This window comes from Martes martes, assembly GCF_963455335.1.
Source record: "Martes martes genome assembly, chromosome: 12".
Taxonomy (NCBI): Eukaryota; Metazoa; Chordata; class Mammalia; order Carnivora; family Mustelidae; genus Martes; species Martes martes.
In genome coordinates this window covers 42,161,013-42,305,191 of record NC_137900.1, presented here as the reverse complement: position 1 = coordinate 42,305,191, position 144,179 = coordinate 42,161,013, and the positions used below count along the sequence as shown (strand labels likewise).

The 144,179-nt window shown below is 37.7% G+C and overlaps 2 long non-coding RNA genes across 4 annotated transcripts; one reads left to right on the top strand and one right to left on the bottom strand.

Annotated features, from left to right (window-relative positions):
- Positions 1-25,566: 25,566 nt before the first annotated feature.
- Positions 25,567-100,416, top strand: LOC308352983. Its single transcript, XR_013967718.1, has 3 exons — positions 25,567-25,676; positions 96,833-96,892; positions 100,134-100,416. It is a non-coding gene; the product is annotated as an uncharacterized lncRNA (long non-coding RNA).
- On the bottom strand, positions 37,389-129,221 carry LOC308352982. 3 transcript variants are annotated; one of them, XR_013967716.1, is made up of 3 exons: positions 129,047-129,210; positions 119,708-119,800; positions 37,389-38,129 (listed from the first exon to the last, which is right to left on the bottom strand). It is a non-coding gene; the product is annotated as an uncharacterized lncRNA (long non-coding RNA). The 3 variants fall into 3 exon arrangements; XR_013967715.1 differs by lacking the exon at positions 37,389-38,129 and adding an exon at positions 70,837-71,988 and having other exon boundaries at positions 129,047-129,221; XR_013967717.1 differs by lacking the exon at positions 37,389-38,129 and adding an exon at positions 113,248-114,250.
- Positions 129,222-144,179: the final 14,958 nt, after the last annotated feature.

The following is a 144,179-nucleotide window of genomic DNA, read 5'->3' as shown; positions in this document are numbered from 1 at the left end:
AAAGTTTGCCAACCCCTGTCCTGTAACATTAACAATAGAGCATGACTATGACGCCATTAACATTTTTTCCGGTTGCCAAAGTAAAACAGAGTCAAAATTGGTCATGTTTTCTATAGGGGAATGTGATAATACGTATCAAATAACATAAAGCATGCTTGCCTTGTGACTCATAAAGTCCTCTTCTAAGGGATTTATCCAACAGTGGAGAGCGGGAAACAAACATGGATAATAGTGGGAGATAACATAGCTTTAATGGCAAAAAATGATGAAATGAATTATGGTTTAATTATGCAGTTAAACCCCCATAGGTATTAAAAAGATGACTAGATGTATTGGGAGGACACAAATAAATCGATGGACATGTTTTCAGCCTGCCTGTATGATCGCCCCCTTCTTAGGAAGAAGGATCCTTCGTGGGGGGGCGGAAATTACCAGGCTTGGCCTTTCATTGTATTTCTGGGAAAACCTACAGAAGTAGTGGAAGGCAAGAAAAGGCTAAACTAATATACATTTCATGGATACAGAACTACTGCTCTAGGAAGAAGGAGGTGGGAAGGGAATGGAACTGTGAAGTTGGGGAGAGGCAGACCTTGTGCCAGTTTCCTAGGGTTTCTGCACCAACGCACACAGGGTGGTTTGGAGCAAAAATATTTCGTGTTGTCACAGTCTGAAGACCGGAAGTCCAAAAGTCAAGGTGTTCACAAGGCTATGCTCCCTCTAAAGGTAAAAAGGAAGGAATAGTTCCAGGTCTCTTCTCTTGGTTTGTGGATGTCTGTCTCCATAAATATCACGAATGTGTTCATCAAGTTTGCACCATGTTGCATTGCAATGTATCATGGTGCCTGATTCCTCACCCCTCCTTCAGCACAGTATGTTATGAAACATATTAATTTTCACCAGTCAGAAAGACGAAAATTATTTTATTATAGCTTTAACTTGCATTTAAAATATGAATAGGCTTGTGTATTTCTCCTTAGAACTATTTGTATATTCTTTTCTATGTCTGTGTCCTTTGTTTTTCTATTGGATTGTTAGTCTTTTTCTTATTTATTTGCAGTAGTTTTTATATTTTAAGAAAATGAACTCTTTACTCTCAAAAGATTTGAAAATATTTCTCCCTGATTGTCATTTGATTTTTGTCTCTTTTTTTATGGTGTAGTTTTTCCACAGAGAAATGTTTTAATTCCATATAGTCAGGTATCATTCTTTCATGACTTATAGAATGTGTATTTATAAAGAACTTCCCTACTCTGAAATTTACAGTTATATATATTTTTAACATTTCTTCAGGTACTTTGTGTTTTATTGATTACAGATATTTTATAATAGGCACAGATATTTTAGGTGTAAAGTTTAATTGCTCGTTAATGCTTTAAAAACATATTGGGCTGGGCATACTCCCACAGTAAGACCAGCTGAGGCCATCTTGCTTACATGTGTATTTTTCCACATGCAAATATGCTCATAATGAGATGTGTGGTAGATATGAATATGTCAATCTGTGTATTGAGGCATGCAACATATATAATTTATTTTTTTTTCATAAACTCATTCCCATTGTAAGCCTGATGCCACAGTCCAGCTTGGGTAAAGTTAGTCATCTGGGGTAAATACAGTCAATTCAGAGCCTTCTTTTCCTGCTTCTTTCCTTCTATTCAGTCTAGGCTGCTCAGATTCCATGTGGCTTCATGACACGTTTTGGTAACCATAGGGTGAGGTTAGGCTTGCTCCCAATCCATGGTCCTTTTCATTCCATGAGGTGGGACACAATTCTAGATGGTCCTGGAGCATGGTGATGCCAATGGGATGGCATCTTCTAGGACTACTCTTCCCCTCTGGTCATAGGACTGCAAGAATCAAACAACTCTCTACCATGATGTCTCCTCATTACAACCATAATTCCCTTTCATGTCCATGGCTCCTGGTGTCACACCCACCCAATACCAGACACCTGCAAAAACACTCGTCTCTTTCCTATTCGATGGCAGAACGCCCACACACACTATGACAGCTTTAGACCTAGGCACACCTTTCAGTCATTTCAACATGACTCTTGTCCCACAGTGGCTTGGGGACCTAGCTTTACTGCTTATCATCTTCTAGAGCAGTAGTAAGGACTCTATCCTCAGATCAACCAACTATTTGAGGTTTGCGTCACTCTTCCCTTGGAAATAATTCTGTGAGTGATGAGGAGGAGTTGGGCTTTTCTTTTCATTTCTCCCCTTTGTAACACATCTTGGTTTGCTACCTCATTAATATTTTATCTACAAGGGTAGGTGGGGTGAAACATAAGGACAGCTAGCTTAGCAAGCATTTTCCTGAAATTTTCAGTGTTAAACCTAGAGGATACTTTTGAGACTTAAAAGTCAAAAATTTGATGTCTCTTTTCGAGAGTCTCATTGTTATAAATTACTTTTGAAGCTATAGGGACCATGCGTTTATCTGTCTAGGTTTAGGGGAATGATCACTGGTTATCTAGAGAAATTCAGTGAAGCCTGGATGGCAAAAAAGAATTTCATTAACAGCTCCTAGTTATAAATATAGAAAGTTGAGGAACAAGCCACTTTATATGCTACATCATTTTTATAAAAAAATGGATAATCCAAAATATAAAACAACAAAATTTTACAAATAGTATGATTATTCAGGGTGAAAAGCTTATTGATGAATTTGATTTACTTAATTTAGGTATTTTATTAAGTACTACATTTTTATGCATTTTATAAAATGAAAAAGTAATATATCAATATATAATCATGTTTAATTTTTTTGAAAATACACAATAGCACAACACAGTAAATGAGATTATGCAAAACTCCAGACATGTCCAGAGGTATCATCTCTGTCAGTGTTTTGGTGTAATTTTTAATTTTATATAGATCAACATATGTTTTGGGGTGCCTGGTTAAGTTGTCTGCCCTCAGCTCAGGTCATGATCCCAGAGTCCTGGGATTGAGCCCTCCGTTGGGCTCCCTGATCAGCCAGGAGCCTGCTTCTCCCTCTCCCTCTGCCACTCCCCCTGCTTGTGCTCTCTATCTTTCTGTCAAGTAAATAAGTAAAGTCTTAAAAAAAAAAACCACAAAAAGCAAAAAAAAAATGTTTTATACAATTGAGATTATTTTGTATCCCATCCTTTTATAATCTTTTCAGCACTAACAAACATATTACGAAAAATTTTTCATGTCATTAAATATTCTTTAAAACATGAGTTTTTGCAGTATTCTATGATATAGATACACTGTAAAAATTTAAAACAGTGTTTTGTGGTACATTTATATCTTTTCTAATTTATCAATATTATACAAATAATTCTATAATGAAAATATTTATAGCTAAACTTTCATGTTCTTGATCTCCCTGTTTTTTTCCTTAGAAGTGAAGCTGATGTGTTTCAGTGTAAATATATACTAATCTGGAAAACATCTAATTGGTTAAAATTAAATGTCCACCTTGGCTATTAAAAAAAGTCCCAGTAAGCCATCTAAAGAATGTCTAGTTTTAAACCACGTGATTTTAAACCACGTGATTAAACCACGTGTCCCACCTTGAGAACCTAATTTAAAATTACTCCTATACATCTGAACATGGTGAAATGCTGCGTAAGAATTTTAGCTATAGTATAGTTAAATGTAAGAATTTCTACTAAAATGCTTGTTGTATTTTAGAAAATTTGATATGGAATTTTCTTTCTCATAGTAGCCTAGTTCATAAAAATAAAAAGTTAAAAAAAACCCACCACAGTATACATGAATGTGGTGGTTTTAAAACATGGCTGCCAACTCTTCAACTCTCCTTCTATTGACAAGCGCGGTCTACTTTTCTACCCTTCTTCCTGGTAGACATGTGACTGTTTTCACCAATAGAAGGTGGCCAAAGGGACACTAGACCACCTCTGAAGGAAACCCAAACAAACACCACTGAGTTTGCAGCTTCTAACTTCTTTTCTGGGACACTGGGATGCCATGCAGAAAGTGTTCCCTGAGCCACTGAGCTGGAGAATGTGCTGGTAGGCCCTGGAAACTACAGTCCTGGCCGAGCTCGGCAATGCAGCCACACTCACCAACGTACCGGACAGGAGGGTAAAGGGACCATCTCAGAAGTGAGTCATCCAGCCCCAGCTGTAACAGTCCCTAGGTGTTTAGATGGCCTTCAGTTGAGGCCTGCGATGTGGATAAGAGACAAACCATCCCTGCAGTGTCCTGCATTACTATACGCAGAAGTGATCACTGAAATGACTGGTTTTTATGCCACTAAGATTTGGAAGAGATTTTTTTTTATGCAGGCTTAGATGATAGCAACAGTGAAGATTTTTTTTTTTTTGCATTCTTTATGTGGATTACGCATTCAACTCGTTCAAAATGACTTCTAATAGTTTAAGTACAACTTGAAAAGATATGAAGGCAGAGTCTACCCATGTTTATCCCAGCAGAAATAATCTGATCCAGTGAGAAACATTTAGCATGAAGTCATGTTTTCATGCCAGTGTTATAATACAGGTGCCGTGCAAAGGAATACATTGTCAAGAATGTAATCCACATCTCTGCAATCTAGTTCAAATTGATTCCTGTTTGTGGATTCACAGGGCAGGAAAAGGTCAATAATACCTGCAAAGAATCTTCATTATTGCTAATAAGTGAACCAGAAGAACACAAAAACACCACGGTCATTAAGAGTAAAACCGTTTCCAGGTTATATGGTCCTTGTGTAGGCTAACACCTTGCAACTATAATACAGGAAAGAACCATAATATTTTAGATCTAATTCATCTATGATTTGGGCAAATGAAATATTGCTCTGAACTAGCTAAGGCCAGCGCCCGAGTTCAGCAAAGACAGTGAAATGATCACCCTGTACCTGGTTCAAATTATCCAGTTCAAAGATGGTAATGCAAGGGGGATTGAGAGCAGGTGGATACCCAGATACCCAGACAGAATTCTGTTGCATGCCCTATGGGTCAATTTTTTCCTGGACTTACACACACTATTTTCTGCATCAGCAGATTCTATTTATATATAAAATCATTGAGACAGTTTTTGTTTTTGTTTTTGTTACTACAGGAGGTGCAAATAACAACCTGCAAGGAAACAGCTGGCCCACCGTTCAGGGGTCTAAGTGCTGCCCCACCCATCAGATTGGTCTCCTCCAGTCCTCTTACTGAGATCCCTGCAGACTTCAAACGGAAGGAAGCAAAATAACAGCAACATCAGGAGAAGAAATGAAAACCAGGACTTCTGTAGACAAACCAGGACGCTCCCTTTCCAGAATGACTGATTTCAGTGAGGTACATTTAAAAACAACAAAAATGAAGTTTGAAAGCTAAGACGTAACTTAAAACCTTTGTGTTAAGACATAATTATGTTCACCTTGTCAAAGAACCAATTAGGACTAGAAGAAAAGGGCTTGTCCTATTAGTTGGGAATAGCCACTGACAGCTCTATAGTAGGAGGGAAGTTCCATGGGAGAGGAAAAGTACCCATGACCTTCCTTTGCCTTCAGTACCAGAAGAACATATTGATGCACGTTTGTCCTTTTTTTTTTTTTTAATTTTATTCATTTATTTGACAGAGAGAGATCACAAGTAGGCAGAGAGGCAGGCGGGGGGAAGGGGGGAGACGCCCCACTGAGCAGAGAGCCCGATGCGGGGCTTGATCCCAGAACCCTGAGACCATGACCTGAACCGAAGGCAGAGGCTTAACACGCTGAGCCACCCAGGCGCCCCTGTCCTTTTTTATTAGATACAAGAATAGGCATGGGTGATGGAGTGGAGAGAGCAAAGACTTTGGGGTCAAATGGCAATGATGATAATGATGATGACGATGGTGATGATGGTGATGATATCAACTTCACAGGGGCTTTCGGAAAATAAAAGAGGTCAATGGACAGCAAGAGACTGCCACACTTGCATACAGAATGTTGTTACTCCCTCCCAAGTGCTTAATATTCCGGTACATCCCAGACATATTCATATGTTTATTCAATAAATATTTATTGAATAGCTCTAATGTGCCAGTCTTTGGTCCAAGGATTGATATGCATTAATAAGCAAATGAAGTAAGTAGCCTTGCCCTCAGGGAGCTTTCAATTCAGATTTTGATGAAAATCTAAAATCAGAAAATAATTTGGGACTAAATTATGTACGAATCCCAAAAGAAAGAGAGTATGTCATGTTTCCCTTTAACTGTCCAGATCAGCTTCTTTGAGGAGACTGGAAGTTAAACAAACCCATGGCCTTTGTTCCTGGGATGGTTTTTCTATCTTAATAAAACTTCTTTGGTAGAAAATTCCTTCTATATCAGCTCATTTTGGGTATTTTTAATAGATAGCTTGGAAAAGTACAATTATGAATGTCTCTGATCAAGGTAGCTGAGCTAATAAAATTTATTATTACCGTCGAGTGTGAACCAAATAGTAAGAAAAAAATAAAGACAGTTTTATTATGCGTTTATCGTTTAATGCCGGGCCACTGTTATCTAAACACATATAGAATGGGCACTGTACAAAGAATGCTTCCTGTTTGGTGGAAAAGGCTGATGAACAAAAAATACATACACTGCAACATGTTGTTACAGAGGGAAATGCAGGAACCCAGAAGCACGAGTGTTCCTTTTTCCCCAGGACAGTGCAGCGGAGGACTTGAGGGCAGTGCGGGTTGGAAAACTTTGGAGAATAAACGGTGTCTTTCTCTGGGTCTTGATCCCTAAGAGAAGTTTGTCAGCTTGACAAAGGGTGGACTGTTGAGAAATTTCCAGGCCAAAGCAGCCGTAGAAGCAAAGCACAAAAATATTAATTTAAACCTCGCAACGTCCCTTTGAGGCCAATTTGATGATCTCCATTGTCTAAAAGAGAAAACAGAGACTCAGAGATGAGCTCTCAAGTTAGACTGCTAGGAGAGGGAGTGCCAGCATTTTAATCCACTTTGGCTGACCCCAAAGCACATTCTTTCTCCACTATATTAATCTGTGTCCCCGTTCATGGAATGAGGACAAAGGTAAATGCATATATATGTTATAGGTGTATAAAACTACAATTTTGCTGTTCAAAAGCTGAACTCTTTTTTTAGGTACTGATTCATCACGTAGTTTGACGTGATAATAAAGTCCGTCCTTAAAGCTTCGGATACAAATTGAGGCTGCAATCGTAAATGCCTGTAGACTACAAGATGAGGTAGGGTGGGCCCCAGAGCAAACTTGCTCATTAAAGTACCTTGTGAAGGAGCAGCTGCCACCTAACAGATGACAATTTGTTGTCATGAAGAATGGTAGGCCCAGGGTCATCAGATTCCCGGATTTTTAAAGAAAAACCAGAAATATATAAGTTTTATTTGACATCTCCCCCTTTTAAAATCAATTATTTTTTTTATTTTTTGATTTCAATTTGACATCTCCCCCTTTGGAAATCAATTTTTTTTAAAGAAACTCTCTAGACACCAAACCAAATATTTCTGGGAGATGTGACCATGGGCCACCTGTTGAAAATATCCAACTATTTAAATTATGTTAGCAGGTAGTGGAGTGTAGGATAAAGATGCAGGCTTGGAGTGAGCTTGGGATCCAGTGTAGGTGTTCAATAAATATTTGTTGACTAGCATTTTATGGACTATCTGAGATGTCTGGGAACTTTCTGTTCTTGTTTTATGTTGAATTAAGTCTCTATCTTTGCACTTAAAAGAGGGTCGGTCCTATGCTTCCTGACTATCTCTTGGGCCCCTTTGGTCTCCCAGTCTTTGTGCTGGATGCTCAGTCCTGCACTTATGATGTGAACTCAGGTGACAAATCAGAGTTTTCTGGAAAAGTTCTGCTGTGATCCTTGCCAAGTGTCAGAAGCATGGGAGCCACTCTGGAGTGGGTATGGCAGCAATTGGCCTGTCTCCTGGAGAGGATTTTGTTGCAACTGCCCTTTTGATAGGGTCTATCTCCTGCTGGCTCCAACGCTAACTTCAAAAGAACTATAAATTATGGGAATTATATAAACATGCCATAAATCTTAAGTTTGTGACCTATAACCACAGAGTTGACTCCCAGGAGACAGACCAGCATGTTACATTGTCTGTGCTGTGAATTTTCAATTAAACAAAAGAAAATGGCCAAGAATTGTCAGAAATTATAGAATACATGTAATGTGTTGCTCATGCAAGTTTTATAACCTAAAGACTTTGAGAGGGTTAAGTTTCCAAGGCATCTCTCCGAATGATCTGGGCTTTCCTTGTTGTGGCTGAAACCAGCTACGATTAGATTTGGTTACATAAAGTACATAAACACACAGCTATTACGCAGGGCTCTCAGCACTTTCAACACAGATTCTGCTTTACATATTTAATCTCTACAGTAATGAAGTAGTGTCAAGGTCCCTTTAGGTTGCCAATAACAAAATACCACAGACCGAGTAGCATGTAGACAATAAAAATTTATTTCTCACCATTGTGGAGGCTGGGAAGTTCAAGATCAAAGTGCCAACATGGTCAGGGGAAGGCCCTCTTCCTGGTTCATAGTCAGCCCCTTCTTTCTCTGTCTTCAGTGCAAGGGGCTAGGGAGCTCTGTGGGATCTCCTGTATGAGAACATGGATCTGGTATATGAGGGCTCCACACTCATGACTGAATCACTCCCCCAAGGCTCTTCCTCCAATACCATCATATTGGGCCTTAGGGTTCCAATACATGAATGGAGGGAAGGCAGACATTCATATGATGACAGGTAGATACTGTTAATGTCCTTGCTTTAAAGAGAAGAACTGAAACAAAGAGCAGTTAAATGACTTGCTCAGGGTTGCAGAGTTAGTAAATTGTAGAACCAGGACGGAGCATAAGTCATCTGGTTTCCACAGCCATTCCCACTTATGGGTGAATTTTAGCATGTTATTTATTACATTCCTTGACAAAACCAACCTCTCAGCCACTCATACAAACATAACAGTGGGTGACAGTTTTGAATCCTACAAGTTTAAAATAGAAAAAGTACTTAGTGAATAAAGGCATCCTCACACCAGAGAGTCTGAAGCAATGGCATTCCTTTATTATAATGGGAAGCCACAAAAAATAGTGGTTGCTGGGACCAGGACTGCCCTGGTTCGAAACCATCTGTGTGGCACACAAGTTACTTAACTCTTGTGCAAAATGACAAATAAAAGTGCCTATTTCAACTTGTACATGTCAACCTAGGGAATATCTTGAGAGCTTTTGAAACAGGGTCAGCACATAGTAAATGCTCAATAAATATTAGCTATAAGCCTTCAACTGTTTGTTTATTCATAAAATAAATCATGTCTACTCCTCTATTGAACATTGCAAGGTCCACAATGTGTCTGGTATTTACCTTGCCCAGTGGAGGATGCAAATATGTGGAAAGCACAGTGTATATATTCTAGAGAAGAAACAGATGCATGGGGAAAAGCTCTTTTACTCTGTGATAAATACCGTTGCAGAGGTATACCCAAAGAAATATGGGACCAGTGTGGAAAAAATGATTTGTTCCATCTGAAAAGTTGGGGAGAGTTTCACAGTGGAGTGACGTATGAACTAGACCTTGAGGTCTGAATAATGGCTCCCCAGAAATACCAGTCCAGAAATAACAATGTGGAAACTGTGTTGCAGAGGGAATGGTGAGTGGTCAGCATGGACCAAACGGTGGTCTTGCCACTGAATGTGCAACAGATTTATCAGCCTTCCCACCCCAAATATCCATGGTGGCACCTGGATACATTTAATACACTTAATTTTTCTGAGAAGTTTTAGGTTTACAGTAAAATTGAGAGATATAGAGAGTTTCCATACACTCTCTCTCCTCTGGACATTATACATTTTTAAAACACTCCACAGGTGGTTTTGATACACAGTGTGGATTCAACATTCTTGGCTAAAATCTAGAATGAGGGAGCTGTAGGTTTGGGGGGTGCAGAGAATGGAAGAAAGGGGAGGACCCAGATGAGTGAGGAGACAGGTGAGGTCAAGGTCAAATAGCAACATGCCCCGTTAGATCCTGTCAAGGAGATTGGACTTAACCCTGAAGATCATAGTCAGCCATGGAAAGATAGGCAGGAAAGGAAGATATTCTGATTCATGTTTTAGAAAAACAGGCTGGTGGAAGTGACTATAAATTGGAAGAAGGCAAGACTGTAAAAATGAGATGGGAGACTGTTAAAAAAGCCCAGGCAAGAGATGATTAAGGTAAAAAGCTGGAGCTGGAGGGACCATGTTTGGCCCATATGAGAGACTGGCAATCTCTCTGGCAAGAGAGAACCATGGGGTGAGTGCTATTTGACATGCCTATTGGCATGAAGAGAGGAGAGAGAGAGGAAGAGAAGAGAGAAAATACTTTATTCCTCACAAAACTGGAGAACTGAGAACTCCCTTGTTCTTTGCACACCCCCCACTCCTTCCCTTTTTCCCTTCATCTCATGGGGTTCTTACCTCCCCTCATTTCTACCTCAGTCTCCTCTCCTATCTGGCAGCTTCCCTCATTAGACAGAACGGCTATCTCAACCCGAATTCTCTAAGACCAGATGAGCTTCTCCAATAGATACGGACCATCATATTGCCCAAGGAGAGCTGACTGATGAGTTCTCTTCATGCTTTTCACACTAGGCCAGCCCCGGCCAGCCTCTGGTTTGGCTCTCCCTATGAGATGTCACCTCTGGCTGATTGGGGGGAGGGAGGTAGTCAGATGGTGCAGAGCATGGGTACTATGACAGAAGGACTATAGCAGGGCAGGTACCATAAATATGTCTAGTAAAAATGGACACTATAAAGTGATTGATTAAATGGGAGGGGAAAGGACTGCAGAGCAAAATACGTTATGTGCCATAAGAGAGAGATAAATAATCACCATGGCGGTTCAGAGAACAGAGAGGTCAAATCTGGTTGGATTGACCTTCCTTAAAAGTGTTTCAATGAGCAGCAACGTATAAGGAGGGCTGCATTAGTGTTCTGTTGCTGCTGTAATGAATTACCACAAACTCTGTAGCTTAAAATAACAGAAATATATTTTCCAGCATTTCTGAGTGTCAGAAGTCCCTTGAGAGTCTCACAGGCTACAGTCAAGGTGTGAGCAGGACAGCAGTTCCTTTCTAGGGTCTCTAAGAGAACATGGGTTTCCTTGTGCTCTCCAGGTTCTACAGACTGCCCACTTTCTTGATCTGTTGACCTCTTCTTCCATCTTCAAAGCAGCAGTAGTGGATGGAGTTCCTATCGCATCACTCTGACTTCTCTTCTGGTGCTCTCTTCCACATTTAAAGGCCCCTCTGGATAAGCTGGCATAATCTGTCTATTTCAAGGTCCCCCTTCATTTCCCTTTTTCATATAATGTAACACACAGGTTCAGAGGGTTATGTACGGAGAACATGAGGAGACAGGCAGACTGGTCTGCCTACCACTAAGGCATTTCAGGAGGACACGGGCAACGCAGAGAAGCAGGATGGTGAGGGCTCCTCAGAGAAGTGTGGGTGGTCCAGTTTGGAGCTGAGAATTTATGAAGGGAATTAGTAGGTGACAGAGAAAGGAAGCCTGCGGTCACATTGCTTTCGGCCCTTTTCATTTTAGCCATTCCAATTGTTATATAGTTGTATCTCACCATGGTTTTCATTTGCATATCCTGATGGCTAAAGATGCTGAACAACTTTTCACATGCTTACTAGCTGGTTGTAAATTTTTGGGGCGTGAGTGTTGGGTTCAGATTTGGGGGGCTGTACGTGTTGGGGGTATTGCATATTATGCCTCGGGGATGGTATTTTCTTTGTAACTGTAAGTGATGGGGAACTGCTGAGGGTTCGTCAGAAAGGGAATGAGATCATAGTACATGCTGTAGAAAGACAAATTTGATATATCACATGTATAAAGATATAAATGTGTATACATGTAGATAGAGATATGATTGGGACATGGTGAAGTTGGATGAAATCACTTCAGGTAAGAGGTTATTGAAATTGTTCATGCCTATGGTCTTCCAGAATTAGGGTTAGGACAGAGCAAGGCTGTGAACTAGAGATGTGGCTCTGAAGACTCCCCAGGGAACTAGAGAATAACTACAGGTGGCTATAGATTAGTGGTTAAGCTACCGTGCGGTCAGCCTGCCTGGGTTTATGCCAAACATTATAGAAATTTCCTTTAAGAAAAGCTTTTAAAGGGGATAGTCCTGAGCTGTGGTGTCAACTTTGGAGGTAGTTGTCTGATGATGCACATGGCCAGGGATGGCATCTCAGTGGGGGAGGTGGGGTGAGGGAGAAGACCTCACCCCAGTGCCCTTGGGAGGTTACAGTGGTGGGACCTAATGAGACTATCAAAATTAGGAAAGGGGAGTCAACCCATTAAGCTGTATTGAAATATTAGAACAAGAGGAGTCAGAGGGGCCCTTGAGAAGCTGGGCAAGGAGCCAAGTGGTTATCAGAGAGCAAAGGAAGGGCAAGAAGCAGCAAGCAAAATGAAGGGAGATGGTTTGATAATTCTAGGGACAGGGCATCAATGCCTGTGGCAGCTCTTTTATGTGCTCCCAGGGCATGATTTCCTGGGGCCTTAAAGGGGAAAGAAAGATGGGACCATGATAGCGATTGGTTGGCAAGATATGAGAAGGTTTGCTTAGTTCATGGCCAGACTGAGCAGCTCTGTTGACTCTGGCATCTTCTAGATTCCATTATATTAATTCTTTCAAATAAATAGGTAGCCAGTGATCTCTAAAGGAAGGGTTGGCGCCCACCTTTCCCTGCCATCGGGTCAAAACACTCTGTTTGCTAACACTGGATATTTGTAGAGAGAGTGTAGTCATTTAGTGTAGGCTTCCTTCCTGGAGGGCATTGCCACGTTGTTCTGCAGAGAAGCTATCACACAGCTGCTGGGGGTGGCGGGGGTCACGCTGTACAACGAGAGTAGAGTAGCATTGACTGTGTGTGCCCACTCTCATTTTGGTGCACTCGTTCACTCTCCTTGTCATGATGGTGGCCCATGGAAACAAAATCCAGAAAATACGATACCAGACAGTAGCCAGAGAATTCATTAATAATCCCTTCTCGGTGTATGTCTTAGAAGTAGCATCATGTTTTAAAAAAACAACCATAAAGATGCTTGAGTGATTCAATTGGTTAAGTGTCTGCCTTCAGCTCAGGTCATGATACTAGAGTCCTGGGATCGAGCCCCATTTCAGGCTCCCTGCTCAGTGGGGGGTCTGTTTCTCCCTCTCCCACTTCCTCTGCTCATGTACTTCCTCTCTCTTACTTTCTCGCTTTCTCTCAAATAAATAAAATCTTTAAAAAAAACACACATACACACACAAAAAAGGAATAACATCGTGTAATTGAGAGAAGGGGGCCTTGCTACCTTTGGAACAAAAGGCAGCAACTCATAAAGACTTCAAGTGTGTAATCTCTCCCCCTTTGATTTTCTTATTCTTAAGTTTGTGGGGTATATACACAAAGGGGTCCACATTTGCCGTCTCTGTTGTAGGGAAATGGGCATGCTCATGCCCACTGGTAAGTGTGGAAACTGGTAGCAGTTTTCTTGAGGTGAATTTGGCAGCATTATTCCAAAGCCTTTCACATGAAATCTGACCCCAAAATTGTACTTTAGGAGCAGACCATATAAGTAATTAAGATGGGCATAAAGTTGTATGTACAAAGATGTGCATCCAAGCATCATGTTTAATAGCAGGACTGAGAAACAACCTAAATGTCCAACAACAGTTGAACGCTTAAACAAGATTTGGTTAGAACAGCAGAATGGAACTCTATGCAGCCATTAAAAATGATGATGCAGAACAAGTGTTGGCAAACTATAGTCTATGGACCAAATTAACCTACTGCCTATATTTGTAAATACAGCTTGGCGGGAACACAGCCAGGCCTGTTTGTTAATGTTTCATCATTGGTTGCTTGTTAAGCTACAGCAGTAGAGTTCAGTAGTGGTGACAAAGATATTATGACTGTTTTTTATGTCTCTTATGGTACTTTCAATATTTATTCAAGTGCTTTCCTTGCCCATGGAGGGTCAGAATATGGTGACTTTAGATTGTAAGACGGTATTTAGTCAAAAGCCATGATCCCATGGCGTACATTAAGTCTTGAGTCTTACACTTAAGACTTCTCTCTCCTCACTCTGCTAGGACCCACTGTAGTCAGGCTGCCGCCAACCACCACGGGCAGGTGTAGCCTTTCTGTCTTCTTTCCTCACTTTTGACTTCCACCCTTTCTTCCTTATCTCGTTCACGCTGAGGAAGTTTGCAAAAGGGTACAGAGCTCAGGGAGGGTGGAAGGGAAGCACAGAAACATTCTTCTTTGACTGTTGCTTTTAATAAATGGCCTCACCATCTCTGGGAGGGGCAGACTCACTGACCGCCGGGCACTCATGTGTCTTGTTTCCTTCCAGAGCCCAGGTGGGACTGTACATCCACGATACAGCCAGCCTCCTTTCCTCTGGCTTCCATACACCAGGCTATGCCCACGGTCCTCCACATACATGATCTGTGTCAGGGTGCCATGCCGTTTCTAGGTTGTCCTCTTGGGCAGGATTTAAAATGTTTCCAGTACGTTTCAGTGTGACACACTCTGGGTGTGCAGCTGACCCCAATGTGGCAACAATTCTTTTTGCTTCCCTGGCTGAACAGCTGGACGGCTCATCTCTGCCTTTTAGATTTTCCAGGTGGGCGTCAGACTTTGCTACACTTCACTCACAAAACTCCTGCATAAACACAGCAAGGCCTGACGTTTCCTTGAAAAACCTTCCTCGCTGACAAATGTGAGAGGCTCTCCACCTCCCTTTGTGAAAAACAGGGAGATGGTGAGAACAGCCACGTAGCCCGCTGCAAATGAGTCCTCCTCCAGAATCTCCAACTGCCTGTTCTTTGTGGTAAGTCACATAAACAGGTTTCCTTCTTTGTGGTTCTCCCTGGTGGATGGTCTAATGATGGGTGTTGCCTCTTATCTGTTTTTTCATAACAGACACACACTGCACAAATGGGAGGAAAACATACTTAAAAGATTCTGTTTCAGTTCTAAAATGTCCTATTCTTTGAGTCTTTGACTGTATATTTTCCCCCTGTGTTCACACCTAGAAATGGGCTAGAAAATACCGCATAGTGTATAATCGCTATTAGCTTATTTAGCTTGAAAGTTTTGCAAGGCCTCCTGAACAGAGAAAGTTGCATTCAGAAACACAGGGCTTGTTATTTTCTTTCTTTCTTACAGCCCAGGATTGTTCCCTCTGACACTCCCTCCCCCCACGCTGGCAAACAGAAAGATCAGCGTGGACTGAGGAAACCCCATATCCCTCTACTTCTTGCTTGCTTCAAACTCCAGCTAATTACTCGAACAGCACCTTTCACGAAGAAAAGCTGACACAGAAACTGGACAGAGTCTGTGTCTCGAGTGCTCTGAGGAGAGAGCAGTAAGTAAGGTGCTCTGCACAGCTCAATAATTTGCACCGCAGGAAAGCCATACTTCCAAGGGCAGGCAATATGTCTGCAGTATCCTCCTGGCGGAAGGAGGGCCAGGAGCTCATCTTTATGGCTTGAGGCTTGAAAGCTGCTTAACTGGGCGGAACGCCACCTCCTTGCCATCAAAGCTGTCCACCTGGCAGTGAATCTCAATGAGACAGCTGACTGGCTCAGTAGACAAGTTGCCTTGCCAAGGGGATGAGAACTCAACCAGAAGGTCTTTCAGGAAATCTGTTTAGGATGTGGGGGATAAAGAGGAAGAGAAGGAGCAATTCCTCCCCTGAATGAGGCAAACGCAGAGGAATAGCTGTTCCTCCGTTCCATGAACCACATTTGAGCTTTTCTGGGCCCTTATCTCATGGCGTTTTAAATTCTCGGAGCGCGAGTCTAGATTCTGAAAGTAACATCGCACATGGATCGAGAGCCTTTTGTGAACAGCGCACGGAAGGATAAAGCGAAGAGAAGGCCTTCACAATTTTTCACTGGAAAAGAGTACAAACAGCAATATTACAGAGAGGACACGAAGCGATTAGTTTTCGAAATGGATAGCTGCAGAGTGTCTTGATTGTGACTTTTCACCAAAGGTTAGAACTGTAAATTTAAAAATTGTAACAACTCTTATCTTACCCAGTCCTCGCCAAGGGCCGTACTCGGCACATCCCACGAATGTTCCTCCCAATGTGCTTCGGAACCTGTGGGTGAGGCTTTTCAGCTTCCCTCCGCAGGCAAGAGACACAAGACACAGAGAGGGTTTGTAAATTACCATGGCCAGAAAGTGAGTAGGGACAGGACAAAGATTTAATCCCCTGTTTCTCCCACTCCAAAGCTCAGAATCTTGTCTATCAGGCTGATTATACCGGATTTGCTATAAAAGATAGTGCTTTGTATCACGTAATGAACAACCAAGGCTGCAGAGAGAGGCTTGTGTGAACACGTGTGTGGGATATGGGATCTTCCATCCTCTCCCCTCTCCTGAGGTGACGTGCGGGGAGGAGTCGCGAGTGAACGAAACCTGAACACTGTCCTCAGAAAGCCTGATTTTCTACCTCTGCCTTTGGGTTGTGACAAGATGGCTATTCCTCTGGTTTTGGTAACTTTAAAAAATTATTCATTTTGCATGTGTGTGTGTGTATATATATATATATATATATATATATACACATATCATATATATATATATATATCTTGCCTTTTAATACGATGCCTCTCATTCTTTTAAAATTGGGTCAAATTTTTAAAAAAAATAATAAAGTAAGGTGGAATAGTGTGAAAGCTTCAGAGAGAGTGTCTATAAACAAAGCCTACCCAGGCTAAATGCATATTTGGAAGCAGTATTTGGAAACAGCTTAATGGAGCAGAGTGCAGGCTGGGTTGGACTTCCAGCCTCACTATTTCTGGCTGCGTGTTGGTTGGGCAAGTTATCACACCTAAGCCTCAGTTTTCTCACGTATAAATAAAGGCAATAGAACCTACCTCTTAGGGTTCTGTGAAAAATGCATATACGGTGCTAACCATAATACCTTGCCCATGGTGAATACTCAAAAACTCACCAGCCATTAACTGGTTTTATAGATCTGGTGTGCTGTTCTGTTCTTGAAAGTGGAAAACTTTTTTTTTTTTTGCCTTCTATTCTGTGTAGAATGCTTAGAATTTCTTCTCATTTACCTCTGTAGTTTCCACTTAGAAGCTGTCTTCAAGAAAGAATTTGTTCCACTCACTTCATCTTTAAGAAGTAAATAGGAAAGAATTGGCCCCTTTCCCTCCCAAGACTGGGTTAAGTGTCCATTCTGGGTGTCTCCACAGCACCTTGTTCCGACTGACATTACTGTTATTTGCTTGAAAACAGGGGCTCTGTTTTCTCTCTTTATCCCCAGCACCTACCACAGTGTTTGAAACACAGGATCTCTACAGCAAATATCTACTGGGAGAATAAATTCAAATGATGAAGTGATATATATAAAATTGTCATATTTTAAAATTAGGAAGGTCATTATATTTCTTGGGTATTGTAAAATGCAGTAATGATTGTGACATACACCTTCCCGCTAATTCTTTCTTTTCCGATGCTACTAGCAAAGGAGAAGCTATTTAACCCTTTGCTAAATAAAATGCTGCATGATGTCATCTCATACCAGGGCTTTACTTAATAGACTTTCATCTGAAAAGCATCTTTGTCTACTGAACAAAGTAGAAGCTGGTTTTAAAAGAGAAAACTAGGTGTGTAGTCACCATTAATACCACATATAGGAGTCATCTCTGCAGACGTCCAGGAGGGTCTCCAGAATTTCTACACTGATTTCATCTGGAAAAAGCTGCAATAATGGAAGTGGTGAATACTTTCATTGGACATTCTTTAATTTTCAAATTAATTCTCAAACTCTCAAGCAGAGGACCACTTAACAGCGGATTCTTGTGCAGTATGCAGCCCAGATCTCTGGGCCTCGGTGAGCCTTACGAAGCCTGCCCTAGGCTGCAGATGGGTGAGAGAAACAGTCCTGCTCTGAAGTGAGGGGAGGGCAGCAAAATGAGCCAAGGCTTTGTGTCTGCTCATGACAGGCGCAACAGTTATGCAAACTAAGAACCCAACATTTTACTAAACTGATGCCAAAAATCTTGTCCCACACCAAAACAAATGTTTGAATCTGCAGAGAGCCTATGCAGAATAAAATCAATATGCTATTGTTGGAATTCAAGTCTTTTGATGAAATTGGTGCTTTAAAAATGCCTTGGACGTTTATTTTGAATGAGCCTTATCTAATAGCAAATTGGATATGCATTTTCTCTCTATTAGAGATAGAATTCTTGAAAATGTCCCCTCCCCCTTCCAAAATTCTGTTGGGAAGAAACAGGGAGGGAGCAGGAATAAGCAGTTTTGTCCTGAGCCCTTCCCTAGCAAGTGAGATGGTTCTTTCATATACCTATTTGAAAGATAAAACAAAACAAAACAAAACAAAAGAGTACAGCTCTGAACAATTAATGAATTTCTGCAAAAGGTGAAACACATGTTTGGACTCAGGACCGAATGGCATCCAAGTCCACGCTCCATCTATTATATTACGTTACCTCTCAGGAAAGGTGAATGTAGCCTGGGATCTGATGAAGTCACTCAGATATCTGATTTCCTCATTCTGTTTACATGAGGTTCTTAACATATAAGCCATTTCATTGTGGGAAGAGGAAGTGGAGGTGGTCAAACATTCACTCAGTCTTCTGGTTGAGATTTTTCTCACACTTTTGTGAGTCCTTTTGTTCTAGGGCGCAATAAAGGAACAAAAAAGCAGTCTTCCAGACTCTAGGTTAGTTTCACACACCTTAACCGTAGAGAAGGAAAAGGAGGGGATATTTCTCAGTTGTGTCTAAAATCACCAGAATATTGCTGTAAGGCCATGGGGCCTTTCAACATTGATCTTTGACATTGATCTTCTTGAATTTTGTTTTTAGAATTGGGTGACAAATCCATTTATCTTATTTTTTGTTTCTTCTTCGTGATTAATCAACTTATTCCCTGGTCTCTCTAAGCTTACCTTAGTGCACTGTTTGCAATATCTTGTAAATGGAGATTTTGTGCTTTTTTGCCTCCTCTAATAATCATTTGCTTGGCACAGATGATTTCAGAACAGTTATACAGTGGAAGCTTAAAGTTACAATCCCACTAATTCATTTGCATTTTTTATTCTGTCAAATTTCACTTACCAAATCAACACAAAAATAATACAGCCGTGAAGACACATCTGGAAAGCAAATTCCTTCTAAGAACATTTCATCCCATTGGAGTGAGGATCTGGAGAATAGTCACATCCACCAGAAAGAAAGAGCAGGTGTTGGGTGGTGAAGAGAGGGTGAAGCGAGCCAAGTTTAAATTGGACGAGGAAGCCCCACCAGGCCCAGGGGAGCTGGGACTGAGAGGTCCAGGCAGGTGATGGTCAGAGATGTCTAATGTAAGTAAAGTTGTAGACAAAGCATGCCTAATAAATTTACATTATGTTTCAAATGATTTATTTATTTAATTAATTTATTTTTTAAATTTTGGGGTGATGTAGGGATCTAACTTTATTTTCTTCCAGAAGGAGAGTCAATATTCTTAAAGCCATTGAGGATATATTGAGTCTTTCCCCCACAGATTGAAAAACCACTTTATCATGTAATGAAGTATACTTTAATTAGCTTTTGACTCTCTTCCCTCTCCTTGATTTACCTGCCTGTTCCTGGGTCAGAATCTCATTTTCTGATCACATTAGCTTACTTCATTTATATATATATATATATATTTGTGTGTGTGTGTGTGTGTGTGTGTGTGTATATATATATATATACACACACACACACACACACATATATATATATATATATATATATATATCAATTGATACTTATGGAGTGTCTGCAGTGCTCCTGGCATTGTGTGGGTCCTGGGGGGGAAAACACAGACATAAACCCTTCCCTCTGGAATCTTACATTCTAAAAGTTATACAGTTCCATATAGAAAGCGTCCCTTCTCTCAATATTGTTATTTTTCATACATTTACTTTACCAACAAACCTCTAAAGCACTTTGTCTAGTTCTTAGAAAAATAACCTAATGAGCTTTTGATTGGAATTCATTAAATTTCTACATTGGTATGAAAGAAATAGGTTTATTATAAAGTGTTTTGGGGATATTGAGGCACAACATGCCCTTCAACTTATTCATTTTGTATCCAATCACATTATTAGTTTTTCTTGGGCTTTTGAGTTACCAGGAATGCAATTGTAACATATGTATATAATACTCTTGTCTCTTTCTTTCTACTATTCATATCACTTATTTTATTATTTTATTATCTTAGAATCCCTCAAACAACATTATTTCAATTATCATCACTGGTTTCCTTTTTAATATGATGTTTGCTACGGTGTTGAATGAGCAGTCTTTATAGGTCTTTGTTTTTAAGCTGGAATTTCTATTTCTAAATTTAAAATGATGGCTATTTTGAGAGTGGTTTGTTTCTTAGCATTAATTAATGTATTTATGCTTTTAATCTATCTGGTACCTTAGGTCCGTTATGTTGCTGTATTTTTAAGTGTTGAACTATCCCTGCATTCCTGCAATGCTGTCCACTTGGTCATGGGATGCTATTTTTTAATATGCACCTAGATTTCCTTCAATAATCTATACGTACAATTTAGTTATTGCATGGCATCCATGTTTATGAGTGAAAGCTTTTATAGTTTTCTTTTCATTCTCTCTTCATCAGGACAGAGAAGTAAGGTTATGCTTGCTTTGTAAATTGAATTGGGAAGCTTTCCATCTTTTGCTATGGTCAGAAATTTTTTGAATAGCATAAGGATTATCTGTTCACTGAAAGTTAGATGGAATTCAGCTGGAAAGCCATCTGGGCCTGGCACATATTTTAGTGAAGAGATAATTTTTGAAAAAGGGTTTGTGGTACAGTGGGAAGAGGATTGTCTTTGTAATCAGAGACTTATATTTGAATCTCTGCCCAACCTACTGCTGACTGTGTGAGTTGGATGACAGACTTTTCTTTTCTGTGAAATGGTGATCTATCTCTCTGATTGATCTATCTATCAAAATATCTATCCTGGAGGGAAGACTATTTCCTAGGGACATTTATTAGCGGAGAAAGTTTAAGAAACTGTAGTATCTGATGAGTAGGTGCTCAATAAATAGTTCCTTCTTATTAAGTCATTCTCATTGTAATCATTCCTATTTGGCTGTATGCATTCTTATCATCTGCTTTGGCACTAAATACATTTATCTGTAAAGAGCTGAGTACTAAGCTCTTGGCAGCATCTCTACGTACTTAGATCGACCCAATAGGTGTTATGCCAAGACTGTCTGGTCTGCTGGAAGGACCTCTGTGAGGGGGCTCTTCCTTTCTCTTTCTGATTGTGACCAAAGTTCAGAACAATCTGATGAGGAGGCATCTTCCCATTTCCAAGCTTTCAATTCACTTTCCCTCCCAAGTATCCAAGGAAATTTTGAATAGCAGAAACCTGCTCTGGGATTTCTGTTCTGTTAAGAGTGGGTCATCTGACAGATAGCTCTTTGGACCAGTCACAAAGCCAAGTTTATTGTTCAAAAGCACTTACTTGGTACATCAGTGACTTATTTCAGGAGCAGATAATAGCCCCATTCATTCATAGCTAATATTTCATCCTGAAATATTTCAAAGCAGAGTGTTTTTTTGGGGGGGGGGTGTTTGTTTTCTAGTGCAAAGTACTATACAAAATGTTTGGATGTCTAAATGAGCACTTTCTCAATGAATTCAAAGGGAAAGGCAATTGATATTTTTGAAGTTCCAACAGGGAAGATAAGACTACTAAAGCTGTGTCCATATGATGCTAACTGCCCGAACAATTGAAATGAAAAGGACTATATGTAGTAGATCTCATTTGGAGAGATGGAAAATATATATAAGCATACACACTAATAGAAGCATTGCAGTTTTTCTGAGAAACACATTAGAGACCATTTGCTTTACATTTAGAAAGAAGACCTTGGGATTTGTGGGGTTAAGTAAGGAAAGAGAGAGATTTGCATTTCGTTTTATATCATTTTGACAGAATTTTTATCATGAATTTAAAAAAAAATTGATTTCTCTTACTCAATGTATGTTTTATTAAATGGCAGAACTAACCTTCCCCTACCAGCTAAATTGACTATTATTTATTGGCATTATAGAATTAAAGGCTTAAATCTAGTTGCAGTCCATATTTGTTTGAATTCCCTTGTTCCCTCATTTGAGTACCAAGTCTATCTGAGTTCCATTTGTCCTTCATACAGCATTAGGGCCTCCAAGGAAAATTTACTACAAGTCTGGCCCAGAAAACATTTCTGGAACTTAAGCTTTGTTTGAGGGTGTTTTTGAAAAGGAAATTTGCCATCATCAAATACAGTTTCTTGAGCCCACACAGAGTGTGTGGCATGGGTCCAATCGTTCCTTTCTGGTTCCTTTGAGATTTGTTTATTACTTTGAAAATCAGAATTTCCATAAAACAGCATCAGACTGCCCTGCCTCATAGCTCAATAGAATGGCTGAGCAAAGAGATTTAACTTCGTTCTGAGGGTTGGTTTTGCCACATGTATTAACAACGATAAAAGAACAAACCAGAGCAAAACAACTGTGACCGAACCAGCACATGGCACAGGAAACGAAGCTTCATTTTATTTCTTATGCAACCTTTAGGGTCAACATGATGTTGTTGGGTTTTGCTGGGCTGACTCAGGCCTGCTCAGATGTTTGGGTGCAGAGTTAACATTGAAATAATCATCCTTGAGGGGGTGGATTAAGAGTGAGTTATAAACCATGACGTTGTTGACAGCTAAAGCAAATTGTCTTTCAGTTCAAGAACAAAAGCCTTTGCTACTGGGACAGGCTTTGAGTTTCAGGGCTCTTCCTGCACGCTGTTGCTCCTGGCATCCGGGTTCTCTGGGTTGTTCACCTTTGGCCACAGGAGCCACACTCACTAGCTACCCCTTTATTGTTGGGAATCTAGTAATAATTTGCACGTACCACCAAGAAATGGCTAACTTGCCCAGATAATTTTGTTTGGCCTGTAAATTCTTATCTTTCTTTCCTTGCCCTCTCCTCCTCTGCCCTCATTTCCCCTCCCCAACCTCTTCTCTTGTCCCTCCCCTCACCCCCCATCTGCTGTTCTGAAATGCAAACTTTGAAGATCTGGGTAGGAATGTCACCAAGTTTTCACTCGCTGAATAGACTAATAAACTAATAAACTAATAAATGAAATGAGAAAATAAGATCAATGTTCTATAAAGCCGTTCTAAAAGCTGTTCATCAGTGTTGCCTCTCAACTATCTGCTGCTTATTAAACAATGCCAGCTCACCTGGCACGTGGCACGTCACACTTCTTGACCTTCCTGTGGTAGTCTGGGGTCATGTGACTAGTTCTGGCCAGTGAATTGTAAGAGAAGTGTTATATGTTATTTCTGGAGCATTAGTTGCCCACGTAAGAGTGCTTAGAGCTCTCTTTTCTTTCTGGCACTGTAGTTGGCCACATTGGAGATGGCTGCTTTCTCAGGCTTTTTTTTTTCTTTAATATTTTATTTATTTACAGGAGAGACAGCACATAAGCAGGAGGGGCAGAGCAAGGGGGAGAAGCAGGCTCTCTGTCGAGCAGGGAGCCTGACCCGGGACTGGATCCTAGGACTCTGGGATCATGACCTGAATCCAAGGCAGACGCTTATCTGACGGAGCCACCCAGAACCCACACTTTGTCGGTCTTAATCTCTAAGTGATGACCACTCCTGCCACCCCATGAAAAATATGTAACATGTTTTTTCCAGCCACTGGAATTAGCGGGGTGGGGTCCTATTTCTTACTAGCGCCTATGTGTTACAGCACAGTTTAGCCTACCTATCCCTATACAACGGCTAATGGGTGTTGCTATAAACGTCAGCTGTAGTTCCTTAGAAATGACTAATTTATTTTGGTATTTTTTCCTACTCGTAAAAATATTTAAATGTCTTTTAATGTCCTTGTTTGAAATGAAAAGTTGGCACTTCTATGGCATTTCCCTTTCTTTGTTGTTGTCATCACTGTATTTTAATTTTACCAATATATGAAATCCAAAAGTCTGGGAACCACGGCTTTAAGCCATCTTCCATGGCCCAGTAAAAGAGTACAAAGACATTCCAAAACTTTCTAAGGTGGTCCATTAGATTCAAATTCTTCTATAATACATGTAATTAGGACATACGCATACCTAGGCTTATCCCACTGTCTATGATTATACAAAGGCTCAGATTTATTATTTTTTTTAAAGATTTTATTTATTTATTTGACAGAGATCACAAGTAGGCAGAGAGACAGGCAGAGAGAGAGGGGGAAGCAGGTTCCCTGCTGAGCAGAGAGCCCAACGTGGGGCTCGATCCCAGGACCCTGAGATCATGACCTGAGCCGAAGACAGAGGCTTTAACCCTCTGAGCCACCCAGGTGTCCCAACAAAGGCTCAGATTTTTATGTCTATTACTTTTGAGGCTTCCTGCATTTCAATTCTTATCACCTGCAGCAGTTCATTCAATGGTTTTTCCAATCATGCTAAACCAGGTGGCAGCTTAATGCATCTTCCCAGGGACAGCATGATTTTCAAATGATGGGAGCCATATTGGAGATCAAACAAAAACAAAAACAAAACAAAAAAACCCACAAAACTTGTTTAGCAATGCAAGATATAGGGGGTAACTGCCTGTGTGTTTACTCACAGGGACTTCAGTTTGAGGAAGGCAGAGACAATTTTCTCTCCATTGTTTACTGGTAACTTCAGGGCTTCGAGGAGTATCTGGCACATAAGAGGAGCTCAGTAAATATTTGCTGAATAAACTAATAAAATCTATATAATTCATGCGTGAATGATTCACTCAGTTTTGAAAGTGAAAATTCCCCTTACTGCTTTTGCAGTTGTTGAGTCATGTGGGAGGTTTGGGCTCTCGAGGCCTTCGATCCTATGACCAATTGTACAATTATGACAACGCTACAGGAACAGGTTAATTTCCTACTTTCAGGATGGGTTTTCCTTTTATCTCATTCACCCAGTCAGACAGGATCATCCCCTCTGCTGTCTTACGGATATTTCAAAACCGCAGGTATGTGTGTGGTTTTTAAAGCCTGAAAGCACAAAGCCACGTATACTTTTAAAAAATATTATTGTTTTCCTTTCCATTGTTAAAAGTTGGAACTATTCATGTATTTACCCTAGGGACGGTCGTGCATGACGGAGGTATGTGCGGGGAAATTCTTTCCTCGTCCCTGATGCTGTCACCCACCCTGTTTGGGCCCAAGTACAGTTCTTTGTTCACACAGCGAAGGAGGGCTCACCCTGTCTGAAGACACAAAGGGTTCGAATTTGCCAGGGTTGATAGTTTACAGGTACACACACCTTAGCTCGGCTTGTCTGAAAGTCATAGGTCTTGCCCGGTCTGTGTGTCCACGACTTGGATGTAGCCAATGCTGAGTTTGAAAGTGATTATTTGGAAACTGTATCTTCATCTGCGTAAAAGTTCATGCCCCAGATTTGCAAAACGGTGATAATATTTGGGTAGTAGAATTTTTTGGGGGGGTGGGGGAGCATTAGAAGGTTAAGGGCTTTTTAACTTTGTCAGCCCGTCTGTAACACCTACTCGCTGTACTATCTTCTCAGCCCTGTGGTGGAGAGCTGCAAAAAGAGAGTGTAAGAAGCCACTCAGAGTCCTCATGGTTGTATCACCCTTCTCAAACTGGCAAGAAGAATAAACAGAGTTTTAAAATGGAGGTGAGAAATTAACTCATTTTTAAAGGATTAAATGTATTTATCAGTCCCTTATAGAGAATTTAGCAGGGTTCTGAAATGCAGACCATGTCTCCAGTGCTCACTTGCCAGGTCTCCACTGTGTCATTAAATAACTAAGTTTAGCAATGCAAATTCTTTTTTTTTTTTCAAAATGAATTACGTTCCCATGTGTAGTAGCATAAAGACTATGTGTCTGACTTGTGGAACGTGCAAACTCACAGCCGTAGTCCCACATCCTTGCAGATAGCACCAGCAAGGAGGATTTCCTGTTTTCGTATTTTTAGGTGACTCTAAGAAACCTGGGGGTATTTAAACTGATGAATGATGTGCCTGACTCTGGGCTTCTGCCTGCCCGGCTCCAGAGTTTATCTGCTTTCTGTTTGTTTTCTGTGCTCCTATTAGGTTGTTGTTAGTTACATTCTGATGTTTGTAGTTTGGGGAAATCTGTATCTTTGTTATTTATGTTATCAATAATGTGACCTGGGCCTTCTTCAGCAATGTTCCAACTGTTCCCAGGTCCTCAATCACTAATTATGCAGATGAACAGATTGTGGAAACTCTTTCCTTATGGCTGCATTCTGGAGGAGTTGTTTTTATTAAATTGCCGGTGTCTTGAATTATAATTAGGTACTGGCCCATATTTATAGCTTTTCTTGCCTCTCTCTCTCTTCCCCTCGCTTTCCTCTTTCCCCTTATCTTCTCCTTTGTTACTTATTACGGGATGAAAACTTTATCACAAGAGAAAGAGCAAGAGAAGCCTCAAGTCATTAGCTCAGAAGTCAGCCTTGCTTAACAGGAGACGACAGGGCGGTGTGTCAGTTATCAGGAGGTTCTGTTTCTTGCAGAAAGTCATTAGGATGGGGAACCGCCTGCTAGACAGGGTAGGAGAAGCTGGAGAGCTTAACAAGTTCAAGGGCAGGGAAGGGACTCATTGACAGCCTTGCAACGCAGCCTGGCCAGTCCGCTAAGAAAGGAAATGTAACAGTGGTCAGAGAAAACCGAAGAAGAAATATGGGGACCAGGGAGACATTCCATCTACCCCCGTCATCCAAATCCTTACCTGGTTCATCTACTTTCTCCTTGTGCGGATCATACTGATCTTAATAACAGAAGCTACTAAGTAAGCTACTAAGTACTCACAGCGTGTTCTCCGCTAGAATGAAGGTATGAAACATGACCTTCCCCAGGAGCAGTGTGCCTGAAAGGACTTAGGGCTTTTGCTTGAACGAAACATAGATAATGCAGGCTAATTATGATTTTGTTTAAAAACATACACACACTCACACACGGACACACACGGAGTTTTTGAGTCATGAATAAGTGTAGAGGTTGTGCTGGGGAAGAAAATGTTTGCAGTCCCAGATACTTAAAAAAAAGTCCATCTTGGTGTTCTTGTAGCCTAGTTTTAGTTTTTTATTTATCGTTCTAAAAAAGATACGTGATTTCCCTTCCACTTCTCTAGTTTTGTTTAGGAACTTAAACAAAGGAATGTTATAGCAGAGATGAGTGTAGATAAGCACTGGGCCTTATATAATTATGTGGGGAAATATTTACATAGCAGCAAACATGTAGGCGTCTACCATCATCTTGACGCATCTGTGTATGTCAGGGAAGAGTCAGGAGAACTTTCTATAAGTCTTAGTATGAATTTGCCAGCACTTGAAGATAACTAAAGGCTGAAAGCAGTGGTTATGAAATTGTATGGAAAGACACTCATGCCAAACAAGCCTGTCTCCTCATATTATTAGAGAAAGTAAAGCATATGATATACCTAAATAGGAATAATGCTTTTTTATACTACTATTATGCAAACATAAGATTCCACCTGAGTCTGAAAGAAATTCAGCCTCTGTGAGAATGTTAATAAAAAAGAAGATTAGGTTTAACCATAGGTAACTTATATCCAATGTTATAAATAAATAATAAACTCACAAAGCAAGGGGGCCAGAGGGGACCAGAGTTTATTGATTCCAATCTAACCATCTACTACACTGTAGTAGACCTCCACAATTCCCAGAGACAAGATGGCTCCCCCTGTCTTTCAAGATTTCCAGAGAAGGAGGCCCACAAGAGTCTGTGGTGAACTGGTCCAGGGATTCGTACCTCCAGTACCACAATCCCCGTATACTGGTCTGACGTTTCCAGGGGCTGCTGTCTGTTTTTCTTTTTTAAAGCAAATACTTGTCTAGTTATCTTATTTTTTAAAAATACTTTATTTATTTATTTGAGAGAGAGAAAGAGAGAGAAAGAGCACAAGCTTGGGGTGGGGGGCGGTGGACAGGGTGAGGAGAGAGAATCCCAAGCAGACTCTGTGCAGAGCACCGAGCCTGAAGCCAGACTCAGTCTCACAATCCTGGGATCATGACCTGAGCTGAAATCAAGAGTCGGATGCTTAACTGACTGAGCCACCCAGATGCCCCAGCAAACATTTATTTAAAAATAACTTTAGATTTACATAAACATTTTGAAGATAGTACAGAAAGTCCCCATACACGCTGTACCCAGTTTATATTAGTAACATCTCATGATAGTGCAGTATGTTTCCAATTAATGAACCAATGTTGATATATTTTTTACTAAAGTCCATACTTTATTCAGATTTCCTTAGTCTTTACCTAGTGTTCTTTCTGCCCCACGACCCCATCTAGGGGACTATATTGCATTAACTGTTACATCATCTTACGCTCTTCCTGTCTGTGACAGTTTCTCAGGCTTTCTTTGTTTTTGATGACCTTGAGTTGAGGTTTAGAGTAGTATTGATCATGTATTTTGTGAAATGTCCCTCGGTTGGAAAGTATCTGATGTTTCTCTCATGATTACAGGTAGCTGGGCTATGGGTTAACTTGTGGCTAAGTGCTATTAACCATTAACCATTGCGGTTAAGTGCTATTCTCATCACATCCTATCAAATGTATCTGCTATCAATATGACTTATTACTGTTGACCTTCCTCACCTGACTGAGGTAGTGTTGGTCAGGATCTCTGTGGTCAGTTATGCTCCTCCCCCTTGACCCTTAGACTGTTCTCTTCGGAGGAAGTCCCCGAGTACCATCCACACTTAGTGTGCAGTTTATGTTCCACCTCCCTGAGAGTGGACTGGTAATATAAATTATTTGGAATCTGTTTTTTAGGACAGTTCTTCTAGAAACTTTCTTACTTCTCTAGTGTTCTATTTTGTCACGTAAATTTACTGAACTGGGCTGCATATCTTATTTCTAGAAAATATGATTTTTTCATTTAAAAATTGGACCTAACTAGGTATTTTTCCACTTAGAAATTTGAAATACAGTAATTTAAAAAGGCACTGAATGGAGGAAAGAATCCTTAAGTACAATCAACTAAATCAATTTAATCATTTTAATTCTGTTTTGTTTTCAAGTAGTGGCTTAATTATTTTCTCTCAACTATGGTTGTCCTAGGTCATTTCCAAGGTATATAATCTTATCTATGCCAATGTGTGCTCAGCTGTTGTTTAGAATGAGGATGTTAATAACTTCTTTAACACACCATGGCTGCTTACTCTGATCACTAACGAGTCTGTCCCCGGCTTCCCCTAGTTCCTCCCTACCTATAACACCTCCCTTGTTTTCTATAGCCCCACACTCCTACCACCTGAGTCTATTATTTTCTTCTCTCAAACTTAAAAACATAAGGAGAATAAACATATTCAGTTATGTCATTTTGGGTGCCAAGACTAATTTTATCACTTGAGTTTAGAGTTCCTGGCTTAAGAGTAGAAAAGAGATTTCATTTCATGTACCTACTCCAGTGAATTATTAGAAGCTACCTAAAGAGCTGTATGGAGGATTCCGAGGAACTGGACTCATAGGAGAGGAATTTTAAGACTGATAAGCTATGGCCATGGAAGAGAGAAAATGTGGAAGGCTACCTCTAGATGAGACCTTTATACCATCAGATATTAAGACCTCATTAGATAGATCACAATCTATCCCAATTGTTTTAAAGACTTATTAATGGATGACTTGATTCCTTTATTCCAACACTTTATCTTATTATATCATCGGGAAAAATCTAGTAACCATTTCCCAATGCATAGCTTAGCAACATATTTGTCTGTGGAAAGAAATTTTACCTAATTATCATTACATATGGGAAGATAATAATTAAAGAAGACAGGAAGACTTTTCCATTAGAAGTGAAGTTCTAGTTTGTGTTAGATTTTCCCATCCAGACTAAAATGTGGAATGGAAATATGGTAGAGAGGAATCTGATATTCAGAGCAAGGAGTCAATCTTCAGAGTGGGGGGAAGACATAAGATCAAAAAAACTGTTTTCTTTTCCCTTCCTCCAGAAACTGGCCCCAACCATCCCTGGCTAAAAGTATTAATGAAAACTTTTCAAATTTTAAAATTATTTACCATAAAGATGAAATAATCCTCAATTAAGTTTTGTTTTTGTGTTTTTTTTTTTTTAACTAATACTCAATGAACCAGCCCAGTTCAGTTATAAACGTCACATGCGTGCAAGCACCATGTGTTTGAGGCGTCTGGGAAGTTTCTGCTATACCACAATCTCTACTTAGCTCAAATTATAGTGTCTGAAATTTCTCCTTATGTACTCCTGTGGAGAGTTCCTTGTACAGAAGTTTTGTCAAATGTAAATTTAACTAGGAGGAGTAATACATAAAATAAATTCACCTTAAAATATGGCAATTACTTTTGTTCTTAGAAGAAAGAGTCTAAGTTAGCTGAAGAATACTATAAATATGAGATGGAAATGGCAAGGTTAAAACAGAGAACTAAATTTTGGGAGAGTTGTTAAAAAACTCTCTGGCCTCTTAGCAACAATAACAAATTTTAATACTTCCCACATTCTTCCTAGGGCTGGAGATGAACAGCCTAATGTAATATGTTATACCAGACTTAAAAATATTTAATGTTCCAAAATGATTTGTCAGAAGAATGAAGAAATTTATTTTAAAATTTGCAGATAATGGAAACTGAAAAGGGTTGCCAGCACTATGGAGTTCAGAATTGAGATGCAAAACAAAATCATCTTATCACATTGGACACATAATCCAAATCAATGGGAAGAAATTTGATTAACTACTAGTGTGAGCATATTTTACTAGGGAGAACAGAACAATATAATACACATGTTTATCAAAAGGTACATACACTGGGCTCCTGGGTGGCTCAGTGGGTTAAAGCCTCTGCCTTCGGCTCAGGTCTTGATCCCAGGGTCCTGGGATGGAGCCCCGCGTCAGGCTCTCTGCTCAGCAGGGGGTCTGCTTCCTCCTCTCTCTCTGCCTGCCTCTCTGCCTACTTGTGATCTCTGTCTGTTGAATAAATAAATAAAATCTTTAAAAAAAAAAGGTACATACACAAATTGGGCATCAAGTATACTCTTAATAATGAAAAAAACCTCAAATATCCATGTACAATAGAAGGTATAAGTAAATCATGACATTCATATGGGATACTATACAGAAAATGCTACATGGAAGTATAGAAATCTATAACAACACGGATGATTCTCAGAAATGCAACGCTGAGTGATTATAAAAAATCTATTCACCAGATAGATCGTACTGCATGATTCTATATATGTAAAGTTTAGGACAGACAAAACAAATCTCCATTTAAGAAGTCACAGGAGAGAGGTTATCCTTGAGCAGAGTGGAGGTGAGTAAGTGACAAAAATTACGTGAAGAGGCTTCTGTGGGTCTGGAGTGGCCTGTTTCTTGATCTAGGTGCTAGTTATACAGCGATATTCACTTTGTAAAAATTTATTATGTGATAAATTTATGGCTGTGTACTTTTCTGTATGAATGCTATTTTTTAATGAAGTTTTTGAAAAAAAATTAAATAAATAATCAGCAAGGCTAATGTGGCTCCTGTGTAAACAACCAAAAGGTTAGAAAAATTTAAATTACATTTATAATTCAGCTCTCCTAGGACCCTTTTGTCCACTCTGTAGCCAGTCTTCCTTAACATCAGTGAATTTTTAAAAAAATTTTAGCTTTAGTTTTTTTGAAGTAAAAAAGGTTATCTGCCTCTGTTATCTGCAACACTATCTTCTAAAGTATATCATCTTCTTTGCTTCTGATGGTTTTGCTCTGTAACATGGAAACTTCATAGAGAGGGGAATGTGGGGCTTGAGGGTCTTGTTCTAGAAAGAAACAAGACCATCCTGATGGCTGAGTGTTTCCTTTAGTTGATAGAGGTGCGTCATGTCGTGGATATGAGGAATGAAATAAGAACTTTGCTATTTTAGCTGTCATATGAACATGACAGAAACTTTGTGTTCTCAGCCTGAGACCAACTTGGCTATAAATTGTGTTCATTGGAGGATGAAGAATTACTTATCAAAATGTGATAGGGCTCATGGGAGGAAGAAGAAATACCTTTATATGGTTGGGCTTGGTGCATGATGACAAAATTCCAATTTACAGTGCCAAGGGGTGTAGGCAACTCTGGGATGATCCGGTGGTTCCACCTCTAAGGGAACCATGCTAGAGAATAGAGCAGGACATGTGTGTTCAGATAGATGGTAAGTCCATAGGTTGGGCTAATTTTTGTAACCCCGTAAGTCTTCAAAGATAGAATGACAAATATATAGATGCTGTTGGAAGGAGACCTAGGTAAGGCTGAGTTTCAAATCCTTTGGGGGTATTAGTTGAGTTTATAATTTAAAAAATGTGAGTGTGCGCTGGGTGGGAAAACGTGTGGAACGGTATGGTGGTCCTCTGTAGTGGTGACTAGCATACCCTTTGTTTCCTAGTTCCATAACTTAACTAGTTGAATATCCTGGAGCACATCACATAACCTCTTGGAACATGTCCTCACTCCCCAGAAAAAGAGATTGTAATACCTATCTTTGAGGGTTGTTTGAAATTTAAAGATGATACTGTATATAAAGTATTTAGAAAGAAAACTGACAGAAGCTCAATGCTGTGTACATTTTAGCCATTTTTTATTCCTAGCATTGGACAACCTCAGGCAGACATATCAGATACCCATATCGGCAGCAAGAAGAATTCCAGGCTCTACTGATTAGGGAGGATGGGATCTCTAAAATAATGCTCAGGCTTGGGCTGAACACAGGGTAGGACTGAGTTTAAGTGTTGAACATTTTTAGCATCTGCCCCTGGGTGGGGCTGGGTCAGAAAGGGCCTGAGTGTATAGACAAGACACATAATTTGTCTCCATAGTCTTTGTCTCTTACATATTTGTAGATATGTATGTGATAAGTTTTCCAAAGAGATTATTCCCTGTTGAATTTTGGCTGATTTTTATTTTTTCCCCTAATATTTAAATAATACAGTTATACAAAATTTCTCTCAAGAATCTTATTGAAGATATTTAATTTCTTTCTACTTCAGCCCATAAAAGGCCATCCAAATTCTCTTATGATTTATTTCTTTCTCTGAAAACTTACAACATTTGTTATTTCCAGAGGGTGCATTATCTCTAACCCATTCACTCATATTTTGGAACCAATATTTATATACTCCTCTGTCCTCCTTCACCCCCATTTCCTTACCCTGTAAATTCTCATCCTTATATTTATTTAGAAAATGAATGTTTTTCCCAGTGCTCTAACCAGCAGGTCAGCAACTGGAGTATTGTAAACTTGTGACTAAATCTGCCTTCTTGGATTTACATGATTATATTCAAGACCCAAAATATTCTTTCCTTCAATGTGTAGAGTATTCTCCTCTCCTGTGCTTACTGTCTGGGAAAGTGTGGAGTAGTTTTGCCCTTAACAATCTCTAAAAGCTTAATCAGCTCTGCTCTTTGCAGTGTTTCTTTGATCAGAACTGGTAGCCTTTGACTGTGAGTCATCATTTCTACCTTATAGAAGAACAGAGTCTTGTTGGAGGTGCATATGATTTCTTTTCTGTGTGGGCTTGGGAATTTATGTTCCTTGGCATATAAAGGGGGAAGAATCTGATTCATTGTTTCCCCAAAGATCAAGACATTGTTGAAAACCTTGGGATGGGCCAATTTGCTTTTGCTGTGTACAGAGGGAAGTTTACCCCCCAGGTTATTTACAAGGAGTTATAAAATCCAATCTTCAGAATCTTCTCCCCAGTAAATCATCATCATTCAGATATTTGCATGCTATTTCACATACATTTAATGATGAACTATGTTATTTCTATAAAATCATCCAAAATTCCTAACTCCAGGAAGGTGAAACAATTAATGAGACAATTGTGTTCAATTTCACTGTCTGGCCAGAGCCAAAAAAAAGGTGTGGCACACAAAGAGATCTAGGCAACACTGTGCCATTTCTCCTGGGCTGGTGTTTCTTTCTCTTTCCATGGACACCTATTACTGGCTTGGGTTAAAAAGTCCTAAAGATGAACGATAGTAGCAACAGTTCTGTCTGTTTCTATATCTACATGGATGTTGGTATTAACTTATTTACATTGCAATTCTTTTTTAGCATTTAATTTCATCACCTGTAACTTAATTGTGTTCATTTCTAGTAGTTCTCCCCATGATACAACTTCAAGTCCCAGCTTTAATATTTCTTAGATGTCTGACATTAGCAAAAAAATTTAAATTCCTTTGCTTCCGCTTCCTAATCTGTAATTCGGTGACAATGCCTTATGATCTTTTTATGAAGATTAAATATAAAAAATATGAGAGAAAGTGTCTGACAAAGGAATAGGCAACTCAAAAATTTCTCTTCTTTTTCTACCTCTTACTGTACCCTATTCCGCCTTGTGGAGTAAAAGCATCCACTTTTTATCCAAGCCATACCTCAATAATTTCAGAACATCTGGCTCAAAAGTGAAAATGCAAGCAATCATCCAGGTGTTTGGCCCGCATGATGACAGATATCAAACACTTAGAGCCATCTGGGTGATTGGCATATTTTTTTCCACTTTTATCCAGGTGTATGTGGATACAGCCTTGGCTCAAGGAAAAAAATCAGGAGTTTTGCTTAAATTCTAGGCTAATACCATTTTTAAGTGCTACTCTTTGGATATGTTTTGTTTCCTTTGAAATACATCTTGTGGGACACCTGAGTGGCTCAGTCGGTTAAGCCGCTGCCTTTGGCTCAGGTCATGATCCCAGGGTCCTGGGATCGAGTCCCACATCGGGCTCCTTGCTTGGCGGGGAGCCTGCTTCTCCCTCTGCCTTTGCCTGTCACTCTGCCTGCTTGTGCACTCTCACTCTCTCTGACAAATAAATAAATAAATAAAATCTTTAAAAAAAAAAAAAAAAGAAATACATCTTGTTCAAGTCATTTTTGAGAACTAAAGCATTATTTATCTTCTGGAATCTAGGAATCAAACAAGAAGGAGCAGAAGTGACTCCGTAGATTTCAAACCCTCATGTTTCTACCTCAGAGAATTAAGGACAAGAGAAGCTAAAGCTAAATAATGATTCCAGGACATGAAGTTAGACAGTAACAGAGCTCAGACAAGAACAGTCTCTTGACCTTCAGCTGAAGAGTCCATTTCACCTGTTGCCTGTCTTCTTTCATTCAAGGCTTATTTGGTTTTCCCTATATGCACACGGCACCATATACACACAACTTGTATGTGAGTAAATACACATAAATAACACCACTTTTCTTCCTAACAGTCATGTTACTCTGCCATGATTTTCTCTCAAGTATTTTCTCGACTTTCACTGATAAGTCAGAGAAAATAAACCACGCTTCAGCTCACATGGTAGCATGGGCGTCCAGTAACCATGCTTCAACATCTGCCGTCCAGGGCATCACTTAAATATTGAGATCTGGTATCCTGTGCGCAGCTGATGCAATTTTCCTCAGTCACAGGGATGAAGCTTGGATAACATTTCTGGCTCTGAGAAATTCCCAAGTCACAAAGAAATGATTCCATTGACCTAGCGGCTTGGCACTCCCAATACAACATGTTCCTCAGCAGCTTCCCAGGGGAGAGAGTAACGTGAGAGTTTTCAAGAGTGCCGAAACCTCCCCTCTAATCATCCGTGTGGATTCTGCTAGCATTCCAAGTCATCCCAGACAATCCCAAGGAAAAACTTGGGGGATTCGCTGAGGTTTTCTAAACATTTTTTTCTGCCTGAAGACACTAGCAATAAGCAGCTTCACATAATACCATTGTTATTTGTACATAAACACAACTTATCAATGGCCCTTTCTGCCACAAAACAATTATACAGCTCAAAGACGTTCTCCTTGAAAAATTCCCAACAGGGAATGTTTTTCCTTTTTTTTTTTTTTTAAATTTTAAAAATTTTTTTGTTTTGGGAATTTTTTAAAGGACAGAAGTAAAAAGACTGGCGCATTTGGTGGCTGTTACTTTAAGATCTTCTGTTAAATTCATGTCTAAAAGCAGAAGTGGGTAGCCGGTCTTTAGGGAAAGAAGAACATTCCTGTGAGTGGATTTGTTGGTAATATGACCAGCTGCAAAATAGTCTGGAATACAGAAGTCACCAACTTTCAGAGGTTAAAGGGGGTGATTGTGTTCTAGCTATTGGTGGGATCTTCCACTAAGACAGGACGAGCAGCCTGGCTAGCAGCCTTAGCTCAGTCGAAAACACCCTAAACTTGAAGCGAAACCAGTAGTGTGCTAAACCCAGCACACAGCAGCTTGTAAGAGTCTATTGCTAAGCTTTGTGAACCTGGATGTTATCTTGGTAGATTAAAATTGACCATGGTGGGAGTACTTACGTCATGGAAATTGGCCCTCGCTGCAGATCACGGCTTTTGTTTCCCATAGAGCTGGTTGTTAAACCTTTACCTAGACACTACTGAGACAAACCTGAACTGAAATTTCTAACTCCGCCACCTGTAGTTTAGGAAATTTGGAAAGCCAACAACACTCTGAAACTTGGTGTCCTGATATGTTTTTTTTTATTAACATATAATACATTGTTTATTTCAGGGGTACAGGTCTATGATTCATCAGTCTTACACAGTTCACAGCACTCCTTAGCACATACCCTCCCCCAGTCACCCCAACCCTCCCACCCTTCTCTCCTCTAGCAACCCTCAGTTTATTTCCTGAGATTAAGAGTCTCTTATGGTTTGTCTCCCTCTCTGGTTTCATCTTGTTTCATTTTTCCCGCCATTCCCCTATGAGCCTCTGTCTTGTTTCTTAAATTCCTCATATCAGTGAGTTGGTATGGTAATTGTCTTTCTCTGATTGACTTATTTTGCTTAGCATGATACCCTTTAGTTCCATCCATGTCATTGTAAATGGCAAGATTTCAGGGGTTTTGATGGCTGCATAGTATTCCATTGTATATATATACCACATCTTCTTTATCCATCCATCTGTTGATGGGCATTTAGGCTCTTTCCATAGTTTGGTTATGGTGGACATAGCTGCTATAAACATTCGGGTGCACATGCCCCTTCCAATCACTACATTTGTATCTTTAGGATAAATATCTAGTAGTGCAATAGCTGGGTCAGAGGGTAGCTCTATTTTCAACTTTTTGAGGAAGCCTCCGTACTGTTTTCCAGAGTAGGTGCACCAACAGTGTAGGAGGGTTCCCCTTTCTCTGCATCCTCACCAACACCTATCATTTCCTGACTGATTAATTTTAGCTATTCTGACTGGTGTGAGGTGATATCTCACTGTGGTTTCCATTTGTATTTCCCTGATGCCAAGTGATGTAGAGGGTTTCTTCATGTGTCTGTTGGCCATTTGGATGTCTTCTTTGCAGAAATGTCTGTTTATGCCTTCTGCCATATTCTTGATTGGATTATTTCTTCTTTGGGTATTGAGTTTGATAAGTTCTTTCTAGATTTTCGATACTAGCCCTTTATCTGATTTATTATTTGCAAATACTTTCTCCCATTCTGTTGGTTGTCTTTTGGTTTTGTTGACTATTTCCTTTGCTGTGCAAAAGCTTTTTATCTTGACGAAGTCCCAATAGTTCATTTTTGCCCTTGCTTCCCTTGCCTTTGGCGATGTTTCTAGGAAGAAGTTGCTGTGTCTGAGCTTAAAGAGGTTGCTTGCTCTCTGTATTCTCCTCAAGGATTTTGATGATTTCCTGTATCACATTGAAGTCTTTCATCAATTTTGAGTCTATTTTTTCAGTGTGGTGTAAGGAAATGGTCCAATTTCTTTCTTCTGCATGTGGCTATCCAATTTTCCCAACACCATTTGTTGAAGAGACTCTTTTTTCCATTTGACATTCCATTCCATTGGAGCAGAAACAAAGGAGCCATCATTGTTAATATCTCTTTGAAAGATGTACCAGTAGTTCATGATGGATGAGGAATACTTGTCCAGCCATTTCTAGACATGCCAAATCATGGATATTTTCATATTTAGACACATTGATCAAGACTTCTGGGAATATGTGGAAAAATCAAGGCAACACTTCAGAGTTGATGAATTATTGATTTGTACGTTGTGAGTACTACCTCAGAATTCAGTCTTCCCTGGCTGCCATTCAACCGTTGCAGTTGATGCCTTTGGGTCTAAGAGTTGTGGTCCAGTGGGATGTCCTTCTAAAAGGCAATGATTTCTATAAGACTCACAACTTGCTGCACTACTATTGAAAATCTTTAATTGTTAAAAAAAAAAAGAGAGAGAGAAGAGAAAATCTCTAATTGTTAGAAGAGGGGACAGAAACTAACATTCCTTCATGGTTAGCACTTTACGTTCCTATCTTATATTATTATAACAATGCTACCCTGAAATAGGTATTGTTCTCTCCACTCTGATTGAAGAAGAAACCATGTTCACAGTCTGTTATAAACTTAAGATGGACCTGAGATCCAAACTGGGTCTGCTGAGTCATGAATATTAACTTAATCTTAACATTTAATCATTATAACAATCTTATGAGATCCTATCATGAACCTCATCTTATAAATGAGAAAATTGAGGAGCAGAGCAGTGATTTGCCAACTCATAAGTGGCAGAATTGGGCTTAAATCCATGCTTTTTCTGATCAACACCATACTTCATACTTTAGTTAGCTCTTTAGTAGTGAACAGTTAACAATCTGATGAGCACAAGAATGGCCCTGCTGTAGGATGGACTATTCCATAGAAAGGGATTAGGATGAGGGACTTAGAAAGAGAATAGGGGTATGGGGAATAGGAAGACATCAAAGGAAGCTTCGTCCTGTCGTAGTATTTGCTAAAGGATTAATACTATAGGGCATTAATAATTTTAATATTAATATGTTTATATTATTATAAATTTATTCATTATAACTATAAATATATTAATATATTATACTATATTAATGATTTTAATAATAATAATAATAATTAATGATTAGAGAAGAAGAAATTGTGATTTTCTGTGAAATCCATAGTCATTTGAGACCCAAAGAGAGGTGAGAACATCTGGATGTGGCTGTTCCTTGCAGGACTTTCAATATGGGAGAATCACCTACAATGATAGAAAAGAGTGCAGATTGACTTTGAGTGTGCATTGGTATGATCCATATGTATTACAGAGCTTTTGTTAAGTGTCATTTCTTCACAAAGCATTGTAGCATCAACTGAAAACTTATAACTACCTTTAATCATTTGAGGGATAAAATGGAAAATTAAAAAAATATAAAGAAGAAGTAAAGATCCCTTGTAAAATGTGGTAAAAATTCAATAATTGTACTACTTGTGAGGTGGTATAGTGATATTTGAATGTAGTCTTGGATTAGTTGTAAATGCATATTGGAAACTCTGGGAAAATCACTAAAAAAAGTTAGTTATATGTATATTATAATTGCACATATAAAATATTATAGAATTTCACATATATATAATTGATATGCTGAGAAAGAGAAAATAGGATCACATAAAATGCTTAGTTAAAACCACAAATGGCAGAGAGAGTATAGAAGACAAAATTAGATTAAAACCAAGGACAACAGATAGAAAACAAAAACAAATATGGTTGATGACAATCCAACTATATCAAACAGGAGTGCCTAAATATTCCTATTAGATGCCAGAGATAGAGGGGGTACCTGGGTGGTTCCGTTGTTAAGCATCTGCCGTTGGCTCAGGTCATGATCCCAGGGTCCTGGGAGCGAACCCAGCATTGGGCTCCCTGCTCTGCAGGGAACCTGCTTCTCCCTCTCCCACCCCCTCTGCTGTGTTCCTCTCTCGCTGTGTCTTTTTGTCAAATAAATAAATAAAATCTTAAAAAAAAAAAAAAGAAGCCAGAGATTGCCAGAGTAGGTAAAAAAACAAAGACCCAAATACGTGTTGTTTATAGGAAGCTCTTTAAATATAATGCCAAAATATTAACCATAAAGGGATAAAGAGATATATACTATCCTAACACTAATCAAAAGAAAGCAGTTGTCACTATATTAATTTCAAACAAAGCAGACTTCAGAGCAAGCAATTTTTCAGGGATAAAGAGAAATATTACTAATGATAAAGGGCCAGTATTCCAAGAAGACATACAAACCCTTAATATGTATGTGCCTAACAACAAAGCATCAAAAAAACCTTTTTAAAAAAAATTAAAAAATGGTTAGAACAACACGGAAAAAATAGAGGAAGGCACTATTATATTTAGAGACATTAACATACTCCTCTCAGAGACTGATAGATTCAGCAGGCAGAAAATTAGTAAGGACAGAGTTGAACTCAATAGTACCATCAATCAACTAGATATAATGAACATCTATAGACTGCTTCATCCAAAAACAGCAGATTATGTATTTTTTTTTCTCAAGTTCCATGGAACATTCACCAAGACAGACCACATTCTGGGCCATAAAACACATCTTAACAAATTTCAAAGAATGGAAATCATACTATGTCTGCTATCAGACAACCATGGAATTAAACTAGAAATAAATAACAGAAAGAAAGTTGGAAAATCCCCAAATTCTTGGAGATTAAACAATGCACTTCTAAATAACATATGGATCAAAGAAGAAATCTCAAGAGAAATTTAAAAATATTTTGAACTAAATGAAAATGAAAACACAACTCATCAAAATTTGTGGGGTATACAAAAGCAAGGCTTAGAAGGAAATTTATAGCATTTAATGCATACATTAGAAAAGAATAAAGTTCTAAAGTTGATCATCTAAGCTTCCACTTTAGGAAACTAGAAAAAGAAGCAAATTAAATCCAAACAAAGCAGAAGAAAATTAATAAACACAAGAGCAAAAATCAATGAAATTTAAAAAAAGAAGAAATCAGTAGAGAAAGTCAATGAAACCAAAAACTGGTTCTCTGAAGAGATTAACTAAATTGATAAGACTAGCCAGGTGAAATAGGAAAAAGAGAGATGACATAAATTACCAACACCAGAAATGAAAGAGAATACATCAGTACAGATCCCATGGACATTAAGAGATAATTTATGTTCACAAATTTGAAAATGCAAACTAAACAGACCAGCTCCTTAAAAGATGCAATCTACCCAAAAAAAAAAAAAAAAAAAGATGCAATCTACCAAAACTCATAAAAGAAGAAATAGATTATATGAATAAGTCTGTATCTAGTTAAAAAAAATGAATCAATAATTAATAACCTTCCAAAGCAGAAAACTCCAGGCCCAGATGGTTTCACTGGTGAATTCTACCAAATATTTAAGGGAGAAATTGTATCAATTTTCTCCACTCTCTCCTAGAAGACAGAAGTAGGTGTAATATATCCTAATTCATTGTATGAGGCCAACATTACCCTAATACCAAAACCAGACAAATGCATTACAAGAAAAAAAAAATTATAGGTGAGTATCTCTCATTAACATAGATGCAAAAAATCCTCAACATGATATTAGCAAATCAAATTCAACAATATATAAAATTAATTATATACCATGACCAAGTGAAATTTATCCCAAGTCATGAAAGAGGGTTCTGTATTCAAAAATCTATTAATCCAACATATCAATATGCTCAAAATTACATGATCATAGTAATAAATGTAGAAAAATCATTTGACAAAATCCCACACACTTTCAAGATAAAAATTCTCAGCAAACTTGGAATAAAAGGGAAATTTCTCAATTTGTTTAAGTATATTTATCACAAACCTTAGAGCTAACACCATACTCAATGATAGGAAGTGCACAGCTTTCTGCTCATATCAGAAACAAGGCAAGAGTGTCCTCTCTTACCACTGCTTTTCAAGATTGTGCTAAAAGTCCTAGATAATGCACTAAGACAAGAAAATAAATAGTATACATATTAGAAAGGAAGAGATAAGCCTGTCTTTGTTCTCAGATGATATAGTTACCTAAGTAGAAAATTCAAGAGAATAGGCAAACAAACGGAAACAAAATCAAAACCTTGTGGAAATAATAAGCAATTATAGCAAGGTCGCAGGATTGAAGGTTAATATGCAAAAGTCATTCACTATCCTCTATGACAGTAATGAACACGTGGAATTTGAAATTAAAAACACATTACTATTTGCATTAGCACTCAAAAAATGAAATATTTAGGTACAAATCTAACAAAAATATATAGAAAATCTATTTGAGGAAAACACAACTCTGATGAATGAAATCATAGAAGAAATAAATATATGGAGAGATATTCCATGTTTGCAGAAAGACTTGATATTGTCAAAATATCAGTTCTTCCCAACTTGATCAATATGTAATGCAATCTTAATCAAAACCCTAGCAAGTTATGATGTGAACATTGACTAATTGATCCTAAAGTTTATATGGAGAGGTAAAACACCCATAATAGCCAACTTGATATTGAAGAAGAATAAAGTCAGAAGACTGACACCACCTGACTTCAATACTTACTACAGAGATACAGTAAAGACAATGTGAGATTGATGAAAGAATAGACAAATAGATTATGGCCAAAATAGAGAGCCCAGAAATAGATCCACATATGTATGATCAAGTGGTTCTCTGGCAAAGGAGCAAAGACAAGACAGTGGAGAAAAGATAGTCTTTTCAACAAAGGATGTGAAAAAATCAGGGATTTGTATGCAAATAACTGAATCTTGACAAAAAATTTATCCCTCCACACCTCAAAATAGATCATAGAACTAAATGTAAAATGCAAAATGCAAAACTATAAAACCCCTAGAAAGCAACGTAAGAGAAAATCTAGATGACTTTGGGCATGGCAATGACTTTAGATACACCAAGAAAGATACAATCTATAAAAGAAAGATTTGAGTAGCTGAACTTAATTAAAATGAAAAACTTCTACTCTATGAAAGACGCTGTCAAGAGAATGAGAAGACAAGCCACAGACTGGGAGAAAATATTTGCAAAAGACACATCTGTTAAAAGACTGTTATGCCAAATATATGAAGAATTCTTAAAACTCAGCAGTAAGGAAACAAACAACTTGATTTAAAAAAATGAGCAAAAGAGTCCAACTACAGGACATTGTGGAAAAGGTAAAACTATGGAGGGGGGAAAGGATCAATGGTTGTCAGAGGTTGGGGGGAGGGTGGGTGGGATGAATAGATGGGCACTGAGGATTTTAGGGCAGTGAAAACACTGTGTATGATACTATACTGATGGATACATGTCATTATATATTTGCTAAACCAATAGCATGTCCAACACAAAGGATGAACTGTAATGTAAACTATGGGCTTTGGATGATTATGACATGTCAATGTGAGCTCATCACATTGTAACAAATGTACCACTGGTAGGAGAATGTTGATAATGAGGGAGGCAATGTTTATATTTGGGCAAAGGATGTATAGGAAACCTCTGTGTCTTCTTCTTAATTTTGCTATGACTGTAAAACTGCTTTAAAAAGGATAAAGTCCTAAAAAAAAGTGGGCAAAGACCTGAACAAACATCTTACCAGAGAAGGTGTACAACTGGCAAGTAGCATATGACAAGATACTCGACATTATGTATCATTAAAAATCACAAGTCAGGGGGCTCCTGGGTGGCTCAGTTGGTTAAGAAGTCACAACCTGACTTCAGCTTAGGTTGTGATCTCGGGGGTCTAGGGTTGAGCCCTACTGAGATTCATACTCAGTGGAGAGTCTGCTTGTCCCTGTCCCTTTGTCCCTCCCCCCACCCTATTGTTCTCTCTCTCTCTCAAATAAATGAATAAAATCATTTTAAAAAATCACAAATTTAAACGAAATTTCACTACACACCTATTAGAATGGCCAAATTCCAGAACACTGAACAGCAAATGCTGACGAGAAGGTGGAGTAACTGCAAGGCTCGTTTATTGTGGTTGGGAATGCAAAATGATACGGCCAAGTAGTTGAGCAGTTTCTAGCAAAACTAAACATGTTTTACTGCAGGTTCTAGGAATTAATTGTACTCGTCAGTATCGAGAATCTACCAAGAATGAATTGAAAGCTTTTTCCACAAAAAGCCTGCACATGTTGTTTATAGTTGCTTTATTCATAATTGCCAAAACTCGGAAGCAAGCGAGATGTCCTTCCGTCTGGCAGTGGGTATGTAGGCTGTGGCACATGCACTCCATGGAATATTATTCAGCACTGAAAGGAAATGGTCTATGAGTTCGTGAAAAAACGTGGAGGAACTTAAATGCACATTACTAAGTTTAGAAAGCCAGTCTTAAAAAGATACACACTGTATCGTTCCAACCATATGATATTCTGGAAAAGGAAAAAACTATGGACAGAGTAAAAAGATCAGTGACAGCCAAGGGTGGTGGGGAGGAAGGGATGAAGAGACCAGAGGATTTTTAAGGATCTGAAACTATCCTATGTGATTCTACAATGAGGGATACATGTCATTATAAATGTGTCTACCTCCATGGAATGTAAAACACCAAAAGTGAACCCCAAGGTAAACTGTGGACTCTGGGTGATAATGACGTGTCAGTGTAGGTTCCTGGGTAGTAACAAAGGTATGACTCTGGTAGAGGGTTCTCATAGTAGAGCAGGTTTTGGGTGTGCAGGGATAGTGGGTCCATGGGAATGCTTTTACTTCCTTAAGTTTACTTTGAAACTAAAGATGCTCTAAAAAATACAATTTATTAATAAAAAATTTTAATAATTCACACCCAGCACTTTATATTACTAAAACATCAACATATCACATATACTTATATTATGACAATTATGTTGTTATAAGTATATTATATATATTTTTTATGTTACAAAATTTTTACTATTATAGTATGTATGTTTATATAATATTTAAAAAGCTACTTATATTCATGTTAAACTATTCTAAAACTTAGGCTTTAAGTCAGGCTTTTTTATTCTAATCAACTGATAATAATTAAAAACATTTACAGAGATATAAATTGGCAAAGCTTGTTCTCCTCCTGCCAGCACTACCCTAGAGCCCTTTTAAGGTAGGATTATTTTCCATTTCTATTTTTAAATGAGTAAACAAAGTCATGGGAAGGTGAGTAACTATCTCGGAGCTACCCGGAGTCTCATAAGTTCATCTAAGTTTAGACCTTGCCATCTGTGAGCTGGAGAACTTAGCCCACTGGTTAGCTGTGTAACTATGAGTGAGACCCTTAGACACGAAACTGCTCTTGCCTCATCTTTCAAATGTGAGGGTTGCCTTATGTAATGTCCAGGCTCCCCCCCAGGCCTCATATCTATGTGGCTGGTAGGATGGAAAAGAGCCAACACATAAATGGCAGAGAAAGGAGCCTCTTTCGTCATTTACCTTACACAGAATGTAGAGTTTAGAGGGAGACCTGCCCAAGGGACGTTTTTATCAGCAAAGCGCTCGGCTGCTTCATCCCACCAGCTCCCACACTCACAGAGGCAGAGGAACACAAAAATCTGAGGACGAGGAGTGAGAGATGTCATACTGAGGCTATAATTTTTAAAATCTCCTCTTGTCAACAAAGATCCAACACCCCATAGAAATTACCCTAATGTGAAAGCTTCCCTCCAACAGGAGATTTTCTAAAATCTCTTCTCAGCAAATCTCCACTAGGCTAAAAACTCTCCAGTTGGTTTGTACAGAACAAAGTCCTTTGTGTCCCTGATGCTCTCCTTTCGACTCATAATGCCAACCTGTAAAATGGAGAGGAAAAGAGCTGTAATTCCTATTTTACAGATGAAAAACAAAAACAAAAAGAAAACAGAAAAAAAAAATTCCAAGAAACGTAAGCATTTGCCCAATGTCATTTTAAAAGCAAGTGGTGGAGTTGGAATTGGGACTCAGGTTTTTTGACTCTTGGTCAAGTGCTCTTTCCAGGGCACCAGATATATTTGACCTATAGCCTCTTTCACTAGATGGAGAACTAGTGAAATCAAGCCATGGCCATGAGCTTCGAAGGGGAATGGCTTTGTGCTTCAAAGCCACCAACGACAGAAACAAGGGGCCAGGAGGAATAGGAGTGGATGTAATTTCCAGTTTGAGATGGTGGGTCCCAGCTTTTCAGAAGCTTCCTAGGCCAGCAGGTGGAGCCTCTTGTCATGCTCCTCTCCAAAGGCAGGAGATTTTTTTTCTCTTTAAACAAAAGTCTGTGCGCGCACACACACACACACACACACACATAGTCAACCAGCTCAGGGCAGAAGCAAGGTTCTTATGCTCTTGCTTTCATTTAACCTTTTCTCAGGTGCTGAATGGGAGGCTCCTGATCACTGGCCCAGCGGTTCAAGTACACACAGAGACACAAAGGCATTTCCAAAAGTAATCCGAGCATTTTGTGCACTGTATAGAACAGTGAATGTGCTCCGTGGGGCATGCCAGCTTTGCAAACACAGTAAAGGAATGGAGGAGCTGCCCATGGGGTGGTATGTGCCTCCCAACTGCTGTCAGCAGGCATTGGATCCAGAAACAGCAGGAGACGGGCTTTCTCTTAAAAGAAAAGACAGTTGGAGCCCCTGAGCGTTCCCCTGGTAAATAGCAGCCCTAGCCATGTGAGGGAATGATGCCCCTTTATACAGATCTGCATAACATATCTCCTTTCCAGTGGGGGAGGCGGAAAGGGAGGCAGCCCTTCTCTCAGGTTTTAGGTATAAACATTCCTTCTCTGTATGTATTAAGGGCTGTGAGTGGATCATTTTTCCACTCCCTTCTAAAATATTTTGTTTTCCATCTCTCTCTTCTTTTCCATGTTGCTTTGAGAAAGATCCAGAACTTCCTCCCTGGTTTTCCTTAGCTGCTTTCTGTTGTTGTTTCAAACCACAGCCTAAATTTAAATGTGGCCCAGGAGAGGGAAGTAACTGGTGGTTATGGGTGTGGCTTCATTGTTGCCTTGGGGACAATGACCTAAGCCAACCCTTTAACTTTGTATACAGGTAAAATGAGGTTAAGTCTGTTATATCACAGAGTCATTGTCTAGAGTCTTTGGGGAAGAGACTTCTATTTTTTTTTTCTTGCTTTTCTAATTTATCCAGCAAAAGACAGCCATATTAATATTCTTTAATAATAGCTGTTATCATAACATTCCTCTTTCCAGAAACCTGAAATACTTTAGTGTTCAACCCTTTGTCTCTAAGATAAAGAGATAAAGATAAACCTTTTCGCCTGGCTTCTGGTGCCACCAATGTCTGGCCTCCACTTACCTTTTCCGCCTTCTTGCTTACTCTTTCATCATGAATCAGGCTGGCTTACTCTTTTCCTTAAATTTTCCTGTTACATTCTTCCTTTACCCCTTGGTTTGAAATAGTCTTTCATAGTTAGGAATGACCTCCTCATTCCTGTCAACTTAACTGATACCTTCTGACCTTTGTTCAAGGCCCAGATGCATATCCCCTTCTCTGTGAAGGCTTTCTGAATTTCTTCAGACTGCATCACTGCTCCTGGCTTTGAAGTTATGAGACTATCTCTTGTACTTGTGTGACACTCCTAAGCCTGGTCTGTATCATTTTGGACCTTATATAACTGCTTTTATTGAACTATGCTCTGTCATTATACTATTGGCCCACATAAAAAACTCAGTAAGAAACCACCCAGCACAAAGTACTATCGAATTTACTGTATGACTGTTGTTGGGGACATGGTTTGCTACATTTCACAGTGTCTTTTCCATGTTGACCCATGGGAAAAATGTTTCTCAGTCCTCAAAACCAAGAATAGCTGGGTTCTCCTGAGCCGCTGTTTTGTTTTTATCTTGTGGTCATCATGAGTCATGTCTCCCTCTTTTCATAGGCTTGGAGCCAAAATTGCAGCCCACCACAAGGAACAAGTAAGAACAGCATGTATTTGGGGGTGGGGGGTAATAGTATTAACTCTGACTTCTTATTTTTATTTCCTGTCTTTATTTTTCTTTCCTCCAGTTTTCTCCCCTATTTATTTTGTAACCTGGTAATTGCATGTATCTTTGTAAGAAGGCCCAAACCATTTTTGGAGTTTGATGATGATAAATGTAAAGCAAATAATGCCTTGCATTTTTTTATCTTTAGTATACAAATCTCGAGTATATAGCTAGTGAATTTTTATATATGTATACACTCTTATAGCCCTCATCTAGATCAAGATATGGGACATACCAGAACCCCAAAAGACACCAATCACTTTCATTATCAATTTATCATTTTATATATCTCTATATATCCTGGCTCCCCACCTATGCTAAATACTGTTTGAGGATAAGGTCTGCCTGTATTTATATCCCTATAAAGCCTAACATGGTTCCCTGGCCCTAGCGGGTAATCAAGATGTAGTTATTGATGTAAGGAAGGGACTTGTTCTAATAAGGAAAAGGAAAGGACCTAATAAGGAAAGGACCCCTGCCAATCTAAAGCACGTCATGTAGTCCCCAGGTGGAGATCAAAAGGTGTGTGTCCCCTTTGTCCCTGGCTCTCTAGTCTCTGGCACAGGGCCTGTCACAATGTGGGCCCTAAATGCATATTGATTAACTGATTGACTGAAGCCTTTTCATACCTGTTGTTGCCTCAATTTGAGGGAGCATTAGTTTCCTAATTCTAGAAATCAGGCTGTAGAATTTCCCATGACACCACTGGGCATAATTTTTTTTGGATGGCACATCACTACTGTTTCCTCCTCTGCTTTCTAAATACATGGGAAGAACAGGGCGCCCCACAGAGTACCTGCCAGCTAGGGTTAATAACCTGTCACAGCTCCATACCGTGCTGCTCCAGAATTCTTTGTGGTTTACTTTTTGATTCTTGGCCTTGTGTAGAAGGATCTCTCTAAATGGTAAGCCAGGTGAAGAGTTTCAGTTGACAGCCTCAGGCCTCACCAGCTCATTCTTGTCTGACTCTAGGGCCTTGGCAAAGGGAATCCATCTGCAGAGGGGGATGAGGACACTCTTTCCCTCTTTATGCCCAGAGGCTGTTTTTTCCTGGACACTGAGAGGAGAATAGCCTTGATTGAGATTTTATTTTGGAGCGAACATTTCTACAGCATGTGAGGGGGTGGGGGGGAGAAAACCAAACACATATTATTAGCAATAATGGAAATAAACAATACAAATTTTTCAAGAATGATTTTAATTTATTTTAGTCTCCAATCTCTGGGCCATCTGGTAGAGAATCTGGTCCCAGAGAAAAAGCTGAATGGTAAGAAGGTTGGGAATAGTTTTTCTAATGGAAAACTAGAGCAGGAGGAAGAAAATAAATTATGGAGGTAGAAGACAAGTGGACCTGGTGGCTTGACAGGTGAGTGTTGCTCACTTCTACCTGGAACTTCATCTCCTCAATTGTAAATTGAGGGATTTTACAATAATCCCTTCCATTTCTTTCCACTTTGCAAAAGAAAAAAAAATCGGCAATTCTACATTCTATGTTTATTTCTCTGAGGGTGTTGAGACCACATAATTAACAAATATTGTAGTTTATTTCACTGATTTCTTTGTCCTTAAGAGAAGAGGACTAACTTTTGTTTGTGGAAGGTGACCAGGGGAGCAAGTGCTGGGTAGTAGCTAATCCTGCAGTTCTTGTAGCCAATCAAGTAGCAGTAGATTTGCCTTTCACTTGAGGATCTTAGTCAGGACTTCTTTTTTTGTTGTTGGTGGAGGGTTAGAGCAAAAGAGAACCTTTGGTAGCAAGCTTCCTGAGAAGAAGCAAAGAAAGTGGCATTTCTATCTTTTAGCCCTGATGAAATATAGTTCAGTCTTTGCAAAGTGAGTTGCTTATTTTCATTGGAAAAAAAACAATAATTAGTTGAGACCAGTGATTCAGATGTCTGGCTTCCATTCATAGCATGTCAAATACCATGGTTAATATTTCTTAGTGCAATATATCTTGTATTTCTAACTTTCTATTAATAATCTGCTTTAAAAAATAAGAGGGTAGATGGGAAAAGGTAATAACACCAACTTTGAGTGTTTTGAGGTATATAGTCATTATTTATTATTTATTTTACATATGTTATTTATTATATATTATTATGTTTATAGATAATATTTCTCTTCTTTCGGGAAGTTTCCAAACATCAGTGGTAATCTTTTGGCTACAATACTTAAATTTTGTTTCTAGCAATTCAATGTCCTCTAAGTTGAATTCCATGATTGCTATACTTAGGGAGGTTATCAACATGTACTGATGTTCCCAGTGGGCTAAGAATTGAGTAAGACCCTTTACATATGTTTTGTTCATTTTACTCTCAAACCAAGCCTGGGATATAAATTATCCTTCTCATTTATTCTCATTATTCAGCAAATATGAATACTCATGTGTGCCAGACACTGTGCAAGGCAGCAGACATGTGAGGTGAACAAGAAAAAGTCTTCATGGATACCAAGAGGTTAGTGGAGAAGGTAAGCTAGTGAGGAGTCAGTCAGAAAAATGAATATTCTACTGCAATTTGTGATAAGTCTTATGAAGAAAATGCAAAAGGGTATCATGACACAGGACAAGACAGGGACATAATCTAGAATCAGTGGTCAGAGAATGCTTCTTTCAAGAGTGAAGACATGGAAGATGGTAAGTAGCCAGCCATATGACTAGCTACGAAAGAGTATTCCTGGTAGAAGAAATAGCACATGAGAAGGCCACAAAGTGAGAATTAACACAGATGGGTCAAGTCACTGAGTTCTGTATGACAAGAACCCTAAGTAAGGAACAGAAAGGTGGTACTAGACAGGAAATAGAGGCTCAGAGAGGTCACATTAAAATCTCCATGGCCGGGGCGCCTGGGTGGCTCAGTGGGTTGAGGCCTCTGTTTTCGGCTCAGGTCATGATTCCGGGGTCTTGGAATCAAGCCCCGCATCGGTGAGGGGGGGGGGGGTGGTCTCTGCTCAGCAGAGAGCCTGCTTCCCTTCCTCTCTCTCTGCCTGCCTCTCTGCCTACTTGTGATCTCTGTCAAATAAATAAATAAAATCTTAAAAAAAAAAATCTCCATGGCCATGCACCTATTAATTGGCAGAGCCAAGAATAGACGTCACCTGCCTGATCCCACAGTACCATTTCACCTGCTATGGTATAAACATACGGAAACCAGTTTAAACTATTCTTTTCTGTTGCTATTAATTTTTCTATTGTTAACATTTTAACCTCTAAAATGGTAATCTAGTTCTTTTCAAATCTCTGGCTTTTGGAGGCAGAACCAGCAGCTGGACACAGTTGACTAAACTAGAAGCTTTAAGACTTGCCTGGATATCTTGGTTGCTCATGACTCAGTGTGCTTCACTATTGTAACAATGGATATCTCTAGCAGTGGGCTAGCTTTTGGGTACCAGAGAAAGCATGAGTCTCTCTCAGAAAAGCCTATGAAGCATTCATGGTGTGTAAAGAGGGGGAAACTTTGTTCAGGCTTCTCTTGAAAAGGAAATGGCTTGCTTGGCTTCTCTATTTTGGTCACTAGAATCCCGAGAGCAGTTGATAAAGCTTAACATTTTTTTTGAAGTCACCAAGTATGGTCGTTTTGGGGGATCTTACAAAAGGGAAAGATTATTTGGCAATAAAAGGGGTTAATTTGGGGGAACAATCTCAATACACTTTATTAAGGATTTAAGCTTAAACTCATCCGACTAGAGAATGGTTCTCTTATTAACCCCAGGCCTCTTACTTGGGAACTGGTACAGTGCTTAGCCAAGAACAGCAAAGGGAAATGCCTCTTTCCAGGTCCTGGTTCCCTTCTCTTGTCATCCATGGTCTCCCTCAAGCAGAAGAAGTGAGTTAGATTCCCCATGACTGCAGTTGCTTGAAGTTCAGATTTTTCAAGTACAACGTCTGTGTTTATGTAATTTTGGCTATTTCTGTTCCTCATTGCTAGAGTTCAGACCCATGTGTTCTGGAGCTTAAAGAGATATGATTCTTTGCCAGTGACTGACTGCAGCTGTCTGCTAATAGTCTAGAGTGGCTTCTTCTCCCAGTGAAGGTTGCTGTTCATTTGGTTTTATATACCACCCTGAATTTAACTGAATAGAAAACAACTTCTGGTGTTAGTAGAACACAGCTTCTGGTCTGATAGAATATCAAGAAATACTTCCCTTGACCCCTTCCCTTAATTCAGACCAAACCATTCATGTACCAATAAGACTGTGACTTAATATAAGGGAATTTTGTACCTTTTTCCTTGTTTGTGATTGAAGCTTATGATCAAATCGTTTAATTCCCACCTTTGTGTCTTCTCATTCTGTTTATCCTTTTGCTAACTCTTCATCTTTTAGTTTCATATCCCCACTCTTTAGACATATTTGGCTTCTGTGGCTTTCAACTTTGACCTCATTTCTTGGCCAAGATCTACCTCCATATCTGTATAGTTTGTTACTCCAGACTACCAGCCCATGTCACCTTGACCCAAGAACTATTAAAGATGGATTAGTTTAACCAGTACTATAGCCTACTTTCCCATCAGGAAAAAAAATTAATCAAAAATATTCCCACATTGCTTTTTGGCAGCATCACTGAAGTGTGTTTTTTTGACCATTAATACTACATGAGATAATCCATAGACAAATAATTAATTTTAAAATGTGGTATAGAGACCTGGTGAGTTCTATTTCCTCTTGGCAATTCACAAGGTACATTACCAAAATAAAGTCCCTTTGAATTCTTGGAGGAAAAAAAAATAGTGTATTTGACCACAGAATTTCCAAACTTATTTGACTGTGGATCCTATTTTCAAATACAATAATGCTCTCAGATAATTACTCCTCCAAGAATCATGCTTTAAGAAATGTTATTGCGTGGTAAATTCCATTGTTGCACTGTTAAGTATATTAAATGTCCCTTTACCTGCAAAAGCCCAGTGATTTGTATTTATACTATTCTTTCCCTGTTTATGTGCTGAGCTACATTCTCCAACAGCCTAAAACTTAAGCAAAAAAAAAAAATTAGAAGAAAAATCAAAGAGCAAGTTAAAATTTTAAACAGCTATAGAGCATAGACTAGCCTGCACATCTCAGGATGTCTGTTCTGGAGCTGTTGAGGGCAATAGGATGTCTTCTCTACAACCCAGTTTACTCAAAAGAACTTCAAACTCGTTCCTTTCAAAATTAATGTTTACACCTGGCATTGGAGAGAGGGTGATCACCTTCATTCTTAATTTCCATCCTGATAACAAATAAATATACCAGATTAAAGATTGCACAACAGTACTGTTAAGGGGAAGAGAACTTCAAAACCTGATGAATTGAAGCCTTTTTGTGCCTGCGATGACTATGGAAACACAAGAGTAAAATATTCAAGAAGAGTGAATCTATATCAGAGAAGAGGTGTACCATTTTTTTTCATTTTTTTTCTAATTAAAAACTTTCTGTCATATGTGTATCAACTCTAAAACAATTTTAGATGAATAAATGAATGCACAGAAAAGCAAATAAGTAAATGCACTGATGTTTTTTAGGAGCCAGGTTCTCACTAAGAAAAAAGAGACATTAGATTTATGAAATGGGGAAAGGCAATAAAGCACCCTGTGATGATGAATTGGAATTGGAGGTGCTGATGTGAACCTAGTTTCTAAAATTTGGATATATTTATCTATATCTATATCTATATCTATATCTATCTATCTATCAATCTACCTATGATATATATGTGTGTGTGTATATATATACATATATGAATATATTTAGATATATATGTGAACATAAATATGTGTATAGGTATATATGTATGTTTGTACATGTATACATGCATATATTGGTGTATGCATTTGTCTGTATACATGCATGTGTTTCCTAGCTCTGTCTTCTGATAGCACCAAGAAGCTATCAGAACATTCCAACTGGGCATACCTAATTCCCAGATCTTGGTCTCTAATACTATTCACCACTAAGATGACTCCAACTTGATGGAGAGTTGACTAATTCCAGGGCTAAAATAAGATAGATATAAGATGAACCTAGAACATTTTGTTACTCCAGAATGTAGGGAAGAAGTCAAAACAATAGTAGGGCAATACAAAAGGACAGATAACTAGATTAATAGTCTCTTCTGGCTAAATCTGGGGTGGCAAATTGATCAACATTATTTAGTACCATAACAAATTATAAACCATTAAAAAAAAGGAAGTCGAGAATCCATATGATTGATAGATACTTTTAGAGTGAGAAAGAATTTGGGGGACCCTACTGACAGTAAGTTTGCTGAGAGTCACTGGTAAATGTGGAATGTGTGCTGGAGTTATAAAATTAGCATTTTGTAAACATTAATGACAGTTAAATTTGGATAAGGAGATGTATATCTGCATCATCTTAGTCATTTTTCCACACACTGCTTATAAGTTTTAAGAAAGGTGATAATAATAACATAGTTGAGACATCAGACACCACTTTGGTGATCAAAATTAACATCACCAATGAGAAGCAGAATGCCATCATGTGTCTCCAAATATGTATCACCTGTGTTATAGTCTAGCTGACAGTAGGTAACCTGAATCTAGTCATGAGAAAACATCAGGCAAACTTAAAGTTAGAAGAAGAATTGTTTTAATTTTAAAAACAGGGAAAGAATTATATTTTTTTTAAATGGCAGGGTCATTAAAAACAGAGAAACCAGAAATATTCCAGATTAAGTGCAACTAAAGAGACACAACAACTAATATGAATTTAGACCAGACCTGAATCAGAGAAAGTGGGGGAAGGGGCTGTGGGGGGTGTGCCAGGAAGGATATTATTGGACTGACTGAAAAATTGAACTACAGAGGACAGAGTAGATATATCTTAGATATATTAGATATATCATTGCTAAATTAACCGAGGTTGATAACTAACTATAATTGATTATTCTTAGAAAAATTTACACAGAAGTATTTAGGAGCAAAGGGCAATAGTATATGTAACTTAACTACAAATGGTTCAGGAAAAAAAAATTACACACTCTATCTATCTAGCAAGTGATGAAGCAAGTAGAAAGAGGTGTTAAGAATAGGTGATCTCCATGAACCAGTGTGTTTTTATTCTTACTGGTTTTCATGAAAACCAGTGTGGGGTAAAAATCAGTGCCAAAGACTACTGTCAACAACACGGTTGGTGTTTTTTTCCTACACATTCTTTGGATGCCATCACAACCTTCCACCAACCCTAAACTCAAGTAGCCGTGGCCTTGGTGGGCAAGATTGCATCTGCCTTAAACAAGTGGCCTTAAGACCAACTTCTTTCAGAATGTCATTGCAAATTAAGCAAGGGCTCAGATAGGGTTGTTCTGGATTTGGAATCACTTGTTCTGAGTATACACCTTTTTGGAGCATTACTGGGTTGTGTTCAGGGAAATGCCAAGAAAAGCTTTTATGAGTGGCAGCCTCACTGAAGTTGATAGAAGAGTCTGTTCTTTTTCTTTCAACACCCTCCTTTATACTGCAGATGCTGCCACAAATAGAAGACACCTGTGCTCATAAAACATCTCCTGATGCTGGTTCCCCAAAATATCCACAGAATGTGGCACAGCAGTGGGCACCTTGCTGGGTGTTGTCTTAGAAGAGAATAAGATGCAACGTCTTACACCTTTGCTCAAGCAGTTGCTTCCCCTCTCCAAGTACATAAACTTATGCATATGAATGCTGGAAAGAAAGGTTCTCCAACCAACTTCATAAGCATTAATAGATCATTGAGCCTTTAAGTTTGACTGAGTCTATGTATACATTCTCTCTGCTATTGCCTGTTCTGAACTGACTGGAAAGATGTAGAGGTGTGTGCAATGTATATACAACACCTGTTTTAAATATTGGAGATAGAATTAGGAACTGTAATCTGGACTGTTCTAACTGAAGATACCTGGGGGTTACTGTGGTAATTCAGGAACTTGTGCTCAGACATCTTTGCACAAGTCTTAGAGGTATTGCTGTGTAGAAACACCATCGTCCCTTGGTGGGGAGAGTTATGATCTCCCTGTGGAAAGTTGTACTTAGGTTCAAGTTGAGTGTGAAGTGATGAGAACATGGTCCTATGAGAATTGCTATTTGAAACTTCTAGAGTTGTTTCCAGCAGGGTGAGCAGGGAGGAGAATTTCTGAGCAGAGAGGACACAGAGTTAGAATGAAGTTGTTGTAGGATAGCCTCAAACTTAAGAAATTTTTATCTTAACCATGTCTTGGGAAGTGCCGTTCATCTACATACTCAGCAGAAGCTTGATGAACATCCACTATGTTGGATGTTGGATATGTACAAAGAAGTTTTGGGAAAGCACTATCGGCTAGATGTTAAAGGACTCATAAGACTTCACCAAAATGAATGTAGACCAAGGCAACAACATGAATGCAAACTGGAGGTGTAAAGCAACAAAATAAGGAAAAGGACTGCAAAAAAGTGTAAGTGTTATTGGAATTGATGGCACGCATGATTGGCCTAATTGGGAACAGAAACCACAGGATGGCCATCTTCATAGACCACAGTAAGAAGCCTTCTGTGGTCATGCTGTAGAAGGTGTGGATTCAGGAGATGGAGTTAAGCTGATCAGACTCAGTCGTCTGTCCTCTCTTGCTAGAGTATGAAGAATGAATTTTAGGAGGGCAGGACTGGAGATTGGAAGGCTGCTGCAGGATTCCACAGCAAAGTAGCAAGAATCTGAACAGCATAAAAAGGAGTGGGAACAGAGGGGAAGGCAAATATGACCAAGAGAAGTTAGTAATTAATCATTCAGGGGAGAAAGACACCAGTGAGAGAAAAGTAGATCCAGTCCAAATTCTACCTTTCTTTGTTGTATAAATTGCAAACTAGTACTCTGTCTCTCTATTAAATAGGTATGGCAAAAATCAAAATTTTAAATGTGCCCTTCAGGACTCAAAATAGGCCAAGTTCTTTCCTGCCTCAGGACCTTTGCACATACTGTCACTGCTATCTGAAATGGGAAAATGTTTTTCATCTTCTGCTTTATTTTAAGCTTTAGGTCTAGGTTAAAAGGTCACTGAGAGTAGCTTTCTATGATTACCCCACTTAAGTGAGTCTACCACTTCATTATTCTCTTTCCTTCCCTGCCCATAACCTTCAAAACAGATAACCTCATTTCTAATTATACTATAATTAGTATAATTCTAAAAATTATACTATTACATGCTTATTTGCTGGCAATGACTCTTCCTTTTTTGTTTTCTAATGTGTTCTCAGTGCTAGCACATGACAGTCATTCAACTAATAGTGTTTGAATGGAGCTACCACCTATGCAGTATGTTAAACCCTATGGCCCAAAATAGCAGCTGGGCAGTAACCCTGGACAGCTTATGCAAGATATGACCTGGGCACTCCCACTGATGCTAAAGTTGAGAAAGCACATGCTCTGAGTTGAATCCCCAAAAAGATAAGCTGAAGTTCTAGTCCCCAGTACCTCAGGATGTGACCTTATTTGAAAATAGGGTTTTTACAAAAATAGCAGGTTGAAATAAGGTCATCACAGTGGGCTTTTATCCCTGTGTCCTGATAATAAGGGAAAATTGGACACAGAGAAGGACATGAAGGGACGATAACGTGAAGAGACATAGTGAGAAGATGGCCATCTGCAAGTCAAGGAAGGCCTGGAGAGTCCCTGGAACAGATCCTTCTGTAGTGCATTGACAAGGAACATGGCCCTGTTGATACCTTCCTTGTGGATTTCTGGCCTCTAGAACTATGAGACAATAAATACTGTTTTTTGAATCTTCCCCCTTTGTATCACTTTGTTACAGAAGTCCTAGGAAACTCATATAGCGCAATTCAGAGGGTGAGCCAGGTCCTGGGATTATAAAAGTATGTCTAAAGGAGCCTGTGATAGCTCTAGAGATCCAGAGGTTATTTGACTCTATGGGTTTTTTGTTTTTTGTTTTTTTTTTGACCCACAAGCCTAGGCTTGGAGATATTCTTTTAATCTAAACCTGGCTTGTTTCTCCAGTCCTGCAGAGTCTATATTCTAAACAGTGGGTGCTGAGGGATAGCCCATGGGAAAATGTCATCAACCGAGTTGCTAATCCGTGAAAATCTGGGCAGAAATGATTAGTTTGTCACTGTTCAGGCCAAGAGCAATGAAATTATATGGAGAAGAATGGAATAATTGTGCTAAGAATAGTGACTGCTTTTATACTAAATATAGGTAAAAGAGTAGCTACTGAGAACTTTTAATAAGTGTGTTCTCTGAAAACTACTTCAAGCTTCAAATACTTAAATCACACTATCTGCAACAACAAAAAAGAGAACTAATCAATGATTCTCATCATTTTGTTTTTAAACTTGTCTCCATTTCTTCCCTTGTGCTAACAATTAGTCTTTTAACTGGTACACCCACAGCATATTAAAATACACTCAGAGTCCAATCATGTACTAAAAGACATTCGCTAACCACCTCCGCTCGTGTTCCTTCACACTTTCTTCCAACTGGCTATGTAGCTAGTTCTAAATATACTTTTAATATTTCATAAAATGCAGAAGATTTAACTTATTGTAAAGACAGTTCCAAATCTGCTAATAATTTTAAAGCATAATATCTGAAAACCCAGTTTATAATACTCACTGCCAACATCTAGATTCAATATATACTGTTAGCTCTAAGTAAAAACAAAAAACAAGAAAGGAATAAACTTAATAAAATCAAATGATTTTGAGCCACATTGATATTGATATCTACATACTTAACTATACTTTGCGGGGAGGAAACTTGAAAATCCTTGTGTTGTAGATATACTGTAGGTCCAGAAGTTGATGAAGCCTCAAATACTTATCGATACACTGACTCTTCTAAGATATTAAGCTGACCTGGATCTTCATACATAGATTGCTTTAGTATATGCTGTGTATTTTTTAGGGACATCGAATTTAATAAACATGGTTCTCCAGCTGCCTGACCTTCACTTCCACTTCTTCCTTCCTAACTCTGTCCCAGTTTTGTTCAGATAGTCATCCATTCTTCAGTTTCAGGGGAATCCTGATTGGAGTAAATCAATCAATTTATATTTCCCTGTGATTCAAGAGGGGATTTGACCTAAAATGGCCCAACTGAAGTAAAAAAAAAAAAAAAAAAAAGACACATTTACATGGTGGGAGACAAGTCTACCTCTCTCTCTTTTCTTTCTCTATCTCGCTCTCCCTGTTACAGATCACAAATCTGAGCCATTCCACAGGCTTCTAACAGCAATCCTGTGATCATTAGGAGAACCAACCTGAGGACAAAGATAAAAGGGTGATGGACAAAACATAGCCAAACACAAAGATAGACATGTGTCTTCATTAAATTGCTAAGTAAATCTCAGAAACTGCCCTATCTAATTTATTTTTATGTGGCACAGTAAATGTCTGGATTTTTAAAGACCATTTTTGCATCTGAAAGCCTCCTAAGTCACATGCCACCTTTGCTACTGAGTCAACTAGTTTGGGCCTTGTATTGATCAGAGCATGAGCCAAAGTCAAATTATGTATAGGAAGAGCAGGAAGAGAAACTCATGCTTCCATGTTGGCATAGTATGCACGCTACCCTTCAGCCCTAAAGCAAGCTGATTTAAGCACACTATGTCTTTGGGAAAATAGAAGCATACGTATCATTTATTGAATGCTTATTATGGGCCATACACTTCTTGAATACATTTATAAGGACTAATAGTATTAAATCTGTCTGAAATCTCCCTTAAAATATGGAAAATTAACTCTATATTACATGTAAGGAAATTGTGGCATAGAGAGACTAAGAAAATTCACCCAGGCCATAGAATTGGTAGGTGATGGAGCAGGAGGTTCTGAGACCCGAAGATGTTTGTAAATTCAAACAGCATGTTTTAAATATAAGTGTTTCCATGGGAAAAGGAAAAACTGGGAAGCAATAATGTCATTCTCACTGACATTACTGACATGCTCACATTAAGCACAATATTTTTCCTACAAAAATGAAATAATAAAATTATTTGTAGGATTTTATATGAACATGTGTGTAACCTAGGATCTCTGGGAGGAAAAATTATGCTTCTGGATTATATCAAGCTTTGGCTCAGTACACTTCTTTTTCTTATTAACATGGACACTGTCATAGATGTTCTTATACAAACACTTAACATGAGATCTTCCTTCTTAAATTATCAAGTATAGAGGACAGTGTTGTTAACTGTAAGCACAATGTTATATAGCAGTTCTCTAGAACCTTCTCATCTTGCATGACTGAACCTTTACACCCAGTGAATAATAGCCCCTATTCTCCACTCCCCTCCAACTCCTGGCAACCAGCATTCCATTTTCTGCTCAATGACTTTGCCTATTTTAGGTACCTATAGTAAGTACAACCATTCAGGATTTGTCTTTCTACGACTGGCTTGTTTCACTTAGCAGGTGTCCTCAGGGTTCATCTATATTAAACCATAAGATAGGATTTGTTTCCCTTTTATGGCTGAATAATATTCCATTCTATGTACATACCAGATTTTGTTTATCTGTTCATCTATCAATGGATAATGAGGTTGTTTCCACCTTTTAGCTATTTTTTTTAATTATTTAATAAACATATAATGTATTTTTATCCCCAGGGGTACAGGTCTGTGAATTGCCAGGTTTACACATTTCACAGCACTCATCATAATGCATACCCTCCCCAATGTCCATATCCCCACCACCCTGCCCCGTCCCCCTTCCCCCCAGCAACCCTCAGTTTGTTTTTTGAGATTGAGTCTTTTATGGTTTGTCTCCCTCCCGATCCCATCTTCTTTCATTTTTTCTTTTCCTACCCCCCAAACCCCCCACATTGCATCTCTACTTCCTCATATCAGGGAGATCATATGATAGTTGTCTTTCTCCGATTGACTTATTTCGCTAAGCATAATACTCTCTAGTTCCATCCACATCGTCGCAAATGGCAAGATTTCATTTCTTTTGATGGCTGCATAGTATCCCATTGTATATATATACCACATCTTTTTATCCATTCATCTGTTGATGGACAGCTAGGTTCTGTCCATAGTTTGGCTATTGTGGACATTGCTGCTATAAACATTGGGGAGCATCACGTTTGTATCTTTAGGATATATATCCAGTAGTGCAATCGCTGGGTCATAGGGTAGCTCTATTTTCAGTTTTTTGAGGAACCTCCACACTATTTTCCAGAGTGGTTGCACCAGCTTGCATTCCCACCAACAGCGTAGGAAGGTTCTGCTCTTTCCGCATCCTCGCCAGCATCTGTCATTTCTTGACTTGTTAGTTTTAGCCATTCTGACTGGTGTGAGGTGGTATCTCATTGTGGTTTTTATTTGTATTTCCCTGATGCCGAGTGATGTGGAGTATTTTTCCATGTGTCTGTTGGCCATCTGGATGTCTTCTTTGCAGAAATGTCTGTTCATGTCCTCTGCCCATTTCTTGATTGGATTATTTGTTCTTCGGGTGTTGAGCTTGCTAAGCTCTTTATAGATTTTGGATACTAGCCCTTTATCTGATATGTCGTTTGCAAATATCTTCTCCCATTCTTTCAGTTGTCTTTTGGTTTTGTTAACTGTTTCCTTTGCTGAGCAAAAGCTTTTGATCTTGATGAAATCCCAATAGTTCATTTTTGCCCTTGCTTCTGTTGCCTTTGGCAATGTTCCTAGGAAGAAGTTGCTGCGGTTGAGGTCAAAGAGGTTGCTGCCTGTGTTCTCCTCAAGGATTTTTTTTTTTTTAAAGATTTTATTTATTTATTTGACAGATAGAGATCGCAAGTAGGCAGAGAGGCAGGCAGAGAGAGGAGGAAGCAGGCTCCCCGCTGAGCAGAGAGCCTGATGTGGGGCTCAATCCCAGAACTCTGGGATCACGACCTGAGCCGGAGGCAGAGGCTTTAACCCACTGAGCCACCCAGGTGCCCCTCCTCAAGGATTTTGATGGATTCCTTTCTCACATTGAGGTCCTTCGTCCATTTTGAATCTATTTTCGTGTGTGGTGTAAGGAAATAGTCCAATTTCATTTTTCTGCATGTGGCCGTCCAATTTTCCCAGCACCATTTGTTGAAGAGGCTGTCTTTTTTCCATTGGACATTCCTTCCTGCTTTGTCGAAGATTAATTGACCATAGAGTTGAGGGTCTATTTCTGGGCTCTTTATTCTGTTCCATTGATCTATGTGTCTGTTTTTGGGCCAGTACCATACTGTCTTGATGATGACAGCTTTGTAATAGAGCTTGAAGTCTGGAATTGTGATGCCACCGACTTTGGCTTTCTTTTTCAATATTCCTTTGGCTATTCGAGGTTTTTTCTGGTTCCATATAAATTTTAGGATTATTTGTTCTATTTCTTTGAAAAAAATGGATGAGAATTTGATAGGGATTGCATTAAATGTATAGATTGCTTTAGGTAGAATAGACATTTTCACAATATTTATTCTTCCAATCCAGGAGCATGGAACATTTTTCCATTTCTTTGTGTTTTCCTCAATTTCTTTCATGAGTGCTTTATAGTTTTCTGAGTATAGATTCTTTGCCTCTTTGGTTAGGTTTATTCCTAGGTATCTTATGGTTTTGGGTGCAATTGTAAATGGGATTGACTCCTTAATTTCTCTTTCTTCTGTCTTGTTGTTAGTGTAAAGAAATGCGACTGATTTCTGTGCATTGACTTTATATCCTGACACTTTACTGAATTCCTGTACAAGTTCTAGCAGTTTTGGAGTGGAGCCTTTTGGGTTTTCCACATATAGTATCATATCATCTGCAAAGAGTGATAGTTTGACTTCTTCTTTGCCAATTTGGATGCCTTTAATTTCTTTTTGGTGTCTGATTGCTGAGGCTAGGACTTCTAGTACTATGTTGAATAGCAGTGGTGATAACGGACATCCCTGCCGTGTTCCTGACCTTTGCAGAAAAGCTTTCAGTTTTTCTCTGTTGAGAATGATATTTGCAGTGGGTTTTTCATAGATGGCTTTGATAATATTGAGGTATGTGCCCTCTATCCCTACACTTTGAAGAGTTTTGATCAGGAAGGGTTGCTGTACTTTGTCAAATGCTTTTTCAGCATCTATTGAGAGTATCATATGGTTCTTGTTCTTTCTTTTATTAATGTGTTGTATCACATTGATGGATTTGCGGATGTTGAACCAACCTTGCAGCCCTGGAATAAATCCCATTTGGTCGTGGTGAATAATCCTTTTAATATCCTGTTGAATCCTATTGGCTAGTATTTTGGTGAGAATTTTCACATCTGTGTTCATCAAGGATATTGGTCTGTAATTCTCTTTTTTGATGGGATCCTTTTCTGGTTTTGGGATCAAGGTGATGCTGGCCTCATAAAATGAGCTTGGAAGTTTTCCTTCCATTTCTAATTTTTGGAACAGTTTCAGGAGAATGGGAATTAATTCTTCTTTAAATATTTGGTAGAATTCGCCTGGGAAGCCATCTGGCCCTGGACTTTTGTTTGTTTGGAGATTTTTGATGACTGTTTCAATCTCCTTACTGGTTATGGGTCTGTTCAGGTTTTCTATTTCTTCCTGGTTCAGTTGTGGTAGTTTATATGTCTCTAGAAATGTATCCATTTCTTCCAGATTGTCGAATTTGTTGGCATAGAGTTGCTCATAGTATGTTCTTATAATTGTTTGTATTTCTTTGGTGTTGGTTGTGATCTCTCCTCTTTCATTCATGATTTTATTTATTTGCATCCTTTCTCTTTTCTTTTTGATAAGTCTGGCCAGGGGTTTATCAATCTTATTAATTCTTTTAAAGAACAAGCTCCTAGTTTCGTTGATTTGTTCTCTTGTTTTTTTGTTTGTTTGTTTGTTTGTTTGTTTCTATTTCATTGATTTCTGCTCTGATCTTTATGATTTCTCTTCTCCTGCTGGGTTTAGGCTTTCTTTGTTGTTCTTTCTCCAGCTCCTTTAGGTGTAGGTTTAGGTTGTGTATTTGAGACCTTTCTTGTTTCTTGAGAAAGGCTTGTACCACTATATATTTTCCTCTCAGGACTGCCTTTGTTGTGTCCCACAGATTTTGAAACATTGTGTTTTCATTATCATTTGTATCCATGAATTTTTTCAATTCTTCTTTAATTTCCTGGTTGACCCATTCATTTTTTAGAAGGATGCTGTTTAGTCTCCATGTATTTGCATTCTTTCCAAATTTCCTCTTGTGATTGAGTTCTAGCTTCAGAGCATTGTGGTCTGAAAATATGCAGGGAATGATCCCAATCTTTTGATACCAGTTGAGACCTGATTTATGACCCAGGATGTGGTCTATTCTGGAGAATGTTCCATGTGCACTAGAGAAGAATGTGTATTCTGTTATTTTGGGATGGAATGTTCTGAATATATCTGTGATGTCCATCTGGTCCAGTGTGTCATTTAAGGCCTTTATTTCCTTGTTGATCTTTTGCTTAGATGATCTGTCCATTTCAGTGAGGGGAGTGTTAAAGTCCCCTACTGTTATTGTATTATTGTCAATGTATTTCTTTGATTTTGTTATTAATTGGTTTATATAGTTGGCTGCTCCCATGTTAGGGGCATAGATATTTAAGATTGTTAGGTCTTCTTGTTGGACAGACCCTTTGAGTATGATATAGTGTCCTTTCTCATCTCTTATTATAGTCTAAATATATATAGTCTAAAATATAATTGATCTGATATAAGGATTGCCACCCCAGCTTTCTTCTGATGTCCATTAGCATGGGACATTGTTTTCCACCCCCTCACTTTAAATCTGGAGGTGTCTTCGGGTCTAAAATGAGTTTCTTGTAGGCAGCATATTGATGGGTTTTGTTTTTTATCCATTCTGATACCCTATGTCTTTTGATTGGGGCATTTAGCCCATTAACATTCAGGGTAACTATTGAGAGATAGGAATTTAGTGCCATTGTATTGCCTGTAAGGTGACTGTTACTGTATATTGTCTCTGTTTCTTTCTGTTCTACTACTTCTAGGGTCTCTCTTTGCTTAGAGGACCCCTTTCAATATTTCCTGTAGAGCTGGTTTGGTGTTTGCAAATTCTTTCAGTTTTTGTTTGTCCTGGAAGCTTTTTATCTCTCCTTCTATTTTCAATGATAGCCTAGCTGGATAGAGTATTCTTGGCTGCATGTTTTTCTCGTTTAGTGCTCTGAATATATCATGCCAGTTCTTTCTGGCCTGCCAGGTCTCTGTGGATAAGTCTGCTGCCAATCTAATGTTTTTACCTTTGTAAGTTACAGACTTCTTTTCCCGGGCTGCTTTCAGGATTTTCTCTTTGTCGCTAAGACTTGTAAATTTTACTATCAGGTAACGGGGTGTGGACCTGTTTTATTGATTTTGAGGAGCATTCTTTGCATCTCCTGGATTTTGATGTTTGTTCCCTTTGCCATATTAGGGAAATTCTCTACAATAATTCTCTCTAATATACCTTCTGCTCCCCTCTCTCTTTCTTCTTCTTCTGGAACCCCAATTATTCTAATGTTGTGTCATCTTATGGTGTCGCTTATCTCTCGGATTCTTTTCTCGTGGTCCAGTATTTGTTTGTCTCTCTTTTGCTCAGCTTCTTTATTCTCTGTCATTTGGTCTTCTATGTCACTAATTCTTTCTTCTGCCTCATTTATCCGAGCAGTAAGAGCTTCCATTTTTGATTGCACCTCATTAATAGCTTTTTTGATTTCAACTTGGTTAGATTGCAGTTCTTTTATTTCTCCAGAAAGGGCTTTTATCTCTCCGGAGAGGGTTTCTCTAATATCTTCTATGCCTTTTTCGAGCCGGGCTAGAACCTTGAGAATCGTCATTCTGAACTCTAGATCTGTCATATTACCAATGTCCATATTGATTAGGTCCCCAGCCTTCGGTACTGCCTCTTGTACTTTTTTTTGTGGTGAGTTTTTCCACCTTGTCATTTTGTCCAGATGAGATTTGCTTTCTCCTTCTCTGGAATTCCACTGTTCTCCTTGGTGAGTGAAGTTGGTCTTGGCTGGGTTTCTTGTTGATCTTCTGGGGGAGGGGCCTGTTGTAGTGATTCTCAAGTGTCTTTGCCTGAGGCAGAATTGCACTGCCCTTATCAGGGGCCAGGCTAAGTAATCTGCTCGCCTTTGCTTTCGGGACCTTTGTTCCCTGAGCGCTTTCAGTAGAGTTCTGGAGGATGGGAATGATAATGGCGGCCGTCCAATCTCCGGCCCGGAGGAGCCGAGAGCTCGGGCTCCCACTCATCAGTGCGCCCTCAGAGAAAAGCGCCCAATCGCTCCCATCTCCCTGGTCTCTGGTTGCGCTTGGAGAAAAGCGCTCAATCGATCACGCTTGGAGAAAAGCGCTCGGTCACTTCCGTCTCCCTGGCCTCCAGCCACACGCTTGGAGAAAAGTGCTCAGTCACTCTGTCTCCCTGGCCTCTGGCTGCACTCTGAGTTCACCCAGCCTGTGCCCAGTTCAGGGTAACCCCGAGCTGAGAGCTCACTCCTTGGCTCTGTCTCTGTAGCCGGCTTCCCCGCTGTAATACCTGCAAGCTCTGTGACACTCTGACACCCCCGGTCCTTCTGTGACCCCGTGGGACCTGGGGTTATGCTGACCCCGTGTGGGTTTACCCCTGCCTTAGCCTCTGGAGCGATGTCCCTCAGTGGAGCAGACTTCTAAAAGTCCTGATTTTGTGCTCCGTTGCTCCACTGCTTGCTGGGAGCCAGCCCCTCCCTGCCTGGTCTATCTTCCCATCGCTTTGGATTCACTTCTCTGCAGGTCCTACCTTTCAGAAAGTGATTGATTTTCTGTTTCTAGAATTGTTGCTCTTCTTCTTTTTGATTTCCCGTTGGATTTGTAGGTGTTTGCAATGGTTCGATAAGCTCTCTAGCTGATCTCCTGCTACCTGGTGTCGTCTCAGCCTGCTACTTCTCCGCCATCTTGACTCCTCCCCACCTTTTAACTATTGTGAACAACACTACCATGGTCATGGGAGTGCAGATATCTTCTTGAGATCCTGACTTGAATTATTTTGGATAAATACTCAGAAGTGGGATCTTTGTTGCATATGGTAGTTCTATTCTTAATTTGTTTTGAGGAATCTCCATTTTCCATTTCCCCCAACAGTGCGCAGTGCTCCAATTTGTCCATCTTTGTCAACACATTATTTTCATTTTTTAAAAAAATATGTGTAAGGTGATATTTCATTGTGATTTTAATTTGTATTTCCCTGATGATTAGTGATGCTAAGTATCTTTTCATATAGCTGTTGGACATTTGTATGTCTCCACTGGAGAAACATCTATTTGACTCTTGCCCATTTTTTTTTTAATTCATTTTTTTGATTTGTTTTTTTGTTACTGAGTTACAGGAGTTCCTTTTATGTTTTGGATATTAAACAAGTGTCAGATATATGGTTTGTAAATATTTTCTCTTATTCGGTATGTTGCCTTTCACTCTGCTAATGTCATTCTGCTTCTTTTCACTCTCTGATTTCTTTGCTGTGCATAAGCTTTTAAGTCTTTTTTTCAATTTTTGTTATTTGACATACATTTTCAATACAATAAATATTACTTCAGAGACTTGATTATACACAAACTTTTTGATATATCTGTTTATATATTTTTGAATAAACTTTGAATATATTAATTTATCTGGAATTCTGGAACCAAAAGTTAACCTTTTATTTATTGCTAATTACATTTGGATATCTGGGTATTTTTTTTATGTTTTTATTTAAATTCCAGTTAACATACAGTGTAATATTAGTTTCAAGTATATAATATAGTGATACAACAATTCCATACAACAAATGGACACAACAAACTAAGCTTTTTAATTTGATATAGTCTCACTCATTTATTTTTGCTTTGATTACTTGTTCTCTTGATCTCATATCCAAGAAATCATTACCAAGACCAAAATCATGAAGATTTTATCTTGTGTTTTCTTCTAAGGGGTTTAGTTTCAGGACTTACACTGAAGTCTTTAATTCATTTTGAGTTGATTTTTGTGTGTGGTGTAATAGCCCAATTTCTTTTTCTTTTTTTTTTTTTTTTGCACGTGGGTATCCAGTTTTCCCAGCACCATTACCAAAGAAATTATCTTTTCCCATTGTGTATTATTGGCACCCTTGTCAAATATCACCTGTCTTTAAGTATAAGTGTGTTTTTTGTTTTTTCCCCCCCTAGGCTCTTGATACAGTTCTATTGGTCTCTATCTCTCTTTGTGCTAGCACTGTACTATTTTGGTTACTGCAGCTTTGTAATATGTTTTAAAATTAGCAGTGTGAGGCATTCGGCTTTGTTCTTCTTTCTCAAGATAGTTTTGACTATGTAGGGTCCTTTGAGGTTCAAAATAATGTGAGAAATTTTTTTCCTCTTTCTGTAAACAATGTCATTAGGATTTCGATAGGGATTGTATTGCATTTGTAGATTGTTTTGGGTAGTAAGGACATTCTAAGAATATTAACTCTTCCAATCCATGAACACAGGATATGTTTCCATCTATCTGTATCTTCTTGAACTTCTTTCAACAATGTTTGTAGTTCTCAGTGTCAAAGTCTTTGCCTTCTTGGTTAAGTTTATTCTAAAGTATTTTATTATTTTTATGTTATTGTAAAGGAGATTGGTCTCTTAATTTCATTTTCACACTGTTCATTGTTCCTGTATGAAAATGCAATAGATTTTTGTATGTTGATTTTGTATGCTACCATTTTACTAGATTAGTTTATTAATTCTAGCAGGTTTTGTTGCATCTTAGGGTTTTCTACATGTAAGATCATGTCACCTGCAAACAAAAATAAATTTACTTCTTTTCTGATTGGAATGACCTTATTACTTTTTCTTGCCTAATTGCTCTGGTTAGGGCTTCCAGAACTGTGCTGAAGGGAAATGGTGAGAGGGAGGATCCTCACTTTGTTCTGCATCTTGGAAGAAAAGATTTTCATTTTTCACCAAGTATGATGTCAGCTGTGGGCTTTTGATGTGAATAGTGTCTATTACTTTAAGATAGTGTCCTTCTATTCTTAGCATTTTTGAGTGATTCTTTTTCCTGAAAAATTGCTGGATTTTGTCAAATCCTTCCTCTGTGTCTTTTGAAATGATCATGATTTTATCCTTCATTTTGTTGATGTGATATATCATGTTGTCTGGTTTTAATACATTGAAACATCTTTGCATTCCAACGGTGAACCCATTTGGAGTAATGTGCTGTTGAATCCAGTTTGCTAATATTTTTTAAGGAATTTTGCATCTATATTCATCAGAGATATTGGCCTATAATTTTTTTCTTACAGTGTCTTTTTCTGGCTTTCGTATCAAGGTAATGACAGCCTCATAAAATTAGATATATTCCATCCTCTTCAAACATTTTGAAGAGTTTGAGAGGGACTAGCATGAATTTTTCTGTAAATGTTTGGTAGAATTCACCAGGGAAGCCATTAGGAGCTGGGATTTTCTTAGTTTGGAGCTAATTGACTACTGATACAATCTCTTATTAGTTATGATCTGTTTATATTTTCTTTTGCTTTATGATTCAATTGGTAGGTTGTGTGTTCCTAGAAATGTATCCATTTTTTCTAGATGATACAACTTGTTGACATATAATTGCTCATAGTCTTTTCATAATCCTTTACATTTCTCTTGTATCAGTTGTAATGTGTCCTATTTCATGTCTAATTTTGCTTATTTGAATGTTCTCTCCTTTTTCCTTAGTCTACCTAAAGATTTATTAAATTTGTTGATCTTTAAAAAAAAAAACAACAACTCTTAATTTCATTGATTTGTTTTCTAGACTTCTCCTGTTCTCTTTTTTAAAATTTTTCCTCTATTATTTTTTCCTCCTGCAACTTTGGGCTAGTTCTCCTTTTTCTAGTCCCTTAAGGTATAGAGTTAAGTTATTTGAGATTGTTTCTCATTTTAATCTATTTATCACTATAAACTTCCTTCTTTTTTGCTACCTCCCATAAGTTGTATTGGCATGTTGTATTTCTATTTTTCTTTGTTTTAAGATATTTTGAATTTCTTTGTTAATTTCTTCTTTGACCCTTTGGTTGTTCAAGAGTGTATTGTTTAATTTCCAGATATTTGTGAATTTTCCAATTTTCCTCCTGCTATTGATTTCTAGCTTCATTGTATTTTGGTTAGAAAAATACTTGGTATGATTTTAAACTTCTTTAATTTGTTAAGACTTGTTATGTGATCCAGTGTGATCTATTCTGGAGAATGTTCTGTGTGTACCCGAGAAAAATATGAATTATGCTGTTGTTGGGTAGAATGTTCTCCATATGTCTGTTAGGTCCATTTAGTCTACATTGTCATTAAGGTATTCTGTTTCCTTGTCAATCTTCTGTGTAGATGTCCTGTCCATTACTAAAATGGAGTAGCGAGATCTACTATTATTAGGTTGCTGTCTTCTTTACTTGTATCAATGTTTGCTTCATATATTTAGGTGTTCTGATGTTAGGTACATATATATTTATCATTGTTAGATCTTCCTGATGAATTAACTTTTTTTTATCATGATATAGTGTCCTTCTTTGCCTCTTGTGACAGTTTTTAACTTAAAATCAATTTGTCTAATGCAGTAAGGGCCATCTCTGTTCTCTTTTAGTTATCATTTTCATGGATTATCTTTTTTCCACCCTTTCATTTTTAGTCTATGTGTGTCCTTAAATAAAATCTAAAGTGAGTCTCTTATAGATAACATATGGTTGCATCTTGTTGTGTGTGTGTGTTTTTTTTAATACATTTAGTTCCTCTAAGTCTTTTGAATGGGGAGTTCAAACTATTTATATTTAAAGTTATTATTGATAAAGGAAATCTTATTATTGGCATTTTGTACATTGTTTCTGTCTTGTAGCTCTATTGTTCTCATTCTTCTCTCTTGAGAGAAGAAATACCTATCTTCCATAGGTACTTTCTTTGTTGTTACCATGGGGCTTACATAAAACATCTTACAATAATCTATTTTAAGCTGATAACATGTTAAACTCAATTGCTGACAAAACAAATCACACTTGTACTTCTTCAACCCTGATGCTTTAGCTTATTGGTGTCACAAACGACATCTTTTTATACTATATATATATTAACCCATTTTTGTGGTTATAGGTATTTTTACACTTTTATCTTTCAACTTCTATATCAAAATTAAAAGTGATTTATGTACCACCATTACAGTTTTATGTATTTGTTTATGTATTTGTTTTTGTCAGTAAACTTTATATTTCCCTGTGCTTTTGTATTGCTGTGCAGCATCTTCTCATTCAACTTAAGGATTCCCTTTAGCATTTCTTATAAGGCAGGTCTAATAGTAATGACCTCCTTCAGCTTTTACATATCTGGAAAAGTCTTTATCTCTCCTTCGTGTTTTTTAAGACTTTTTTTTTTTTTAATGCAACTTAAGGTTTACAGCAAAATTGAGGGGAAGGTACAGAGATTTCTCTTCTAATGCTGCCCCCACACATGGAAAGTTTCCCCATTTTTAACAGCCACACCAGAGTAGCACATGTTACAATCGATGAACCTACATAGTCACCCAAAGTCTAGTTTACATTACTGTTCACTCTTGGTGTTATATATTCTATGGGTTTTGACAAATGTGTAATGACATGTAACCATCATTATAATATCATATATCATATCATGTCATATCATATCATATCATATCATATCACATCTTATCTTTGCCTTAAAACTCCTCTGTGCTTTGCTTACTCATCCTTCCCTCCCGCCTAACTCTTGGAAACCTCTGATCATCTTTATTTCCTCTAAAGTAAAACAGCACACTGTTCAGTTCTTTGTCATTCTCAATAGCCCCAAGTATCTGGTGTATGCTGGGTCCCATCCAACACTCTTGGACAGCTGAGACAGAACCTAGTCCCCCACTCCAATGGTCAGAATGATGTATGTATAGCCTAGTATTCTCTTTCTCTCCCCAGAAAGAAGCCGCAAATGGAGATTTTCCTCCAGATCATGTGGCTTTGACCAGGGGAGGGGACTATGGTGGGAGGGTGCCAAGAATTTTCCTACTGGATTTGATAGAGTTGGTTTTTCACTCACCTGGAGGACAAGAGTCTCTTAATTGGTTCTGCATTTCTCAAAAAGGGAGTAGGTCCATGTAGTGTTGTTGAATCGGTGTCTTCATGGTAAGGGTATCTGGGGCTTCCTATTCCACCAGCCACTGATATAACTACCTTCTTAAACATTCTTATCATACTTGTAACTTATTCTTGTGGTAAAGCATATTGCCATCCAAAGCACTTGTGTTGTTTTGAAATGTCCTTTCTTTGCCTTTTCCCCTTTCCAAGTTGTAAGTACTGGAATGGGTATTATAGTCCATCATAGTGTGTATAATAGATCCTAAAAGTTGGACATAAAGATGTAATTAATAAAAATTTGATATGGCATTTGTAGCATAATCAAAACAAGAAGGGAATTCACCATAAAGAAATTACCAAAATAACTCAAAATACAGATTACAAATCAGTGGAAGAAATGAATAGTGGGCTTGCAGAGCTCAGAGAAAACATAAAAAGAAAAATTAACTGTTACAAAGATGGAAACCATATTTGAAACCACACGCATAGGATAAAATATGACTTAAAAGAACACAATGGAGAAACTTCCTCTGGGAAGGTGGAATAGACTATCTTTTCCCTATTCCTAACACTGAGTACAACTAAAAACCTCGGATATTATATGTAAAACAAGCACTTTTTAATTATAAAAAAGTGAAGAGAATGACCTCATCCCCAAACAAATCCTTACCCAAAGTATATTAGAGAAGACTGAATATGGAGCTGGACTTTCATTCTTACTTGGCAGAAACAAATCCCCACCTTCCTCCATGAAGTATTGGTGGAGATGACACGGGAGCCTGGACTTCCCATCTCCACTCACAGTAACAAGAACGTTCTTTTTTGTGTTGATAGAAGCTAAATGGAGAAACTAGACTTCCAACTCTCTATTATAAGATAGCACCCCACCACTCCCCTTCCCTTGAGGGAACAATGTCACAGAAAAACTGATAAAATATGTTTAAATAAGATTGAGGTTCTCATAGTATAATATTAAAATGTCTGTTTCAATTCAAAACCACTCATTATACTGAGTACCAAGAAGTTCTAAACTGGCTGAAAAAAAGGCAATCAATGCATACAAACCTTGTGATGACAGAATGCTAGAATTATCTAACACAAATTTTAAAGCAGTTATTATAAGAATGGTTCAATGAACAATCACAAATACACTTGAAACAAATGAAAATAGAAAGTTTCAGCAAAAAAATAGAAGATATACAAGTATAGAAAAGAACCAAAGGGAAATTTAGAACCAAAAGATGCAATAACTAAAATTAATAACAAAAACAAAAACAAAACCTAGTGAATGGGCTCAACAGAATGAATGTCATAATGGAAGGCACAAAAGTAAGAAATTACATACACAATCAAAAGAGGAAAAATGTATTAAAAATGAAAACAGATTCAGGGCCTGTGAAATTGTAACAAAAATCTAATATTTGTTTCATCAGAGTGAAACAAATAAAATTAAATGTATTCTTAATAAAATAAAATTATTCTTAAAGAATAATTGAGTAAAACTTTTGAATTTAGCAAATGACACAAACTTAAGAATTCAAAAGCCTGCATAAACCCCCAAAATGATAAAGCCTGAAAATTCCACACAGAGAAATGTAGAATCAAACATGAAAACTAAGAGCAAAGAATAAAATCTCGAAAGCAGCCATAGAGAAATGACACTTTAGCTATAGAGGAAAAACTGTTTGAATGACAGTGTGCTTCCATCAGAGTTCCTGGAAGCCAGAAGTGATGCAAAATTCTTCAACTCAGAATTTTATGTACAATGAAGTTATTCAGAAATGGAGAATAGATTCAATACATTCTCAGATGAAGAAAAAGTAAGATAATTTTTCACTTTTATGGTAACAGACCTACCCTAAAAGAAGAGGAATTTTTCTAAACAGAAAGGAAATGATAGAAGTTATCTGGGAACATTAGCAAGAAAGAAAGTACATAATAAGCAAAATACAAGTAAATACAATAGCCTTCCTTTTCCTATTGAGTTTTCTAAATTATGTTTGATAGTCAAAGCAAAAAATACAACATCATCATGTGGTTCTGAGTGTATGTAAAGGAAATAGTTAAGATAATTATATTAAAACTACTAGAGGGTGAAGAGAGGTCAGGTTTTTATATTTCAGTTGAACTGCTAAAATGATAATACTAGTACACTGTGGAAGTTGTGTATGTATTTAATACATCAAGCAACCACCAAAAAAAGAGAAGATATAAAAAGAGATATACTCAAAACACTATAAATTTATCAAAACTGGTATGTTAAAAAAAAAAATTGAAACCAAAGAAAGCCAAGGGGGGGGTGAAATCAGGAAATAATAAATAGCTAGTATAGTAAAAATAAATAAATAAATAAATACATACATACATAAAATGCTGAATTGAACCCTAATATATACTGATACAACTGAAAAGAAATATTCACAGTAAAAATAGAAAAATTCACATAAAACCAACCTCAAAAATTTTTGAAAAATTTATATCTTATAACATGTATTCCCTAACTACAATGGAATTAAACTGAACACCAATAATAAAAAGGCAAGGGAAATTTGTAAAACACTTAGAAACTGAATGACACACATCCAAATAATCCACAGATCAAAGAGGAGTTTCAAGGAAAGTTTCAAAAAATAAATTTAAGTGAATGAAATGAAAATACAGCATATCGAAATTTGTGAAACATAGCTAACACAGTGGTAAGAAGGAAATTTATAGCATTAAATACATACACTAAAGAAAGGAAAGTCTCAAATCAATGACCTAAGTTTTCATCTGAAGAACCTAAAAAGAAAAAAGGGAAAAACAAAATAACCCCAAAGTAAGCTGGGTAATAATAAAGATAATAGCAGAAATCAATGAAATAAAAAACAGAAACAACAGAGAAAATCAATGAAACAAAGAGTTGATTTTTTGAAAAAATTGATGAAATTAGCAAACCTCTAGCAAGGAAAAAAAGAGAGGACACAAATTACCAATATCAGGAATGAAACAGAGATAACAGTACAGAACTTGCAGATATTAAAGGGATAATAACAGAATACTATAAACAAATTTACGTGTGTAAATTTGACAACTTAGATAAAATGTACCAGTTCCTTGGACAATACAAGTTACCAAAACTCACCTAACACGAAATAGATAATTTGAATAGTCCTTCAACTATTATGAATATTGAACTTATTATTTAACAATTCCCCCAAACAGAAATCTCTAAGCCCAAGTGCTTTCACTGGGGAATACTACCAAACTTTGAGAGGAATTAACACCAATTCTACACAGTCTCTTTGCACAGTCTTCATGTTTGTGTTCCCCATACCCAAAATTCACTTTAAAATTCTAATGCCCAATATGATGATATTAGGAGATTGGATCTTTGGAAGGTAATAAGTCATGAGCGTTGAGCCCTTGAATGGAATTAATATTCTTTTTTTTAAGATTGATTTATTTATTTAAGAGAGAGAGAACAAGGGTGCATGCTGTTGAGCAAGTGGGGAGGGATAGAGGGAAAGAAAGAGAGAGAATCCTCAAGTAGACTCCCCACTGCGCTTGGAGCAAAATGCAGGTCTGGATCTCAGACACTGATGTCATGATCTGAGCTGAATCCAAGAGCTGGCCACTTAACCAACTGAGCCACCCAGGCACCCTGGAATTAATGTTCTTAAAAAAGATATCTCACAGAGCTTCCTATCCCTTTCTGCCATGTGAGATACATGGAGAAGTGTGGACCCAAAAAAAGACAATTACCTGACCATCCTGGCACTCTGATCTTAGAATTCTAATCTCCAGAAATAAATTTCTGTTGCTTATAAGCTGCATAGTCTGTAGTATTTTTGTATAGCAGCCCAGATGGACTAAGATACTTCTCTGAAACATAGGAGTATACATTGCAATTCATTTAAAAAAGTCTAGTCTTACCCTGATACTCAGACAACAACAAAAAAAGACAACTACAGATCAATATCCCTCCTGACTATAGACATAAAAATCTTAAACAAAATATTAGCCAATAGAATTTAACAACATATGAAAAAAATTATATGGCTCCATGACCAAGTGTGGTTTATTCCAGGGATGTAAGACTGGTTCAATATTTGAAAATCACTGTGTCAATCCAATATTTTAAGAAGCTAAAGAAGAAATATGACACAATCTTATCAATTAATGCAGGAAAAGCATTTGACAAAATTCAACATCCTTTCATGATTAAAACTCTGAAAAAATAGGAATGGAGGGGAAGTTATTCAATTGGATAAAGTGCATCTACAAAAATCCTAAAACTAATATACTTTGTAGTGAAGGACTGAATGCTTTCTCCATAAGATCAGGAACTAGGCAAGAATGTCTGCTCTTACTATTCTTATTCAGCAAAATATATTCAGGATTTATATATTTAAAATGACAAAATTCTGATGAAAGAAATCAAGAATCTAAATAAATTAAGAGACATACCATGTTTGTGAATTTTAAGACTAGTAACGATACACATAGTAAAGACATACACTTGCCCCAAAGTGATATATAGATTTAATGGACCCAATGTGCCCAATAGTAGAAGGCTAGTGAGCTGCTCAGACATAAACTGTGAGGGACAATATTTTGTTGAGTTCATGTTAATTTTGAGTGTGAAGTTCAGCTTTGCAAGATCAGAACCTTTAATTCTAGGATATTAAAGATGTAGTAAAAGATTATCTATTTTATAAAGGCTAAGGAGCAGGAAAGTTTTGGACTACTCTATAAATCACAGGACATTAATAATCAAGATGGCATGTTGGCAAGAAATCTGATCTGTAGACTTATTTTGCTTGAGTATTTTGTTTGAGGATTAGAGGGCCTTCCATGGAGACCTGTATTCTCCTAGTCACCACTGTCCCTATTACCCTCTATTGTTTGACACTTGCTTTTGCCTCAGTTACTTACATAACCTACCTGTTCTCCTGTAGATATTAAATTTTGTAACTCTTGACTTACCATATCGTTGCAACAAAAGCAAATCAATCTTAAGTTGAAATAAATGACCTTAGAAACAAACTTTTGTAGTCCCTAAGTTGATTAGACAAGAATTTTAAAAATATGCCAATAAAACACACAAGAAAATGGGTATTTAGGTCCATGAGAGAGGGTTTTTAGGATTTGGAGTACTAGCTAGTCATGGTTTCTTCTTCTCAAGGTAACTTGAAAATCAAAATAGGTTTAATACATTTTCTTCTTTTAAAAAATATTTTATTTATTTATATGACAGAGAGACACAGTGAGATATCTGACAGAGAGAAACACAGCGAGAGAGAGAACACAAGCAGGGAGAGAGGGAGACACAAGCTTCCCACTGAGCAGGGAGCATGATGTGGGGCTTTTTCACAGGACTCTGGGATCATGACCCAAGCCAAAGACAGATGTTTAACAATGGAGCCACCCACGTGCCCCAATACATTTTCTTAGAAAAGTTCAAGAAGTATGTTAAGAAAGACTATTGGGTTGTAAAAGGGAATTTATTAATTTAAAACATGTTATTTTTTTCCTTGTAAAACTTTGATCAACACTGTGTGCCCCACCAATAGCCAGAAAACATATTCATTAAGATTGGTGATTTTTAAACTGATTATTCTTGGGCCGATTCTTATTTTTCAGCTTTTTTTTTTTTTTAACCTCCACACCAACATTCTTTCTGTATTTACATCAATTGCTCTGATAGTCTGGGTGATGCACAAGAGATAATGTTTACATTGAATCAGTTGAAAGATAACTTGATCCTACAATTCCATTTGAGACAGCATCACATCTCTAAGAGAGACTTGAGAGGCAAAATGTCCATTTCAGTAGCATATTTACAGGGCATCTCTGAAACTGAGATATTTGCATATGGCAGATATCTTTAGTGTTAGCCTATGAGTTTAATTTCATTTCATTTCAGATGCTGTATGTAGCATTACTTGCTTAGCATGGCAGAGTGGAATAGTGGGAAGAGAAGACACTTGAAGTCAGATGGGTACTCATCGCTATTATTTCCTGCATTGTAGTCTTAGGCAACTTACATATCATCATTGGTTCTTAATTTTCTCAACTATTAAAAGGAATATACTAATGCTGTCTTCAGTGTCTTCAGCTTAATACTAAAATTAAATAGATAATTCATCCAAAAGTGCTTGGCACATAAAGATGTGCAATACAATTTTCCTACCTTCAGAGTAATTCATTTTATGATTTTATCCCCAAATTAGAGAGTGGGAAGGATGTTGGTGAGAAACTTACTGGTGTTTTCAAAAGCTTAAATATAAACTTCTCACAAAGGTAAGTATTTCCTAAAATATTTATGGTCTAAATTGGGCATTGCATTGTGTACTATAAATTATGACTTAAAAATTGCTTTGCCTGTATTCCAAATCACCATTTAATGTTTTGAGGGAAAATTATATTCAAGATTTTAAATAGTCAGCTTGGAAAAAAGAAATTTTATATCATAGTCTACTCATAAATTAGGACTATTAATAGTATTTAATTTTTACCTTCTTCTATCCTACCTAAGATTTTATATTTCTTTGGAATAGGATTCTATCAGTGACTAATGAGATGTTTTATTCATAGTAAGTAGTCAGCAAATATTTTTCAGTTTACTTTGATGTTTAGAAATAAGAATTAATGGAAATCAAGAATGGCAGGCAGATTGAGTACAAACATGACCTTGATTGCTCCCCTCTCTGTATCTACACCTCTTATAACAGACTTTGTAGCTTTTCCTCCAAGAATTAGTCTATTTCCCTACCCATGGAATCTGGGCTGCCCTTATGATTTGCTTTCACCAATACAGAATGTGGCTAAAGTCACAATTGCCAGTTCTGAGTCTAGACTTTAAGATGCAATTCCTGCTTCCATACTTTCCTGGAACTCTGTCACTGTCATTTAAATAAGCTAGGACTCCCCTGTGGAGAATGAGAGGCCATGTAAGGAAAATCCCGTTGTTTTACGGGTGTTCCCCACCCCAGCTTATGGCCAATGGACCTCCAAATATGTAAAAGCTTTGATTAGAGCTGCCTATTCAACCTACAGCTGGTCATAGATACATGATCAAACCCTGCCAAGACCAGAATAACTGCTCACCTGACAGACTCATGAACATTCCAAATTGCTGGTTGTTTGAAGACATAAGTTTGGAGTTGGCTGGTAGCACAGCGATAACTAACGAGTGCATCATCTAGATTCAACTCTGAACAAGGAATAGGAGCTACTTCAGGGAGTACTGTGGTATGTTTTCAGTGGTGATCATGAAAGAAACGAATTCAACAGTTCAGAGAGAAAGAAAGGGGAAAGAAAAGTAGTTTAGTCAATTTTAGAAAAGGGAGCTATAACAAAAACTTTAGGCATTAGTTTGGGAAAAAACAAAAGGAAGAAACACAGATACATACATGTACACACATAAACACCTACATACATATATATTTTTGTCCAAATAACTATAGAGAGCCTGCTGACCTCTAAAAATACCAATTACCTATTGGAAGTTAGAAGGCCCGGAAAGATATAGGCCACGTATCTAACGCTCAGATATTCAAACAAATACTGCCTGCTTTACTGACAGTAAGTATCCAAGAGACTACTCTGGTGAAAAGCATCTTTTTAAAAGTAAGAACCCTGTCCTAGAGAAAGAAGAAGGGAATCCCAGGAAACATGGGAAATCCAATGCAAGCTTAAATGTAAACAGACCCCTCCAAAAAAATTTAAAGAGCTTTCTGCAAGCGACAGCAAAGCCTATATACTATGCAGTTCTTTAAATAAATTAGAGGGAGCAAGTCAGCCAAAAACAGTGAGATGGACACAGTGCAAAAGGTCCATCAAAAAAATAAGAGAGGAGATAGCAGAAACAATTAATTCTTGGCTTCAATCATTCCCGAGGAAGGATTTAGGGAGTTTCCTACTCTGAAATTGTCTTTTGACAGAGGCAGGTCAGGAGTAAGAGAAAAAATGATGCTGAAAGCACAAGGTGTGCTCAAAGGAATTGGCAAACTGAAGGTATATCGTTTGTATATTTGCATCCTGGCACCCAACCAAGTATTTTGAAGAAAATGGAGGGGGCAAAGAGCTCCCCCCCCCTCCAAAATGTGCAACTGTAACAGAGGACTCTTCTCAAAGAGAATTTGAGTCCCATCTGATGATTTTCGTCATCAAATCTCAATTTGATTTTACATCTGGACCATTGGCAGAAACTATATACAAGAATGGGATCATGTGATATTTATGCAAAACACAATAGAATTATCTATTAAGAGTTTTGCTCAGGTTGCTGTATAAGTTGATATAAGGGGGTACTGTGTCTTTGAGATTTCACAAGAAAAAAAAAAAAGGCACATTTTGTGCTCTGAATTCTGAGCTTTTTGACCCTAAGGAGTTATTAACAGCTTTTGCAAGTCAGAAATAAAAATGAAAGTTGAACTCAAGCCGTGATCCCAACCCAAACTTCTCTTTGGGGAGAGTCTAGGCATATTTGGTGTGAGTTAAACTGAATGACTCCTAGGAGGAAGGAAAAGAAAGCTGAACGTAAAAGAGAGGGGGGAAACGTGGTCTGCCTGAGGTTGGGGAAAATCCCCCAGACTGAGAGAAGCAAGAGGGCTTGGATGGTTTCCATAATTGACGACCAGGACCTGGAGTGAGGAGAGGAGAAGGGAATGGCTGCAAGGTACAGATGTAGGTTAGTTGTTGAACCAAGAGGGGTTGAGAACAGTAGTGAGGATTTCAGTGATTAGATCTGGGTTTGGCAAACAGGACTGTTGTGGCAAACGACACTGAGTCCTCACATAGTGTCATGCCTGAGTGATGGCAAGGACAGGCTTGGCAGAAACATCAGCTAATGAGAGGAAGGATAGGACTAATGGTAACTGCCACGGACTAAGAGCTTAGCTCATACCTCTGTTTTTGGTTGTTCAATAATCATTAAGATCGAACGCCTCAACTCTCTTGAGTGGGTTTCAAAATTTAGATCTGTGACATTTACTGGATATGAGTACTCTCAGAAAATGCTTAACTTACTCCTACAGCTTATCAAAGTGAAATCAAGGGGTAATATCTTTTTAAAAATAGAAATCATCCCTGATGAATCCATTTGAATTATTTGGAAAAATAGCCTGAGAAAAATCAGCAGATTTAATTTACGTAGCTGTTTAAAAAGACCTTTGCCAAAATTCTATGACAAGAGCTATTTAAAAATTTCCCTCTCTATTTTGAATTATGAGACATTTTCATGTGTCCTAACAGAACATGAAATAACAGACACTCAAATACTGACCACCCAGATTTCATAGATATTAACATTCTGTTGAATTTGTTTCATATCCTAGTTTTTTTTAAAAAGTTTTTGAAGATTTTATTTATTTATTTGACAGAGAGAGTGAGCATGCCCAAGTAGGGGGCGCAGCAGGCAGAGGGAGAGGGAAAGGGAGAGGGAAAAGCAGGTTCCCCACTGAGCAGGGAGCCTGGTGCAGGACTCGATCCCACGACCCTGGAATCATGACCTGAGCCAAAGTCAGCCGTTTAACCTCCTGAGCCACCCAGACTCCCCTTCATATCTTATTTTTTTTAAAATAAAAATAAAATACTGTACATGGAGCTAACATCCCAACTGCATCTTTTCCTCTCTCATTCCCTAGAGAAAATCCTTACGTTGAAGTTGCATATAATATTGTTTTGTATTTGATTATGTACAAATGCCTCCATAAAAATACACAGTATTATTTTGTGTTCTAAAATTTTTACCTAACTGGTATCATTGTAATAGATTTTTATATAGCATTCATTTATAATTTTTAATTTCTTCCATACCTGTGGATCTGCTATTGAATGTTGTGCAGTATCCTTGGCTTCTACCGGGGAGATGACAGTAGCAACACCTTCCGCCCTGAGTTGCAACAGCTAAATATGTCTCCAGATATTGCCAAAATGTCCCCTGGGGGACAAAACTGCCCCTGACTGAAAACCACAGATCTAGCTCATTGCACTCTGTCTACCACTTGGCCAATTCTATTGTGCATTTTCCAGAATCTTGCAAATGAGTGTCTTCTCTAGGTCAGACTAGCATTTTATTCTTTTAATTTAAAACTGAGGCCAATGTTGAAATCATTCAAGAAGTCAAGGACTAAAGTGGTTTTCCTATTGTCCTTTTATTGTGTACTCAAAACAACATTATGCATTACGCCATTCAGATTTTATTACATGGAGGTATTTTTACTTCCTTTTTATTTCTTTTTAAAATTTTTATTTTAATTCCAGAATAGTTAACGTACGCTGTTATATTAGTTTCAGGTGTACAATATAGCGGTTCAGCAATTCCATACATCATCCTTAATCCCCATCACCTGTTTAACCCATCCCCCACCCACTTCCCTCTGGTAACCATCAGTTTTGTTCTCTATAGTTCAGTATGTTTCTTGGTTTCTCTCTCTCTCTCTTTTTTTTTTTTGCTTGTTTGTTTTGTTTCTTAAGTTCCACATATGAGTGAAATCATATGGCACTTGTCTTTCTCTGACGGACTTATTTTGCTTAGCATTAGCCTCTCTAGCTCTATCCATGTTGTTACAAATGGCAAGATTTCATTCTTTTATATGGTGGAATAATATTCCATTATATGTATAATATTTATATATAATATTCATATTTTCATACGTATATTCATACACACATGCACATGCACACACACACCCCACATCTTCTTTATCCATTCATCTGTCAATGGATATTTAGGCTGTTTCTGTAATTTGGCTATTGTAAATAATGCTGCTATAAACATAGGGATGCATGTATTCTTTTGAATTATTGTTTCTGTATTTCGGGGTGAGGGGTAAATACCTAGCAGTGTGATTACTAGATCATAGGGTAGTTCCATTTTTAACTTTTTGAGGAAACTCCATACTGTTTTCCACAGTGACTGCTCCAGTGTGCATTCCCACCGGTAGTGCATGAGGGGTCCTTTTTCCTCCTCATCCTCACCAATACTTGTTTCTTTGTTTTTTTATTTTAACTGTTCTGAGAGGTTTGAAGTGATATGTCATTGTGGTTTTGATTTACATTTCCTTGATGATGAGTGATGTTGAGCAACTTTTCAAGTGTCTGTTGAGGATCTGAATATCTTTTTTGGAGAAATGTCTGTTCATGTCTTCTGCCCATTTTAAAATTATATTGTTTTTTGACTGTTGGATTGTATCAGTTTTTTATACATTTTTGAATACTAATCCTTTACCAGATATGTCATTTGCAAGTATCTTCTCCAGTTCAGTAGGTTGCCTTTTAATTGTGTTGTTTCCTTCACTGTGAAGACGCTTTTTATTTTGATGTAATCCCAATAGTTTTTGTTTTTGTTTTTTTTTTAAAGATTTTATTTATTTATTTGACAGAGAGAGATCACGTAGGCAGAGAGGCAGGCAGAGAGAGAGAGAGAGGGAAGCAGGCTCCCCACTGAGCAGAGAGCCCGATGCGGGACTCGATTCCAGGACCCTGAGATCATGACCTGAACTGAAGGCAGCGGCTTAACCCACTGAGCCACCCAGGCGCCCCCCAATAGTTTTTGTTTTTATTTCCCTTGCCTCAGGAGACATATCTAGAAAAATGTTGCTACAGCCTATGACATGGATTTTAATGCACAGCTTAAGTGATGATTATTTTTCACAAGTCTACGTATCAAAATGTGTTCCATTTTGAGGACAGTAACAAAAGTAACCCCAAAGCTAGGTTTCTGCTGTATAGTAAGGAGGTGATCTGGGTAGCATATACTATCTTATGTCATAAAAGTAATTTGTCATGATGTTTCAATTTCACACCTCCATTATTTCATTTGAGGTGATTTTAGTAGATAGACTCCATGACTTATAATGGCATCATTATGACAGGCTGGCAAAATTGTTGGACAAAGAATGCCTCTCATTTTGCTACCTGTGAATGTTTTCCACTCAGGGAAGTGTTTTCTTTTATTATGAAAACATGTTTCCAGACCTGTACTTTTGTTGTTTCTCCAGAAATACTATTTTTAAATTGGAACTTAGCTCTTAATCATTCACTTGCTACATTATCTATCATTAATTCTGTTCACTTTCCTTTTTCTCTGTATTCTTTGTGAACTAGACATTTCATTTGTATTTATTAGCTGATTTTCTGTTATGTCTACTTTTTTTACTCCTGATGTGTGGGCAATGTTAATGATATTCTAGTAGTTTCATTTTTTTTCAATATTTTAAATATTTTTGAATTATATAAGTAGTATATTAGTCTATTGGGAGATATATTAGTCTATATGGGGATTGTTCAGGTATCTTTCTGTTCTGATTTCTATTGAATTTGATTCTATTGTGTTTAGTAAACTATTTTGCATAGCTGAAATCATTTTAAATTTATTGACTCAAAATACGGTTTATATAGGTAAATATTTTATATGCACTTTGAAAGGATGATTATTCTGCTATTTTAGGATAGACTTTACTATAAAAGTCAAGAAATGACTTGGTTGATAGTATTGCTATTGATTCAGCATCTTTCTAAATTTCTATCTACTTGTTCCCTCAATTATGGAGAAAGGAATATTGAAATCTTTGACTATAATTTTAGATAATTTAGATGTACCTGTTTATCCCTTTTGGGTTATGTATTCTGAAGCTCTTTTATTAGTTCAATAAACTTGAATGTAAATGTACATGTTACATGTACATTTACAAAAGACTTACATTAGTAACTTCCATTTCTCCCTTCCTGACCTTCCTGTATTATTGTCATATATCTACTTTTACATGTTGTGATACCCTAAATATTATGAAACCTCACCCAATGTTTGTTTAAATGATCAATTATCTTATAAAGAATTGAAATAACAGGGGGAAAATGTATAGATTTACTCATGCATTTAACAGTTCCAGTGTTCTTATTTCCTTGGTGTGGACCTTAATTTCCCTGGTATCATTTTACTTCTGCCTAAAGGACTTCTATTTTTTTTTATTTTTTATTTTATTTTATTTTTTATTATTTTAATTAATTAAATTAAATTAAATTAAATTTTGTAGCATGAATCTTCTGGTCATTAAGTCTGAAAAACATTTTTACCTGACCATTTTTGAAAGATTTTCTTGCTAAATATGGAATTCTAGGTTGACATTGGGTGGGTTTTTTTTTTTCCATTACTTAATAAATGCAGCTGCACTATCATCTCATTTACAATGTTTCTGAAAAGAAACAGCATATCATTCTTGTCTTTGTTTCCTGATATTTAATTTAAAAAAAAATTCCTCTGGTTGCTTTTAAGATTTTTCTCTTTACCACTAGCTTTGAGCAATGTGATATGTTGTGCCTCAATATGGTTTATGTTTCTCATGTTTGTAGATCTTCTTAGATCCATGAATTTATCATTTTTATCATATTTGGAAAACCTTGGCCATTATCTATTCAAATATTTTTTTTCTGACACTAAATCTCTCTTCTCCAGGGACAACAATACCATATATGTTAAACTGAAGTTTTCCCACAGCTCACAGATGTACCATTCTCTCTTTCTCTCTCTTTCCTTTTTTTTCCCCCTCTATGATACTTTCTTGATAGTTTCTATTCTATGTCTCCAGGCTCATTGATCCTTTCCAGTATATTTTTAAAAACCACAAATTGTAGTTTTCAACTTCAAAACTTGCTTCTCTTTGGGTATTTTAGAAATATTTTCATGTTTCTACTTAAGGCTTTGAATATATAGAATACAATTATAATTACTGTTTTCTTTGTTAATTCTAACGCCTGTGTTGGATTTGAGTAATTGATGTTCCTCTTCACTCTGGGTTATATTTTCCCTTTTCTTTGAACGTCTGGTAATATTTGGTTAAATGCTAGATCTTATGAATTTTATCATTTGAAGTGTGGGATATTTTTGTATTCTCATAAATATTCCTGAGTTTTGTTCTGGAGTGTGGTTAAGTTCCTTGAAACAGCTCTACCCTTTTGAGTCTTGCTTTTAAGATTTGTTGGGGAGATGGGAGGCCTTGAAATAGTTTTACCCTTTTGAGTCTTGCTTTTAAGATTTGTTGGGGAGATGGGAGGTCAAAGTAGTGGTCATTGATCTGGGGCTGATTATTCCCAACTATTGAGGCAAGATGCTCATGTGTACTCTACCCAAAGAGCCTCATGAATCTTGAGGTTTTCCACTCTGATTGGTGAGAATAGTCATTATTTTAGTCCTATATAAGGGCTGGGCACAGTTACTATTAATCTTTTGTGTGGGAGTTGTCTCACGTGCTTGCACTTACCAGTGTTCAGCTGAATACTAGAGGCGGACCATCTTCAGATGTCTAGAGCTGTCTTTGTGCAGCTCTCTCCTCTCCAGTATTCTTCTGGCAAACGGTAACCACAGAGTATCTCTAGATTCCTGGCTCTATCTCCTCAGCAGTGCACTCCACCTGCCTTCTTCTGTTGTGTCTTGGAAAATTTCCAAGGCAAAGATGTGCAGTGATAGTGTTCCCATCGCTCTTGTTCCCTATTTCTTAGGGTAAATATCATTCATTGCCTGATGTTCAGTATCTTGGAGCTGCTGTTTCATATATTTTGGTCATTTTTGGTTGTTTTAGGCTGCAATGTAAATCCATTTGCTGAAATTCCATCTTGGACAGAACAAGAAGTTCCATCAATTCATTTTTAATTTCATTATAAAGAATTCATAGTATACATAGTAACATTGAAAGATCTCCTTAATCACTCTCACCTTTCATTCCAATTACTTTTCCCACAGTATCATCTATCAGGACTTCAGAATGTTTTCTTCTACTTCCATTTCCATGTGTTTATATACATATACAGATTTTTAAAAATTAAGTTTTCAACTGAATGTACTTTTCAGTCTCATTTTGTTTTTCAAAAGTCTGTGGGTATTCGGGGTGCCAGGGTGGCTCAGTGGGTTAAAGCCTCTGCTTTCGGCTCAGGTCAGGATCCCAGGGTCCTGGGATCAAGCCCCACATGGGGCTCTCTGCTCTGCTGAGAGCCTGCTTCCTCCCCTCTCTCCCTGCCTGCCTCTCTTGCCGACTTGTAATCTCTGTCTGCCAAATAAATAAATAAAATCTTTAAAAAAAAAAGTCTGTGGATATTCTTATGTTTACGTCTTCCACCTGAACATTATACACAGCTTTTCAGTTCCATAATAAATCAAGGTAAATATTTTATAGTATATTTTATTCATAGAAAACTATGAAGAGAAGTGATATGTTTACAATGTTCAGTAATGTGTACAAAAATCTGAATTTAAAATGGAGATATCATCACTTTTATTTATTTGGATCTTTCTCTAAAGTCTTAAACTCTCTCTCTCTAGCTATCTATATACATATCTATAGATTTCATTTATTCATGTATATAAGGATTGGAGATATATATCTCTATATCTTTATACTATCTGTTGATAGATACAACAAATGTGCAGAATCTATCCTTCTATATTTGTAGAAATAGACATTTCTATCAATATCACTAGACCTCTCTAGATACATACATATATACATACATACGTAGATTCTGAACATTTATTGCTTGGTCATTCCTAATTACCTTATTATTTGTGGCTGATTGCAAGTAAGATCCTTTGGTCCCACAAAATTCTATATTCCAGGAAGCAGACTGAGAAAGTTAATTGGTCTCAAAGGTAGAGCTCTGTTAATCTCTCCACCCATGCCCAAAGATGATAATATAAAAAGAAGAACATCACTGAGGGACCTCAAAAGTCAAGAACATGGAAACTATTTCAGGGAATGGAAGCAAGTGATAATAAAAGAGAATTTTCTACCTTCAGAATAGAATATTCTTGTAATAACCTAGAAGGATGTCAGAATTCCTTTGAACCAGGGCCTACAGAATCTCTCCCCCTCTTTTCTGAATTGAAACATTTCTCTGGTAATGTGATCCTTTCAGTAGTTTCATATCAGGAGCCATGAAGGACAGATAATTGCCATTTTGGTTCATGGATTTCCATATGAAGAGAAGATACATACAGAATTTTATCAAAGTGTAGTGAATGGATAGATCTCAGGAAGGAGGCACATGTAATGTAAATGGAGAGGACTTGGAATGGGGACAAGTATAATTTGCTGATAAAAAGAAAAGCCAACCATATATTTGTGAGTCTAAGGGTTGATTGTGACAATTGTTAGGGAAACTTTTAATAAATATCAGTGTTCTCATTTTGAGCACAAAGTAAGGTTAACTTGCTCTGAGGCCTGGCTCTATGACTTGTTTTAGCAAATGCAATGTGAGTGGAAGTAATGCATGTCACTTCTGGGTACAAGCTTTAAGAGTCAGTGTTTAGTTTTCCATGCTCCCTTTTCCTGGTTTTGCAATCAAGGAAGACAAAGGAGAAAAGGCAGTTCTATCAGCCTGAGCCACACAAGGCATAAAGATAAGCAGACCTGTGATAGACAAGTATTATGAACAGGAACTATACTTATTAGTTGGAAGCCACCGATATTGGATAATTGTTTTTTACCTCACATAATCTAGCTTATAAATATAATAAACAAGTCTTTCTTGTATCTTGATGCTTGTCATTAAAATTTTTCAGAAATATCCTCATCTGTGTCTTGAGAGGTCTCTTTTCTACGCATGGTTCAAATTCCCCATGTCTTAGAATTTTTGTTTTTTTTCTTATTTTTTAACTGAATAAAGGTCTGTAGATCTGAGCTTTGCCCATAGACATTATTTAAGGGTTGCCCCAGTACCCTTCATTTTCCACAGCCAGGTAAGTAGAATCAATTTGTCATGAGATCAAGAAATGTGGCCACTGTTTGTGTTAAACAGGCATTTTCTTAGTATGTGTGTCTTTACTTCTGAGGTGGGAGTTTATTTCCACTTCCCAATTTTCTCACTATCATGCTAAAACCACTTGTGCTTTTAAAGTCTGATGCCCTTGTGTGGTTCTTTTATTGACCCCAAACAAACAAACAACCCGCTATACATGAAATACTGCTCCCACGTATTTTGCTGCTCTCATGCCTACCTACCTGATTTGTAGGTTGGTTTCCTAGTATATGTATTAAAACAACACAGACCTTGCAGATTGGAAAGACTGAATAAAGTAACAAAGGTCTATAATGCCCATTTCACTGGTTCAACTTATTTTTCTCAAAACCTGTTACATTAAAAATTTCTACAGTTCAGTTTATTTTTCCAGTTTACTATCGGTAAAGTTATTTTACCAAACTTTCTTGGAGTCTTTTCCTTTTTGTTTCAAGACTAACCTGAACTATTCTGGGAATAAAACCATTAAAGAGTTAAATGCTATATTGTTCAGTCATTTTCAGTCAATCCTCTTGTTACCTTAATAACTAACTGAATATATTAACTGTCAAGATATTATTCTAGAAAAATGCTGACGTATATGAATGCACCAGATATTTATACCAAGATTCTGGAGTCCAGGATGAATAGAGCAGGTATCTGCCTCTGTTGAGAATTAAGCCTTAACAAGATTTATTCCTGTCTGGGTTCGTTACACATTGTACAAGGACATCCAAGGAAATGTCAAATGAGATCTTTTAGTTTTCATTGGGATAAAATTAGACTGGGTCTGATGAGCCAGAAGAGTGCGACTGAGGGCCATGGGCATAAGCTTCATGATGTGGCTGTGCCCACAGACTGATCCGCAGAGCCTTTCTCCTGGGACTCTAAAACCAGCTGCCACATTTACTACTCAGTTCCTGTGCTGTGTTCCATGTGACTTTCTGCTTATCCTGGCTTTGCTTCCAGTTCTTTTGCACTCAGCTGGTTATCTTGGCGCCCCTGCCCCCAACTTCCCCAATAATCTGATTCCCTGGCTCCCACTCACAGCCCCTCTATTGGAATACAACCTTAATTTGACACTATCCTGAACTTGGTCACCGGTTTCCTCCCTGAGAGAAAGGCCTTTTTCCCAGGCAACAGCAGCCAGAATCTTAACCCTGCTAACTCCAGTTGGCTGGATATTATTAATTGCTGGAGACTCACTCTTCCTTTCTCTCTTCCTTTCCCTCTCCCTCTGTCTTAACCTCCCTTGCCTTCAATAGTTACTGTACTCATTCCCATTCCTATTCAAATTAACTCTTTGAAGCATGGTTAACCCTTAGGAGGGAAGAGTTTTACCATTTGACCTACTATTACTCTTTTAAAATTTATTTTAAGATAGCATCCTCTCCATATGACTTTTCTTGGTAATATCTTGAAAAATGTGATAGTTCTTTTATCATTCACTTCAAGCCTTTTTTTTTTTTAAAGATTTTATTTATTTATTTGACAGAGGGAGAGAGATCACAAGTAGGCAGAGCAGCTGGCAGAGAGAGATGGGGAAGCAGGCTCCCCATTGAGCAGAGAGCCCCATGTGGGGCTTGATCCCAGGACCCCAAGATCATGACCTGAGCCTAAGGCAGAGGCTTAACCCACTGAGCCACCCAGGCGCCCCCAAACCATTTTTTTTTAAGATTTTATTTATTTATTTGACAGAGAAATCACAAGGAGGCAGAGAGGCAGGCAGAGGGAGAGGGGGAAGCAGGCTCCCTGAGGAGCAGAGAGCCTGATATGGGCCTCCATCCCAGGACCCCGGGATCGTAACCTGAGCCGAAGGCAGAGGCTTAACCCACTGAGTCGTCCAGGTGCCCAACTTCTAGCCATTTTCACCCTTCACAGGCTTACCCAGGTCACCTTTGACTCTGTCATCATTAAGTTACTACCATTCACATTTTAGCTCAGGGTTTCTCAACCTTGGCACTAATGACACTTTGGGCTCAATGATCTTTGTTGTAAGGGACTATCCTGTGCACTATAGACTAGTTAGCAGCATCTGGTCCTCTAACAACTACATATCAATGACAATGCTTCCCCCACCCCACTCTGGACAATTAAAAATGTCTCCAGACCTTGCCAAGAATCCCAGAAGAGGTGAGTGAAGAGCAAACTTACTTCCAGTTAAAAATTATTGCAGCTGATGGACTCTATTTGATATACCTAGAGAAAATAATTTAGATGGCCATGGATTGACTTCAAGAGGCTTCTCCAAGCCTTAATTGGCTTTTTGAAATTCTTATTTTCTGATTACCAGATGTGAAGATTTTGGTTACCAAGTTAGATACAGGATTTCTCTACATATGCCTACAAATGGACAGGTAGAAATTTAAATATTTTTACACACATCCACCAGGATCAATCCCACAGGTTAACCTCTATTCTCCAGCCAATTATTGACCTAAGTTTATCCTCTCCTGCTCCTCTAAGTGCTCTCTGCCACATTTCAAATTACAGAGTTGTTTTTGACTATAGGAAAATGTTTGCAGTCATGAAGTAAATCCTACCATATGTTTTCTTTATAATAGGAAAATGGATACTTGTCTATTTTAAAAGCAAATTTTCAGACAAATTGATGGTGAGCACATGTCAAAATTTTATTTCAAACTTGTCTGCAAGGGAGAAGACATAAATTTCTCTTTGGATTTTATAGGAAACTAAATATGGACAGAAAATATTGTTAGCTAGGTATAAGAAAGAAATATCTAGTTAAAAGTCATTTGGCTTACTAAGAGAATGATGATTAGCTGGATGAGGAAAATTTAACTTACCAGAAGAAACTTAAACTTATCAAAATCAGAAATGCTAAATATTTTCTAGAAGAGTCTATTAATAATATTGTAAAACAGAGTTCTTCTTCTAACATCATTTTCTGAGGCTTAAAAGAATGTTTTTTCTTCACACTTACCAACTTCTAAGAAATGAGTATATATGGGGTAAGGAAGAGATGGGAATGAGATATTAACACAGGACTGTGTCCTTTTGCTGGAAGTATATTTCCAGAAGACATAATTCCTAAACTTCCTTACTTATCCATAGATCTATCTCTTTCCCCACTAGAGCATCTTCTTTGGACTTCCACTATGTGATTTTCCACTCAGTTTTTTTTTAAATAGATTTTATTTATTTATTTGACAGACAGAGATCACAAGTAGGCAGAGAGGCAGACAGAGAGAGAGGAAGGGAAATGGGCTCCCCGCTGAGCAGAGAGCCCAATGTGGGGCTCGAACCCAGGACTCTGGGATCATGACCCGAGCCAAACGCAGAGGCTTTAACCCATTGAGCCACCCAGGTGCCCCTCCACTCAGTTTTTTAAACATCTCCAGCTTTAGTATTTAATTTTGTTTCAGGATTTCTCCTTCCCCTTCATCAAAATGCTCTTTAAGCCTGAGTAGTTGACGATAAGTCTCCAGGTCCTACAGCAGGAAAATCTATTTGAGGCCTTGATGCCCACAGTGTAGTTTCTCATGAGGTATTCCCCCTGGTAGATAACCCATTGAGACAACTCAGTGTGGACGTTTTTTTCTCAGAAACACAAAAATATACACACACGTGTGCACATGCTCCTTGAAGAACAAAGTTCAATTTGTAGAGACTATACCATTTTTTCCTCACTGCTTTATTATCAACAATATAAGTACACTCTGCATTACAGTACCTTTTCATTTCCACCTCATTTCCTTCAAATTTTACTCTTTTAGAACTAGAAATAAGAATTAGACACATTACCGAGTGATATCCTCCTCTCATAACTACCCAAAGACTGCGAACACTTGGGTATTATCACTATCGTGGCTTACTTGAGTTCTTAGGCAAGGCAATGATTGTGATATAATGTTGAACATTATATAATATATATGTGATATAGTGTTGAACATTAAGGCCCGATGTTATGTGTTGCCTCAACATCTGGGAGAAACCAGAGAGCGTTAAACAGCCTAGCTCCAAGTTCTCCTCCCCAGTCTGCTCCCATAGCTGAAGTCCCCTCGCCAAGAAATACTCTTTATTAAAAGGAAAAGGTGCAATTTCTGCTTATCCCTGATATGTGGTCCTTGGTCCTTTAGGTCCTTGGCAGTCCACAGGATTATCCAAACAAGTCAGTCATACCCTCCCATGGGAAGGAGAGGGCACTCCAAACTCATGATCCTGCAAACAAAGCCTTCCTACCAAAGGCCTCTTTCTCATGCCAGCATTCAACTCCTGTATGATCCTGCAGCCATATCCTCCCGCCCTGTGCTATGGGTCTAGGCAACTAATAAACAGCTGTTCATCTCATCTGCTCAGTGTCAGATGTTGTGTGATCAGCCATTCCCGTAACTCTAGGGTGGAATCCGTCCCTCATCAATTGGGTGAATAGGAGGCCTTCAAACAATTGTGACCTTTATCTTTGCATTAATGATGGTGGGAGAAGAGGGCTTTTATTCTAAGAGAGTTTTAAAACTTCAGTGTAGTGTACACAGTGAGATGTACAAACACTAAGTATACAGCTCAATGAATTTTTATATGAGCTCTCTGGTATTTGAGTTTATTTTTCAAACACTTCTAAATTAATCATTTTATTATGGTTACTTTTTCATTATATTATATTTAATATATATTTATATTTAATTATATTATATTTATCCCCATATATATCTATCTCCTAGTCCTATACTGATTCTTCAATTCCATTTTTTTTCTTTTTTTTTAAGTAAGCCTATGCCCAACATAAGACCCAAGCTCATGACCCCAAGATCAAGAGTCTCATGCTCTATCCATTGAGTCAGCCAGGCACCCCACTATTTCTTTTCTTTAAGTTCCATTGTCTTCCTGAAGCACATTCTTTACTAGTTCTTTCGTTGATGCCCTTTATATCCAAAGCTCTCTTATTATGCTTCCTGAAAAGGCTTTATTTTGTTTTTATTTTTGAATGATGTAGCTAGTTATAGAATTTAAGGCTTTAATTTAGGTTTTTAGTATTTAAAAGATATTCCATTTTATGCTGGCCTCTATTACTGTTGTTGTCAAATCTCTTGTCAGTCTAAACGGGGTAACTTTGTAGGTAATGGTTCTTTTTTTGGATGATATTGAATTTTCTCTCTTTATCTTCTGTTTTATGTTCTATGCTATAAAATGCAGGTGTGTAAATCATGAATGTATTATGTTTTTATTTAGTGATTTATTTTTTAATTGAATTATAGCACATTCAGTCAATTGTACATTTTGACTGGAAATCTCAGGAAATTTAAAGTCTGTATATATCCTTTGGTAACCACTACCCCAATTAAGATCTAAAACATTTCCCTCCCCTTAAGAAGTTCACTCATGCAGCTTTCTTGTCAATATCATGCAGAGGTCACCAGTAATCTGATTTCTAGCGTCATAGCTCTATTGTTGCTTGGTTGTAAACTTCCCACAGATGGACTTGTACAGTGGGCACACTTGTAATATACAGCTGTTAATTTTTGAAAAATTATTCTTAGTTCTTTTTTCAGTTTTGTGTTTCATATATTTACAATTGCAGAATATAGGTGATAAATAATTTAAAAGTGTACAGTAAGATATCCTTTAATTTAGAGGTGCTGACAAATTTTGTCTGCAAAGGATAAATAATATTTTAGGCTTAGTGGGCACGTTTTCTCTGTTTCATGTTCTCTTTCTCTCTCTTTTTCACAACCATTTTAAAAATGTAAATACTACTCTCAGCTCAAGAGGTCTGTGCTATAGGCTTTGTCAATTTCTGCTTTAAAATGCTATTTATTTATCTTTTTTCCCAAAGGACTATCATCTGTTTTCTCTAATCTAATTAAAAATTGTCCTGGTATCATCCCAAATACAAACTTATGAAGAGTATATAAAATGTACACTCCTGCTTCCCAGGTTTAACTCATCGAAAATTTTATAAGCCAATCCACTAGGGAAAAGGTCCCTAACTTCTAAGAAAAAATTAGTCTTCTCTAGTAAGATTTGTGAAATAGCATGTAGTCAGAAAACAGAAAAGAATAGATTCAAATTCCCATCAATCATTGAAATTGGTTTAAAAGGAATTAGGGTGTTTAATATATTAATTCTGTCAACGAGTCCCTCTCCTTCTTATTTTATCTGTCTTTTGGAATGATCCTCTACCATTGCCTTGGCCTCCGATTGAAAGAAATCTTTACGATGTCTTCCAGTAGTCATACTGGCAGGAAGACTAGTCCAAAACTTGAGCAAGGAGCGTATTTCAAGTGGAGTTACGTCTGCAAAAAGCACTGGTCAGTACAGGTAACCAGGTAATGCTTTCCCATCACAGCTGCGAAAGCCTGGGAGTAACTGGTCCTATCAGTGCATACCATCTCTCTTGCTCTACTGGGTGTTTGATCTTATCTCTTGGAGATTAGGGCCAGCTAATGTGCTAATTGTGACCTTATGTAACAACTTTAGTAACCCAGGAAAATATAAAGTTTCCTAATAAAAGATGATTCAGTCTTCCTCAGCCAGGCCAAGGGGTTTTATTATTTTGGAATCATCTCTATCTTTGGAAAACCCTAAATCACATTTAAGAGACACATTTATGTTCAGAGTAAGCGTTGCTGGAACCCTTGGCAATAAGCTAATAGAACTGAAACACAGTAATAGTCTAGTTTTTCGGGGCACTTTTTTCTTCTCTTTTCTCTCTCTCTCTCCCTTTTTTTCCAGCTCTGTTTCATAATTAAAAGATCCTTGGGTTTGATTGCCAGTGGGAGGCTGTGCCAGCCACTCTTTTGGCGAGGCCTGGTTTTCCAGAAATGCACATGTCTTGTTTTGCACGCACTGGTTCAAGAATCAGATAATCATGTGCTGAAGAGTGACGCCTGTCATTTAAACTACGAGTACAGGATCCAGCCTGCCAAAGGACCATTAAAATGAATATATGAGAGCGAGAGAATGTTGGGAATCCTACTGAGAGTCCTGACCAACAGCAAAATTTTAATGAACTGAACTCAAGTTATAGTTTGATAGGATCACATCTGGAAATCTGCTTATAAACTTTAAGATCTACCAACGAGCCGGAACCCCCTGAACTTTAACTGAGCTCAACTTGTACACAAGAGCTTCTCTCCCGGCTGGAACTTCGCCTTTAGTCGTGATTATGCTTTTGAAACATAAAGACTTCTGTACTTTACTGCATTGTTTGACATTAAATATTTTTTCATCTCTGCTATTTATTGGTCCACAGGGAGAGAGAGAGGGTGTTAGATATGAAACAAGGATAACACATCTTTAAGCTTCTTTTCGAATACCATCTTGCAACATGGCTGATTACATAAATTTGAAACAAATACCATCCTAGAGCATTTTGTAGAGCAGATCCTGTTTGTACATTTAGAAACAAATATGTAAAAATATGTGCCTATGCAAGCTACATGGTTTCTTTTCACTCTGTGCATGTTTTGTCCTTTTCATAATGTGTATGTTTTGTTTTACAAATAAAACATACGAAGATGCTATCCAACAATTGAAGTAGAAAGCATATTTTTTTTTCCCCTTTTGAGATGACTAGGTCTCCAGGTGGGAAAATAGTGAAAAGTTAGCCGTGGCTTTCAAAGGATCTACTGTAGGCTCTAAAGGCATCAAGTTTGATGATCCATATTGAAAGAGTCACAAAATCATAATTTAATTACCCTAAAGACATTATACCTTCTCAGCCTTAGGAAAATTAAACACTTTTCTATCTGCATTTTCTCCTTTCATGTGCAAAACACATCCGATAAAAGAAAAAAGATGAACTAACTAAAAAATAAAACACTTAAGGCCAGGAAATGAGAGGGGTGGGGGAGAAAATCCAAAAATGATTTCTTCCACTGACTAATGTCATCTACATCTAACTTAAAGACCAAAACTTGCCCATCTTGAGTATACCCCCTGAAGAGCATGTTCTCTCTAATACTGGATTTTCTCTCTAATGTACAACAGGAAAAGCAAAAAAACTCTGCACAGGCCCAGTGAATCATTTAGTTAATCCTGCTTGTAACGAATTTCTTGGTTCTGTGCTATTCCTAGAGCCTGTGCTGAAAAGAAAGTACAACAACAGAGATGCCCCAATCACTGGGTATTCATGTTTTCCATTTCTCTATCCAAACTTCACTCTAGCAGCTTTGCTGCAAGAAAGAAAAGTCTGATACAATACAGAATAAGATTAGGCAGCCCCACACTGAAGTAACCTCTTCACGTAAGTGTCTCTGGGACCTGCAAAATACTTTAATGCAAATAGGAAACAACTATAAACACATGCACCCCGTTAAAATAAAACTTAATTGCACTACACGTCTTTATGAGTAATCGCCTTCATAATCGTCGCTATTCTGTTTCAGGTTTCTCTGAGTGATCCTTTATGCATATTTTTTCACGCAATCCTCACGCAACTCCAGAAGGTGAGTATTCTTATTTTCACTTTGTAAATATGAGCAGAAGCTCAGGAAGGTCAAGTGACTTGTCCAAAGCCCCACAGCTGGTCATTGGCGGAACTCCCGCTACTGTTGGAATTCTCTAAGCAAGAAATTAAATCTCGCAAGGTTACCTGAGTGGCCTCTGTTAGCATGATTAGTTAGCAGAAGAACCGAAAATAGCATGCTGGCCCTTTGAGGTTCTGCCCAGAGTCCCTTCTAACAGTTCACACTTTTTCTATCCACCTTTCTACTTCAGCCTATAAAATACGCGGTCCTGGAAACTAGATGCAAAAGGTAAAATTTCTGAAGTTCTGAGTCTCAACTTATCAATCTTTCAGTAATCCAGAAATTATTAGTTATGAACTATAATTCAAATGCTTCTTAAATTTCATTACAGGTGTGCTTCACTTGAATAATCTTATTCAGGGGCTAATCTATAGGAGTCTGTACATTTTTCTTTTCTAATTTCATGAATAACATTGATTTTTAAATGGAAAAGGTATTTTTTTCTTCCTCCTTTTGGACAGTGACCTCCTGTAGTTAAACATAAGCAAATAAACTATTTGTACTCCTGCAACCTGGATATAATATGCAGCCTAATTAAATCCACACACCAGTCAAATGGCTCAAAGCTGGGCTCCCTCCACCATGGCCAGAGCCACCTCCGGAACACAGAACACGTACCATTTCCAGAGTACATCAACCAGAGAAAAAAAGGCACGCTTCCCATCCCAAAGAGGAAGAATAAAATTCTTGCCCTTTGGGAAGCCTATAGCCCAGTCATCCACTCTAAAGAAATCACAAGCTTTCCACTGCAAACTCATAGTCTGAGGGCAGATTTGCTTGATTTTCAGTTTTAGTCATACTTCTTTTTATTTATTTATTTATTTTAGTTTTAGTTATACTTTAGTATTCTTTTGCTAAATATTAATGTCACATTAAGGATGATCATTTTTATATATACGCACTGCTGGTGGAATTGTGGGAAACACGGCTGTGTATTTTCAACGTCTGTTCTTCTGACACAGATTCTGGATTCTCAACAAGCCCGAGTTTGGAAAGGTTTTGAAAAGAACATCTTGGTTTTGAAAAGTACAGGGTAGCAAACTTCGCCTAACCGACCCAGGAATTCAGGGTTTGGGATTTAGTTTCTCTCAAAGGTTCCACTTCAAGTAATTCATTCCAAAATGAGCAATGCTAAGCACTCCCATGCAGCAGAACCCAAATTAAGAACAGACCAAGTCTCAGCCAAAGAGTGGAGAAAGAATAGGACTAATAATTAGGGCAGATGGAAGATCAGTGTTTTGTGAGAAGAGCCACGTCAACAATTACCTGTCGCCATCAGTGACCATGGAGGGCCCGTTATTGGGAGGCACTGGGTTTATTCAAAGCGCTAAATGGAAGAGAGAGTTACTGACCTATCTCTCTTCCTCTTCTTGACTGAGCTGGGTCCTTTTTTTTCCTACACCTGCTCTTTCTTATTTAGGTTTCTAAGGTTTTCATTGAAACTTTGGAATGTCTCTGAGAACTTTGAGGATTCTGGTGACAAAATGCAAGCTAATCACCAAAACTGCAAAAAACACCATCATGAATCATACTTTTCTTGTATTATTTTACCAGGGTGTTTTTATATTTAGTTAATTTTCTCCTGAAAAATAAACTTTGGAATGAATTATCCCATTTGGGCCAAATTCATAGCACCCCTGGAAGGAACTTACATCTTCAATTGTATTGGTGATTAATCAAGATTTCCTTACAGTGCTGACTATGCTGAATGAAGTTACACTTCCCTACTCATTCTAATTATATTGACATGCTTGTAGAAAGCCTTCATAAACCACGTAGTTTTATATCTTTCACTTTATTATCACCATTTTCCAGGTGAAAAAACTTAAGGTCAGAGAAGCACAGATTTGCCAAAAACTATGTAACTAAGAAGTAGTAAAACCTAAAAGGAGATTTTATCTGATTTTTAAGTCGACTGCTCTTTCTGTGTACATGGCTTTAGGATACAGTGTGAAAATTGATTATATTAATTCCATCATGCTTGTAAAAATTCAAAATTCAAACTTGTTCTTATTTACTCAGTCCAGGGTCAGGGCTTAGTTTCCTACATAAAGAAGCAATTAGTCTGAGAGTAAATTTCTGAACAGAAACTTAATCAATTTGCTGTACTTCCTTATTATTGACATTGCCTGACTTCTTAACCCTGTTCCTCGCCAGGATGTAATCAATCACAAACAGAATATTCTTCAGTTACCCTAGGAAAAGGTAGAAAGAAAAGATACTTGTAGGAGTGAATTAAATATTAACTGTGTCAGATCCACTCCCTAAAGTGAGTGAACAGTGACTTTAATATCATCAAAATAGAGCATGGACAACTGTTATCTGCATTTGAGAAAACCTCAGACGCATGATTCAAAGGATAGATTGAATATTTGTATATTTAGTAAATGAAAGAGAGACATATATTATCTAGTATATTCACAGCCCTCTATTAAGCACCAGAGAAACAAAATCAGTGATAAAATATGGCCTGGAAATAAAAAAGCTAGTGATAAAGTTGACAAAATGTGTGTGTGTGTGTGTGTGTGTGTGTCTGTGTAAAATATAAGGAACATATAAATCATGTGCCCACATAAAATTATAAGCAATAATTTCAGGTATTATAAAAGTACAGTGATATATCATGTAAGTTTTCTGACAGAATTAAAATAATCTGGACAATCTACTTGGTTCATCTCATTTTAGTTTGCTTAATCAAATTATTATCTATAATTAGTAATGTAGTACTTCTTTTTTTTTTAAGATTTTATTTATTTATTTGACAGAGATCACAAGCAGGCTCCCTGCTGAGCAGAGAGCCTGATGCAGGGCTCGATCCCAGGACCCAGGACCCTGGGATCATGACCTGAGCCAAAGGCAGAGGCTTTGATCCACTGAGCCACTCAGGCGCTCCAGTAAAGTAGTACTTCTTGCTGTCCAATATATATGGCCAGCTGCCTACTGGACAGATCTATTTTGCCACCACATAGGAAACTCAGGCTTAATGGGTACAAAACTGAGCTGGTAGATTTGCCCTCCAAAGCTATGCCTTCCTGTCCTCTCTTTCCTTTATCACAGAACTACACCACAATCTATTGAATTGCTCAAGGTATTGCCCTAGTTATTAGCCTGATTTATTGAAGATTTTAACACCTTAATGACATTTTTATCTTCCATCCAGCTTCCTGACATTATCGGAATCAACTAAATGCCCGCCTATTTCCATGGTCATATTCTGGACATTGTCATCAACCGTACTTGCTCCACCCTGAAAATCATTAACCCAACATGCAGCTGTCCCATCCTTGTATCGTCTTCCTGCAAAATTTTATCTCTTGGTGTCTCCAGTTCATCAACTCAACCATTTCCCTTCTATCTGTCTGCCCCCTCCTCTCCTCACTTCCCATGTTATTGAGCTCACTTCCTATGAAATGTCCATAAAATCACTCATACATATATTCTTTACTCTCTTGTCCTTTCTTTTTGTTGTACTCCTTGGGGAAAATTTAGTGCTGGTTGAACCAAGCTCTTAGATATCCTTACATCTGCACCCTAAGACCGAGTGTTGTTAGAAAAAAGTATCATGTAACATGCCGGATTGATATCATTCATAAATTCCTGGCCACCAGCCTGAATTCAACACTCAAGATTGCAATTCAACACTAAGCAAGGTTACAATTTTCCATTGATATGATCTTATTTCCATTCTCATAGCTTTTCACTTTCTTCAAACCTCCCTATACTTTTCACTCATCCAGATCATAGCTCCCCTAAAACAGCCCAAAAGTCCTTCTACCTTGTTCTCTGAAGTTGCTCAGGTTTCTGTTCTTTTGTAGATTTGATTCTTTATTTTTTTTTTCAGGTTGAATAGGTTATATTTTTAAAAAATCATCAGCTTCTATTTAATCAGTGGACTCCAGTATGGAAAGTTATAACTACCAATAGGTATGTTTCAAGTGACATCTGTAGAATTGATTGACTGAGACAGAGATAGAAAACAGTGAATACTCTAGTATGCTATGACTGGGGATTTGGTGGTTCTTGTAACATCGTAGTGAAATGTCTGGTTCAACAGTCACTTATTTTTTTGCTCACTGACACTAGAACATTAGGCAACTTGAAAAACATTTTCAGAAAATTGGAAATGATTTATTTTTGTGCCATTTAACAAACTCCCTTAGTCTGCTATCTTCACTAAATATGTTTACATCTATCAACTATATATGTCTTGAATTCTGTGCATTAAAAAAAAAAATACCTAAATAATAATATAGGTAAATGATGGAACACAAAATAAAAATGGGACACAAAAATATCCTGGTCCTAATCCTTAGAATTTGTGAATGTTGCCTTATATGGCAAAGGGAACTTTGCAAGTATCATCATGTCAAGAATCTTGAGGTGGGAGATGATCTGGAATATCACCTGGAATATCCGGGTGAAGCCTGAATGTATTCCCCAGTGTTTTTATAAGAAGAAAGCAGTGGAATGGTTGACTGCAGACAAAGGCAGAGCAGCAATGGAAGCAGGGGGATTTAAGGTAATGTAATGCCATTGAGTGGGTCATGAGCCAAAGAATACAGGTGGCTTGCAGAGCTAAAAAAGGCAAGAAAGTGGATGCCGCCCTAGAGATTCCAGAAGGAACCAACCCTACCAACACCTTGATTTTAGCCACATATGACTCATTTCAGCTTCTGACCTCCAGAAGTGTAAGGAAATAAATTCGTGTTGTTTTAAGCCACTAAAAATGTAGTAAATTGTTACAGCAGTCACAAGAAACTAATATATGTATTGCCTCTGTCTTCTATACTTCCTTTTTCACTCATGAATATATTTTTCAAATATCTCTATGTTGAACATACACATACCTAATTTATTCATTTTTTAACTGTCACCCAATACTGTAAAATATAAATAATTGCGATATATTTGTTTCCCTAATGAGAGATAGATTGGTTTCAAGTTTTTATTATTACCATATTTCCAGGAACATTCTTGTTTATGTCCTCAGATACTATAAGAAATAGAAATGGTTATATTTAGAAATGGATAATGCTAGGTTGTATTAGTTTTCCAAAGTACCACAAACATAGTGGCTAAAAATAATGCATTTTTTTTTTTACTTAAACGTTTAAGAAGTCAGAAGTCTGAAATGAAATGGACTAAAATCAAGGTGTTGGTAGGGCTTCATGCCTTTTGGAGGTAAGCCTCCAGGGAAGACCATTTTCTTACCTTTCCAGCTTTTTTTTTTTTTTAAAGATTGATGTATTTATTTTGGAGAGTGAGACCAAGCAGAGGGAGGAGCAGAAGGAGGAGAAAGAGAATCTCAAGAAGACTCCACACTGAGTGTGGAGCCTAGTGTTGGGCTCAATCCCAGGACCCTGAGATCACGAGCTAAACTGAAATTAAGACCCCACCACTTAACTGACTAAGCCACCCAGGTGCCCCATTTCTAGCTAAAAAAAAAAAAAGAAAGAGAGAAAAAAAAAAAGAAAAGGGGTGTGTGTGTGTGGGAGGTAATAGTTAACACACAATGTCACATTAGTTTCAAGTCTACAACATAGTGATTCAACTTCTCTATATTTTATGCTGTGTTCACCGCCAGTATAGCTACCATCTATCACCATACAATGCTATCAGAGTATCATTGACTATATTCTCTGTATCTATTCATTCTGTAACTGGAAGCCTATATCCCTTCACCCGTTCTGCCCATCCTCCTCCCACCCCCTTTCCCTCTGACAACCATCAGTTTGTCCTCTGTTACTTATAGGGCTGATTCTTGCAGGGGTTTTTGTTTGTTTGTTTGTTTATTCATCTGTTTGGGGGCGTTTTTTGGTTTTTCTTTTTCTTTTTTGTTGTTGTTTTTGTTTTTGTTCTTAGATTCCACCTATGAATGAAATCATAAGATATTTCTTCTTCTCAGTCTGACTTACTTTACTTAGCATGATACCTTCTAGGACCATTTCTAGCTTTTGGAGGCAGCCCACGTTTTTGGCTTGTAACCCCTTGCCATCTTTAATTAAGGCCAGCAAGTGAATCAGTAGACCTCTGCATCCATCAGCACATCTTCTGACTCTTCTGCCTCCCTCTTTCATCCTCAAAAGCCCTTGGGATTACATTGGGTCCAAGTGGATAATCAAGGTTAGTCTCCCCATATCCAGATTCTTAATCACATCTTCAGGGTCTCTTTTGGCATGTAATGTAACATACTTACAGATTTTAAGGACTAGGACATGGATGTCTTTGGGGTACCATTATTATGCCTCCCTTATAGGTCATAAACATATGTAGTTATTCAACTTTATTAGCTATTGCTAACTCTTTACAAATAAGTATTCTCACATTAAAAATAGATGAGTTTCACTCTTTCCAAACACTTTGTGTTAACAAAATTTATAATTTTGACCAGCTGACACACACATGAATTATTATTTTTATTTGCATTTTTTTCTGACTGCTAGTGAGGCTTTTTATCTCTTCATATTTTGATTACACACACCAATTTAACTTTCTTTATTTCCTTTCATATTCTTTTCCCTTTTGGTAAGTAGTCTATCTTTTTTATATTGATTTTAGGATCTCTTAAAAATATAATTTATAAATGAATCCTTTGTCAGTTATAAACTTGAAAATATTTCTTTCCCATTGCAGCTGATACTTTCACTTTTACTGTACATTTAATCTTACTGCTTTTACTAAGGCACTCATTTAAATTTTTTTCTTGAGGTTTGCTTTATTTTGTTTAACATATGTCCAAGATATTTTTCCACATATTATTCTAGTATGTTTACCATTTTCCCTCTCAAATTTTAGTGCTTTACCTACCTGAAAATATTTTATATGATATGAAATAGAAATAGCTTGTTTTATTTTTATGGTCATATAGCAAATACTCATATTTTCCTGATGTATTTTGTTCATGTACATTTATTGTGATAATTAAGATCTAGCATGTAATTTTAAGTATAAAATTTGATGATTTTTAAATATGCATCTTATGAGTTGTAGTTACTCATAAGATTTGGGACATTTCCAGAATCCCAGGAGACTCCCTCTTGCCTTTTCTAAATCTATACTTCCCTTTAGTGCTAACCACTAATCTGATGTCTATAATCATCAATTAGTTTTATATAAAGAGAACCATACAACATATACTCTTATGTATCTGGCTCCTTTTGTTCAACATAATGCCTGTCAGATTTATCCATGTTGTGACATGTGCTAAAAGTTTTCCTTTTATTTCATTATATGACTATATCACAATTTTTCTGTGCTCTTTATTTTTTTATTTTTTTAAAAATAATCTCTCCTCTCAACGTGGGGTTTGAATTCACAACCCCAAGATAATGTACTGAATGAGCCCACCAGGCACCCCTAACGGTTCTCTTTTTGTTGAGAATTTTAGCTCTTTCCAGTTTGGGGCCATTTTGAATCAAATTTCTATGAACAATAGTGGACTTTTAAAAATTTCTTCTTTCTGTTGGGAATGTATTTAAGAATGGAGTTGCTTAGTCATATAGAAAATATATTATTACATTCAATAGGAGCTTCAAACTTTCCAGAGTATTTGTATCATTTTACTTTATCAATATAGGAGAGTTCCAGTTAATTCACATCTTACCAATACTTTCACATTTTAACTGTTCTGGCTAATAGGTAGGTTATGTCATTGTGATTTTATTTTGCCTCTCTTTGAGGAATAATGATATAAAGTACATTTTATTAATCTTTTTTAGCCATTTGGATATCGTCTTTTGTGAAGTGCCTGTTCAAGTCCTTTTCCTTTTAAAAATTTAGTTGTTTTTGCTTTTCTTATAGATTTATGGAAGTTATATAGTTTGGAGACAAGTCCTTTACTAATACCTCTTCCAGTCTGGATTTCCTTTTACTTTCTCATTGGACTCTTTTGATGACAGAAGTTTCAAATATTTTTAAATTTACTTTATCAATTTTAAAAATAGAGAGTTTTTTTGTGCGGCATTTCAAAATAATGGTTATCTGAGTTTATGAAAGCATTTTCTGATGTTTTCTTTTGAAAGTTTTTGCTTGTACATTTATGTCTGTGGCTTGAAATGACTTTTGTGAAGAGTTGTGAAGAAGAAATTAAGATTTTTCCCTCCATATGGATTCCTATACTTCTACATTATTTGTTGAAATGACCAATCTTTCTTTAATAAATTCCATTAGTTCCTTTCTCATGTATCAAGTTGCCATTTAATCGTAGGCCTATTTCTGTACTCTCTGTTCTGTTTCATTGAAATATTTGTCCATTTTATGACACTACTATTTTGTCATGCTTAGATTAGTAAATCTTTGTAGTAAATTTTGAAATACTGTAGTGTAAGATTGAAAACTTCACTTTTTTATGCCAAGGTTGTTTGGCCATTATTCTAAGTTCTCTTCATCTTCACATAAATTTTAGAATGAGCTCAATTTTAGAATCATCAGTTTGCATACACACACTTACTGGCATTCTGATTTGATTGTATTAAAGCTATAACTCAATTTGAGGAGCATTGGCATCTTAATAATATTGAATCTAACAATCCATGAACATGGCATATTACTCCATTTATTGAAATCTTTTATTATTTTTTCCAATTATGATTTGTTGTCTTCATTGTAGAAGTTTTTATTTTTAATTTTTTAAATTTAAGTAGGTTGCTCAACTTATTCATAGTATATAAACTTTTTTAATGCTGTTATAGTCTTAACATTTTTGCCACTATTTTTGTTACTAGTATATAGAAATACAATTTTTTTTATAATTTAATTTTTAAAATGACATCATACCTAACAACTTCGCTAAGTTCAGTTATTTTAGTAGATTACAGATTGTTTTGTATTTTTGTTAAAATGTAGTTTTATGTCTTTCTTTCCAATTTTATGCCCCTTTTTATGTCATATTTTAATGACTAAAACCTTTATTACAACACTGAACAGAAGTAGTAAAAAGTAGAAATCTTTGTGTTCTTACCTATCTTAGGGTGAAAACATTCAATATGTACTGTTAAGTACAATGTTAGCTGTGATTTTTCAAATAGAAGCCCTTTATCAGATTAAAAAAAAAGTCACTCCTATTATTAATTTGTTGATCAGTCTGTTATGAAGAGGTACTAAATTTTATGATTTTTCTGCATCTACAAAAATAAGCATTTCTATATATAAAATGTTTTCTCCTTCATTAGTTTAATGTGATAAATTACATGGTTGATTTTTAAGGGTTAAGTGAACCTTTCATATCTGGGATAAATCCCACTTGTTCATGCTTTTTATATATCACTGTGGTCAATTCTCCATTATTTTATCCAGGACTTTTTGCATATGTCCTCATAATATTGAATAATATTATATTATAATAATATAATAATAAGAAATATTGACTTATAATTTTCTTTTTTATTAATATCCATATCAGTCATCACTGTGTGGCCTTTATAAAATGAATTGGGAATTGTTCTTCCTTTTCTTTTCTGAAGAAGTTTCAAAGTAACACTGATACTAATTCTTGCTTAAATGTCTAAAAGAATTCATTAATAAAAACATCTGGACCTGAAGTGTTTTGTGTGTGGGAAGATTTTTTATTATAAATTTAATTTAAGAGATATAGCACTCGAAGTTTTAAATTTTTACTTGTGTTAGTTTGGGAATTTGTGCTTTTACAATAATTCGTTTATTTCACTACGTATTTGAATTAATTGACATACATTAGTTTATAATAGCACCTTTTCCTTTTTAAATATCTACAGGATCTGTAGTGATATCTCCTATTTCATTTCTGATACTGTCGTCTCTATTTCTTAGAGTAAGATATATCCTACTAAGCATTTATTATTACATGTTAATTAATTTATATTACACTTTTCAACAAACCAACCTTTGATTTGGTTGATTTTCTCTGATAACTCTTCTCTAAAGTCACTTACCTTTTTTCCGTTCGATCAAGCAACATTTATCGAGCTTCTGCTAGTACGCCAGGCACTACCTTAATTATTACATACACACAAAGTAGAAAAGCCACGCTCCCTATCCTGGATTTTACAGTTTAATAGGGAATAGTCATGCCAGTAATCACAATCCAATATGATAAGGGCAGTAACAGAGGTAATACATAGTTCCACGGAAGCATAAGGAAGCCTGGGAAGCTTTTACGAAAGAGGCCATGAATGAACTGAGACATGGAGGATAAGAAAGAAATTTCTAATCAGGCAAATGGAAAGAGAACCTTCCAGGAAAAGGGAATACATTTCCCAAGATACAGACATTGGAGCATAGTGTGTTTTTGAAAATAAATTTTTCTCAGAATTGCTTTAGCTTACAGTTCAAATTAGAGAATTGCAGAACATGAAGGTTGACTGGTTAGATAAGGATTGAATCATTAAATTTCTGGTAGGCCATGCCAAAAAATCTACCTTTAATCCTGTTAAACTATTGACGAATATTGGCAATGGTGTAATATGATCAGAATTTATCTTTTCTGATAAAGGAATACAGAATTAGAGGTGAAGAGAATGGAGGCAAAAAGACAATAAACAGAACATTTACCGAACACTTACAATCTACTAGTTACTACACTAAGCCATATCATCTCATTTAACCCTCCCAACAATTTCACGAGGTCAAATTTTCGAATATGAAATTTTTTCATGATGACTGTTTTCATCTACCATATTACATATAAGTAAATTAAGTCTCAGATTGATAAATGATCTTGCCCAAGCTTTCACATAGTATGTGGCAAAGAAAATCCAACATTTTCACTCAGGTCTGTCTTAACTCGACCAGTTCTGACTACACTAACCAAGCTGCCTCTTATCACAATTAGAAGGGATACTACAATTATCAAAGCTAGAAATGAGTCCTGAACAAAGTCAGTGGCACTGAGGGTGAAGAGCTGAGCCCAGGTTTGGGTCACTAAGAGGTCGAATGGATGAAATTTAAAGTCAATTAGTTTTGCTCTTATATTTATTATTTCCTTCCTTCTGGTTTCTTTTGAGTCGAATTAATAAATTTTAACATTTCTGAAACAACACAAAAGTTGCACAATAACCACCTGTGCTTTTTTTGTTTTTGTATGTTTAACATCTCTGTATGTATAAAAATCTCAACATACTTCTAATTGTTTTAAACAGCTAGTATTCTCTTATATTTTTATATTTATCCACACATTTGCCACTTGGTTGCTCTTCATGACTTCCTACAGTTTTGTTTCCATCTTGGGACACTTCCCTTCAGCCTGAAAAACTTGCTTATCCTTGCTCTGTGTACTTACTAGCAATACATTTTACTAGATTTCTTTTGTAGGAAAGCATTTTAATTCCATCTCAGTTTAAGAATTTGGAAGGGGGCAGTGGTTAAGTCGAGAATTATAGATTGGTAGTTTTTTAATTTTCTTTCAGCACCTTAAGAAAGTCATTTCATTGAGTTACGGGGTCTATGGTTGCTGTTGTGAAGCTGACCATTGAAATTTTTATTGTTTATTTAAGGGCAATATATCTTTATTTGGATGATGTCGTATTTTTCTTGTCTTGTTTGATTGTCAGCAATTTGTCTATGAAGTTCCTAAGTGTGATTTTTCTTACTATTTATCCTTAGTTTTCTCTGACTTTCTGAACCCATGGGCTGATTTCTGTCATCTGTTTTGTAGAATTCTCAATCCCACTATTGTTTCAAATATTATTTTTGCTCCATTTCCTATCTTCTCTTTCTGCAATTCCATTTACCAAAGTGCTAAGTCATTTGTCCATAATCTATATATCTTAGTCTCTGTTCTTTTTAAAAGACTTTTTACTTCTCAATTGGATATTTTCTCTTTGCCTGTATTCAGATGAGCTTGAGACATCTCATATGCCAGAAAGTAAGGAAATACTAAAAAACCTTCCTGCCAGTGGCCAAATATGAGATAATTTGAGTGACAAAATTAATGGCAGCAGTGTTGGATTATGTATCATAAAATAAAATACATATCCATTAGTTCATGGTGATATAAATAGATAGCTGGATCAACCAATAAATGATGAGATGAATAACTATTCAATACAGTAAAGTTCCAGCTAATTATTGCAGAAAGAATGATAGCAGTAGAAAATCTCCACTTGGCAAACAACCTATTAATAATTGTTGCAGTTAAAAACATCAATGGCTACTGAAATTGGTAGGTGAAATTATGATGAGAATCAGGACATTTGCATGGTCCCAAAGTATTTCCCCACATGATACTTATTAATTACAAGGGAAAAAATAACTTTATAGTGGAGAAACCTGGCAGACATACCTCTAATCAAGCAATCAAAGTTAACATCACCAGTAATAAGGCATTATGTACCCACTGATAGGATGCACTGCAAAGGGTCCAAAATTATTTCTGTGATATTTTTGCCAAAAATGTATAATCTAAATCCAATCATGAGGAAATATCAGATGAACATGAATTGAGGAACATTTTACAAAATAACTAGTCAGTGTACTTCAAAAGTATCAAGGTCATAAAAGACAAAGAAATACTGAGAAACTGTTCTCAACTAGATGAAATTAAGGAGACGTTCAAAGTAAATGTGATGTGGGATCCTGGATTAGATCTTGAATCAGAAAAAAAAAAATAATGGCACAGTTGATGAAATTCAACTAAGGTCTGAGGTTAATAATATTGCTTCAGTGTTAATTTTCTGATTTACAAAATGATACCATGATTACATAAGATGAGATGGTAACATTGAGGAAAGAGAAGTGAAGGCAAAAGAGAACTTGGATATACTATTTTTGCAATGTTTTCTAAGTCTATAATATTGTCAAGTAAAATGGCTAAAAAATTAAGTGCCTGTCTTCTACTTAAAATATCTAAATCACAACAGAAACAAAATCTGTTTCTCTTATTGTTTTTCTTGGTTTCCAGTCAATTTATACTGTTTTAACAAGCCTCATGATTTTTGATGCAATGTCAATGTGGATGAAAAATTAAGATGCTTGAAGATGTCTTTTTCTCCCAGTGGAGATTAATTTTTCTTACAAGCAAATGCAGCACAAGGGGATCTCTTAGCTCCTGTACAGAAGTGGTCAATAAAAGAGTCAAAGAGTAAACCTTCTGGACTTTTTTTTTTTTTTTTTTTTTCCAGAGGGCAGGAAGATGTGGGCATGTAAGCACTCAACTGCTGTAGCATTAAAGGAGCTGTAGATGATACCTAAAGCAGTGGTTGTGGTGACGGTGGTCCAATACAACTTTATTTACAAAAACAGACAAAGTTTGCAGGCCTTGCTATAGAGGATTTATAATGGCTGGCATGTTCTAATTTGCCCTTACTTCTAGTGGATGGCCTTCTGGAATCCCAGGAAAATGCTGAGAATAGTTCCCATGCTCTTTAACCTTATTGGGACTTGAACTCTAAACTCTGTCTCCCCTGCTATCAAAATCTCTATTTAGCCCATCAGCCTTCTGGTTACTGCTTTCCAGCCAGTTCCTCAAAGTCTGGCCCTGGGACAGTCCAGGATTCAGCAGTGGTTTGAGGACATTTGTATGTAGATATAGCTTTCTCCTCTTAACTCTGCTTTTCAGGGTTTTGTCCCCACTTACTTCAAGTCTCTCTAGCAGCCCCAAATCCCTAGTGTTTCCAGTGCAGTAAGATGTCTCTCTGGCCTGCTGAAAAGTGGGAAGTGTCCTTGGAGGGGAAGACAGGTACATTTGGGGCACTCATCTGCAAAACACCCCTTCTTTCAAGAACATTTCTACCTGCAATTTCTGACTACTTTGGATGTTCTCTAATGCCTTCAGAGAATTGAGAGTTGTGTTGTGTTGTGCTTACTTTGTTTTGATTTTATTTTGGGGGGATTCAACTTTTATAAGTGTATCTATGAATAGTAAGTCTAATATAAGCTACCTCACTATGACAAGCACTGGAATTCTTGCTTAATTATTTTCCCCAATGTTACTTTGTGTTTTCAGTTTACTATGTGTTTTCCTGCCCATTCTTGCATTTAATTGGATTTTTACTGTTGAATCTATTTCCCTCTCTTCTTTGCAAATTGATCATTTGCTTTCCATTCTTATTTACAAAGATAGGGTTGGTGAGGGGATTCATATTGGAGAGTACAGGAACGTGGGTCAAACAGCAATGGTTGTCATCAGTTCTAATTTCAAAGCAAGGAGGGAGAAGTGACAGGAACCTGGAAGAGCTCTGCCTCTCTTTCTTGATTCCAGCCGTAACCTTATTAAAGGATATGGTAATCTTAAGTAAACCTACAGGAGGAGAGTAAAGAGAACACATTTAGTTGACCTCCCTTCCCACACTTCTTCTGATCTTCTGCCAGGATTCCCAATTGATAGAACTCAACCAGAAGCTAGACGGGTGAGAATCAGGATGGTATAATTTATTCACGTCAGCCTTCCTGGGCAGAGGGTAGGTATAGAGGGATATTTGTATCAGGTGGGGTGAACAGAAAATACAGCACAACCCCTTCTCAGTACAGTGGTATCTTAAGTGCTTTAAGACCAACTATTCCCTCTTGATGGAGCATTGATGATACTGGGGTTAGCATAGTTCCCTTCCAATTACCTCCTTCCCAACATTTTATTTTATTTTATTTTTTCTAAGAAAGAGAAAAGGAGCATGTACATGCATGCACATGTGGTGGGAGAAGTAGAGGAAGAGGGAAAGAAAGAATCTTAAGCGGGCTGCCCATCCGGCGTGGAGCTGGAGGAGGTGGGACTCCATTTCAACCCCCTGAGATCATGACCTGAGCCGAAATCAAGAGCTAGATAATTTGAGCCACCTAGATATTCCCCTCCTTTCTGACTTTTAATTTATTGTTCTTCACTATTTAGTTTCACCTTTATTCTATTCCCCCAAACTATTTATTATTACTATTATTATTATTATTACTATTTTATATAGTCACTGCTTATTTAAGTTTACCCATACATTTATCATTTTTTTGTTGTATTACTATTGTTTCTCGTGTGACACACTTTGCTGAGATTATATTGCTTCTTTCTGAATTACGTAGTAGAGCAGTTCCTTCAGCAAGGGTTTGAGTACAATATTCTAAATCTGTAAACAAAACTATGTTTATTTCACCCTGTCTCTTAGTCGGGAATTGCAGGATGACAATTATCTGTTCTCAGCTCACTGAAGAAATGACTCCATAGTTATTGGGCTTCTATAGGGGGTGTTGGGAAATCTGTTTCTATAATTCATATTCCATTGAAAATTGTCTTTTCACTCTCCTTGCATTTAAAATTTCCTCTTTGTCATTTATGTTCAGAAATTTTCATAAAATGGTTTTGGGTACAGATTTGTTTTTATTCTGTATAACTTGCTGTACTTCTTAAATATGAGAATTTTTACTTTCTGTTATTTTTTGAAAACTCTCGGTGACTTTCACTGTTGTTCTACTCACAGACTCCTTTTCCCTCACAACAATTTCTTGCTTGTCTTATTTTACTCCCTTTCTTAGAATGGTCAATTCCAGCAAGGTACTTTTTTCAACTCTTTAATTTATGTCTTTAATAATTTTAATAGTTACACTGTAATCTTTAAAAGCAATTTCCATTAACTGAACTTTTTGGGCATCTGAACTTTATTTCTTTGAATCTGTCAGTTCATGTTCAAGTTGATTGGGATCACATATATCTTGTAATTTAAGAGTGGGCTCATACAAGAACAACCTGGGCCCCGAGAGTGTCTCTCTGGAGAGATTTTGTGTTTAGTGTTTTGAAGTGTAAAGATAAAACAAAATCAGGTGGAGGATAATGGCTCCTGAAGGGAGATGGTGGGTACTTAGAGGTTATTATACAATTTCCTCTACTTTTATAGATATTGAATTGATACTAAGATAAATAATTTAGCCAATTCACTTCCTCCTATAGTCATTGAAATTAATTTGATCTCCTAGGTAGTTTCAGTTCCTGTGTATACATAGTGATGGGTTGCATTCTTGGGCTAATATACAGCATGATGATAACGAGAACTCCTTATGCCTTTATTTGTTTATTCAATAAGTACTCATTCACTGCACCATGCTACGCATGAACAACTCTGACCTAGTCCCCACCCTTGTAAAGTTCATCATCGGGCAAGGGCACCAGATTATTATCATTAAAGAATATATGCCAAGAACAGAGGAAGAAATCTGGACTCTGAGGCAGCAAGTCAGGCAAACACAGGTATCGATGAAAAGGGACTATGAATTGGAAGACTAGTGTGTGTTAAATACTGTATGAGATACTGCCACTAAGGTATGTTCTTTAGAAGGATAACTATCCTGCTGAAATAAATAAAGTCAATTCAAGCAAGGGGGTAAAATACTTCTGTTTTACTGAACCCAAAACACCCATATTGGTGTTATTTTTGATTGTCACGATCCAGAAGGGACACTGCTGTGTAGACTCTGTCACCATGTCCAGTCCTCACAAGACACTGCAAAGTAGGTGTTTTTTAAATGAGAAGACTCACTGAGAGACGTGATGGCCTAAGTTTATGGAGCTGTTAAGTGTATGAGCTGGGATGTGAATTCAGGTCTATGAGCCTCTGAATCATGTTCTTTCCACTACATCATGCTGCCTCCCAAGTAGACAAGTGCCTTCTCCATGGAAATGTGGGATCCTAAACTGCCCAGACATTTTAATATTGTGAATTAAAGGCCTGCTTGGTGTAGGTACAGGGAAGCATTTAATTCATTATAATAACGTCTTTTTTTCGTTCAAATATTTTTCTATTTTTTGATTACTTGCCTTGGTCCCATGTGAAGGAACTTTTGGAAGTGTCCTGCTGGAGTGTCAACATCATAGCTAAATGTTAGGCTCTGAATTTTATGATGTAAATATTTACAGTGTGCATGCCAGATCACCAGGGTAACCAGCCAGTCTTGTCCTGGTTTTGAAATATTGGGGTCTGAAGACAGAGAAAGAAGGTAGAACAAACTTCCAATGTCTGATGACAGCATAGTATAGCTCAGAAGCTTGGCCCCTTTTACTTTCCATGGGTTTACCTTCTTGACCAGAATATCCTTGGTAATAGCATTGTGATGCCCAACACCGGCCTCTCAGAACCTGCAGCTGTAATTTACGACTTTTTTCTTGTCAGAGAACTGGCTTTGACCTTGCCACACTTTAATCCTACTGACCGCCTTTGGAGAATAAGGAATAGCCCATCAGTTTTTCCTCAGCAGAAAATAAGAAAAATAATCACATATTTGAATGAAAAATCAAAACCTCTACCAGTTCAGATCTTTCTCCAAGGAAGAGATTTCTGGGAAAGGAATAATCCACCAGACGTTTTTCCAGAAACTCTCACTTCATTATCCCTGTGAAAGAGTTTAAATTGCTGAATTACCTCCTTCTGTAGTGTGTCTGTTTAATTCTGTCAGTAATATTATATAGAAATGCCCAGCGTCCCAAACTTGAAATATATTAAAAAGTAGCTGAAAATAATGCAGACCCTTGCCAGTAACCAAATATAGAATTTTTTTTTAATTCTTATTTTGGCCTATCTTAACCCTATAATTTAAACTATTTCTCAAACTCTCAGAGATTTAATTTCAATAACGACATCATCTCTTATTCAGATTCCTTCAATTTTTCTTACCTGATACACAGTATTTTACAGAATAACATATTTTCTTCTACTGTCAACTACATAGAGAGGACATGACTTCATTTGGGTAATTTTTTGTTATTTTAATTAGAAAAATTTTTAATAGTTTTGATGGATTCAATTCCTTCATTGGGATAGTTCTAAAGTCGTTATGTAAGAAAGATACATATAGGGGATGATGTACTGAATCTATACATTCTCAGAAATTTTCACATAAGCTTTCAGAATAAGAAAGACTAGCTGAATAGCCCTAACCAAAAAAAAAAAAAATAAAAATAAAAATCACAGTACAATCATTTTTCATTTGAGAATGTGCACATTTCTTGATTTTGTTCCACTTCCTCACATTTCAAGGGAAATTCTCTCTTGGTTTTGGTACTTCATTGAGGCGATTTTTAAAATATTCTATTAAGCTGATTAAGATAATTCACTGCTGCAGGTGTTACCCTTATACAGTGAACTGTTAATAACATAATCATTCACACTTGCAAAGTGATTCAGCATCTGGTTCAATGCTCCCTCTTCTAGGGGGCCTGATAAGTGCTAGGGAATTATTCTGGGGGAAAAACAAGCACTATCCCTAATGGTATGCACCACAGTTGTCACAGAATGTTTATTGTTTCCATCCCAACTTCACTTTAACTGCAGAAGCCCTTGTGAAATATCAGTGGAGAAGCTGAGAAGACGTCGCACTTCCATCGTCCTCTTCAGATCACGTAGTGTTATTTTGAGCATTAATTAGTAAAATCACAAGAATAGTCAGGAAGAAGGGAGTGGGCATGGAGCTGAAACACACTTCAGAGCAAGACTCAAGGCAGCAGTTTACAAGAGGAAGCAAAGAAGATTGTGTCTAATTAGAACTTCAGGGGTAATTTCAAAAGGTCTGGTGTAATTACCTGAGCGGGAAGTTAGCCAGATGGAGGGTAGCACCTCTAGTTAGGAGAAAAAGTTCTATTTATATTCACGAACTCATTCAACTATAATTTCTAAGTACCCATGAAGGAAAATAAGATTTCTACCTTTCAAAATGTTGTGTTAGGTAGATTTCGAGGTTCTGGGAGCCATGTTTTTGCTGAAACTTAACATCACTAAACAACAAACGATGTGCTAATCCGATATCAAATCCTGCCCCATTTTGAGATAAAGGTACAGACTCTGCTTTCTCTATTCTAAAGGGGTCTTGCCTTCAAACATAATGAAAAATTTCTAAGAAGTCATCATGGTGGTGGGTTTTTTTTTTTTATCTTTTAATCATTGCATATGTTAAAAACGGTTTTCAAATTCAATTCTTTTCTAAACAAACTTTCAAAACTTAGATGGTAGAATACTATAATATAAATTATTTGGTAGATTTAATTTAAAATTTAAAAATATGCTAATTTCCGTTAGTTTACAACAAAAAGAAAATATGTTCGAAGAGAAAATTAATGTGGGGTAAGTGATTAGCTTCAACATTGAAAAGCAGTGTGGTCAAGATAACTTAAAAACACATTTTTTTTTTTTCTGATAGACACACATGTAGCATCTTCCATGCATGTGATTCCAGAAAAGGAAAGCTTGCTTTGAAATTTAATAGAGCCATGTTGCCATGGAATAAAATGTTAGATTTCTTTATATTCAGCCTATATAGCACATTTAAATTATTTTAGGCATTTTATTTCATATGCTAAGCCTAAGGACAGCAAATAATTAATATTTTAATATGCTATGCAGTGTAGCTGCTTGCTGCTTTTATAGTCCAGCTGGGAATTATAGAGCCCTCCGCTTTTTCTCTTGAGCTCCCTGATACGGTGTGGCCAACCAGCATGTGAGCTGAACTACTTTCTCTTGTCAGTGATTTTAACCTGACACCGCTAGGTCAAGGCCATGGAACCACACCATTCTGTTTGGAGAAGAGAGACATTTCTTTTGTCTGCTAGGTCATGCTTATTATATGAGGCAGCTCTGCAACACAAATTACTGTCATCTGTTAGTCACTGGAAAGTTTGTCCTAATCAGCAATGTTAAACATAGTTGCCCCCAGGAATGAAGAACAGAGAGGAGGAGGAGCCCAGCTGCCACAGGTGCATGCTGCTGACCACTAGCGGGCATTTTGGCCATGCAACCAGGGCGTGTGTTGTGGTCGGGAACTTAGAGCAGAAGAATGACAATAGGAACTAGGTTAGTTGTGGTAAGAAAATGAGAAGGTAAGAAATGAGACACTTAAGAGGTATGCTTTCTCCAACCATGTCTTATGGTTTTAAAATTCGAATAAGTGATATTTCCAGGATGGACCTTTTTCTTCAAGACCCTTTCTCTTGGCTGCTGTCTCTTTCTCTGCCATAAAGGAGGCTCACTGCCTGGAGAGGGGTAGAAAGGAGCAAGGTTGCAGAGTCCCAAGCACCACCCAAATCCCCAAGTCGAAGTCATTTGGGTAGCAAAAGAAGTAGATCTCTGATTCTGTGAGTTCCTATGTGATGCTTGGTTCCCTGGGCTTCTGCTCAGGTGCAAATAGCACTTTCAATCACCTGCCAGCAACCTCTGGCACTTGGCTTCTCTGCTGCCATTGAAAAGGGCATGTGGTAGGCAGTGATGGGAAGGAACCCAAGAAGAAATGGTCGAAACATTGGCTTAGTGGTCATCTTATGGTTTCATGAAACCGATTCTTGCATCTGTAGTCAGGCAAAATTTAAGTTGCTGTTACTCTGACTGGGGCTTAGAATCAATGAGAATAAGGTCAAAGTTTTCTTTTTTTGCATGCGGAGACTCTTTTTTAAACTGAGCCCTTTGACTCATGATTTCTGATTCTAATTACCCTTTCTCTTAACTAGTATTAAAGCTTATATTGATTGGCCATTGAGTACGTAATAGCATTTCACTAAAATCAGAGGATCTAGGAAAGATTAGAAGTATTTACTGGAAATCTAATTTGGCTAAAAGCAAAGCATCTGGCGAGTTCCTGGCTTCCTTAGCTTAAGATTTCTACACCTAAAAGGTAGAAAGAGTACAATGATGTGAATGTTTAGAAGCTCTTATTGGCTATTGGGATAATGTGACTATGTAGCCTTTAATAACTTGATAATTCACGGAGGGAAAGGCTAAGCATAATGAGATAGGCACGCTAGATAGGAGAAAGGTAGGAATGAAAAACACAAAACAACCACACACTAAATGCAAAAAAAAGGGCTACTTCCAGTACCTAAAAATAACTCGAAAATAAAAATGACAGATAGTGGTATAATGATGTCAAAATTTAAATCCTAATTATCTTTTCATACCTGATCACAATAAGGAAGGAAAATAGAAACTTATAAAGCAGGAGGATTTCTTGGAAGAGTATGTGTAAAAGGTAACCAGGAAAACTTTAGAAATGGCACAAACTTTTAAGAGAGTGTCAGAGATGCTGGATTGTAGGATATGCAGAAGCACTGGAAACTAGGGGGGAAATGTAAAATAATTCTCTTCAACCAATAAAACTATTTTTAGACTTGAAACAAGCTTTACAGGGCAAAGCTGTTTTACTCTCAAACTTAGGATTACAGTGTACTTTTCTTAAGATGTGGAAATGGAGCCCCAGAAGGCAAAGATATAACCAAAAGCATGCGGCTGATGAATGGGGGAACCCAGACCACATTGTGCTTCCTCTGAATATGTACCCTGTGTTTTCCTTGCTGCCGAAACAATGACCATCTTACCAGATGACTTGCAATATGTAAGGTAGCTACTCTTAGGGCTAAACCCCAACTAAACAAGTTCTGCAACAGGGTGATGGACATTAAAGAGAGCATGTGATGTAAAGAACACTAGGTAGTGTAAAAGACTGAGGAATCACTGACCTCTACTTCTGAAACCAGTAACAGATTATATGTTAATTAATTGAATATAAATTAAAAAAATAAAAATAAAATAAACAAGTTCTGCATTAGGGAGGCCTGGCTTAAGATGAGCAGGTCTGCACATAACTTAGCTTTGGGGGTACCTGGGTAGCTCAGTCGGTCAAGCATCTGCACTGGGCTCAGGCCATGATCGCAGGGTCCTAGGATTGACCAGTGTGCTGGGCTCCTCGCTCAGTGGGAGTCTGTTTCTGCCTCTCCCTCTACTCCTCCCCCCACTCATGTTCTCTTCCTCTCTCTCTCTCTCTCAAATAAATAAATAAAATCTTTAAAAAAAAAAAAAAAGAAAACAGGGGCACCTGGGTGGCTCAGTGGGTTAAGCCTCTGTTCATGTCATGATCTCAGGGTCCTGGGATCGAGCCCCGCATCGGGCTCTCTCCTCAGCGGGGAGCCTACTCCCCCCCCCTTCTCTGCCTGCCTCTCTGCCTACTTGTGATCTCTGTCAAATAAATAAATAAAATCTTAAAAAAAAAAAAAAGAAAACAACTTAGCTTTTTCCACAGACTTATTCTATTCTTTATTCAATATCTTATAAACAATCTTCTATGATCCTTGTTCTCCTATACTTTGGCTGGACAACTTCAAGAACACTGTATCACTTATGGGTCACATTTAAAGCGAAGGGAGGCTATAAACCTCATTCAGAAGAGTCTAGAATTAAGACTTGAAATGATGTCATCTGTGCAAGTTTAAAAGCATGAGTTTCTCATCCAAGCACTTATAGTACCCAGGCTACTGATAGAAATAACTGAAATAGAGTAAGAGCAGAGAAATATTTCCTACTACTAGGGGGGAAAATCAGTGTAAACCTGATGATAAACAAAAACTGGCAGTCTACTTCGGGTCATGCACCCCTGGAGGGAATGACCAGGCTGTGGCACACTACAAAACGTAGGCACATCTGAACGAAGGCAAGCACCACCCACCTCTAGCCAATTACCACAGTGTAGGAATGCTTGCTTACCCAGTGCTACTTAAATTCCTTATTTTTTCAAGGGAAAACTGAACTTTGGGTATTTATGCAAAATCACCCAATCTTCATGCATTGGCCCAATTAATAAACAAGCCAATAACCTCAATGACAACAAAAATCAGTGTGTGCAATGAATACACTATTTCCAAACTTGATCAGGCCCATAAGCTAACAATTTACTCCCTCTGAACTGAAGGACTTAGGGATGTTTATTCTGAACAAAGGAGAATGCTAATGGGAACCTCCGTTTTTAAAAATGGATATTGAGTGAAAGAAGGAATCAGTTATTCGTTCTAGATGAGGAATGCAAACTGACACTTACAGAAGGTAGACTCCAAGGAAAAAACTTTAAGAGAGATGTCCAAAGATGTCTCCCAGAGGCATTGCCTCAATGAACTGCTGATTCTGCTGCCTCCTGGAAAACATAATACAGTTTAGGTGATAATCAGGAGAGATACACAAAACCACAGGAACATTGTCCTGTGTGTATCCAAACCACGATGTATCTTTTTCTCACATAAATGATCACCATCAACCACTGGATTTCAAGAAACGTGTAATTTACCTGAAGGAGGTAAAGAAAAGAAAAAGTAAAATGATCAAGGAACCAGTGCTACTCCTCCAGGAACAAATATAAAAGATTAAGAATCTTAAGTGAGTAAATAAGATGGGAGATGACATAATTATAGATCAGCACTTGATAAGCTCATGTGTAATCTGCATTTCTTTTTTTTTTTAAGATTTTATTTTATTTATGACAGAGAGAGAGAGAGAGAGAGAGCAAGAGAAGGAACACAAGCACAGGGGAGCTGGAGAGGGAGAGGCAGGCTCCCCACTGAGCAAGGAGCCCCATACAGACTTGATCCTTGGACCCTGGGATCATGACCTGACCTGAAGGCAGACGTCCAGTGACTGAGCCACCCAGGCAGGTGCCTATAATCTGCATTTCTTTTTTTTGTTTTTTTTTGACAGAGAGAGAAATCACAAGTAGGCAGAGAGGCAGGCAGAGAGAGAGGAGGAAGCAGGCTCCCAGCTGAGCAGAGAGCCCGATGCGGGGCTTGATCCCAGGACCTTGAGATCATGACCTGAGCCAAAGGCAGAGGCTTAACCCACTGAGCCACCCAGGCGCCCCTATAATCTGCATTTCTTAAGGGTTATTGTGCTCTGACTTTCTCTGACTTAGTTGCCCTGGTCCATTAAAACTTCTTGGATCCCTATGATGTCTAGGGACATTTGTGGGGTTCATAATTCCATGGGAAACACTTAGGAAGCTTTGCCATGTCTCATAATTTTGGAATATTTGAATGGTAGGAACTCAAGAGATCACCTCGTCCAATTTCTCATCTCCTGAGGAAGTAACTAAGGCTCTGAAGATTTAAGTGATTTTTATCAGTTTCCCAGGTACAGGCAATGAAATGGGAACTCATAAGCTCAACCCAACACCATTTCTTTAGGCCACATTTCCTCAGTCTTCAATCATGAACAAGGGGGCCAGTTGAATGTCAGTTTCAAACCAATGTGGAAATAGAAGAACACTCCTTGAGATTAAGAGAGAGAAAGAGAGAGAAGTAAAAAGAACAGCAAAAGCACCAAGAACACTGAGAAATAAATAGAGAGATATTATAAATAAAATAAATATTACCCATACCAGCTCCCCAGGCCTGCATGCCTTCTCAGCATACCTCACCACAGAACTGTTCTAGAGCTAGTTCCTTGTCCAGCCTTGCGATATTAGGTTTAACTAAATTATAGGACCCCTGAGCTCAGGCAGATGTAAAAGTGTCGAACAAAAAGCATTCTAGTGTTCATATTTCTGCTCAGTGGGAGATCAATTTGCAGATTAGATGTTAAGCAGGAAATGACTCTTCTCATTAAACGGTGTCTAAGTACTCCTTCTTTCAGCTTAGCCTGTGTCTAAAATCTCTGATCCCACAAGAAAAAAAATATGTGGTCCAGGAAGAAGGCAGGCATAGAATGTGGACTTAGAGATAGCTATGGCTAGGCAATCACACAGATGTTTTCATTAGCAAATGGTCCATGGAAGTTGGATATAGAAAAATGTCTTATATTCATTCATCAAATGAATGAGTTTCTGTGATACACTCTGGGCATGTTAGGGCTAATGTAGTAGATAAAGTAGTGGGTTAAGTTCTTGCCCTCATGAAGTTTTCATTCTTTTTGGGAAAAGGGAAAGAGCAATACACAAATATAAATAAAAATCAATAACATGAAGTCAAATAATAATAGTTATTAGGAAAAAAAGTCTTGTGAAGAGAGAGGAGAGCAGGAAGTATATACTTTCAGAAGTGATATTTGAACAGAGATCTAAGTAAAATAAGAGAACGAATTAGTACATAAATGGAGGAAGAATTTCTGGGAAAAGAAAACCAAATTGAGCTCGAGGAACAGCAGACAGATCAGGGAAGTGAGCACAGGAGATAACAGCAATTCAAAACTGATAGCTAATCATAAGAAAGACTGTATTTTCAATTTCACTTCAATTTTATAAATAAAAATGAAAAGTTAGTAATGATAACCTCAGAGCAGGAAGGTGAAACTCCAGTTTAGAGCAGATTATTGGAGAAAAGAGTTTCATGGGGCCAAGATAAGAAATGTCAGAATTAAAACTAGCTACTCATCTTTATTACTTGCAAATTACTAACAACTTATGTGACAGGACCGCAAGTTGATATATACACATTTATATAGGATAAAATATGATTGGAATTTTAATACACTGTTTGAGTATAGTAATTGTGGATAAGTTCCTTATCTTCATAAAATTCAGGGTAAAGAATTCCTTTAGATACTTTTATTCAGAGATGCTGAAACAACCACCGTCATTATTGCACTGTTCACTTTCATGAGTTATTGGAGTATAGATTGATAAAAATATTCTGGCAAGCTATTAAGCTTTAGTGTATAAAGAGTCTTGAAAAAAATCCATGCCATTAGATACAATAATTCCACTTCTAGGAACCCATCCTAAGGAAATAAACAGATACAGACAAAGATTTATGTGCAGGGATATTCACAATAGCTCTATTTATAATAGTGAAAAATTAGAAATGGCCTAATTTTCAACAACAGAAATTATGGTGCATCCATATGACAGAATATTTTGCAACCACTGTAAACTGTGTTTCAAAGATTTTTAATAAGAAAGGGGAACTCTAATGAACTCAAATAAAATGGGAAAACATTCAAAAAGTTATATATATAAAATATACAAAAGATGTATGTGTCCATACCTATCAAGGAGGAAAAAACTGAGAGGGGATAGCACCAACCAGTTGAGTATTCAAGGGACAGGGAGTTTTTATTTTCTCCATGCTATTTTTTTTCCAAATTTTCTGCATTGAGAACCTATCACTTTTATATATTAAAAAATAAAAAACGTGAACATTTGACTCTCTTCAGATGGCTCCCCTTTGTCGGGATGGAAACTTAACTATTTCTTTCAAGTCTTCAAGTTGGCTCTAGCAGATAGCATTTAATATATTTGTCCAGCTGATGTCTAGGTCCGGAAGTTATACTTGTTTTGAACGTAAGAATTCAGATTTTTTAAAAAAGATGCTTAGGTCCCTGCCAGAGTTTTCCACAGTGTGTCTCATTGTGTTTCCAGGAGATGCTCTTTGAAACAAATATTTCCCCGATAAAAAAAATTGGGGAAATGCTACATAATGCATCTTCCTCTTAAAAGCCACATTGCGTGGTAAGATGTTCAAGTTTCCAAGATGTGCTATAATATAGAAAATGAAGTGAACTTGTTTACTCAACATATACCAAACATGATGAGAAAAAGATTTTGTTTATTCTTCACATGCTTTCTTAGAACATTTCTTCAGCCCAAGAGTTCTATGGGAAACGCTTTGTAAAATATAGTATTAGATGATTTTGAGAAAAACAAATCAGTAAGACTGTCAAAAATGGAGTGCTTGAGGGAAATGTTTCCAGAGTTTTAAGACTAAAACCTTTTAAGTTGATAGTAAAGTACAACTACGACTTAATTTAATGCTTCCATTTTACTTCTATTAGAAACATGATTCTCAACAGGATCAAATCATATTGACTGTTTACTCATAGGCCTGGATATAGATAAGAATGATTCAGTTTAGTTCATTGAATTTGATCACTATGTTTTGGAGAAAGAAAACTCATGATTTGGTTAAAGCCCCACTTTCCCTTTGTGCCTAAATCCAGAGATAGAACAGCCTAGTAATAATTTAACATCTATAGATCGAATGAGTAAGTTGAAAAATGAGTTATTCTCATCCAGCAGCTTGAATATAGCAAGAAGGATACAAACCTCACTACATTTTTGTAAAGAATTTATCACTGAAAAACACGTTAAAGTTGTCATTTGTTTTAAACCTTGTGTCTCCAGAGAGCTGAGCATTCTTAAAAAAAAAAAAAAAAAAAGACTGATTGATCTGAGAGAGAGAGAGAACATGAGTGGGGGGAATGGGGGAATGGGAGAGGAAGAGAAATCCTCAGGCTGACTCCCTGCTGAGCATGAAGCCCAAGGTGGGACTCCATTCCAGGACCCAAAGGTGTGACATGAGCCGAAATCAAGAGCCAGACCCTTAGCCCATGGAAAGATGAAGATACTCAACCTCATTTCCAAGAAAAAAGCAAGGATGTTAAGTGACATGCTCAGGGCCACACGGCTCTGCTTAGTCTTTATCCAAGATTTCTTGGCTCTTTGCTTCTGGAAAGGAAGAAATGGAGGTAGCTATCTGAGCTGATGTGACTGGAAGAACGGCCAACCACCAGCCCCTGCAGAACACCTCATTTTCAGTGACTACGATCCTATGTTCACCTGTGGGAGCCCAAATTCACCAAGTCAGCCACTAAAGATGCAGAACTCAAACCCAGTTCTTCAACAACCCTTTCTGCTCTGTTGTTCTTGGAATCAGTATTTGAATGATATTCAGGTTTTTAAATCAAGACATATTATTCTGTCATGAATAGGGTCATAAAAGAAAGTCAGGATGGCCAGGATGTTCCCTACCCATTTGGAACAGATAACTCTTTCCATTTCCTGAGTCAGAGACCCTCAGGACAGGACACACAGCTCTTAGGACTTTGCAGAATCTCCTTTGGCAGGTTACAGCTTCTAAAGAGAAATCTCCCTCCTGCCTTCTTCATCAGGATGCTGCGATAATTTCTTGAATGGGTTTAGACTTTACAAAAGACAAACAAACAAACACACACACACACACACACACACACACACACACATAAAACCCACCACCACCAACAACAACAAAAAAAACTGTCTTCAGGGTGCTTCTCCCTTTAAATCTTTCAAAATTCCTTAGGAAGGGAATTTAAAATGGCCAAATGCTGCTTTAAAATATAGGGAGAGGAGCACCTGGGCGGTTCCGTCGGTTAAGCGGCTGCCTTTGATTCAGGTCATGATTCTGCTGTCTTGGGATGGAGCCCAGCATCTGGCTTCCTGCTCAGTGGGAGAGTCTGCTTCTCCCTCTGGCTACCCCACCGCTCCCCCTTTGTGTTCACCCTCTCTCTTGAATAAATAAGTAAAATCTTAAATATATATATATATATATATATATATATATATATATATGTAGGGAGAAAACAATAACAACAAAATAAAACAATAATCATTATACCTACCATTTACTGAGTGTTTTTTGTCAGTCACTCTATAAACACTTTTTCACCATTTTATGTAATCCTACCTTATGAAATAGATCTTATCCCTGTCTTACAGATGACAAAGAATGAGGGTTAAGGGAATAATAAGAATCCAGCCCCACCTAGGTTACCCAGCTCATGAAGCTTCAGTGCCAGAGGTTGAAGCCCCCCCATTTAATTCCTCCTAAACCTACACACTTAATATCTACATTACTAACTTCCAGAACTTCAGAATGGGATCCTCTCCTCAAAGGTAAGATGGCGATACGTTTTGTATCAATGAAGTTGGTTAGTTCTTGAATTAAGGCACCAATAAAGCCATATATCAGAGCTCTAGTTCGTGTGTGGGCTTGTTGATTTCTTTCCTCTGGCCACAGAGTGGGTCTCTAATCTCAGCCAGCTGGCCACCCTAAAACGTGCTGTTAAGAGACCAGACAGCAAAACACTGTAGATGGCTTTGTGAAATCCACCAAAATTACACACACACAAAACGACATAAGGTCAAAGGACTATTATTGTTGGGCAATACCATCGTCTCTGCATGAGAAGTACAGGGTTATGTAAAATCTTGAAGTTAAGTCTAACACTAAGGAACGGAGAGGGTGAAGCACTGAGCTCTGTTTGTCTGTGACATGACCTTGGTGGAGTAGGTTGTTTCTTGTGGATATCGACCATGTTTCAAAAATTCCAGTTATTACATTTTACCAAATGGGGTTGAAGACACCAAGCATGCTATGAGGAGATGCTGGCTCTCCCACTGATGAAAATGGGTCGACTTATTAAAATGCCCATTGGCAAATATGTAGGAAATGGGCTTTCCCTTTCGTTCGATGAGTATTAAATCAGTGTTAGAAATAAGGAAATATTAATTTCAGAGTAGGATTAGAGAGTTTAATAGGTCAGTTTGAGGTGTTTATAACAAACCGGAGTCAGAGTGAGGCAAATAAGAAACAGAAATTTCCTTTTTATTCAGATAGAGAGAAAAAGTACACGGGTAATTGCCTGAAAATTATACTGGCTTTCAAAATGAAAAAAATTAAGCTTCTCTGATATTGCATGAGAATGTAGATGACACTAATAATATAGCACATAACGTTTCTTCTCAAAAACCTTTAAATTTTGCATTTGGTTGTAAAAATATGCACAAATATAATGGAATCAAAGTAGCTTGACACTGTAAACATTTTGCAAGTTTTAACTTGAAAACCCGGTAGCTTAAAATCCTAGTTTGAGAAGTACTTAGTTGAAATAATTGTATACCTTGAAGGAAACCACAGACACAAGTCCAGAGCTGGCCTCTTTCCTTCAAAATTAGTGGGGGATGCTGACTTGCCCTCAGCCATTGGCCACGCGCAGCCTCTAACGACGTCTTCACAGCTGTTGTGATCTAGTGGTCCAATAAGCCATAAATTTCAAATACTTTACCAAAATTACCACTCCATTTGAGCACCTCTTTTTTAATTGAAAGACAAAGGTTTCGATGAAAATGAAGAATGGAATTTTGTGTGTGCGTGCAATGGGGAAACTAAAAAGGAGACGCGTAGAGCCCAGAAAACCCCAAGTGCAATTAATCAGATGGCAAAGTTCTTGCCAAGGGCATGAGAACCAAATGCTTTTCTTCACTAAATCTAAATCAACGTTTGTCCGAGGCTCTCATTTCATAAGTGTTCTCCTCACCCCCCGCCTTAACTTCTCTTTTTTTTTTTCCTTTAACCACCATTCCTCCATATCTACTGCTGTTGGTACCCCCAAAGGGCCAACCTCAGAAGGCACAAAAGCCCGCTAACGCTGGGCGAAAGTTGGCACTTCATTCTTCATTCACCCTCTGAGCCTTTATATTTTTCCACCCTCAAAGACAGATCTTGGAGATGGATAGAGCTCTCGCCTTCCTTAATTTTGAATTTCTTGGCTTTTGTCACTTTAAACCAGATCCTTCAAGTGATTTAAATGTGACTCTCCCCCCTCCCCCCACTCCTTGGGGTAAAGGGGAGGGTAAAGAATTTAATGTTATTTTTAACTGAACTATCTTGTTAACCTTGGGGGACATCCCTGGAGCTGAAATCCATTCAAGTAATAATAGCTCAGCAACTCATTCCCTGCAGAGAGCTCTGCCGAGAGTCAGTCTGGAAAAACTCTTTAACAGCACAGTCTCTGCCTGGCGCTTTTCTTTTGGTTTCTGTGGAATTTTTCTTAGTAACAATTTTTAGCTGAGGGAGTTAGCGACAATTGTAAACTAAGGAGCGCTGAAAAGAGAGTGTGGTGGGGAGGGCCGCTTGGAGCTCTAATTAAAACAAAGCCGGCTTGTGTGAGCGGTGTCCTCCCCTTGGTGCAGAGGGGCAAACAGCACAAGATCCTCTCGGAGCCCACAGTTCTCCAGTCTGCAGGGACTTATATTTTTAAATACAATTCAGAGCAATGCCCCTTTGTTGATTATACTCGCCTTGCCAAACTTGAGGACCTCCGGAGCTGCCAAACATTTACTTTTAAATTTCGTCTGCCAAGCTGCCTTCCAAATGCTGTCATTCTCACAGAGGGTAGGGCAGCCTGTGATTACCAGCTTACCAAATTCTAGGAAGCTTGCTCCGACCATATTTCACAGGGAACCCGGTTCTGAGGCTGAGCAGATCAAGCCAGAATTTGGTGTCACTTTCATCTTTAAGAGGGACATGGAATTGTTCTTCCTTCCTGATAGCGCGCACGAGCTTGAAAGGAGAGAACACCAAAGCAAACTTCCCAGCTCCCTGTATGCGAGCGGCGGGCAGAGAGTATGCAATCCAGACCCAATTCCAAAAGACTTGTCAAAAGGAAAGAGAAATGCACAAACACGTCTGTACTTTGTCCTCCGAATTTTAAAAGCATCTAATGTTACATAGCTCATGTGAACTTTATTTAAAGCCCAGCCGTCCACGGAGTATTCCCTTTATGGTTTTAGTGGCTGTCTTCTTTCCCTGCTGTTCACGACTGATTATTTTATAAGCTTTTTTGTAGCTGGGTTTATTTGACTTAACCTTTTAAATGTAGCTTTGTTTCTGACCATACAGGAAGTAGAATGCCAGAGGAAAACTCTGCATGGGGGTGGGTGCAGGAGAGGGCCACAGGGTTTGAAATAACTCTTGGGAAGACAGGAAACTAATTTGGGGGTTTCTTGATTTTTCCAATGTGACTATCTATAAAAGCTGAACGCCAAGTTTTGATTCCTAGGTTTTATGAGGTTGCAGGAGTACAAAACTAATACTTGGCTAGGTGTTCTTCCCCCCCGCCCCACCCCTGATGAAAAATGCAGGCAGGAAAAACAAGGTGTAGCATCCGTTTTCAATTAAAAAAATAAAAATTTAAAACCTCTCCCTCTGGGGCTGGTACTGAGCCAGGTGAAGGAATGGGATGGGTGTAGTCACTGAGAAAGTAGTAAGATGAAAATACCCTTCTGCTTGAAGTAACTTCATATTTCAGAGGGGTTCCCCCCCCAATAAAGAAAGTTACACTGTGCTATCATTTTATTTCCAATAGTTTTTCTTTAAAAATTCATTTACTTTAAAATTTTACTAATTCCCCAAAGGCGCTGGATTTGATTTCAATTTTTTCTGTGCATCTCTGATTTCTCTTCGATCCCACAGGGGTAAATATTTGACATCCAGCCATTCCCAGGGGTGGCAGACCAATGTACTAAACACAGAGTCGTTTCAGTTCACCAAGAGATGAAGTCAGGCTCCAGGGGATAAACAACCGTCCATAAATAACCTCTCAGAAATAGCCCGAGGAACATGTCCTGCAAAGAAAGCCTGGCTCAGTACATTCTATTTTGTTTATTTTGCATAAAAGTTTTCTTTGTCTAGATTCGCACCAGCATAAAAACACTTTCAGTAAAACAGGTCATTAAAACAAAGCCAAGTTAGAACACACACACACACACACACACACACACACACACACACAGAAAGGCCCACCTGAAAGGAAATTAACTGTTGCCCCTTGAAATGCCAGGAGAAAACGAGCTTACCTGTCATTCTAGTGACTCAAAGGTGGAAAGAAGGGGAAGAAGACGTGGGGAGCGTTCTATGCCAAGTGCTGATACTCATAGCCTCTGCCTGAAGCCCAGGGCCTGCATGGCACAGCTGAACACATTGTCAGTATCTGGCTCCTAGTGGCAAATACAGTGCTGTCAGTCGTAGGGAGACGGGCTTCAAGACTTAGTATTTGGTCAAGATGTAACTGACCCGTCAGTACTGTGAAATAGCTTGAGCCACTTTTCGACCATTCGGAGGAAAGGTACTATTTGAAGACGTTCTTTTGGAACTGTGTTTTACGGAGATGAATTCAAGCAAAGGGAAGGAGTGGTGGGGACGTGTTAGATGGATCTGTACCATATATTGTATTCACTTCCAAGCCTGTCATTTAGCTCAGTTTCACTTTTAGTGGCCAAAGAAGTGATCCAATTTATCTATTTGGATGACTTATGCATATCCATCAATTTCAGAGGATTAATAAAAATGGTACAAACTCCAAAGAGCCCACCCCCATGGGGTGAGTAAGTATAATTTTTATATTAACAATTACCTCCTCCCTTTTTAATAGTCAAGTACTTCCATTGTCATACATCTTAGTCCATTTGCCTTCTAATTTCTTTGGTTTCTGTCTTCTTTATTTTATTATTACCACCCTAGGTCAAATTCTTATCATTTCAGAAATGTATCATTATCATATCCAGCCTCCAAGCTGGCTTGACTGCCTTGAAGCTCTCCTTGCCACTACATCCCCATCTCCACCTCTGGGTTAATTATCTGAAAACCATTCTTGACATCATGAATTCACCCGGCTCAGAATTGTGTGGGCACCCACTTCCTAAAGGAGGAAGTCCAACCTCCGACTTCCCTCCACTCTTCTAAATTTCATGTCTACTCAGCTCACTAACCAAACTTGCTAGGGGCAATCCTTTAAAATCTCTCATGGTCCACGGCCATCACCTTTATTTACACAGTGTCCCTGCTTGGACTGTCCTTTCTTCAGTTTGATGCTTCCGGGTTTAATTTAAGCCCACCCTTATTCCACAATGACCTTTGGTTTTTCTGAAGTGCTATGAAATAATACATCACTTACTTTGAATTATTAGTTTATCCTACTTACATAGCTTATAACCTTAACGAGATTGCAAATTCCTTGAGGACCAGAACTGGATCTTCCAAATTTTTTCCTTAGGCGGCGTATGTCCACAATTAGTGTAAAAAAAAAAAATCCCTTTCTTAGGAATGTTTAAGCTACTTTATTAATATGTGGTTATGAAGAAGAACATTTCTTTGTAGAGGTAGTTCCAGCTTCCAAAAGAGTGAGACCATTTTCAGCCTCTCTTATCCGATGGAGTGGTGAACTCTCCAACCAGAACCAGACATGAGGGACAAAAATCTATGGAAATGAGAGAAAAAATGATTAGCTATTTTCTCTTGTTCTCAACTCAGGAGTCTGTACACCCAAGAATGTATTCTTCCTTATAAGGCTTCAGAAGGATATCTGTCACATAAAGAACCCCAAAAAGATAGAACCTGTATAATGGATAGCTAACTTCAACAAATTAGCCTTATTATGTAGCCCAGATTGCCGAGATTCTGCTATTAATTTCCTTTTGCTATCTTGAAGCCTTTAGTAAAGTCACATTGAATGTTACAGTCTTGTGCTAGTAACCTACAGGAAATCAAAGGAATGGCCATTTGTCCCTTGTTAAGGAGAGAGTTTTCCCCATTGGTGGCCAATATGATGGTGGCAACAGTAGATGCAGAGACAGTTCAATCTAGAAATCTGTTGTCTAACTCTCCTCCTCACCAGGAGAAGACAAAATCAAGAGTTCTGAGTTTTATATGACTTTTAATTTAAATAAGGAAAGTGACAAGTACCATTTCCTTTTTAAAATCTTATTAAAAGATGTATAATACTGAAGTCTCATAGACAATATTATTATTATTATTCATGTACTGAATTAGTTGAAACAGGTTAAAAATCTATGCTATATAACAGACACAGAGAAAATTTCATTTTCTATAGCCAGAACTTGTTCATAAGCTTCTATTCCTACATAGTTAGGGAAAGAATTTTAAATTTCCCAATCAAATAATTAGTCACTTTTGATTTAAGTTTTAAGTAAGACTTTTCCATATAATCAGTCTGTTGAGGCAAATTTTCAGTTTTTGACTTTTCTTCCCCCATTTTTTCTTTTCCCTTCTCTTGAGGCAGCAACTGGGCACAGAGGAAATCTTCCATCATATTTTAGACCCAAGAGGATGAGGTGAACCATTGGGCTGTGATTCCTTACCTCACATTATATAAAAAAACTAATTTGAGAAACAAACTTACATGTAAGTGTCAAAATTAAAAAAAAATAAAAAATAAGATAATAAAATATATAAAAAAGATAAAAATTAAAAAAAAATAGGAGCAAATCTTTTTGATTTGGGGTTAGGCAATGATTTCTTAGAAAGGACCTAAAAAACACAAACTTTTAAACAAAAATATTGATATATTAAACTTCATCAAAAATATAAAACTCCAGAAAAACACTATGAAGAAAATAAATACGTAAGTCACAGAGTGGGAGATAATATATGCAAAGTACTTACCTTCTGAAGACCTGCATCCAGAATAGATAAATAATTGTTACAACTGAATAACAAGAAAAGAAAATTTTAAAAATGAGCAAAGATTTGAAAAGAATCTCACCAATAAAGTATACAGATGTCAAATAAGCATATAAAAAGAACATCAACATCATTTGTCATCAGAGAAACTAAACTTAAAACCACATGCAGTACCACTACATACCTTTTAGAATGACTGAAATCAAAGACAGGCAGTACCAAGTGCTGTGAGGATGTGGGGAGGTTCAATGGGACAGCTGCTCTGGAGATAGTTTGTTGTTTCTTTGAAAGGAAGAAGAGGCTGCCAGCTGTCTTTCCAAGTCCCCATTTTCTGACACTTCCTTATAGTGAAAGTTAGAGATGGCAATAGGCTTAATCAGAAGGCTACATTCTGCAATCCCCTTATTTGTTATCTGTGGGGTTAAATTATGTCAGTAAATTATAAGCAGAAATTGCTGGGTGGGAATTCCAAGGAAACTCTTTAAATCATCACTTTCAATAGAAATATAAGGGAAGCCACAAATGAGAATCACATATGTAATTTAAATTTTTCTAGTCACCATATAAAAAGAAGAAGGGCTCCTGGGTAGCTTATTGGTTGAGTGGCCAGCTCTTGATTTTGGCTTGGGTTGATCTTGGTGTTGTGGGATCCAGCCCTGAGTAGAGCTCCATGCTTTGTGTGGAGTTGGCTTGGGAGTCTCTCTTTCCCTCTGTCTCTCCCCTCATTCATGTGCTCCCTCTCTCTCTTTCTAAAATAAATAAATATTTTTTAAAAAATAGAAGAAACAGGTGAAGTTAATTTTAATAATATACTTTATCTAACCCAATATATGCAAAATGTTATTATTTCAGCACAAAATCAACAAAACAAATTTTTTAGATATTTTACAGACTTTTTTTTTTGTTATGAAGTCTTCGAATTTTGTTGTATATTTTACACTTTCAGCACATCTCAGCTCAGACTAGCCATATTTCAACTGCTCAATAGTCGCATGTAGTTGGTAGATACTGTATTAGAGAGCACAGTTTTAGATAAATAAACATTTTTTTGCCCTTCTGCCTTTCTTCCTTTGGAAATGGAATATATTTTGTTGGGTAGGGTTTCAGCAGCTTTCTTAGACCATGAATTTCCTTGAAGTTGCAAACTGCAGAAAAGAAGGGTAAAAGATGTCTGTTTCTGGACATCTATGTAATCCGCTTACCAGCCCTTAGGCTGCCAAATTCTTAGTATCAAACAGTATAAACTATCCAAATTTATTCTGATCAATAAAGAGGATCACTAGATAATAATGAAGACAGAGGGGCACCTGGGTGACTCAGTGGGTTAAAGCCTCTGCCTTGGGCTCAGGTCATGATCCCGGGGTCCTGGGATCAAGCCCCGCATCGGGCTCTCTGCTCAGCGGGGAGCCTGCTTCCCCCTCTCTCTCTGCCTGCATCTCTGCCTACTTGTGACCTCTGTCTGTCAAGTAAATAAATAAAATCTTTAAAATAATAATAATAATGAAGACAGAAAGGCAGTATATTATATTGGTTAAAAGCACAGTTTTAGAAGCTGTGTATCTAGTTGCAGATCCTGACATTGTCACATAGTGATATGTGAACTTGGGTAAACTATTTAATTTCTGCAAACTTAATATCTTTACTTAACATAAAGTGGAGATAATAATATCTCCCTGTTAGGGTTATTGTAGGGACTAAAAAATGTTAATATATGTAGCATACTTACATTATGTGTATCACATAGTAAGTACTTTATAAGAGTCAACTGTTATTAATTCATTAAGAAAATGTAATAATTCTGAACTTGTATGCACCCAATAATGTAAGTTCCAGATATATAAGTCAAAATTGACAAAATTATACAGAGTGGTTAATAAATCTACAATCCTAGGTCAAAAGATTGACAAACACATTTCCCAATATTTGACAAAAGGAGGATTTTAAATTTAAAAAACAATTTAAAAATGCATACATAAATGAATGTGAATAATGTATCTTGGGTAATCTTTACATTTGATGATCTTCAAATTTGAATCCAAGCTTTCTGAAAACTATTACAAATATGAAGATATATCAGTTTAAATAGTTTTTATTGGGGAAAAAATGCTATTTTCTTAGGTTTACCATGTTATTTACATTTGGGGATAAAAAAATCTATCTGCTTAACTCCTTAGTTTCCTTCCATTTCATTCACACACTAAATATGTAAAAATCTGTTTTTCAATTTGACATAAATCATTAATTTCATGATTTATTTATCACATAAATATTAAGATTCTGGTTACAAACTCTTAACTCACTGTGTATATACCTTAGCAAAACAGCATAAGCAAACGAGTGGATAATGCTTTCTTTGGAGGCTGATGAATGTTCACTTCAGTGGGAAGTTTCTAGCATAGCCTTCCCCCTGCCTGCCCCCTTCTCTGGGCAGCTATTCCCTTAGTCTGTCTTCCAGTAAGACCCAGCAGGTGGAAGTAAACCCAAACTTCCTAAATGTTAAGACACTTGCAATGATTTCTGTTTATAATATCTCTTTTAAATTTTGGGTGTTACCCCCCCACCCCCCCACTCCCAGTTTTTGACTATCTCTAAAAAAAACTACATTCTGTTTGCTTGTTGGTTCTACTGAGATAATTTGTCTCATTTGTGAATAATCAATTTGAACAGGATTTGTTTAAAAACAACAACAACAGCATTAGCTCTATATTAGACTAGAGCCTGAGAGATGGAAAAAGAAACAGGACTCAGCTCAAATTTACTAAACAATCTCAATCGTACAGAAACTCCAGGCAACTAAAATACCCTCTGGAGAGTAACATTTCATGCTTAGGAAGAAGTTATTTACTTCGTGCAGGAAAGTACTTTGCTCCAAAGAGGGGCCCTGGCTCACCATAATATTGGGTTTGGCCTATCATGGGACTAGACCTAAAATATTTTATGTTCTCAATTTATTTTCTCCCACATCTGGATTAAGGATAATTTTTCTAGACCTGAATTATGGAAAATTTCTCTTGTCAAATATATATGCCATATACTTGACTGTAAACATATTGGTCTAATTGCAAAATTTACCACTAGGAAAGCTAATTATTTAAGGTGTGGGTCCAAAGCAGAATTTCCCCACCTTTATGTAAACCACAAACACGTATCTCTGGTCACTTGAAGTGTTGAACTCCCCTGCAAGGCAAAGAGGCATTTCCTGCCGGGCCCTCCCAGGAGGAGAGGCTCAGACCTTTGGCTAGGAGTTGTTTCCACAGGCTGGAATCTTTTTTTTCCTGGATGTGGGGGTCCTCTTAAACGCAGGGGAATTGTGGTGGCCCTTTGAGGTTGCACAGGGAATTATTTGAGTGCCTCCTTTCAGTTTCACTCCCTTATCCCTTAGCATTGCTCTAACAAGGAGCCCATTCTCTTGTTAAGGGCTTCTTTGGCAATGCCCTGGGCCTAGGTATTGCTGAACTGCCTCCTGTCTTTACCCCCATGTTTGCTGGAGCCAAGAGAGCAAAAGAGAGGGATTCCCTTTTAGCTTTGTGCCAGGCACTTTTATCGTTCTGTCTTGTTTTTATTTTCCTACAGGGAAAAAATTAGGAGTTTCTATTGTCTCAGAGCACTACTTCTCAAGATCAAACTTCAATGGCAAAAACAAAAACAAAAATCATGCATATTACTAAAATAGAAATATTGTTGCTTTTTTTTTTTAATGGCAATGCCAATGCAGATAGCAAGCATAAATGCTTATCAAAGAAAATTTCAATTGTACCATATATGGAATAAAATTTTACATAGTATTCAGTATATATTCATTAGGTACACCCTGTGTACTCGATCCTGTATTAGGCATAAAGACTGTGAAAATAAATAACACTTGGTTCTACTCTGAAAATATTCACACTCTCTCCTGGGAAATGTGTGTAGCAAGGTGACAGGTATGCAAATATATAATTATAATGCAATGTATATGCTATTGTAACTCAGAGAAACAGTAAATTCTGACTACTGTGTCTTACAACAATTGCATAGGGTAAACAGTATTTGATGTGGGTCTGGAAGGGTGAGTTGAATTATAACACGGAGAAAAAGCACTCTTTCTAAGAAGTGGAGACAGTATGTTAAAAAAGGAACAGTGACCAAAAATAGCGTGGCATGTTTGGGGAATAGTTAGTATTTTGGTATGGACACCAGGCAGTGTTCAATGGGTAGAGTGATGCTAAGTGAGTCTGGAAAAGAAAATATTATCCAGGACTTAATGCATATTAGACGAAATGTTAAGGCTTTGGGATTTTGTTCTTTAAACAATGGAGTTTGCCTTTGAAGGCTTAAAGAAAGGGACTAATAGGATTTTTTATTGAGTACTTACCATATGCCACACATTGTTCTAAGTGCTCTAGATAAATTTACTCATATAATCCCCATTATAACCATATGAGGGAAGGGCTACAATGATATCCACTTTACTGATGGTCCTGGGCAAGTTATCAGTTTCCTCATATCTTCTCATTGATCTGTATGTCCTACACAATCCCAAGCAAAACCATAGCTGGCTTTGTTTGTTTGTTTGTTTGTCTTTTCCCACTATTGTCAAGCTGATTCTGCATTCATATAGAAATGAAAAGGTCCTAGCATAGACAAAACAACTTTTATAAAGAAGAACAAAGTGAGAAGATTTACACTACTTAATGTCAAGATTTATTGTGAAGCTATAGCATTCAGATTGACAAGTAGAATGGAGAGTCCAAAGCTAACGCCTCATATTTATGGACAACTGTTTTATTATTGTTTGTTTACAGAGATGCAAATGCTATGCAGTGGGCAAATGATAGTCGATAGTCTTTTCAACAAATAATGCTGGAACAGTTGGATATCCATAAGCCAAAAAAAAAAAAAAAAAGATCCATCTCTCACACCATATAAAAACTTAATCACGTGAATCATACACTTACATTTTAAACCTAAAACTATAAAAGTTCTAGCAGAAAACATAGGAGAATCTCACTGTGACCACAGATTTGGCAAAGATTTCTTAGATATGACACCAAAGCTGTTATCCATGAGAGAAACACATGATAAGCTGGACACCATCAAATTTAAAAATTTCTCTTCAAGAAATACACTAAAATAATAAAAAGACAAATACCAGATGGGAGAACATATTTGGAAAGCATGTATCTGATAAAGGATTCATATGCAGAATATGTAAATAACTCAAAAATTTAGTAATGGAAGAACAAACTGCTCCATAAAGAGATTGCAAAAGATCAGAAGGGATACATCTCCAGAGAGGATATGCAGGTAATAAGTAAGCACATGGGAAGATTTTCAACATCATCAATCATTATGGAAATGTAAATTAAAACCAAAATGAGATACTATTACATGCTTATGAGAACACCTTAAGTTAAAATGTTGGACCACAGGGGCGCCTGGGTGGCTCAGTGGGTTAAAGCCTCTGCCTTCGGCTCAGGTCGTGATCCCAGGGTCCTGGGATCGAGTCCTGCATGGGGCTCTCTGCTCAGCAGGGAGCTTGCTTCCCCCTCTCTCTCTGCCTGCCTCTCTGCCTACTTGTGATCTCTGTCTGTCAAATAAATAAAATCTTAAAAAAAAAAAAAAAAGGAAATTTTGAAAAAAAAAATGTTGGACCATATCAAGTGCTGTCAAGGATATGGAGCAACTAGAACTCTCAAACACTGCTGGTTGAATGAAAATTGAACAGCCACCACTGATTAACATTTCGGTAGTTTCTACGAAGCTAAACATACACCCATCACATTCTTCAGCCGTTTCTCTACTAAATATTCATCCAAGAGAAAAGAAAGCATATATCCATACAAAGACAAGTAAGTGAATGTTCATAGAAGCTTAGAACTGGGCAAAACTCAAAAGGTAAACATGGATAAACAAATCACAGTATGTTTATACAATGGAATGTTGCTCAGTAACAAAAAGGAATGAACTACTGATACATCCAATAAGACAAACAAATCTTTCAGTAATTATTGTGAGGAAAAAGAGCCTGATAAAAAGAGGTCATACTCTTTGATTCCATTTCTATAAAACTCTATGAAATGCAGATGCTTTAGTGACAAAGAGCAGATCAGTGCTTCTTGGGGAGGAGAAGTAGAGAGATAGGAGGTAGAGATTACAAAGGGGAACAAGTAAACTTTTGGGATGATGGATATGTTCATTATCTTGATTGTGGTGATGGTTTCCCAGGTGTACACGATGTCAAAGGGGATCAAATTCTATGCTTTGAATATTTGCAGTTTATGTTATGTCAATCATACTTCAACGAATCTATTAACAAACAAAAATTTAGTGGGAAGATGTCTGAGTCTACCCTGTGATTTAACATTAAGCCTGGGGGCAAATCTGTGCACTTGAAAGCCATCATTACAATGAAAAAAAGATTACTAGTAAGTTATTCAGATGATTCTTTTCTTTGTTCATCCAGCAAATATGTATGAAGTGCCTGGGGATGGCAACGGTGCTGGGGAGGACTAGACATAGACATACGGTGGAGGACAAGCTGGAGTCCCACAGCCCTCAAAGAGTCTGTTTGGTTCACAATAGCAATACAGTAGAAAGGCTGAAAGAACAAACTTCAGGGGTGCCTGGGTGGCTCAGTCAGTTGAGGATCTGCCTCTGGCTTGGGCCATGATCCCAGCATCCTGGGATAGAGGCCTGTGTCAGGCTCCTTGTTCAGTGGGAAGCCTGCTTCTCCCTCTCCCTCTGCGGCTCCCCTTGCTTGTGCTCTCTCTCTCTCTCTCTCTCTCTCTCTCTCTCTGTGTCAATAAATAAATAAAATCTTAAAAACAAAACAAACAAACAAAAAGAACAAACTTCAGAGCAGAAAAATCTCTCCAAGAATTCCCCAAAAGTCTTCTACTTAACTTTTTCATCTGTCGAGATTGGGTCACAGAGTTAATTTATAAGTTACAGAGTCAGAATGAAAACCCAATTCCAGAGATTTTTGTTTTAACTTCTCTATTGTCCCTCAGTATTAAGAAACTCTATCCTAATTAGAAAGATTGAAACAAAATTGAAAGTTATCAACTATCTTACTATAGATTTAATGTTATTGAAAGTCATAACTATGTACCATCTAAAATCTTCCTTTATACCACCACAGCAATAAGTTGCACCCTGGGAAACACTGGGACAAATGTTCTCTAGACTCACTTTTAGCCTTAATATCTTAAAATCTCATAATCTGGATTTTGTCCATGTGAAAGTCAAGGATAAGTCAGGCCAACTGTAATTGCCTTAGCCTTCGTTATCCTACTGGGAAAAGATAACATGTTTCTGTTGGGTCATGGGATTATAATGTAAGGTTCCACACCGGCATGCAGATGATCGTCCTCACCTTTGTCCTTCTATATGTTCCTGGAAGTTGGTGGTGGGTGTGAGGGTGTGGGGAAGTAGGATGTGGGAGACAGCAAGAGACTCCAAGCTGGTTCAATCCTCCCTTGGTGTGCTCAGTACAATGGAGAAGAACTGCTTGCTGAATAGAAGTGGCCTCATGGGCAGTGTGTGAAGCAAAGTGACTCCTTTAAGGTTCTTGGGCAGGGTCTTGACCCCTCTCATTTGATGTTGGATGAGCCCCAGTTTCTAGCATTAACTTTCAGTGAAGAAGAGTCTCCTTCCAGCACCTTGCTACAATCCGAACCTGCCAGTTCCTTCACACAGCAACTTTTCATCATGGACAAAGTAATTCCATAGTAGAAGGTTTTGGTCTCATGGTGAGGATTCAAAATTTACGTTCAAAAGTTGTATGCTGAGCACAGAAGAGGTATGATCCCTCTGGGTCGTACTCCATGAGCAACACACAAGCATACAACTGTGACATGCCTTAGTCACCATTTAGTTCTATTCTCAAAGGGGCTTTTTCTTAAGGCACTTGCCTGCCACAAAGAGCTGGAACAAAACCGGTTTCAGAGATTGCCACTCCTGGGCCAAAGCCAACATTCTCCTCTTTCTTCTGACAACGTAAGGCGTAGGCCATCAGTTCTGTGTCTCTCTACCTTTCAGGCAGGGTTTCTCACCTCACCACTTTTGATATTTCTGACCAGATCATTCTTTGTCTGGGAGACTGTACTCTGCACTGTAGAATGTTTAAGAAAATCTATGGCTTCTATGGGGCGCCTGGGTGGCTCAGTAGGTTAAAGCCTCTGCCTTCAGCTCAGGTCATGGTCTCAGGGTCCTGGGATCGAGCCCCACATCGGGCTTTCTGCTCAGTGGGGAGCCTGCTTCCTCCTCTCTCTGCCTGCCTCTCTGCCTACTTGTGATCTCTGTCTGTCAAAAAAGTTAAAAAAAAAAAAAAAGAAAGAAAAAGAAAAAAGAAAATCTATGGCTTCTACCTGTTAAGTTCCAAGGGCTCTGCTCCCCAGTTGTGACAACCAAAACTGTCTCCAGATACTTCTGAATGTCTCCTAGTGGACAAAATCAGCTCCAGGTGAGAACCACTACCTTAAGGCAACTTTATTTCAGGGTCCTGAGGAAGGTCCTAGTCTGTCCCAGGCCTTTTTCTAATCTCAGTCTCAAGGAGATGAGACTGAGAATTTACTGGGCCTCTCTCCTTATTCAGATTTGACTGTTTTCTCCCCAGCAGGTTATATAACAGAAAGAAGGGCTTATTTATTAAGTTAAACAAAAGGTCACATCCATCTTTTCCCTGAGGCCAGGAAGCAGTGAGCCTGCTTCACTTATAGTTACAAAATTAAGCAAGGTCACTTAATATCTGTTCCCAAGTGCTGACCTTAAGCCAGAACACAGAGTTGCTTCTATTAGTGAGGATAAAAGAAAAAATAAACTCCAGGAGGGCATCTCATTTCATTATAGTTTTATTTGGGGTCATATTCCAATTAGCACTTTTTCTTTTCAATACGGCCTATTATAAATAAATAAACCACACAGAGGCTGCATTTTAATCTTTTTAAATTTTTAAATATTGTGCCTTGGGAGGTTGAATACACTTTTCAATGATAATCACTGGTAAGAGAAGCATATTTTACCCCACAGTGATTCTACAAATCCAACGTCTAATATCTTCCTGTAAGAATAGAGTCAGAAGAGGTAAGTAAACAGAAGGCAGTCTTTCTACGTTTATTGAAACCAACTTTAAGAGAACAAAGGTAGTAATTAGGATTCATTTTCTCTCCTCATCAAGACCATGCTCAGCCCCTCTGCTGAGCCAGCCTTTGCAAGAGATGGCATTTTTAATCAGTGATTGATAGTACCCACAGCTTTCAGGCAGGAGAATGTTCTTACTGACCTCTACAGGGTTGAGGTACTGAGTTATGTTTCAAAAGCTTGACAGTGCCAAGATGTCTACGCTTGTGAAGTTTCAAGACCAACATTATCCGGAGTTGGTTGATGATTTCAAAATGTAGATTAGCTTTGATGATGGATTAGAAGCTACAGGAAGAAATTATGGAGGAGCAGTACTTCTGAGCTAAGAAAAGTCTTTTGAATCTGTTTTTAGAAAACTGACCAAAATTCTTTCATTGTCTAAAATCTTACTTGAAGTTATCCCAAGGGATTTTCCCTGAGTTTCCCAAGTTTTATCCTAGATTCCATATATTTTCTCTCATCTCTGTTTTCCCTTAGTGTTCCCATATACGCCCATATCTTAAAATAGTTAATCCTTCCATACACGACTCTAAAATCTATCTCTTTGGGCATTGGAGCCTGGGTGTCTCAGTCAGTTGGGCGTCTGACTCTTGGTTTTTGGCTCAGGTCATGGTTTCATGGGTCGTGGGGGCAGGGATCGCTGTTTGAGTATTTTCTTCCTCTCCATTTCCCTCTCCTCCAACTTGTGCTCTCTCTCTGTCTCTTGATCAAATAAAAATGGATAAATCTTTTAAAAATAATATAAAATAAAATCTATCTCTTTGGGAATCACACCATGCCTTTAAATGCCTATTGTACGCACCCTTGGATGTTAAGTACTTTAAACTCAACATGCCTAAAACTAACTTAACACCTTGCCTTCCAAATATCCTCCTCTTGGTGAATACCATCATACACTCGTCATCCATGTCCCAAATCAAGGACTCATCACCTTTCCTCATACCAGCAGGACCCGTATTTCCTCTCATTGTCAGGGACCACATTTCATCATCCAATCAAGGACAATGTTCTGGTGATTCTATTTCCTAAATATCTGCCCAAATTTTCCCATCTCCCATCCCACTGCCACGTCAGCTGCAGGAGTCCTGTTCTGGTTTTGCACTGGTGTCTAGATTGGTGTGTCTGCCACAACCATCTCACCTCTTCTCTCATCCTTTGCCTTGTTATGGAAATTACCTTGCTACATTAAAAACAGATCTGATTGTGTCACTGCCCTGCTTTAATATTCAATGGTTCCTTGGGCCATCTGGCCCTTCTCCTCTATGTTTTGTAGATGATGCTCTTAGGGACTTGAGGAAAGTCTCAGAGGCCACCAGGATTAGATCTTCTTTTTCCTGATTCTCACATAGGGTGGGTTTTTTCTCTCTGTCCTTTAGAGTGCCACCCACATTCCAACTCTTCTTTAAATTTTTTTTTCAATTAGCATAGAACCTCCCAATTGAGTTCATTTATAGCATGTGCTCTCCTAAGCGATTTAGAAATATTGATTTACTTAAGTTTGAAACAATCTAAAATAAGTTTTCCTGAAACTAAGTTGAAATATGCATGAGTGGAGCTATATAGAGACAGCCTTGAAAACATTTTTCCTTCAAGATCTTATCCGTCACCTAAGTAAGAGTTCTTAGAAACCGCGAGAGGTTGTGTTGATGTCAGGACTTAATTTGGGGGTTCTAAATTCCCTCTACTAATATGTTCGCCATCTCTTTTTCCATCTGGTAAGCTTTTGCTTATTAATTGTGTATTGAGGATACTGAACTCCGTGGGTTATAAATGCAAAGCAGTCATATATTTTCTGAGCACTGCTTTAAAAATAAGGTAGCACGTGATTGGGGTATGTAATTAGAGCTCTTTATGTCCCCATTTCCCTTCTTAAAGACAGGAGAAATAATGTTACCTACCTCATAGTTGTTTTAAGACTTAAATGTATTAGAACATATGAAATGTCTAAAGCAGTACCTGGCGTACAGTAAGCACTCAATAAAAGTTGGCCATAATTTTTATGGTCCTATCTCCCCCTCGAAACCACAAGCTCTTTGAATCCCAAGAGCCTGCATAGTGTCTGGCACATTTTGAGTGCCTTCAAAGTATTGGCGTAATAACAAAGATGAAGTAATCAAAATAAGGATTCAAAGAATTAAACAGAATTTGAAGTTGATTTGATCACATAATGCCTTTTTTCCTAAAGATTTCAAAATAGCATTCAGACAATACTTGATTCTCCCAGGAGACAATGACTATAGATAATATCTCTATGACAGAGAGAATAATTTAACTGGATTCAGTCATGGAGAGATTCAATTATGTTCCTGTGAACTAGTAGAAGAATTTGAACAACTACTTTACTGGTAGACTGTGAGAATTCTAAGCCCACAAAGATGGCAGAATCCACCTTTATATTTTTCCTGTACCTGGTTTTATCCCAAAGGACAGGTTTGAAAGATCATCATTCCGTAGCACTCTGAAGGATTTTATAAGATGCCTTTATGTCAGGGGCTTTGGAAAGCAAGTCGATCATGTTACTACTTCCTACAGGCATGTTCCCACTACTGCCATGACATCAGAGCCCAGTCGTATCATGATGCAAAAACAAAACAAAAATAGTGTTTATTTTCCTGCATCATAACAAGTAGAACTACTGGGTAGGTGTGGTTTCATCTGTTATGAAGGAAGTGCCCTCCATCACTGTTTCTCTGAGGGTCATGAAAACAAAACCAAAATTAAAAGAGAAGAACAAAATCAATCATAGTTATCTCTTATCCTTCCAAATAACCAAGGATTTAGCACAATGTAGACTAAACATCTGGGTGATGTTTAAATTTTTCCACACTTTTTATCCACATTTCGACCCAAAGATTGAACCCTGTGTGGATAGGTTTAACCATTAGCCTATGAAAGCTGAATTAACAGAGTTAATCACCACACAAAGTGTGGTTATTTATGGAATTAGAGGTGGTCGGGAGGAGAAAATGAGGAAATCGTAGTCAAAGTCAGTGGTTTTGTGGCCGGGTTTCTCTGGATTTATACTAATGAAAAAAGAAATGTGCTTCTGTCCAGAAGATCGATTCCAAAACAAATAAAAACACTGTCGCACTAGCTCCAAAGAGATGCCCTCACTTTCAATAAGGGCCTGGGAGGAGGAAGGTCCTTGGAGAATTATCGAGGAGTGGATGACATACAATTTTGTTTGCTAAACATTCTTGACCTTGTGTCCTCTATAAAAATAGTTTCTTTCAGTGCAGCTGAGAAAGCTATGATTTTGCTGTCCAGTCAACGCAGGCCTGCCTCCTACATCGTGGTGAACAAGGGTATGGCTTCATTTCCAAGGATAAAAGCAAAAGGTGGCAGGCTTAGCCATCTCCTATTCCAATGACCCAAACGCGTTGCCTC